This window comes from Sturnira hondurensis, unplaced genomic scaffold (assembly GCF_014824575.4).
Source record: "Sturnira hondurensis isolate 20B ecotype Veracruz unplaced genomic scaffold, ASM1482457v3 Scaffold0001509, whole genome shotgun sequence".
Lineage (NCBI taxonomy): Eukaryota > Metazoa > Chordata > Mammalia > Chiroptera > Phyllostomidae > Sturnira > Sturnira hondurensis.
In genome coordinates, this window is record NW_028074140.1 from 50,196 (window position 1) to 178,824 (window position 128,629).

Here is a 128,629-nt window from a genome sequence, read left to right on the forward strand (position 1 = left end):
GAGTTAAGTCCCTGACTGTTGTGGCTTAGTTGGTTGGGCATCAATCAGCAAAGTGAAAGAAAAGTCAACAGTTTGATTCCTGGTCAGAACACATGCCTGAGTTGCAGGTTCAGCCCCCAGTTGGGGCACATACAATAGGCAAATGATAAATGGTTCTCTCTCACATTAATGTTTCTCTCCCTCTGTTTCTTCCTCCCTTTCACTCTTCTCAATAAGTAAGTAAGTAAGTAAGTAAGTAAATAAATAAATAAATAAATCTTTAAAAAGAGGAGATTTTGCTTGAGTAATTAGTATAAGATAGGAATGACTGAGGAAGCAGCAAGTTTGAGGATGGGAACATCAGTAGAACAAATTTTGACAAGTTTGAGATACCTGTGAGACATCTCAAAGGGCATAAAGGGAGTAGGCAGTTAGAAGCTCAAGGGAAAAGTCCCAAACTGGAGATAGAATTTTGGATGGTATTTTAAGCTTTGGGAGTAACAAGACCATTTAAGAAATGAGTGTAAATTGAGGGCAACTCAGCAGCCAGAGATCAGAAAAGCAAGGAGGATGCACAGAGGACAAGCAAGTAACCAGTAAGGTAGGAGAGGTGCCGAGACAACACTACTCAAAACCAAGTGGAGGATGTGCCTGAAGACAGAGGAAGTGCCCAACAATGCCAACTCTGGCTTGTTAGTTTCACTGAAATGGACCCTGAGAACTAACCTCAGACACAGCAAAGGCAGCCTTGACAAGAAAGTGTCATGATTTGGTGGAGAAGCCTGCAAAGGGACTCCAGGAGAAAGTGGGAAGAGAGGAACTGGAGAATGAGTCCTGACCACATTTGGAGGACTTTTGTGGAAAGAGGGAATAGAGAAATGAGCTAACAGCTAGAGAGCAGTGTGAGTGAAGGGTAGATTTTTTAGCCTGGGAGATGTCTGCCTGCTGACAGAAAAGATCCAGAAGCTAGGGGGAAAGTCTTTTTGGTTTTAAGCTAGGGTCTCTTAGCTTTGGTGGTTTTGGGGGTTTTTTTTTGGTGGGGGGGTTGTTTTTGAAATAGGAGTATTTGGGAAGAGTACTTTCCTCACAAGTGGGAAACAGTAACAAGAAAACTTTCTTTTCCCATATCTCTGGGGAAGTGGGAGGGTTGGCAGGAAAAGAAAGAATAAAGTCACCCCAGTTTCAAAGGAATATAATCAAGACAGAGACAGAGCTTTTGGACTACACACACTGCAACTCTTGTTCACAAGCTTTGGTTCGTCTTGCAACCTACATGCAGCCACACACACAAGTCCTCTCTCCCCAGTACAGATTATCCTCTTATACCATGTCCCTGCTCTACAGTCCCTTTCTCCTGTCCCAACATTGGTCAGTTCAGAAATCCCTGATCCATTTACTCAGTTGCCCCAAGTTTAAGTTTACCTAGTCACACTTTGGTCAGAGCAGAGAAATTAAAGGAGCGCTGCTCTGAAATCAGCCTGGCCTGGAATCAAATCCTGATATCTTTGGGGAAATTATTTAAACCCTCCCTTCCTCAGTTTATTCACCTGTAAAATAAGAATAATAATGCCTATCTTATATAGGTTATGGAGGATTAAATTAAATATATGCACTTGCCTAGTCCTGTACATGACACACAGTAGGTGCTCAATGTCAGCTCCCTAGTCTAAGGGCTGTTTCCTTTGTGAAAGTTTTACATTTGACTAGAAGCTTCTTAGGAATGAGAACAATGTCCTTTATTGTTCTCTTTTCTCTTACATCACCCAATAAAGAGTTCTTTAGTCAGAACTGATCAAATGAAGACCTCAACCATTTTAAGTGGTTTCCTTTATATTTACTTTCCACCAAATAGATTTCCCTCCTCTTAGGCTCCAACGTTTCTACATTACACTTGTCCTTTACCCAAAGATTTCTGCCTCTGTAACACCAAACACTTGACTCCTTAAAAAAAAATCAAATCAGTAAAGCATGAATTCAAAATGAGCCATTTATCTTCCATGCTAAGAAATAGCTCTCAACATAGGCAAACATCTCAGTTGGAACTTGCTGCATAGCCAAAATCTTCATCCCCTCATACCACCCCCAACTGCACTGCTAAGTTCCTTTGCTCCAAGCAGGCTCTACCTCAGCAAAATGACAGTGTGAACAAAGTCAGCCTCCTAAGACAGTTTTTTCCCTTTATTAGAACCTGCCCAGTTCCCAGATTGGCCATCACTCTACTGCCATAGCTTTTCCAGACTGATTTACTCCATCAGCTGTCCCCCTGTCCCCATCAGCACACTAATTCCAGTTTTCTGTCACCCCTTCTCTTTCTGATTAATACTCTCTCTTTTTTAAACTATAAGCTTGCACTTTATTTTTGTTTATCTATCATTTTTATTTTTTATTACAGTTGACATACATTTTGATATTAATTTCAGGAGTACTCCCCAGATATTGGACATTACATAACCTACCAAGTGATCATACTAATTAATCTCACACCCATCTGATACCATATATAGTTATCAGAATATTATTAACTATATTCCTTCTGCTATACATTACATCCCCATGACTATTTTATAACTATCAATTTGTAATTCTTAATAACTTCACCTTTTTCATCCATCCTCTCAACTCCCCCCCCATTTGGTAACCATCAAAAATGTTCTCTCCATCTATGAGTCTGTTTCTGTTCTGCTTGTTCATTTATTTTGTTTTCTAGATTTAATTGTTGATAAATATGCATTTATTGCCATTTCATTATTCATATTTTCTTTTTCTTCTTCTTCTTAAAGATGACCCCTTAACATTTCATATAATACTGGTTTGGTGGTGATAAATTCCTTTAGCTTTTTCTGCTCTGGAAAGCTCTACATCTGTCCCATGATTCTATATGATAAGTTTGCTGGGTAGAGTAATCTTGGTTGTAGGTCCTTGCTTTTCATCACTTTGAACATTTTTTGCCAATCCCTTCTGTCCTACAAAGTTTCTGTTGAGAAATCAACTCAGTCTTATGGGAACTCCCTTGCAGGTAACTAAGTGCTTTTCTCTTGCTGCTTTTGAGATTCTCTCTTTGTCTTTAACATTTTGCATTTTAATTATAACATGTTTTGGTGTGGACCTCTTTGGGCTCCTCTTGTTTGGGATTCTCTGTACTTCCTAGGCTTGTGTGTCTATTTCCTTCACCAAGTTATATAAGTTTTCTGTCATTATTTCTTTTTCAATAGGTTTTCAGTTTCTTGCCTTCTTTCATATCCTTCTGGTACCCCCATGATGCAAATGTTGATACACTTGAAGTTGTCCCAGAGTCTCCTTACACTATCCTCATTTTTTTAAATTCCTTTTTCTTTTTTCTGGTCTGATGGTGTTTTTGCTTCCTCATATTCCAGTCACTGATTTTATTCTCAGTTTCATCCACTCTACTGTTGATTCCCTGTCAGTTATTCTTTACTTCAGCTACTGTAGCCTTCATTTCTGACTGGTTCTTTTTTATGCTGTTGAGGTTCTCACTAAGTTTATTGAGCATCTTTATAACCAGTGTTTTGAACTCTGCTTCTAGTTGATTGCTTGTCTCCATTTTGTTTAGTTCCTTTTCTGGAGTTTTGATCTATTCTTTCATTTGGGGCATGTTTCTTTGTCTTATTTTGGCAGCCTCCCTGTGTTTGTTTCAATGTATTAAGTAGAGTTGCTTCATGTCTCAGGCTTGGTAGAGTGGACTAATGTAGTAGGTGTCCTGCATGCAGGCTTCAGTGGTACAGCCTCCCCATTCATCTGAGCTGGGGATTCCAGATGTAACCTGCCCCCATCCATGTTGGCTGTGTATTCTTCCCGCTGTAGTTGAGACTTGATTGTTGTTGGCACATAAATGGGAGAGATTTACCCTCAGGCCAATTATATCAGGTGCAAGGACTGACTACAACCTTTACCACTGACCTTTGACCACTGTAGAGAATCAGGTGTGCTGGGGCCCATCCCACAGAGCAGGACTTACCCCAGCAGGGCTCTGGTGTTCACTGTCTCCCATTTGAATGTGTCGGTTGTGGAGGTGGTTGGGTGGTTGTGCTTCAATGTGGTCTAAAGCTGTCCACTGGGTGTGCTAGCTCTAGGGCCTCCCAGGAGGTACAGGCCAAGATCAGCTTCTATCTGTGTTCCGCCTGGGGCCACGTGGCATGAGCCAAAGTGATCTGCAGGTGGCTGTTACTTGTGCTAGGCTTGGAGGTGCCCAGGCAAGGCCAAACTCTAAACCATGGTTGGTTACTGCTTAGTACCTGGGCTTCAGCCACTTAGTAAAAGGTACAAGGCTTGTCAAGGCCAGGTGCTGCTTGTTGAGAGATTTTAGGAAAATCAGAAACATGAGCCAAGACAGGCCATTTATACGAGAAAGACACTGGAAACAGCTTGGGCGTGCCCAAAAGTTGAGTGGGGTTAGGCCTCAGAGAATCACCAGGGTGCGGCAAACAGTGTGAGCCACATAGATGGAGTCTCAGAGACGGCATCTGCCTACAGGCTCTGTGGGGAAGGGCTATCAAAGAAATAATGTCCTCTGCCAGCACTTCTGTCTGGAGAGAGCTGCCCACCCCACAGCTCTCTCCATGATGCTGGACAGTTTAGTTCCTCCCTGTATGTCTCTGGTATCTCTCAAGCTGCTGCCTCTGTGCTGGACCTCAGAGGGAGTATAAATTAGTCCATGTGTGAGCCCTTTAAGAGACACTGCCTGAGATGCCAAAGCCTGGCTCTCTTGGCCTCAATTCCCACTTATTTTTACAGCCAGAAGTTATGGGACTTATCTTCCCAGCACTGGAACTCTGGGCTGAGGGGCCTAGTGTAGGGCTGGGACCCCTCACTCCTCACTGGGGAAACCCACAGTTGAGATATTTCTCCTTATCTTTATCCACCACACCCAGGTGTGAGACCAGCCTGATCTACATCTCCACCTCCCCACCAGTCTCAACGCAGCTTCTTCTTTAATTTCCTAATTGTTGGGCTTCCATTCAGACCAACTTTCAGCGGTTTCTGAATGATGGTTATTCTGTAGTTTAGTTGTAATTTTGATGTGATTGTGGGAGGAGTCAAGCAATGTGTTCACCTATGCCACTATTGATTTATATATTCTCATAGGACCCAAATCCCAACTGTGTCTTGCAAACCAGTGAAAAATAATTATATCTAATAAAACTATATCTGAACTTGCACTGAACTATTTTGAATTCCACTTTAGTGGGGTCCCTATGGTGCCCTACTGCCAACTGTTAACCTTGGGAAATGTTATACCTATGAGTTCTCTTTGTTCTATGCAGGGGCAACTCTTACCCTCCAGAAACAAGTCCTTTCTCTAGTAAGCCCAGACAGAAGGGCTAGCTGAGCTGTCCCAGTCAGCAGGCTCTCCTGTCCAGATTTACCCTGACTTACTACATCCCACAGTATCATCACAAGGACCAGGGTGGCCCAGAGTCAGTGACAATAGGCAGCTGGAGCACCCTGAGCCCTTGGCTCTTTGTGGGTGAGGAAACAAAATATTCAAGGGAAAGGAGGGTATATACAAATAATACCCTATGTTTCTATATATGTGTCACTGTGGTTCCAGAATTCTGTAGAGAAATGTCCTTTAGGTGGCAATCTTATCAGGATTAGGAAGAAACTATATTTCCATAGCTTTTTACTTAATATTGAGACAACATTAGTTGCTCAGATCAAAGAATTAGCGTATAATTGAAACTCAAGGAGCTAAAACATCCTCAGCACTCCCTTCATTATTACCACCACTGAGTAACTGACCCCATGTAACAAGGATTCTCCTTGGAGGGATGGAGATGAGGTTTCGTGGGGTTCAGGATCAGTAGCATCTTGGTGGTAAAATAATTTTTTAAAACCCTGACTTTGAGGTCTGTTGTAGCTATAGGACTTCCCTTTGATAGATGGAGAGCCTTCTCTGGGGTTTGTACCAATGAACATAAACATGTGGCCAATTGTAAGTTGAGTGACTATTTGAGGGAAGAAAGAAGGCATGGGCACCTCTACCTTCTCTATAGCCTGTGCCTGGTCTGGCTCTCCCAGCAGGACTAACTGACCATGGAGAGAGGAAACCACACAAGCACCTCTGAGTTCATCCTCCTGGGGCTCACCAGCTGGCCCAAGAGCCAGAAGCTGATCTTCAGGCCCTTCCTGGCCATGTACCTGATTGGGGCATCCTGCCATTGGCTCAGAATCCCACCTTCAGGTGCCCATGTACTTCTTCCTCAGCAACCTCTCCCTGGTGGATTTCTGCTTCATCTCTGCCACAGTACCCAAGATGTTTGTGAATACCCAGATACAGACTCAGTCCATTTCCTATGGTGGCTGCCTCAGATCTACTTTTGCATTTTGCTTGCCAACATGGACAACTTCCTCCTGATGGCAGTGGCTTATGATCACTTTGTGGCCATCTGCCACCCCCTGCACTACTCCAGTGTGATGAGTCTGCAAATCTGTATCCTGATGTTAGGAAGCTCCTGGCTCATTTCCAACTTCCACTCCCAGCTACATACCCTCCTCACAGCTCTGCTTGAGTTCTGTGCCAGCAACAGTTTCCCTTATTTCTTTTGTGACCCTCCTCCCCTGCTCCAGCTCTCCTGTTCCAACACCCAACTCAACCAGCTCATGATTCTGCTAGTGGGGGGCTTGGTCATCCTCATCCCCTTCCTTGGCATTCTTGTCTCCTACATCCACATTGTATCTGCTGTGCTCAAGGCCCCATCTGCCTGGGGCAAACAAAAGGTCTTTTCCACCTGTGGCTCTTATCTCACTGTAGCCATTCTCTTCTATGGGACCATCATAGGGGCCTACATGAATCCCTCGTCTTCCCATTCAGCTGACAAGGATTCGCTGGCTTTGGTGATGTATATAGTGGTCACCCTCATGCTGAACTCCTTCATCTACTGCCTGAGAAACAAGGACACGAAGAGAGCTCTAAGGAAATTTCAGCATGAAGGCTTTATCCTGCGTGCTGTAACAGCAGATTTCCCCTTCAGGGTTTCTGCTCTGGGAAGAGGAGAATGAATCCCAGAAACAAGCTGCACACACAGAGAGTAGGAGGAACACAGAACTCATTATCCTGGGTCGTCACCATGGCCATGGCTCCCTAAGTAATTTGCAAGTCCAAAATCCCTTGGCTCCTGCATGGATACATTCTCCTCTAAAGACAGGACCACATAAATGTATGCAAATTAGCTTTATCCACAGACCTTCTGGAGAGGGCTGAAAAGGCCATACACTCCACATGAAAAAGTTCAATTCATAGAAGTCTGTTACTTGCGCTGATGCCTTTGGCAAAGGGGTGCCCCCGGAAAGCCCCTGCTCACCCTCATATTCCTCAAATCCTCAACACTTATGCATCCCAATTTCCAAATTCCTCCACTCCACCCCCACTTCTTAGACAACATCCCCACATTCTGGGTTGAACCTAGCTCTGGGTGGAGGTCGATCATTGTCCCCTAGCTCTTTTGGGGAGACTGATCATTCTCCCTGAAACTGTCCCACTTTTGGCCATGTACCCTACTAGATGGAGTTCCATATCTATAGACACATATCAGGAATGCCTGTAGTGACAGTCTCATCTGAGCACCTAAGCAGACCCCACACTGTCTCAATTGTTTTCTCTTTTTTCTTAGGAAAGAAAGGTATTCCATCCACATGATAACAAGAGAAAAGAGGCTAGACTTAGAGTTGATTCTCTGGGTATGAAAAACAGGAAGAGAATGGGCCATGATAATCTTAATGAATCTGTTTTTCTCTACAAGTTGACCTGGAGAAGGAGACAAAGAGGAAAAGCTTCATAAATGAGTTTATGGCTAGAGAAGTTGCATTTGGCTTCCTGTCTAACAGAATAATATCCTATGTTGCACAAAGTATAGTAGAGCTGGAAAGAGCATTACACAGAAAACCACAACCAGCTTCTACTCTGACCCCTCCAATTACTGGCCATTTGACTTCAGTCCATTTAAAATGTACCAGTCTATCAAACACATCACACTGTTCTAGTCCCTACTCATGCTGTTCCAGCAGGCCTATTTTGCCCATGTCTATCAAATTTCTAGTTGGGTCCGATAAAATAGGATGCCCTTCATGAAGCCACCTTAAGTCTTCCCAGGCAAAAAAATTCTGTCCTCTGGAATTCCATATAATTAAAATTCCACTACAACCCTTTTCATACTCTACTTTGCATGATTTGTATGTCTATTCTGAACAGGATTGTTGAGTTGCTTCTAAATTTAGAAAAGGTCTTGTTCATCTTAATGAACCCATCCTCAGGAGACTCTATCCAAGAGCTTGGTTTAAAATAATGACTTGATAAAAGTATGCTGCTATAGATTATGATAAAAGTGATAATAACATTGATGGCAAAAACTGGAGAAATAACTGGGCCTTTCTTCCCATGATTTTGCCTTAACCAATACCTTTTGCATCTTCCCATGCCCCTCAAAGGAAGAAGAGTTACCAACTTGGTTGGTCATAGCCCAAGGAGTTCACTTGCTCATATCCTGTGAAGGGCAGTATGCCCTGAAGGGTCAGCATCCAGATATAAGCTTCCCTTCCTTCCATCCTGGCCCTGATTACTCCTCTTCTATTCATGTCTAGTTGGAATCTTCATTTGGGGACCAGTCCCTTCCTCTCCACACAATGCCTGCATGTGCAGGTCCTCAGTTCAGACCTGGGACTGAAAGAGGGAAGCAAGGTAGGCCTAGACTATTTTCCAGTTCACTTTTCACCAGTGAGCCCATGATGAAGGTTATTGGGTGTAGCTCAGTTACTAACAAAGTGGTACTTTAGCTCAAAGTTTGCTATTGTTCTTTATGCACATTGTTTCCTTCAGAGCTCTCAGGAGTTGGGATGATTGTCAGAGCAGAATTTAGGCTTCTCTGGATCTCTGACAATAAAAGCAACAAAATTTCATCTCAAACATGAAAAATTTATGTGAAGAAAAGTTGGTGTAAACATGGAGGTCTTTATTTAATGTACATTTGTTATAATGGTCAATAATACAATGTTTGGGCTCCAAGGTGGAAAAAATGAATGAGAGAAAAAAGAGTAGCTGCAATAAATAAATATGAAAAATCTTCAACTGACCTTGCTTAGTGGTAGATTTTGAGAAGGCTTTCTGGCTCTAAAGACTCTCTTCTAAGAAAGGGTTTAGAATAAGGAAATTTTTCTGTTATGGCAAATAGCTTTCAGACTGACTCTCATCCTGGCCCAGAAGCTGCTCGCCGACAGGTAAATGAACAGGCATGTTCTCTTCCTTATCCTGCACATAGGTCAACTGTAAAAAGTCCAGAAGCTCATCCACCCTTACAAACTTGGCAGAATAAACACTTCTTTTTTCTTCAACAAATCAAAACATTCCTGTTCTTTATCAAGCACAAAAGAATTAATTACAACTTAAGATATTTCACTAAAAAGCCAGGATAAAATAAGAGAAACAATACCTAATTCCAAAGAAAGCAAAATGGAAGTGTTTTTTGTTTTTTGTTTTTCTGAATAGAGATTACAAACTATCTAGAATCCAGTCCAGTCTTCTGTTGAACCCAGCTTTGGGATCGGGACTGATTCTCAGTCACAGAGGTTGTGCTCTTTCCCAAACTCTCCTCCATTATTTCAGTGGTCTCCCCATCAAGGCTCTCAACACCCTCTGAGTCCTCCTCTTCAGTATACAGAACAAAGAGCTATCAGCTCATCATTAAAAGATATTGTTAGAGATAAATTTAATGTCACCTTTCAGAACAACTTACAGATATGGCTCTGTTAAAGAGCTATTGAACCCTCTGCAACAGTCAACACTCCCAGCTTAGATAAGCGCAACCTCAAGTCAGAATTCAAGCATTTTCCATAAAACTGCACTCTTGGGATGCCAAAAGGAAAGTGCTTCATCTGCTTCCCCCATGTGGGGACATGAAAATGGAGTAGAGCAATGGCAACCAGGAAAACTAGGGAAGGAGCACCAGGCAGAGAAGGCAATACTAGGTAACTACTGTAAAAGGCACTGATTCATTAAAGAAATCTCTGCTAAGCACATTTATTAAGCTGGATGTTGTGCTGAGTACTGAGACATAGTGGTGAATGAATTTATAATTAAAAAACCCACTTCAAAAGTAGTCTTTTTCTAGTGAGAGATCAGGGTGTAATTATCCTGTATTGTCATAGACATTTATGTATTGTGGCTCCCACCTTAAAGTGGCAAAACAGCACTTTGCTGTGAAGACCATGCCTCGCTGTTCATGCGTAAGTTCATCTCATATTTGCTTTGGGCTGGTTCAAATGTTTGAGTGAAAGTTCTGATGAAGCCACAGTGTTCCATATAACAGAGCAATCATTCTTGAAATTAGAAGCACTTCAGTCTAATGACCTCCATGTTTAATTAATTTAATAGCATAAAGGAAAAACCTTGATCTAAAATATCCTAATGGCAATTACATTGCCAAGTCCACCACTAGCAAAGCTGTAAAAACATCAGCAAGCTGATAGAGCTAGTTTTATTGAGTGTTGAGTGCCACCCAGAGGCTGCAATATCTTCTGCAGTATCATGGAGAGTAGGGGAAAGTTACAAGACAATGCACTATATTGAATCTTTTGAGTCAGATACCACTATCCTATGAGAATGATCTTCTAGGGTCAAACCCCATGATCTAGTTACTTGCCTTACTTCTCCTTTGAGTTTCCTGAAGTGCGAAGTACTTCAAAGCAAAGATGTGATCAGAGCCAGGTGAGATTTGCCTGAGAGGTATTTGGGCACATTTGGAGTGGGGGAGGGCAGAGAAGCTAGGAATGGTGAGTGCATTGGCATGTTGTGGATCTCTAAGTGTAACAGCTGCTGCTGACCTAATAGTACATGAAATATTGGATGTAGGAATATTGGGTTTCCTACAAGGGTTCTTAGGGCCTGGTGTTGGGGGAGCTTCCAGATGTCCACCCACAATGCCTGAGTAGTACCTAAGCTCTATCACACATTAGGGGGATTGAGCTGATGCTTTCTGGGTGCCTAATTCCCAGCATATCAGCTAAATGAAACACACACACACACACACCACCTGGGCTTTCAACTCTGCCTCATCTGCCTTGTGAAGACCAATTCCCAAAATCTAACAACACTTCCGTTATTTCATCTGCAACAATTTTAATATCAGACTAAGTTTTCCCTTTTACCTCATTACCCCTCCATATTTGATTTATTTGACCACCAGTTTTGCCTAGTTGAAGAGGTCTGAGTACCAAGTAAATGAAAAAATTGTGATATAAATCATTCTAGAATAATGTAAGATTAAATGCTCACAGGAAAAACACAAATACAGGACTTCTGGCCAAGATGGAGGCATAGGTACACACTGTACCTTCTGGCCAAGGTACACACTGTACCTTCTCACACAACCAAAATAAGGACAATGATTTAGAAACAAAATAACAACCAGAACTGACAGAAAATTGAACTGTATGAAAATCTGACAACCAAGGAGTTAAAATAGACACATTCAGCCCTGGCTGGTGTAGCTCAGTGGATTGAGCGCGGGCCTGCGAACCACACAGTCGTGGTTCGATTCCCAGTCAGGGCACATGCCTGGGTTGCAGGCCAGTTCCCGGCAGGGGACACACCAGAGGCAACCATACATTGGTATTTCTCTCTGTCTCCTTCCTTTCCCCTCTAAAAATAAATAAATGAAATCTTAAAAAAAAAATAGACACATTCATCCAGACCAGTAGGAGGGGTGGAGCTGGGCAGAGAGGGGTCATGGCAAAAATACGGTGGCACCAGGTGTGCAAGGCAACAGCTGACAAACCCCAGGTGCACAAGACAGCAGCGGGGAAGCCCTGGGCATGCAGGCAGTGGCTAGCAGACCCCGGGCATGGGGTAGCAACTGGCAGACCCAGTGAGGTGGCGATTGAGACGTGAGGCACGGCACACAAAACCACTGGCTGACCAGGGTGTCCCACATTCGTGCGCAGATAAACCAGGCAAAACTGGAGAGCAAGACAGACCCCGCAACCCAGGTTCCCAGCATGGGAAAATAAAGCCTCAAAACACCAATTGAAAACACCTCTGGGGGGTGAAGTGCTGGGAGAGACTCCCAGCCTCACAGCAGATTCTGTTGGAGAGACCCACAGAGCCCTAGAATGTACACAAGCCCATCCACCTGGGAATCAGCACGAGAAAGGCACAGTTTGCTTGGGGGAAGTGGAGGAAGGGACGTAAATCCAGGACAGAGTGGGACAAGAGCCTTTGTTCCCTCTCAGACCCTGTCACCACCCAGCAACTGGGTTGCCCCGCCCTGGTGAATACCTAAGGCTCTGTCCCTCTACATAACAGGCAGAACAAGACAAAAAAAAATGGCTCACATGGAAGAACAGATCAAAACTCCAGGGGAAATACAATTAAGCAAAAAAAGATAGCAAACCTATCAGATGCACAGTTCAAAATACTGGTGATCAGGATGCTCACAGGATTGGTTGAATTTTGTCACAAATTAGATAAACAAATGAGGGCTACGCTAAGTGAAATGGAGGAAAATGCACAAGGAAACAATAGTAAAGGGAAGAAAACTGGGACTCAAATCAATGGAGTGTACCAGAAGGAAGAAAGGTACAACCAAACAGAAAACAATGAAGAAACAAGAATTCAAAAACATGAGGAGAGACTTAGGAACCTCCAGGACATCTTTAAACATTCCAACATCTGAATTATAGGGATACCAGAAGGGGAAGAGGAACAGCAACAAGTAGAAAACTTATTTGACCAAATAATAAAGGAGAACTTCCCCAATCCCAATCTGGCAAAGGAAATAGACTTTAAGGGAGTCCAGGAAGCTCAGAGAATCCCAAAGAAGTTGGACCCAAGAAGGAACACACCAAGGCACATCAGAATTACATTAGCTAAGATTAAAATGAAGGAGAGCACCCTAGAAGCAGCAAGAGATAAGGGGACAGTCACCTACAAAGGAGTGCCCACCAGACTGTCAGCAGATTTCTCAAAAGAGAACTTACAGGCAAGAAGGGGCTGGAAAGAATTATTCTAAGTCATGAAATCCAAAGACCTACATCCAAGATTGCTCTATCCAGCAAAGCTTTCATTTAGAATGGAAGGACAGATAAAGTGCTTCTCAGATAACATCAAGTTCAAGGAGTTCATCATCACCAAGCTCTTATTATATGAAATGTTAAAGGGACCTATCTGAGAAAAAGAAGATAAAAAATATGAACAGTGAAAGGACGGCAAACTCACAGTTACTGAAAACCACACCTAAAACAAAAGCAAACTAGGAGGACAGCTAGATCAGGAGCAGAACCAAAGAAATGAAGATCACATGGAGGGTTAGCAACAGGGGAGTGGCAGGAGGAGGGGGGGAGAAGGTACAGAGACTAAGTAGCATAGATAGTAAGTAGAAAATAGACAGGGGGGAGGACAAGAATAGTATGGGAAATATAGAATCTAAAGAACTTATGACACATGGACATGAACTAAAGGGGGGAAATGGGGGGGAGTGGGTATGCAGCGTGGAGGGGAATGAAGGGGAGCAAATGGGACAACTGTAATGGCATAATCAATAAAACACATGAAAAAAATTTTTTGAAATATTTGTCCTAGTTCTGTGAAATAGGTCATTGAAATCTCAATAAGAATTGCATTGAATCTATAGACTGCTTTGGGTAGCATGGACATTTTAATTATGTTAATTCTTTCTGTCTATGAATATAGTATATACTTCCACTTACTTGTATCTTCGTCAATTCCTTTCTTCAGTGTTTTATGACTTTCGGAGTGCGGGTCTTTTACATCCTTGGGTAGATTTATTTTTAGGTATTTTATTCTTTTAGGAGCAACTGAGAATGGGATTGTTTTAATTTTCATTTCTGTTAGTTCATTATTGGAATATAAAGTGCAATGGATTTCTGAATATTAATTGTGTATCCTGCTACTTTGATGAATTAATTTATCAATTCTAGTAGTTTCTTGGTAGAAACTTTAGGGTTCTCTATGTACAGTATCATGTCAACTGCAAATAAAGACCATTTTAATTCTCTTCCATTTTGGATGCCTTTTACTTCTTTTTGTCTGATTGCTATGGCCAGGACTTCCAATATACATTGAGTAAGAGAGGTGAAAGTGGACATTTTGGTCTTGTTCCTGATCTTAAGAGGAATGCTTGTAGGTTTTGCCATTAAGTATAATGCTAGCAGTGGGTTTGTGATATATGTCCTTTATTATGTTGAGGTATGTTCCCTCTATTTCCACACTGCTGAGTTTTAATGATAAATGGGTGCTGAATTTTATCAAATGTTTTTTCATCATCTATTGGTATGATTATGTGGTTTTTATCCTTCACTTTGTTCATGTAGTGAATCACACTTATTGATTTGTGAATGTTGTACCAACCTTACATTCCCAGAATAAATTTCAGTTGACCATGGTGTATGATCTTTTTATGCATTGCTTTTTATTCAGTTTGCTAATGTTTTATTAGGATTTTACCATATATTTATGAGGAATATTGACTTATAATCTTGTTTCTATATTTTTATCTGGTTTTGGAATTAGGATAATACTGGCCCTGCAAAATAAACTTGGTAGTCTTCCCTCCTCTTGAATTTTTTGAAATCGTTTGAAAAGAATATGTGTTCTTTTTTTTTTCAGAATATTTGGCAAAATTTACCTGTGAAGCCATCTGGTCCAGGATTTCTGTTTGTTGGAAATTTTTTTGATTACTGTTTCAATTTCACTAGGTGTAACCTGCCTATTCAAATTCCATGATTCTTCTCAATTTAGTTTTGGAGGACTCATGTTTCTGTGATTTTATCCACTTTATCCAGGTCGTCCAGTTTGTTGGCATATACTGTATTTTTTGGACAATAAGACACACCTAGGTTTTAGAGGAGGAAAATAGGGAAAAAGTTTCTAAGCAAAAATGTGGTAAAATAACTCTGGCTGATGTAGCTCAGTGGACTGAGAGTGGGCCTGCAAACCAGAAAATCGTGGTTCGATTCCCAGTCAGGGCACATACCTGGGTTGCAGGCCAGTTCCCGGCAGGGGCCAGTTCCCAGCAGGGCATGCACGAGAAGCAACCATACATTGATATTTCTCTTCCTCTCTCCTTCCCTTCCCCTCTAAAGATAAATAAATAAATATTTTTTAAATGTGGTAAAATATTTAATAACATAAATAACATAATATTTCACCAATATAAATATAAACAGAACTCAACAGCAGCATTAACAACTATTACTCCTCCCAAATTAGGGTGGGGGTGCATCTTATAGTCCAAAATACGGTACTTGTTTATAATATTTCCTTACAAATACTTCTGACCAAGATGGTGGAACAGGTAAACACAGCTCACCTCCTCAGATAACCACATCAAAATTACAACTAAACTACAGAACACCCATCATTCAGAACCACGAGAAATCAAGTAGAATGAAGGTCTGACAGCTACAGAATTAAAGAAACAACATCCATCCAGACTGGTAGGAATGGGATGGTTCCACACCCACAGGTGGTGGATAAAAATTCAGGAGGGATATTTCAGGAGTGAGGAGTCCCAGCCCCACACCAGAGCCCCAACCCAGGGTTCCAGTGCCAGAAAATAATTCCCCGTAACTTCTGGCTCCAAAAACCAGTGTTGATTGAATCAGTGGAAGAAACTTTTGGAGTCCCAAGCAATCCCACTTAAATAACCCACACACAAGGACTTATTCAGACTCGCTCCCTCTGAGTTCCAGCACCAGGGTAGCAGCTTGAAAGGCACCAATGGAAAACAGGGAGAACTGAAGTATATGGCATGAAGGCCAGAGCCGGAGGACAGCCTTCTTCCATATGGAAAGGCAGGCTGAGGCCATTGTCCCATTTCCAAAATACACCCCCCTCCCACCACAGAGAGCCACAGAGCCACCAGGAGGATACCATATCTGAGACTTCATCAACCTGGCTAATACAGTTTGCCCCACCTTGGAGATGCCCTGAGACTCCATCCCACCCAACTTATGGGCCCACCCAAGCTGTTGACAGTGACTTTTCCATATGAATGGCTGTTCTTAGCTCATGCTTCACAACTTCCTAAATCATCTCAAACAAGCAACAGCCAGCCTCAGTGATCCCCCAGCCCCCATACCTCTTGCTAAGTAAACTCAGGCCTGGAACTAACAGCAGCCAGCCTAGAGCATAGCTTGGCTTTGTCAGAGAACCTCCAAGCCCAGCACAAGCAGCAGCCATCTCAGATTGCCTAATAGCTCATGAGGGGTGGCCCTGGTTAGAACACACGTGGGAGCTGACCTTTGTCTGCACACTTGGGATACCCCAGAACTGATACACCCAGTGGACAGTTACAGACCATGTTGAAGCACCACCACCCTACCCCTGCACAGCTGAACCTCTGGTTGGAGGTTAGCGTTCACAGCCAGTCCTTGCCACTGACTGACCTGAGTAAATTCCTGCCACTGACCTGCCAACAGCAATTAAGAATCAACTATAAGAGGAGGGTACACTCAGCTCACATGTAGGGTGCACCTCAGGTACCCAGCTTGCACGATAGGGGAGGCTGTGCCACTGGACCCTGTATGATACTTATTACATTAGTCCACAGTACCAAGACAGGGAATCATAACAGCTCTACCTAATATATAGAAACAAACACAGGGAGGCTGCCAAAATGAAGAGACAAAGCAACATGGCCCAAATGAAAGAGCAGATCAAAACTCCAGAAAAAGAACTAAACAAAATAGAGATAAGCAATCTACCAGATGCAGAGTTCAAAACACTTGTTATAAGGATTCTCAAGAAACTTAGTGAGGACCATAGCATAAAAAAGACCCAGTCAGAAATGAAGGATTCACTAATTGAAGTAAAGAATAATTTACAGGGAAACAACAGTAGGGTGGATGAAGCTGAGAATCAAATCAATGGTTTGGAACATAAGGAAGCAAAAAACAACCAATCAGAACAAGAAAAAAAAACAAAAAGACAAGGATAGTGTAAGCCACCTCTGGAAAAACTTACATGTTCCAACATTCACATCACAGGGGTGCCAGAAAGAGAAGAGAAAGAGCAAGAAATTGGAAATCTATTTTAAAAATAATGAAAGAAAACAATTCTTTGTATTTCTTTGGTGTCTGTTATTTCTCCTCTTACATTTCTGATTTTATTTATTGATTTCTCTTTTTCTTTGTTAATGAGTCTTCTAAAAGCTTATCAATCTTGTTTATCTTTTAAAAACCAGCTGCTGGATTCATTGATCTTTTCTATCATATTTCAGACATTTTTTTGTTTATTTCTGCTCTGACATTTATTACGTCCTTCCTTCTATTCACTTTGGGCTTTGTTGTTCTTTTTCAGGTTCCTTTAAGTATAAAGTTAAACTGTGTATTTGAGCTTTTTCTTGTTTTTTTGAAATGGGCCTATATGATATGAATTTCTCTGTTAGGACTGCTTTCCCTGTATCCCACAGATTTGGAGTTATTGTGTTCTCATTTTCATTTGTTTCAAAGTATCTTTTCATTTCTTTCTTTCCTCCTTCCAATGAGATTTCTTCTTCATTGTCAACCCATTCATTGTTTAATAACATGTTATTTAGCTTCCATGTCTTTGTGTGTTTTTCAATTTTCCTCTTGTGATTGATTTCTAGTTTCATAGCATTGTAGTCAGAGAAGGTGCTTGATGTGATTTCAGTCTTCTTAAATTTATTGAGACTTGTTTTGTGTCCTACCATGTGGTCTATCCTAGAAAGCATTCCATGTACACTTGAGAAGTACATATATTCTGCTGCTTTGGGGTGAAATGTTCTGAAGATATCAATTAAATTCATTTGATCTAGTGTGTCATTTAAGGCCACTTTGTCCTTATTGATTTTATGTCTGAAAGATCTATTCATTGAAGTCAATGAGGTGTTAAAACCCCTACTATGACTGTATTTCTGTTCATCTATCCCTATACATCCATCAAGATTTGTTTTACCTATATTTAGGTGCTCCTCTGTTGGGTGCATAAATGTTAAGTAAGTTTGTGTCTTCTTGTTGGATTGTTCCCTCCATCATTGTGTAGTGTCCTTTGTCTCGTACTATATAGCCTTGGTTTTAAAGTCTATTTTGTCAGATGTAAGTATTGCTACACCAGACTTTTTCCTTTCCATCTGCATGAAATATCATTTTCTGTCCCTTTACTTTTAGTCTGTGTGTATCTTCCAATTTGAGGTGAGTCTCTTGGAGATAGCATACATATGGGTCTTTTTTTTTTTTTAATCCATTCAACTACCCTAACGTCTTTTGTTTCCAGCATTTAAGTCATTTACATTTAAGGTGATTATTGTTAGGCACGTATTTATTGCTATTTTATTTTATAACTATTTTCCTGTTTTTCTTCCTCTTTTTTAAAATATATTTTATTGATTTGCTATTATAGTTGTCCCAATTTTCCCCCTTTCCCTCCCTCACCCAGTAATCCCATTCCCTCCAGCAATTCCCAGCAATCTGGTTTGCTTTTTTAGATTAGGTTGTTGATAGTTGTGAATTTGTTGCCATTCTAGTGTTCACAGTTTTACTCTTCTTCTTTGAACATTTCATGTAGTAATGACTTGACGAGGATGAATTCCTTTAGCTTTACCTTGTCTGGGAAGCACTTTATCTGCCCTTCCATTCTAAATAATAGCTTTGCTGGATAGACTAATCTAGGTTGTATGTCCTTGCTTTTCATCACTTTGAATACTTCTTGTCTGCAAAGTTCTTTTGAGAAATCAGCTGATAGTCTTATGGGAACTCCTTTGTAGGTAAAAAAGTGCTTTTCTCTTGCTGCTTTTAAGATTCTCTATCTTTAACCTTTGGCATTTTAATTATGATGTGTCTTAATGTGGTCCTCTTTGGGTCCAACTTTTTTGGGACTCTCCACAAAAAAGTATAGCTTCCAGCTATACTTGGCAGCCTGGCTTAAGCTCCACTGGGTGGAACATAAAGACATTCCTGTGGGTGAAGCTCCTGCTTTCCCACAGGCTGATTCTGCTTGGAGGGGAGTCTTCTGCCTGAGAAAGCTGGCTTCTGAAATATGAGGAAATGACTCAGCACACGAATCCTGGCAGCCTGTTCCTTCAGCTCTCTCCCTAAAGCCACCAACCCCAGATTCTCTTCATATGTCTCTAGTCCACTCTGTTCTTACTCTACTAGAGCCCAGGGTAAATGGCTGCAAACAAAATTTTGTGTGTTGGCATGTTAAGAGGTTCTCTACATCCCAGTGGACAGAAACCCCACTGCTTTTCACAGCCAGATGTTATTTCGTTTTCTTTCCTAGTTCTGGGCCCTCTAGGCTGTAGAGCCCAGCTTGGGATTTAAATTCTATGGGGTCACCTTCTCAGGGTGATCCCCTCCCCACCCAAGCCACTGAAATATCCTTCCGGAACTTTAGCTGCTGCCTGTAGGAACAGAGCCAGCCCTCTTGTGCCCCAACACTCCCTACCAGTCACGTTGTGGTGAAGTGTTTTTTTTCCATTTGTCCTTGATTATAAGGCTTCTCTCCAACCTTATAATTAATAAAAAAATCTTTATAAGCTATTGTAATTCCAGTTTGGTCCTGTGAGGAAGTTAGTGTAGCTTCCACTTACTATTCAACCATCTTGGGTTCTCTGCTAATTATTTTTGCTATTCATAAGTTGTTTAAACTTTCTATGTGTGAATTAATCAATCATTTTTAAAATGTATTTGTATTTTGAGTCATAGTTTAAAAGTCTTCCTCTGACCCGTGGGAAGAGGGAGGATAGGAAAGGGTAAAGAGGGTCAAATATATGGAGACAGAAGAAAATTTGACTTTAGGTCGTAGGTACACAATAAAATATGCAGATGATATATCATAGAATTGTACACTCAAACTTAATCTTATTAACCAATGTCACACCAATAGTTTAATTAAAAAAATAAAACTAAGGTTTCTTGGCCAGTATGGAAAAAATAAATTTGCAAATGGACCTCACTACGTATGAGCTTGCAAATTAAAAATAAATTGGACTGGGGGTGGGGGGCAGGGCTGGGAATACAAGAAAGAAAACTGTACTTCAACAAGACTTAAATAAAAATTAAAAAAATAAATTGGATAAAAGAACTAGAAAAATAATAACAAAGACCAGAGTGATTAGAAGGGGAAAAAATATAAAGATTAAAGCAGAAGTAAATGACAAAGAGACTAAAAAAACAAAACAATACAAAAAGTCAATGAAAGTAAGAGCTTGTTTTCTGAAAAGAAAAACAAGATTGACAAGCCTTTAACCAGACTCATCAAAAAAAAAAAAGAGAGAGAGAGAGAGAAATGAAAGAGAAGTAACAGCTGACACCAAAGAAATACAAGGGATTATAAGAAAATATTACAAACTATATGGGAAAAAACTGTACAACCTGGATGAAACAGATAAATACCTAGAAGCAAAGAATCTTCCAAAACTCAATCAGGAGGAATCAGAAAATCTAAATAGACTGATTACAATAGTGAAACTGAAGTGGTAATAAAAAAAACTCCAGCAAACAAAAGTCTTGGGCTGAATGTCTTCACAGGAGAATTTCACCAACCATTCAAAGAATTAACACTTATCCTTCTTTAACTTTTATAAAAAACTCAAGAAAAGAAAAGGCTCCCAAGCTCATTTTATGAGACCATCATTATCCTAATGCCAAAACCATCTAAAGACACTAAAAAGAAAGAAAATTATAGGCCAATATCCCTGATGAACATAGATGTAAAACTCTTCAAGAAAACACTCGCAAACTGAATACAGCAATACATCAAAAAGATCATAAATCATGATCAAGTGGGATTTATTTCTTGGATGCAAACCGATATTTGCAAATCAATAAATACAATACTCCACATCATAAACAAAATAGATGATAAAAATCACATGATCACATCAATAGATGCTAAAAATGCATTTGATAAAATCTAGCACCCATTTATGATAAAAACTCTCAGCAAAGTGGAAATAGAGGGAACATACCTCAACATAACAAAGGCCATATATGACAAACTCACAGCCAACATCATACTCAATAGGAAAAATCTAAAAGTGTTTCTCTTAAGATCAGATACACAATAGGATGTCCACTTTAACCACTCTTATTCAACACAGTACTGGAAGCTCTAGCTCATGCCATAGCTATCAGAGGAGAGGAAATAATAAAAGATATCTAAACTAGTGAGGAAGAAGTAAAATTGACATTATTTGCAGATGGCATGATACTGTATATAGAAAACCCTAAGTCTCCACCAAAAAACTATTAAATCTGATAAATGAATTCAGTAAAGTAACAGATACAAAATAAATGCACAGGAATCAGTTTCATTTTTATACACCATTAATAAACATAAGAGAAACTAAGAAAACAATCTCATTTACAATTGAAAAAAAAAGGTACCTAGAAATAAATTTAACCAAGAAGGAAAAAGACCTGTACTTGAAAAATTATAATATACTGAAGAAAGAAATTGAGAAAGATATGAATAAGTGGAAGCATGTCTTATATTCATGGTATATAATAAGTAGAAACATGTACCGTGTTCATAGATAGGAAGAGCTAACATCATTAAAACGTCCATACTACCCAAAGCAATCTATAGATTCAATGCAATTCCTATCAAGATTCCAATGGCATATTGCATAGAACTAGAAATTCCAAAAATTTATATGGATCCACAAAAGAATTTGAATAGTCTCAGCAATCCTGACAAAGAAGAAGTTGGAGATATCATGCTACTTGATATCAAAACTGCATGGTACTGGCCTAAAAATACACAGATAGATCACTGGAACAGAACAGAGAGCCCAGGAATAAACCCATGACTTTATGGTCAATTAATATTTGACAAAGAGGGAAAAACATATAATGGGAGAGGACAGTCTAGTCAATAAATGGTGTTGGGAAAGTTGGGCAGATACATGTAAAAAAAATAAAACTAAACTACTTTCTTACCCTATACACAAGAATAAACTCAAAATGGAGTAGACTTAAATGTAAGATGTGAAATCATTCAATCCTATAGGACAATATAGGCAGTAAAATCTCAGACATTACTTGCAGCAATATTTTTTCTGATATAGCTCTTCAGACAAAGGAAACAAAAGAAAAAACGAACATCAGTTTGCATCAAACTAAGAAAGTTTTGCATAGCAAAGGAAACTATCAACAAAATGAAAAAACAACCCACTGAATGGGAGAACATATTTGCCAATGATACATCTGATAAGGGGTTAATATCCAAAATGTATAAAGAATGTACACAACTTTCTAAGTGAACTTGAGCAACAGTAATTGGTGGCGTGATAGCTTAAGGTAACTGCCAGACTGGGAGAATCACTGGGAGGCAACTTGATGCTGTGCTCCTTCCTCCTAAGGCACCTGCTTGAAAGCTTTCTGGCTAAAATAGTAGAAATCCAGGCCTTTCATTTATTCTAATATTTACCATCTACTGTGTACCTTGAAGACCATATAATGGAGTAAAAGAAGATTGAAACTGGCTGCACTGAGCTTAAATTGTCCACACTACAAACTTGCATTTACTGGAAAAGGTGACTCTAGACCCAAACAAAAGCTCTTTGTGATGTACAGCTTCCATAGCAGGTGCTCCCCTGAAAGAAACCCAAAGCAACAAGCCCAGTTGCCTGCATGGGCTTGTTTGGGGTGCTCATTACAAAACCCCCACCCTGAGATTCTACTTCAATAGCTCTTGGCTCTGCTTGGCAATACTACATTTAACCCAAATGATTTCTAATAAAACTCCTTTGTTTTCTAGATAGTTAGGTTGGGATTTTAGTCTTGGCAGGAAATCACTCATTCTTGGTAGGATAGTCATTTCTTTCGATAGTTAAACCATCTAATTTGCTTTAGTGGCTATCCTGAAGGCTAAGAACAGTATTTCTCGGTTGGCTCAATTTTGCCCCTCCTGGGACACTTGGCAATGTCTGGAAACCTCTTTAGTTGTGACAAATAAGGGGTGCTACTTGCGTCTAGTAAGTTGAGGCCAGGGATGCTACTAAACGATGCACAGCCAGGACTGCCTCCAAAACAAAGAATTATCTGGCACAGAATGTTTATAGTGCTGAGGCTAAGAAACCCTGGCAGAGTTTAAAAGAGCAAGTAGACTCTAAAGAAGCATGTTCTGCCAGCTATTTTCCCTACCTCAGAAGGTAGAAAATAGACAGGGGGGAGGGCAAGAATACTATGGGAAATACAGAATCTAAAGAACTTGTGACACATGGACATAAACTAAAGGGGAAGGGGATGATGGGGGAGGGGTGTGCAGGGTGGAGGGGAATGAAGGGGGGGAATAGGACAACTGTAATGGCATAATCAATAAAATATATTAAAAAATAAATTTTAAAAAAATGAAAAAAAAGTGGAGAAAGTCAACTTGAGTTACAGGGTAGAGAGGAATCAACTTCAAATCAGCTTATTTTTTAAGAAACGAAGGTTTTCCTACTTGCCCCTAGGCTGGGATAGAACAAGAACTGAGTATCTAAGCATAGGTAATCAGCCTGAAGACAACATTCATTCATTTTTTTCTCAAATGGCATGCCTTTTGAGAAAAAAATTTGAATGCAATAACTCCCCCCAGACAAACCTTGGGCAGAAACTTACCTGGCTCTGCCACCACCCAGAGATAAAAAGGGGTCTGTTTAGACCATTCAAGACCAGGCAGATTCGTGGTATTTGTGCAGACAGAAAAATATTCAGAGCCATTGGGATGTCTGGCATGCCTTTATTCATGGGTAGGCATGAATAAAGCCCCCATCTAGAGAGAAGCCTCCACTTGTTTAAGTGCTAGAGGTGAACAAAGCCGGAAAAATGCCAGAAAATTAAATAACTTAATTCTGCATATATGTGTCCACTTCACGTTATGGGAACAGTTTATCAGACTCAGTCTCAAGGCTGTGAGAACACTGCTACTAATCGGGCCCCTCCAAGGCTATGAGAATGCTGCTTCCCTTAGTTACCCAGACACCTGGGCAAGGAAGACAGACTGCCTCCACTTACCCTACAGGGTCTCTCTACAAAGATCATACCCTGGAAGTGACACCCTTCCTCATCATTGCAGTAGCAAGGCGCACACAGCCAGGTCCTGCCTGCACATAGCACCCCTCTCGTGTGACGAGCTGCAGACACCCAGTCAAGGGCTGTAAGTAAGGTGACCCTGGAATCCCATGTTACACCATTGTCCTGACATAAATATCACCTCCCTTCACTCTCAAAGGGGCAGGAAATTACAAGATGATCTTGTAACATCTTGTCCCACCAGAAAACAAACTGTCAAAGATGATTAGGGTTGTGTCAAAAAGAATCCAGAGCCAAGCTAAAAGAGGCTCCACTGGCCAAAGGTGAAATGATTTCAGCATCATTAAGAATAACTGCAGTGAACTGATTTAAATCCATAAATCCATTTTGATTTTTAAAAAATAATTGATCACTTTTACAGGAAGCAAAGCAGCCAGATCATTATTGTGAAAACAGGTTAAACGGAAGAGAGATTCAAGTTTTTCCATTCCTCTATGAACTGAATCTAAGAGTAACCTAAGTTAATGAAAGAAAGTTTCTTACAGAAGCATTTTCTAGCTAATAAATAATCATGTATACAGTTAATGAAATAAGTGGATCTAAGCTCCTGATATTATGTAACAAGAAACCACCAGACATGCCATCATCTACATGTTCTTGCAAAGTATGAAATAGGAATCTGATTACATTGCTAAACCTTGTAAGTTTTTTAGTTGATACAGAGGTCAGAGAACTGTATTAAATAATGCCATGGGTATGCAAACAACAAAACCCAGAATGTAAAAAACCCTACAGGATAAATAATCCAGTTGTTTCAGTGAATGAATTTCAAGAGGGAAAAAAGAATAGAAGCTATAGATTATTAGACTTAGAAGACAAACAACCAAATTAAAATTATGAATCTTGGGTCTTAACTCAAAGCTTCTAAAAGAGTTTGTGGGTTTTTTAAAAACAATAATCAGGAATTAAGGCTTTTAGGTAGAATAGTATTGTGGTTATTCTTCTAGAGGCCTTACCCTTTAGAGGTACACACTAAAATATTTATAAACATTTGGGATTCATTTCAAAGTTCTTCAGTGGGGGAAGAAGATTGGGAGAGGGTAGAGATAAAGCAATACTGACTATGAGTTTACAATGGTTAAAGTAGGATGGTGAACACGTGAGGATTCACTTATACATGTTTAAAATTTTCTATTCTAAAAATATCTAAAAAGAAAAATACATAAAATAGTTGGCATTTGAATAGGTATGAAAATAAGGTTACTACCATTACATAGGAAACTTCTCTTTTGAGGCACTTTTGAACCATTGTCCCTAAGCACACAGTGGAGCCCAAGTGGGAAAGACAACAAGGTCTGACTTTATTGAAGCTTACCTCAAGATATTTCAACTGGCTGAAAACCCAGAGACCTGTCTGGCTAAGTGTATGATCAAACAGAATCTACAATTTAATTCAGGTAAACAAAAAAGAGCATTGATGAGCAACTCACCGCCCCCTGGTGGCCCAATGCTCCCATCCAGCTTTGGAATATGGACCTCTCAGAGAAGGCCAAACTCAAGCCAGGTCAGGTCCCATGTCCTATAGACCTGAAGCCAGAGGTTTAGGAAAAACCTTCCACTGGGTTTGGCTACAAGGTGGCCAGCATTAAGCTTTGCCTGACTTGTATGGGAAGTGGAGAAAAATAAGCTGATTTTGAATCTGGACCTCAATGTTGCTGGAAAGTCCAGTATCTCAGACAGTAGATGTGTCAGGTACATCCTGCTTAGTACAGCTCCGTAGAGACAGCTGATGGCCCAGAAGATCATTCACTAAATCAAAATTAAACACCATGGCTACCTCCCAATAAATGGGTAAAATAATGTGTTTCAAAAAGGACTGAGTAATGCCACTCTGTGTGTTGAAATCATTACCATTTATCTTTTTTTACAACAGAAATGGAGGAGGGGGGCATCTCAGTAAAAGACTATTAAGAGGCATCATGAGACAAATCACATCAGAAGACAAACTTTCTCAGCACCAGTATTCAAAGGCACAGAATCACAACACTGTAGTGCAGTCCATGCAAATTTCAGTCTCCGGAATTTCAGACAGGAAGGAAACCCTTTAGTGATGACAAAATAATAAAAGAAACTTTAAAAAGTTACAAATAGTACATCTTATTTTTAAAGAAATGTATTTTTTTAAATGCCTATAAACATCTTTATTTTTCCTAAATTGGCACTCTCATGCAAAACAGATTGCTACCATCTTATCATCTCCAGCTGGCACTCAGGACCCCAAGTACCTCACAAGACAAGGATCTAGATGCACCAAGGACAGAGATTACGCAGTAACAAGAGGTAGGTGGCGAATGCATTTCAGGGCAAGATGCTGACAGGACCAAGACACAGGCTCAGATCCCAGGTTCGGAAGGTTCACGGGAACATCCACGGGTTCCACGTTGGGTGGTTCTGAAGATCAAATACATTCACTAAAATACGAGCCTCACAAGGTCAAGGATTTTCCCATTTTACCCACTGACACATCTCGAGTACCTAAAGAGTTCCTGGCACACTGTTGGACATGAATAAATATGTATGGAATTAATCAAGTGGGAACACAAAGAAAAGCATTTTATATACTGTACAGTACCATCAAATGTAAAGTATTAATACTAGTTCATCTTTCAGACTTATTAGATCTTTATCCAGAACTGAATGCTTTCTTAAAATACATCTTTATTCAGTGATCAATAGCAAAATATTGTTTCCTAATAGATACATGGACAGCCACTATAGAACAAGGAATGGAATGGGGAAACTTTACAGATGGCAGAATGTTACAAAGGGGGCTACAAGTAAAGTAAAATAAATGAGGCTGCCTGAGAAATTCAAACTGTGGAGGGAAAGATCCAGCACCCAAGCAGATTAGGCATAATGAGTGAGCACAAGAATACTTTCTCACACACCACTCACCACAAACAACTAAGAACGCAATATTTAATGGTTTTGTGTGGGTGCTTCCAGTGCTAAATCACAAGCTCCAAGAGAACAAGGTCTCATCTGTCTCATTAACCACTGTAATCCCAGTGCCAGGCATACAGTAGGTGTTCAATAAATATTTATTAGATGGATGAGAGTAGGGAAGAAGAGGGGAAACAGAGTCTGTATCCTGACAGGCAAGATTCAGACCTCAGAAAAATTAGGTTCAAGCTGCTAATACGGGACAAAATTTTGCCATGACCACCAGTCTTGCTCAGGAGATGGATATAAACATCCAACTGAAGGAGAAAAACCTCAACGTGAACTAAAACTCAAGATACCGTTTCCCCAAAAGATGGTAAGAAAAACTGTTAGCACCACCTAGGTAAGAGATGGGAGAGACTGTGATCTCTGGGAACTCAGAGACTTGAACCAGGACTTGCCCTTTTTCCTTCTGAACAAGTGGAAAGCAAATGGGTCAAAGTGTCTTTCTGCAACCCATAACCCCACAGTGAGTAAAGATGAATTCCATCCTGCCAGAGGTCTCCCTCTAGTTGGTGGTCTTGCAAGGTTCCACCTTGCCCAGCACTTTCCATTAGCAAAGGAGATGCATTTCCACAGGGCACCCTTACTGCACAGGGATCTCCTGGCGATGCTGAGTTTTCTGGTGCCGGTTGAGAATGGACCTCTGGTTGAAGCTCCTCCCACAGGCAGGGCAGTGGTAGGGCTTCTCCCCCGTGTGAATCCTCTGGTGTCTGACCAGCCGCTCCCCTTTACTGAAGCATTTCCCGCATACCTGGCACCCATATGGCTTCTCCCCAGTGTGGGCTCGCCGGTGCACAGCCAGGTTAGCATTCCTGCTAAAGCTCTTGCCACACTCACAGGTGTAGGGCTTTTCCCCAGTGTGAGTTCTCCGATGTACCTGGAGATGCTGCCTCCGGCTGAAGCTTTTCCAACAGTCCCCACACTTATAGGGCTTCTCCCCTGTGTGACTCCGCTGGTGGACCTCCAGGTGGTGTCTCTGACTGAAGGTTTTCCAGCACTCGCTGCACACATAGGGTCTCTTTCCCAGGTGGGTTCTCTGGTGCTTCATGAGGTATTCTCTCAGAGTAAACCCTTTCCCACACTCAACACAGCCATAGGATTTTTCTTCTTCATGGGTTCGCTGGTGTCTGACAAGATTTGAGCTCCGACTGAAGCCTTTACCACACTCGGGGCACTGAAAAGGCTTCCAGAAGGAGCTGTGAGTCTTGAGGTCATTGGGCATGGGCAGGATGCCATGCTGGGGAGGAGGAGGCCCTGGCATGTTTCCCACAGAGTTACCAGGCTCCTGCTCACAGATTCTTCCAAGGGCTCCAGGGCTCTGGAGAGCAGCTTCCCCAAAGCTCTCTGATGCCCCCTGAGCAAGCACCCCTTTGAGTTCTGCCTGCTGGACTTTGGCCTCCTTTTCCTTGCTCCCAATACCTACAGAACAAAGGAGACACAGACTGATTCTGTAACAGCTAGGAAGTAAATTTGTTAGAACTAATTCCTTCTTTTTTTCTTCAACCAGCAACCTCAATACATTTTACTTTCTTTGACCCTGAAGCCAAACTTTCCTTTACTTCTTTCCATCTTTGTCATGGACTGAAAGTCTGTGCCCCATCTCCAAATTCATAGGCTGAAGCCCTGAGCCCCAGTGGGATGATATCAGAAGGCAGGGGGAAACGAGAACTCTCTCTCTGAACAAACAAAAAGAGGTCATGTGGCCATGATCCCTCATGACGGGATTAGTGCTCTTTCGAAAAAGATACACAGATCTGCCTCTCCCCGCTGCCCACCCCTCTCTCTGCCACATCAGGTCAAGTCAAGAAGGTGTTGTCTGCAAACCAGGAAGAGGGCCCACATCAGATACAGAATCTGTTGGCACCTTGGACTTCCCAGCTTCCAGAACTGTGAGGAATAAATGTCCATTGTTTAAATCACCCAATCTTTAATTATCTATTGTAGAAGCCCAAGCTAAGACAAATTCCATGCCTTTTTAGAGAAGAGTCTACCAAATTTTAATGTTTTCCCACTTTCTAATTCAGACTCTTTTATTTCCTTCAAAATCTAACTCAACGAGTTCTTAGAAACACACCCTGATTGTTCTCTTACTGCGGATCTCTTCAGCACAAATATATTCCATTAGCACTTTATTTATTCTGTACTTATTTATCTATGACCTTGTTGTAACTGCTACTTTACATCCATCCAAACATTTTGCCTTCCTCGGTGACTATAAGCCTATTCCAACAATGGTGAGCTACTTGCAGTTCTCCATATTGTACATTCACCTGCTCAGATCACTGTCCCCACTCACACTGCTCCTTCCACCTAGCCTTGTTTTACTAATCTGGGTCTCCTGAGAACCCAGCACAGTGCCTGACTCAAGGAAGGTGCTTAATGACTGCTGGATGAACAAATGAACCCAGTTTGTCACTGACATTCTTATACCAGACCACCTCTACTACAGCATCTTATTAAGACCTAAATGCCTGTGAATGCTACTGAAATGCCTTGCCCCTTTTAGAAGTCCTTCCTCTGATCCCTCTTATACTTTCTCTAAATTAACAGAACAATTGTTTATAGGAGAACAAGAGGAAAGGGAAGAGAAAAGGTAATAGGAAGAAGCAAGGCAGGCAAGAGAGAAATAGCAAGTGGTACTTAAATTGAAAAAAGAGTCCTTTCATTACATGCTTCCTGATTTGATTAAAGTCTGAAGGACACAGCTATCAACCCTGAGGTATTGTTTCATAAACTTTCCGTGAAAGTGTACAAAAAAATAAATGGAGAGTTCAAAGAATTTTCATAATGAACACACCCCTACAAACAGCATCCAGTTTAAGAAACATTACCAGCACCCAGAAATTCCTCTCCCATCCCCTCCAGCTACTATATCCTGCCCTCAGGGTAACATACTATCCAGACCTTTATCACCATAAAGCACATTTGCCTGTTCTTGAACTTTACATAATTGATCCACATTGTTTCTGGCTTCTGCTCAGTATTACTATGCTTGTGAGATTCACACATATCGTGGTGAGTAGCTGTAGTTACACTACATTCTTTTTCACTGGTATAAGTATTACAGTGTAAGAATATATTCCAACCTATTTAGTATTTTGACTGATGTTCATTTGGGTAGTTTCCAGTTTTGAGGTGTTATGAATAGAAAAATTAAATCTAAATGCAATGTGTGAACCTTAACTAGACCCTAAGAAAAGGCAAATACGTATTATATACTACGGAACGGAGGCCTGAAAATGTTTATTTCTCAGACCTTATCCTACACAGCCATCAATGCCAGAGCTGCAACTACTGGGGAATGAATGTCAGGAAGACCTGAAGGTTGAAGCAGCTAGCAGATGGTGTGTCTGAGAAGCAGACCTTCAGCTCACCTAGCCTCAACATAAGCACTTAGGGAACTACTAGGGTTGTTCTGAAGCAATGAGTGTTTAAGAGGACAAACATACAGCCAGAGTCTCTAGAATAGTCAAAAAAGGCCAGGATGATGTAAACCCCCTAGGAACAAGAGGGCAGAATCCTTCCCTCCATAGTGGCATCATTGGCAAAGGTACATCACTGATGGGGATTAAGACACTAGAATGATGGGACCTCTGTTTGGGACACGCTGCACAAGACTCCACACTGTGCAGTTGCCTCTAAGGGTTTCCACATCCTCTGCCACTGAGGAATCGCACATCTCCTTCTCATGGTGTGACAACCTTGTACCGGGCCCAGGCTTCCCCAGCCTCTTCCCCTAGTGCTCCTTACACTGCTCCATAATGAGTATTATTATTATTTTTTAATGTACATGAGTTGCTTTTATTTTGTCAACTTTCTTTCTCTACAAATATTGTAAGATTTTTTAAATCATTTAAACCATTTTAAGTGTACAGCTCAGTAGTTTTAAGTATGTTCACATTGTTATACAACTAATCTCTAGAATTCAATTCATCTTGCAAAACTGAAATTTTGTCTCCATTAAGCAACTCCCCATTCTCCCCTGCCCCAAATCCCAGGTAACCATGAATCTACCTTCTGTTTCTATGAATTTGACTATTCTATTATAGCTATCACATGTAAGTGTGATCATACACTATTTGTCCTTTTGTGCCTGGCTTGTATCACTGAGCGTAATGTCCATAATCAGCATTATTATAGGCACTTGGGGTCTTCATCTGACTGTTAAAATCATGGAGGCAGGCACCTTTATTTTTAGCCTTTCATAGCGACTACTATGTAGACTGTTGGCCACACGCCAAATAAATATTTTGGGGTGAATAAATGAATGAATGCTCACTGACTCACAAAGAATACTCACTTAATAATACTTACACAACTAATAAAAATATCTAACACTACTATGCTTGCCAAATGTTTTTTTTTTTTTATTAAAAATTTTATTTATTTACTTATCTTTAGAGGGGAAGGAGAGAGGGAGAGAAACATCAATGTATGGTTGCCTTTCATGCGTCCCCTGCTGGGAGTTGGCCTGCAGGGAACCCGCCTGCAACCCAGGCATGTGCCCTGACTGGGAATCAAACTGTGATCGTGTGGTTCGCAGGCCCATGCTCAATCCACTGAGCTACACCAGCCAGGGCCCAAATGTTTAGATTTATTATCTCATTAAATCCTTACCACGCCAAGAGACAGTGTTATATGAATATCCCCATTTTACAACTAAGAAAACTGAGACCTGAAAAGGTCAAGGGAGAAGCCCAAGGACGCAGTAAGTGGTGAAGCCAGCATGGGTTCTCTCAGGTCCTGAGGGAAGTACAATAATACTCTTACTCAGCCCTCAACATATATCAAGGCCAGGTGAGGTCAGGACGTATGAGTGGTCAGTACATAACTTACAAAGATGTTATTAAAGTGGAAAAAAGAGAATTAGAGAAAACAAAGGAATGGGCCACCCTCGTTTCTTTTCCTGTCTCCACTGTGCTCCCCATTCAGCCCACAGAAACCTTCCACACATTTTTCACTCTGGAAATTCCCCAGCCCCTGCATTGGCCCCTGCTAGCTTTCCCATTAGGGCCTTCACCCTGATAACCCTTCCCGCCTCTTTTCCTGCTCATGTTTTCTGTACATGAGCTCTTTACATGTGCCTGATGGCCAAGTCCCCCCAGCTCTCATCAGGCAAAACCGAGCTATCACATGAGACAGGCCAAACCAGACTCTGCTTGCTCCATGACACAGGCCCACACCAACCCTTCCTGTCTCTAAAATCCTACCATGCATTCTCATGCCCTCCTCTAGATGTCTACTCTACATGCCCCGAAGGTTTCATGTACATTAGTCTCCCCCAACTCAAAGCTAAGCTGGGGCCTACATGCAGAGGACATTCAATAAACATGTGCTCAGTGAATGAGATCAAAGGTTCCATCTTTTGTTGCTTTTCTCTTGCTCTCAAGCCCTCAATACCCTTCAATTGTGTACACAGATTAGGTGCTCAGGAATCCTAATGACCAACCTGGCCCACCACAGCCAGAATAACTACCTCATGTTTTCTTGCCTCTTGCCTTCTTGTCTGACATGGCAATGTGCCTAGCCAGTTCTCACACCCTTGGCCCATGCTCTTTGATCCCATTTATTCATCTGCCATGAAATCCCCTTCCTTTGACAGTAGTACTAGGTTCTGACATCTGGAACAAAGTTTGTAGCTTTCAAAATGCCTGTTCCTTACCTGAAAACAGTCTTACCTGGAGGTGAAACTCCACAGGCCTGTGGTTCCACGTATTCCCCAAAGCAGTCTATCTGGGCTGGGGTCACATGCCTCCACTCCTCTTCTGGGAAGGCTAGAGTCATATCTTTAAATGGTCCCAACCCCTGAAAAAACAGGAGACTGCTTTGGATACAGAAATAATCCAAAAGTAGGAGCAATCTAAAAGCAGAGTGACTAGAGGGGACAATACTCTAGAGAACAAAGCAAGAAGATCAAGGAACCAGGGTCCCTAGCTGGCCTTGGGAGCAGAAGTGCCTGCCTCTCAACAAAAAGCAATGAACTGTTTGAGCCACTTTATTTTTCAGTCTCTGCTGTAGATGCTTAGCCTTTACCTAATAAACACAGCATCCAATTTCCACTTTCCAATCACCTCTACTTAATCCTTAAGCTTGATTGAGCCTGAAAGCTGCTAGTTACCCCTCATCTAAAACTGATTTTCCACCAGAGATAAGTCAACATTTGGGCAAGCCCTGTCTTAATGCCATGTTTTAATAAATGCACTGTCATTCACGACACCACGAAGAACTATTATGACAGACGAGGAGGGTCTGATTAAATTAAAACACATTGCTGTTGTTCTGCATTTTCTCCAAACCCCATCCACAGAAAACAGAAATAGGGAATGTTGCCAGCATCAAACCTGTTCAATGCTAGCTTTAACTAGATCACTTGACTCACTTCTTTTTTATGCCATGAACTTCCTAATATAAAATCTTCACTTTAAGACTCGTCCCTTTTGGAAAGGCGCCACACTGGAAATCTCTCACCACCCCAGTAATCTCATGGAAGAGACTCACAGTGTGGCGAGAATATCCATCTTTGCTCTAGTTACCCCAGACTTGTAGCAGGCTAAGAAGTGCAAGCAAGGCCAGAACTCCTGGTGTGGCCAGTGTAGGGACCAGACAGACCACTCTGCTCAGCACTCCTGAGAGCCCCCAACCCCAAGTCAGATACACTCCTGCTAACATAGGGGAAGGGAAGGTTCAGAGGAAGAGCAGCAGCAGAAGTATCCACAAAGGCTAGCCTAGCCACAAAGGGTTACTGATCTCGTGGCCAACAGCCACAGCCTAGACCAGGTCAACGGGGTTTCTATCAAGAATGTCCTCCTCCCACTATTGAAATAGTAATACTGGGTCAATTAAAAAAACTCAAAGAGTAATACAAACAAGTGAATTGAGCCTTATGTCAGGACCCTAAGGTATAGACTCAATTCAAATTAACAACTGAAGATAGTGAAATGGAGAGAACGAAGATCATCAGAACAAGAATAATTCAACTTTGTGGGTGGATCTCTGTTGTGCATAGAAATCTTGGGGAAAGTGAACCTCATTCAAAGCAATGTCATTAGCACTGAAAGGGCAGAGGCACAACTCACCTGGGATCCAGCCGTAAGAAATCCAACTGCCATTTCTTGGTCTCTGGTGTTCACTGAGGGGAAGCTAGGACCAGCCTGAAGAATTGGCAGACCTGAGCAGGGAGTAAAAAGCATGAGCAGAATCAGTGCTATCTTACAGTTAGCTCGTTCAAGGGTGTTCAATGTCTGACAGAAACCCAGGAACCAAAGAAAACTCCAGGAAGGGATTTGTGTGTATCCTACCCTGTTCTCAGCTGGGAAGATGGTCTCAACCCAATTACACCTGTCTCTTCAGAGCTATGCATGATCCCTACTCTGGAAATAATTCCCCTTGAGACTCAGTAACAGAATAAAGGCACACATTACTTTTAGGGATATGGTTGATCTGCCTACTTAAAAATATCTCTACATGTCAGCTAAATATTCCTGATGGTTTCAAGAAGGAATGTGTGGGAAAGGAGACAAATGACAAGAGAGCATGATCTCAGATACACCCTGAAAAAATTAAAGAGTTAAGGTACAGAAAACAATTTCACTTTATCGCTTTCCTACTAAAGTCAAGAAAGTAGCCAGAAAAACTCAGAATTATGAGGCAGAACCCCCCCAAACCAGAATTATCTCTGGAGGGTGGGCCCCTTGAAACACAGGCTACCCCAGCTCCATGAGTGTTCAAGAAACCCATCTCTATCAGAGTACCAGCTGGCATTATTGTGAGAGGCTGCATTTGGCTTCAGTGAACTTTTTTGACGACTCTTTCAATGTGTGTGTCCATTTCATGATGGCTGACTTATGAGCTCACCTGCCCATACCACTGTGTATTCAACAGTTTTTGAGCAAAAATGGTATGACCCCCATGTCCCACCCTCTCTATTCACCTGACCTCACCCCAAGCAACTTTGTTTCCCTAGATGAAAAAAGTCATTAAAGGTAACATTTTGCTGATGTGGAAGAGATGAAACAAAAAATGGCAGAAGCAATAAAAGGCACCAAAATCGACAAGTTCAAAAACTGTTCTGAGTAATGGAAAGAAGGCCTAATAGGTATATTGCATCAGGTGAAGAGTACTTTGAAGGTGGCTAAAGTTTAAACATGTAAGAATAAATAATTTTTTATAAATAAATTCTGGGGATTTTCCCCCCTCCTAACCGCCCCCCCACCACCACCACCACACACACACACCTTGCAGGTAACTTAGTTTATCAACTGCTGGGTTTGTAAAGGAAAGAGGGAGAGAGAGGACACAAAGCACCATTTCCTGTGACCTTACTTCCTGTTTGCATCTTACCCTGCTCTTGGAAGGCCTGTGTCCCAGCACCAGGGTCCTGATTGAGGTGCTCCTCAGTGCTTTGTTCTAGGCCTTGAACTCCTTCCCCACGGGGCATCCCCCACTCAGGCTTGACTTCCACTGGCCCCAGGTGGACACCAGGTTCCCAAGTGCTTCTGCAAAGTGCTGTCTCCTCCTGCTCTCCCTGCATGTGGCATGGAACCTAAGAATAGGCCCAAAAACCTATTTCAAATGAGGCCTGGTTATGAAGGCAGTTGAACTAAAACCTAAAAAGAGAACCAAGAAAACAACTATTCCAGCTGCAGGGGAGAGGAAGGACAAGCTGGCTCAGCTCTTCACCAGGATATCAATGAGAAGGTGGAAAGGAAGCTAAACTACTTTCCTCAGGCTCTGAGCAACATTTCTGTGTCCATGCCATTTTACAAGGATCCCTTCTGTCTGCCTCAAATACAGATCAAATTCTACCATGAAAAACATCACAAAGAACCTAAATATGGTTTCACTACAAGAAGAAAAAAAAACTCCCCAGTTACAGATGCTGAAAATAAAAACTACAAAGCCTAAACTCTGCCATAAATTAGCTGGTGAGGAAAAGTTGCTCTCTTCCTTCCCAGATCATGTAACTGAATCAGAGAGGCAGAGAGAATAGCCAAAGTCTCAAGGAAGCACCAGCAGAGCAGTTACTTGGCATCACCAGAATACCACCACAGAAGCATTGTGTGAGCCACTCGAGCTGAGGTCCCAGATGTGGAAATAGCACCATTACAGACAACTCTTCTTGGTGAGAAAATTCACAAAACAAACTTCCCTGCATTCCCACATGCAGCTCTGTGCAAAGAAGAATGGGTCTAGAAGGAATCTTGGAATCTATCACATCTACCTTCTTTGAGCCTGAGACTCACAAGGGACATATGGGCAGGCTTCTGCCCTGATGACCAAAAAAGCCCTGGGAATGGCTTTTCTTGCTGAAAACTCCACTGCCCTCCAAAAAGTACCTCTAGGAGTATAGGCACAGAGATTCTGCATCTAACCCACCTCACAGTTCCTCAAACCTTTCAATTCTTTAAATCTCCCCCCATCTCACCAACAAAACAAGACCTGAGACCCCCTTCTCACCCACCGCCTTGGCCTCCAGTGCTCTCTCTGTGAAGTCCTCCACCATGGCCACCAGGGCCTTGCCACTCTCCGGGCCATGCTCCCAAATCCAGGTATAGAACTCCCGGGGCAGGATGGTCAGAAACTGCTCCAGCACCAGCAGCTCCAGGATCTGCTCCTTGGTGTGCAGTTCAGGCCGTAGCCACTGGCGACAAAGCTCCTGGAGTTCCCTGAGGGCTTCTTGGGGACCAGCTGCCTCCTGGTAGCGGAACTGCCGAAACCTCAGCCGGAAAGTCTCAGGACTAGCGTCCTCCCTTCCCCTGCCCCATGGCAATTCTTTCTCCAATTTTACCACAGGAACACCTATCTGCTGCTGCTGAGGATCTTCTGCCATCCCTGGACGCTCTTTAAGCATTTTCGCACTTCCACCCTGAAGACTGAGGGTCTGTTGGGAAGACCAGACAGACAATGACTGTAAGTGAGACACAGATCAGTCCATCCCAGTTGTCTCTACATCAATGAATATTCTGCTGGAGAACATGTGAATTACCTTCTATGAGACATTTTCAAAAGACTAAACATACATCTTGAAACTCATGTCAATTCAATTCAGTATTTGCTAACCACTTAGTATGAGCAGAGAGTAAATATAAAATATATAAAGTTTAGCTTATACCCACAAATACCTCAGGATCCCATTAGCGAGATAAAACTACAATCAAAGGATGTAAGATGGGTAATAATTAGTTCAGTCACCTGGTCCTACTCTTCCAAAACTAAAGGAAATAAACATTCAATACATATATATGCCAGGCCCACAGAAAGTAGAAATACAGTAGAGAGTAAGACAAACCAGGTGCTTATCCCCTGAAACTCATACTAGTGCAGCAGAGAGAAAAGAACAAATGTAAGCAAATAAATTGAAATTATAAATGAGGATAAGTTCTAGAAAGGAAATAAGTAGGGTTCTCTGCTAATGGAGGATAAACAACTTCAAGAACACTTTTCTGAAGAGATGACACTTAGGCTGATATCTGCAGGATGAGAATGAGCCAGTCCTTCAAAGACCATTGCAGGCAAAAGCTTTGAGGCTAGAAAATACTCTGCATGTTGGGTAACAAACCAAAGTACAGTGCGGCTTCAGCAGAGTGCATTAGGGGCAGAGCTACACAAGAAGTAGTAGCAGAGGCAGGAAGAAACCACATTATCCAGAGCCTGGGCCACAGTAAGAATTATGGGCTTCACTTCTATTTCTTGTTTTAGTGGGGAGCTACATGTTTTACAAAGGCCACTTTACCTGCAGTATGACAAGAATTAGTGAGGGAAAGGAGGGAAGCAGCACTTACTGTGGTTCAAGCAGGAGATGACAGGATTTATATCAGGATGGTAGCAAAGAAGCAGACAAAGACATATCGTGGAGATAAACCAAACAGACTTGCTGGTGGCTTGGGTGTTTGCTCAACCTAAAGACAACAGAGCAACATATATATCATTTCCAACTTGTGTAGGCTTTACCATTTAGAAAGCATGTGAACACATACTCTCATTTAATACTTACAATTCTGTATGGTGAGTACTACTTCTCCTAGTTTTCAGATGAAAAAAACTGAAGAGGAAGAGGTGAGATGGTTGGCCAAGGTCGACATTCCAAAATATATAGTTTAGATGAGAAATATGGGAAGCAAAAAAGAGAAAGATAATTGTAGGTTCAAGCACTCCTGAAAAAGAAGAGGCTTCTTCTAGACTGGAGAATGTGGGCAAAGGGGGTAACTTAGGCTGGGGAGACAGATCTGCAAGTCCAAAGCGAGTAAAGGGCTTGGCTTTTAGGGGAAGAGAAGATCACTCTAAAAGGAGGGAAGAATGAACTGCAAATGCAATTTCTGCTCAATATTCTATTAGATGTTTATGTATTTTTCTAAACCTACTTTATATTTTCAGTCTATTCATCTTCTCTCCTGCATCGATTGTTCTTTCATGATTTTCTAGCTGTTACAAATATCCTAGCGCAAATGTTTACCAATGTGTCTCTGCCTACCAGATTCCCTAAAGACAAAAAATGTCCTCATTCATCTTTTATTCCTCATAGCTGACAAACAGAAGGCATCTCATTGCTATTCATTAAAAGCGTGTCCTACGTATTGCTCTATAATAACTACGTTCACTTTTCAGAGTTCCATTTTGGTTCAAGGTCTCGGGTTCGTGGACAAGAACCCAGCATTAGGCCGACTCTGGCCGGGTGGGATCTGCATCGGGTGGGATCTGCATCGCTCCTACGTGAGCCAACTACGGGAGTCCCCCTCCCCCAGCCCTGGGTCCCAGCCCGCCAGGCCTAGAAACCACGGAAGGCAGCTCCGAGGAGTCACGCCTCCTTCAGCGTCAGTGCCGCCGCTGCTGCAGCCCGGAATTGCACCACAGCCGGGGCCTGGAGCCCCGACCACCGCCATTCTTACGGGACCAACCCAGCTCTCACCCAAGTCCCCGCACCCGTGCCCACGCCAGCCTCCCCAGTGCCCTCCACAAACCGGAAGTGGGCCACGGAAGCTGTCAGACAGGTGCGTAAGTAAAGGGCCCCTTCCGTTTCCTCTCTAGGACTCTCGGAGGTCAGAGCATCTCCATGGTCGCTTATCCTCTTAAGCCGTTTGAAGCAAGCGAGGGGCTCTTTCTCGAGCTAACTGCATTCTTCAAAGTTCTCGGTCACCAGATCCCTTTGCGCCTCCATGCCTTTGCACCCGCTTTCCCTCTGTGGGATAGACTCTCCAGACATACACGGGACACGGCGCCTCCCTTTTAGGGGGTTTACAATCCAGTAGGTCAACACGTGTGTATTCCTTCAGCCCCGCTGCTTATTGCCATGCGTAGGGGCCGAGAATGTCGGTGGAAAGAACTTAATACACGTTTACATAAGAGAGGCTCGATTGCAGTAGTTGGGGGAGGGTAATCAGGGAAGTCTTACCGGAGGAGTCGGCACCTGCGCTCGGATTTCAAAGGTGGACCAAAAAATGAGGTAAGAGTGTCCCCAGCAGAGGTAGCACTACAAGCCCACAGAGTGGGGAGGAGTTAACGGCATTCCTGAAACATCAGAGCCACTGGAGCAGACGGTTAAAATAAGTACTTCGGAAGATAACCTGAAGGCACTAGGAAGTAGTGGAAAGGTTTAAAGGTGGAAAGAAACCAGTTTTAGAAAAAGATGCTACGAAACTACGAGAAAGACTCAACAGAGGAGATGGAGATCCAAAGTCTTCAGAACAAAGGGCCTGGGGCTTTTGGGCTGCCCTTGCTTTTCTCCGTCCTTATCTTGCTTTGCCTTAAACCTATGCCTTTCTCTCCCATATGAGCAACGCTTGTTCTCTTCCAAGAAAACGTATCACCAATAAACTGTGCCGACACACTCATGGACTTGCTGATCTATAATTCTTTACTGTGTGAGCAAGAAGAACCAGGTTTCTCGCACAACACCCTGATCAGCTTGACTCGGTTGACTGTCGTCTGGCAAAGCAAAAGGTTGCCCATTAGATAATGGTCAGAGCACATTCCTGGGTTGCTGGCAGTCCCCTGTTGAGGTGTGTATGATAGGCAACTGATCCATGTACCTCTCACAGATCAATGTTTCTCTTTCTCTTCCTCCCTTCCCCTCTCTCTAAAAATAAAATAAATCTTTTGCCCTAGCTGGTGTGGCTCAGTGGATTGAGCACCAGCCTGCAAACTGAAGGGTTGCTGATTTGATTCCCAGTTAGGACATATCCTGGGTTGCAGGCCAGTTCCCCACTTGGGGGTGTGCAAGAGGTGACCAATGTTTCTCTCCATCTTTTTCTCCCTCCCTTCCCCTGATGAACAAAATCTAAAAATATATAAATAAATAAAATTATAAAAAAAATAAAAGAAGACAACTGATTGTTCATCTGAAAAAAAGATAACATTGGGTCCCTACCTTATACCACATGTCAGGGTCAAGTCCTGGTTTCACAGGGTCTCAGATTCTTTTACATTATAAATTACAACAACAATCCTACATGGAAGTAGTATCAGATAGCCTCCAATAGCTAACATGCACTCACATTCAAAAGGGTTGAGACTGGAATATATTGAAGGCCCAAGAGAAACTTCCTGATTGGCTCAGGCAATCTGGGGGAAATGAACTATACCTAGTGATATAAAAAACATTCTTCATTTTGCTATGGAGAAGAGACAGCAAAGAGGACATTCTGAAAGAGGCAGGAGATTGAATTAGATCACAGGTTTCCACGTCAACTGTGGAGAGGAAAAAGGGGCTGCTCTGAATCAGAGAAAAGAATCAAAGGTGGGTGATGATCTAGGTCGGGGCTCAGCAACTTTTTCTATGAAGGGTCAGGTAATAACTATTCCAGGTTTTGTGAGACACATAGTCTGTTGAATATTATTCATTTTTACAGTCCTTCAAAGATGTGAAAACATTGTTAGCTCACAGCCAGGGCTGGATTTGACACAAGGGCTATAGTTCATTGACTCTTGAAATAGCTTATTTTTAAATTGTTCTAGAGAGGTATGTAAAGAGTTAATTCTTGGCCTCTTTTCTCAGTGATGTTATCTGCTGAGAGTACAAAGGACAATGATAAGCTCGGAGCTTCAGTAATGGAGCAATAGTTGGAATATCTGTTGTGAGGAATGATGTAGGAAAAAAAATGTAAGGTGAATGGAAAGATTGTGAAACAACACTAAACACCCATGTGAGATTCAAAACAAAACAACAAGTGCTATAATCAGTCTACACAATTGCTTGTGCAATCTGGGGGCAGATCTTCAGAAAACAAACAGATTAATCCAATATTGGAATTTGTCCCAATGATTACAAAAATGCGAAATGGAAGGAAAGGAGGGCTCTGATGGCAGGTTGCAGTGAGTGACTGTGGAATACAAAGCTAAGCAGAGAGGAGTGTTGGAAACCAATAAGAAAAACAGAGAAGCTAAGGAATCAGAGGTTGGGATGAGGCCAAGAAGCAGGTTTCCTGAATTTTTCAAGAAATGTTATAGGGAAACTAACTGTAAAAATATATATCCTTTCGGTTTTCCACAAACAAAAATTTTGCTATATTCTGTCTGCACTTTGCTTTTTACTCAGTAAACATATCTTTCCAAATATACACATATTGATCTACCTCATTAATATTTTGTTGCATGTATTTCCCATAACTAATTAGTTACACAACTTATGAAGTTTATTGGTGGCCATTTAGGTTGTTTCCAACTTTAGGATTTACCACATATCTGGGATGAACATTATTATGTGTAACTCCTTGTGCACTTTTTGTAAATAAATCTAAAGGATGAATTCCTGTACATGGAATTGCTGGGCCTAAAAATTATGTGCATTTTGAATTTTGTCAGCTATTGTTGCCAAATTATCCTTCAGAGTTCAAATTTCCACTCCCCAAAACACTTGGGGATAATGTTCATTTCCCCACAATCTCATCAACATTGGATGTGCCCTGACTGGTGTGGCTCAGTGGATTGAGCGCGGGCCTGCAAACCACATGATCACGGTTCGATTCCCAGTCAGGGCACATGCCTAGGTTGCAGGCCAGTTCCCGGTTCCCGCGAGGAGACGCACAAGAGGCACCCATACATTGAAATTTCTCTCTCTCTCTCTCTCTTTCTCCTTCCCTTCCCCTCTAAGATAAATAAATAAAATCTTTTTTAAAAATCCCATTAAAAAAAAAACATTGGATGTTACCAAACTTTCCATCTTTACCAATCTGATAAGTGAAATGTGCCCCAGTTTTTATTTGTATTTTTTATTTGTATTTCCTATTTATGAGTGAAGTCAATCATTATTCCTAGCTTCATTCGTTACTTGTAATTCTTTTGCTTGAACTGGCTATTTTTATCCTTTCCTCTGTTTCTGTTGGGTTATCTCTTATTGATATGAAGGGTTTTTGGATGTTAGAGGAATTAGTTCTTTTTCAAATGTTTTGAAAATATTTTGCTATTTGTCTTTTGCCTTTCTTAATGAAATTCTATGCACTGCAAGATTGTTTGTTTTATGGATTCAAATTCATCTTACCTTTTTTAAAAAATCTTTTGTGTTTTGTACCTTCTGTACTCCAAGATGACTTTTAAAATTCCCCCATATGCCCTTCCAATATACTTAGGATTTTATCTTATTTCTGTCTGAAATGCATCTAGTCAAAGAAAAACAATAGAAATCCAGCCTCCCCTGGGCCTCTTTTTCCAAATGGCTAGCAAGCTTCCCTCAACACTATTGAAGGATCTATTTTTCCTTATTGATTTAAAAGGCCAATTTTATCAACCATTATATTTCTATGTAAAGTTGCCTTATATTTGGACTCTTATTCTATTCTGTAATCTATCTGTATCCTGTCAAGACCAAACAAATTGTTTTAATTTATGCAGTTGTATAATATCATTTATATTTGGAAGAGCTTTTCTATATTACTGGCTCTTCTTTCCCATGGTTTAAAGAGATTTTTGAAGAAATTTTTAAAATAGTTGCCTGAAAACTGCAAAGGAAACCAGACACAGTCCATCCTCATGCTCCCAGCCTGGAGATATCAGACTATAACCAAGGAAAATGGCATTGTCCTAAAGAAAACATTTCAGGAAAGGTAAGCAAATGAAAGCTTCTTTTTTGTAGCAAAGAACATGGTACTGAATGCACTGAGAGCATTGTGAGAGACTGAGAAGAAAGAAGGGGGAAAGGGAAGAAGGAAAAGAGAAAGGGACAAGAGGGGCAGACAGAGAGGAAAAAAATATCGTAACAAAGAAATGAGATGAGGGTATTGGGTGAAACACAAGAAAGGAGAGGGGAGGACAGAGGCTGTCATTACCATGGGGAAGAAATAGAAGAGGCAGCAGAGTTTACTTAAAAACATTTAAAAATCTGTTCTGAACAGCAGGCCTGGGCTGTCAGGCTTGACACTGGAGTAAATACTTCACCTCTCTCGTTCTTTATTAACAATATGGGTAGAATTATTTCTGTCCTGTCTTTAACAGGACAAAGTAAAATGGCAGATGTGAAAGCTGTTTTAGCATTAATTACAGAAATAAAGATTATAGGAGTTCAAAATGCTGATGTGGACAGTTTTGGATATTTGACTTATATTACCCAACTTAGCCTTTAGGATTTAATATACATTTTTGAATAGGTATATTTACATGATTCAAGAGTCAAAACCATATAAAAAGTTACACACAGATAATTATTGCTCATACCTCTACCCACTCTGTGCACACTATTCCTTAATCAACTCCCATTTCTAAAGATTAGGGGTTTTGTATGGCCTTCAAGTGTTTATTTATTTGCAAATACTAACATTCATACATGTTCCCTATCTTCTCTCCTTCTCTCACACAAAAAGGACATACACTAGATACCTTGCTTCTTATCACGTAATATGTCCTAGAAAATATTCCACATCAGTGCAGAGACCTTTCTCCTTTTTTTTAAAAGCTGGTGTAGACATAACAATTTATTTAAAATGTCCCCCTACTGATGGACATTTGAGTTGCTCCTAATCATTTGTTATTACAAATTGCTGCAGGAATAAATAACTTGTACCTATGTCATATTAAAATTTGTGTGAAGGCATACTGGTTGGATAAATTCTTAAATCGAGAATGTTAAAGTATCAATGCTAACATAGTGTTGTAGATATTGCCAGATTCTCATTACAGGTTGTATACTATTTTACACTTCCATCCACAACATATGACGGTGCCTGTTTCCCCACAGCTTAGCCAACCAAATGTGTTGCATTAAACTTTTGCCTTTTGCAAATCTCATAGAAATAGCATTTCAGTGTAGTTATCTCCATTTGGGGAAAATTTTGCATTCTTTTCAACACATTATTTAATATTTTAAAGTTTGTGTTTGCTAACCCCAATACCGGGATAATTGCATCTGCTTCTATTGGTTGTTTTTTGTCTTGTCGGTCACATTTTCACATGTCTCTTAATTTTGCATTGTATGTCAGTGTTTGTGCATAATGGAAGAGGCTCCAGGCCTCCCATGATGGGGCAGCGTTTTGTTACAGAGTATCTATTCCATTAAAAAAAAAAAAAGCACTGCCTTATCAAGGGTTGACCATTTTGTATTAATTTTCCCAAGTAAACATTACTCCTTTTAAATAGAAAGGAACTTTATTTCAGTATTTTTGAATTTTAGCTTTAAATATTGGTTCTCCTTTTATTTCAGTTTTCTTCCTCATGGACCCCAATTTTACATATGTTGGATCTTCTTTACTTGTCTATTATATCTTTCTCTTTCTCTCAAATCCTTTATTTTCTTCACTTTTATTATTAATACGTTATGTCTCTTACTGTTCTGGTGTCTATTCTCCTTGGTGCCAATTGTAATTTGGTCTTCACTTCTGACTCTTTCCAATTCTTTCTCTTTTTAAAATATTTTTCTTAATAATCATCAGAGGATATGTTTATTGGTTTTTAGAGAGAAACAGAGAGTGTGTGAGAGAGAGAGACATCATTGTGAGAGAGAAGCACTGATAGGTTGCCTCCTGTACATGCTCTAACCAGGGATTGAACCCATAAACTAGGTATGTGTCCAGACCAGGGATTCAACTCACAACTTTTTGGTGTATGAAACAACACACCAACTAACTGAGCCACCCGACTAGGGCTCCAGTTCTTTCTTGAATTCTATCAGTTTCTATTTCATATCCTTGTTATATGGCTCTCACCTTCTGTTGTGGGATAATTTCTTCTCTAAGTTCCTATAATTCTGAATTGCAGGCTTTTTTCCCCTAGCTGCAACTGCTTCACTGAGTGTTTAATTTGCCTTGGAATGTTGGATTTAATTTTCCTCTATTTTGTGACTTTTTTAGTTTTTTTCATGTTCAGACTTTTGCTTCTCTATTTGCATTTTCCTATAATATCCTTATATTGACACTGGTGTTTTACTCTTTTATTTGAATGAGTTTGATTTTTCTGGACCAGCTATTTACAGATGGAGACTGTGGAAAGGGAGTTGGGTAAGCATAACATTCCCAGTCTCAGTGCAAGGGCTTTTTCTCCCATTGCTACACTGAGGGATACTTTCTTTAATATAATAGTGCCCATGGAGCCAGGATTCCCGATTCTTATATCCTAACAGCTCAAAAGAGCTTATACTACCATTCACTTCCTCCCTTCTATTCTTCATCTGTCATTGCTATGAAAAGATACTGTTACCTGCCTTCCAAGGTGGTCTTCTCTTTTGCAAGTGGTGCTTTTTAAATTTTTCCCTTTATGGACTCCCATGTACTTTCCATGCCTTCTCTGTCTCCTCAACACACATGCCCCATGTTTCTCCTCTATCCTATTCATAGCCATTCCCTCTCAAAGTGAGTCCTTCTCAGACATCTGAAGGTTAATGTTTGCTAATCACTTTTGGAAAATGCCACCACTGCAACGCCTATATATTTATGGACCTACCCCAATGTGCCCACCATACCACTCTTCCAGCTGTGGCTTCCCATATTGGTTCTGCTGGTTTAGGTTGGTTTAGGCGACAGTTATGTATCTTAGTTTGTAGATTTTCTCTAATCCTAGTTTCACTGATAATAATAGCTCTCATACGGATTTTTTTAGGAGGAAAAGTGAGACAACTGGAACTAGACTGTCACCATATCCCTATGAGAAATTCCCAGGATACCTTTCAGAGAGAAATGTAAGAAAATAAAAAATATGTATACAATTAAAACACCTCGTGGCTGTTTTTCAGGTAAGTATGTCTTAGCTCTTCTGCTTGGTATAAGCCTCTGGAGAACAGGAACTGGTTCTGATTCCTCTATGTACCGCCACAGTGCCCTGCACAAGGTCAGCCTGCCCTGAACACTGTTTAACAGTCTCAGCAGAGTCCACTTGACTCTAGCCATGCTCATCACATTTCCTCTCCAGAAGGACAGATAGGACTCCCCTGGACTTGTTTTTGCATTTACACTGCTTAAGTTCTAGGAACTTTTCCCACATATGCTGTCTTGAGAGAGAGACACATCGAGGCATTGTCACTTGGTGTGGTTGACTTGAAGGGTCTTGGATCACTCTCCTGGCCTCCCCATTGCCCCAGAGCATTTGTACTTCCCAGTGACCCTCATCCTAGCTGGGAGGCTGAGTGCTCCCCAGTCTTCATGCATCATCAGGAGTGTGAACGGGGCACGCTGGAGGTTCAGTCAGGAGGCTTTGACTCTAGTGGAAGGACGGAATGCCAATACACTGATGGCTAACTTGCCTTATGCTTTCCTCAGAGCAACGACTCATTAGGCTCAGGCTTCCAGACCTGGGAACTCAATCTTGTAGATGTTTTCACCTTTAACCACTCTCACCCCTTCCTCTCAACAAACACTCAAGAAAAGTTTCCAATTTGGCTGGGGTAGAGGGGAGTGGTGGGGGGAAATGCAGACAACTGTAAATGAACAACAATAAAATACCTTAAATAAATAAGTTTTCAGTGCCAAGTCACACTTTTGTATAGGGACATCACCTTTTCTTTTAATATGACTAACACAACACCTTCTGTTGTGGTTACATTCTGTTCAGCTTTTGTCTTATAAAAGTTCACTTCACTTGATCATTTTTTAATATTCCTCCCTCCCCTCCTGCCCTCCAGCCAGGTTTTTGAGGAATGGATTAACAGAGAGTAGTCCTTCTTTTATTGAAAACACCTGTAAAAAAAAAGGGAAGGAAGGGAGGGAAGAAAGAAAGGGAAATCACTCCGAAAGTTCAGAATTCAAAAAATATAAACAAATTTCAAATATGAAAAAATTCAAATATGAACAAAATAGATCATTGTATAAGGAAGCGGAGCATTAATTTGACCCTCAGAAGCTTATTAAAAATAGTGGAGATTGGCAGAGGAGGGAGAGCCACTCACACAGCTCAATGAAGGGTAGAGGACAGACTCTCCTGGACTAGATAACAGTCTCTTCCTTCAGCAGGGTCTCCTTTTGTATTGAGCTCAATCCTCCTCCCAAACTCTCCAGATTCTCCAGGTGCGGGATCTCTTCGGTCTCCTCAGTATTCCGGGAAATGGGTAATAAATGGCTCCTAAGGCAGGCTGTTTCTTGAAAGAGGCAGATGGCACCTAGGTAACAGCAAAAGTTTGATTCAGGTTAGAGAGAGTGTCATGTTTCATGTCCTAGAGGTCAGGAACTCCCTCCACTAATACAACTCCTGGTCTGTACCTGCCCTTCCTTACACTCCCGTCCACCGAAGGGTACTATAGAGACAGAGAGGAAACAGCACCAGAAGACAAGGCATACAAACAGATGGATATGCTCACAAAACCACAGCCAGTGCTGGAATTAGCAATTGTCTAACCATTAACAAGTGAAAAAACGAGGTTTAAGAGAGGAAGGTCAAACACAAACCCAGGCCTTTTGAAGCCCAACTCAAGACCCTTACAAAAGAAAGGAAAAAGAAATTGATGTTCATGAGAATATATGAAGTCACCTTAAGAGAATGTCAAATGCTGTATTAATATTAACACTAAGATAAAGGACAACTTCTATTTTCAGCATTATAGCAGACTAGGTACTCTCCTACAAAAAAACAACAAAAATTTATAAATAAAATATTTCTTCAAAAATGTATTTCTAAATGCACCATCAGGCTGGCATCAGAGTAAAATATTCTTAGAAGCCAAAACCACAATGAAAACAGGAATCAGAGAGTTAAGCAAGCACACAATTAGCTTTCACCTCGGAGATACACAGGCAACCCAGGTGACTGATTTTCCTTTCTCTTGGCCATTTGGGGCACACACGCACACACACACACACACACACAAACAGTAGAAAAAGCCCACGACATGCTATATAGGAAATGCTAATAAAAGTCTTCCATATAAAACTGGAACTTCAAAGTTACTTGTGTTTACTAAAAATTTATAAACATAAGCTAGCTGTTACTGCGTCTGCAGCTAAATTCATAATACGTATGTATTTTGTCATCCTAGGCTAGTTGTCCCAGGCAGACACAAATGCAAATCCTTTTTTGAGTAAACACTTTAAACACAGGCCTCAAAGAATTTCTACCACAAAGAAAAAAAATCCAAGGAAAAGTAATTCACTGTCAAAAAACATAAAACATACCAAGAAAAAAGACATCACAACCAAGAGCCTGCATAAACAGCAGCCAATGGCCTCAGACCTGCAAACAATTTAATACTAAACTTTTAAGACACAAAATGTACAGTAAGTCCATTTAGCATGTATAATGAAAATATATTTAGAGAATAAAATATTAAGGACAAGAAACTATAAAATACAACGTTTAGGGGAAAATACAACTTCTGGTTATGAAAATAGATTACTTGAAATAAAAATTTAATGACTAGGTTAAATAGCAGCTAAAAAGTAAATGAGTGAAACTGAAGATATCTTTATATATGTTATTCAGAATGCAGCCCAGAAAGACAAAGAGAAGGAAAATATGAAAGAAATAAAAAGACATGCAGGATAGAGTAACAAGGTCTAACAGAAGTCTTCCTGGAGTTCCACAAATTTAAAAAAAAAAGAGAGAGAGAGAGAAGATTAAAATGTCCAGAAATACTGAAAGCTACTACTCCTCAGATTTAGTTCACTTACAAATACTAACATAAGTACCCATATCCTGAAAAACACCAAAGTCTAAGAGAAAAGAAAGAGTGCCTTAAAGAAGAATATTTTTATAGAGACCCAACTTCTCAACAACAATGGAAATGGGAAAATAATATCTTGAATGCTCAGAGAATAACTGTCAACTCACAAATGTGTGTATGGCAAAACTAACTTTAATGAACAAATTCCATACAAACAAAATATAAGTGTATTGCTAATTGACTATCATTAAAAAGCATTATAAAGAATATATTTTAGCCCTGGCTGACGTAGCTCAATGGATTGAGCGCAGGCCTGTGAACCAAAGGATCGTGGTTCGATTCCCAGTCAGATCACATGCCTGGGTTGCAGGCCAGTTCCCAGCAGGGGATGCATGAGAAGCAACCATACATTGATATTTCTCTTCCTCTCTCCTTCCCTTCCCCTCTAAAGATAAATAAATTTAAAAAATCTTTAAAAAAATGAATATATTTCAAACAGAAGGATAATGATCTTAGAAAATCTAAGAAGGTTGTATGAGCAACTAAGTTAGTAAATATATGGGTTAATTTAAACAAATATTAAATGCACAAAATAATGCAAAATGTATAGATTTAAAAAGAAATTAAAACATTGGACAAAATAGCATATAAATTGAGAGTGGGGAATCCTTGTATTTTTTATGAAGAAAATAAATATGTTGATTATATTTCAACTTTGTTGTATAAGCATTTTAAAATGTCAAGAGAAACTACTATATGAATAAAAATAGACCATATAACTTCCAAACTAAAGAGGGGAGAAATGCAATGAGAACTGTATACATAAAATTCAATCAATCCACAGCAAGGCAAGAGAATTGGGGTAGGAGGTGAGCAGAAAAGAACTGAAAGTACAAATTACAGTGATAGAAAAAATAAAAATGCATCAGTAGTCACAATAAATGTAAATCACTAAATGCTCCAGTTAAAAGAAAAAGATTATAAGACCAGATTTTAAAATCCAGTTATAAGCTATCTATAAGAGACATCCAAACCATTAAGACAGAAAAGTTTGTGTGTGTGTGTGTGTGTGCTTTTTTTTGTTTAGACAGAAAAGTTTTTAAGTAAAAGAATTAAAAAATATAACAGGTATATACTGACCTAAAGAACATAGAAGTAATGCCAAGATGGAAGCATAGGTAGACACACTGTGCCTCCTCACACAACAAAATAAGGACAACAACAATTTAAAAACAAAAAACAACCAGTACCTACAGGAAATTGAACTGTATGGAAGTCCTACAACCAAAGAGTTAAAGTAGGCACATTCATCCAGATGGGTAGAGGGGCAGTCGGGCAGCTTGGACAGAGACGGCTCTAGGCTCTCAGCTCTTGGCGAAGTGGTGGCTGGCAGACCCAGTGAGGTGGCAGATTGTGGACGGCACGGTGTGAAAGGCGGCTGGTGGACCAGGCAGCCCCACATTCTCATGCGGATAAACCAGGCAAAACGGCAGAGCAAGACAGACCGAGCAACACAGGGCCCCAGCGTGGGGAAATAAAGCCTCAAAACACTGATTGAAAACACCTGTGGGGGTGAAGAGAGGGGAGAAACTCCCAGCCTCACAGGAGAGTTTGCTGGAGAGACCCACAGGGTCCCAGAATGTACACAACCCCACACACCCGGGAATCAGCACCAGAAGGGCTCACTTCGTTTGTGGGAAGCAGGGGAAGTGACTGAAATCCAGCAGAGAGCAGAGCAAGCGCCATTGTTGCCCCTCAGACCCCTGCCCCACATACAGTATCAGAACCCAGTGACTGGGTTGCCCCACCCTGGTGAACACCTAAGGCTCCGGCCCTCACTATGTAACAGGAGCGTCAAGACAAATGAAAGGCAAAAAAATGGGCCCAAATGAAAGAACAGATCAAAACTCCAGAAAAAATGCAACTAAGCAAAAAAGAGGTAGCCAACCTATCAGATGCACAATTCAAAACACTGGTAATCAGGATGCTCACAGAATTGGTTGATTTTAGCCACAAATTAGAGGAACATATGAAGGCTAAACTAAGTGAAATGAAGGGAAATGCACAGGGAAACAATACTGATGGGAAGGAAATTGGGACTCAAATCAATGGAGGGGACCAGAAGGAAGAAAGAAACAACCAAACAGAAAAGAGTGAAGAAACAAGAATTCAGAAAAATGAGGAGAGGCTTAGGAACCTCCAGGACATCTTTAAACATTCCAACATCTGAATTATAGGTGTACCAGAAGGGGAAGGGGAAGAGCAACAAGTGGAAAAGTTATTTGAACAAATAATAAAGGAGAACTTCCCCAATCTGGCAAAGGAAATAGACTTTAAGGGAGTTCAGGAAGCTCAGAGAATCCCAAAGAAGTTGGACCCAAGGAGGAACACACAAAGACACATCATAATTACATTAGCCAAGATTAAAATGAAGGAGAGAATCCTAGAAGCAGCAAGAGATAAGGGGACAGTTATCTACAAAGGAGTTCCCATCAGACTGTCAGCTGATTTCTCAAAAGAGATCTTACAGGCAAGAAGGGGCTGGAAAGAAGTATTCCAAGTCATGAAATCCAAGGACCTACATCCAAGATTGCTCTATCCAGCAAAGCTATAATTTAGAATGGAAGGACAGATAAAGTGCTTCTCAGATAAGGTCAAGTTCAAGGAGTTCATCATCACCAAGCTCTTATTGTATGAAATGTTAAAGGGACTTATCAAAGAAAAAGAATATAAACACATGTACAGTAAAATGACAGCGAACTCACAATTATTAACAACCACACCTAAAACAAAAGCAAACTCAGAGGACAGCTAGATCAGGAGCAGAACCATAGAAATGGAGATAACATGGTGGGTTAGCAATAGGGGAGTGGGAGGAGGAGAGAAGGGGAAAGGGTACAGAGAATAAGTAGCATAGGTGGTAGGTAGAAAATAGACAGGGAGGGTAAGAATGGTATGGGAAATGTAGAAGTCAAAGAACTTGTAAGTATGACACATGGACATGAACTAACGGGGGAATGTGGGTAGGAGAGGGTATGCAGGGTGAAGGGGGGAAATGGGACAACTGTAATAGCATAATCAATAAAATATATTTTAAAAAAGAATATAGAAGTACCTATAGTAATATTAGATAACAGACATTACCACAAAAGCATTGCTAGACATAAAAAGGATAATAATAAAAAGTTTAGCCTGCGACCAGAGGATGGTGGTTCAATTCCCAGTCAGGGCACATGCCTGGGTTGCAGGCCGGTTCCCTGCAGGCCAAATCCCAGCAGGGACGCATGAAAGGAAACCATACATTGATGTTTCTCTCCCTCTCTCCTTCCCCTCTAAAGATAAATAAATAAATATTTTTTCTTTTAAAAAAGGTGACTTTAAAAAAAAAGTTTCATTCCCTAGTAAAATATAACAATTCTAAATCAAGATTTAAACAACATAATAAACTTGATCTAATGTTTATAGATAAAATTGCACTCAACATGAAAACAGACCTGGAACTAAGCTATAAGGCAAGTCTCAATGAATCTGAACATATTAGGATTATATAGACCATGACCTCTTGTCAAATTGAAATTAAGTTAAAATCATAAACACAGAAGACATGGCTCAATGGATTGAATGCGAGCCTGTGAACCAGGAGGTCGCTGGTTTGATTCTCAGCCTAGGGCACATGCCATCTGGGGTGTGGGCTGGGTCCCCGGTGTGGGGGGTGGGTGAGAGGCAGCAATGCATTGCTGTTTCTCTCCCTCTCTTTCTCCCTCCCTTCCCCTCTCTAAAGATAAATAATAAAATATTTTTAAAAATCATAAACACAGAGTTACAATAAAAAATTCTACACTGGAAATTTAAAAGTATAACTTTAAAATAATTCATGGATCAAAAAAGAAAGCATAAGGACAAGTAGCAAATATTTGAAATATAACAATAACAAAAAATACTACACATCAAAATGGGAGCTGCAAATACAGCAATTCTTAGTGGGGAATTAAAGCTTTAAATGTCTACTTAGAAAAGAAATAAATAATCCATGGTCTTAGATCCTGATTTAGAAGTTGGAAAAGGAATAGTAGAATAATGCAGAAAAATTGAGGAAAGTTCAAAATCAGAAGTAAAAATTAATTAAATAGAAAACAAACACAAAACATGTAGCTAAACACTAAAACATAAAGCTAAACACTAGTTCATTGAAGACTGAAACATAGTAAGCCTCTGACAAAACTGGTGATGAAAAAAGAGAAAATAAGGAGTGAAAAAGAAGCACATAACTACAGATACAGCACAAATAAAGAAAGAAAATATTTTGAATAATTTTATGTCGATTTATTTTAAAACTTGGATGAAATGTATAAATTTCTAAAAATATCTAAATTCCCAAAATTGACTCAAGGATAAATAAAATACCTGAAGAGTCCTATAATCCTTAAGAAGAAGTTGAGTCATGAACTTAAAATCTTTCCACAGAGAAATACCACACTCCTTTTACCAGCCAGCTTATACAGGAAAAACTAATCATTCTAAGCATGAATTCAGAAATTAGAAAGAAAAAGAATAACCTCACTCACTTTATAAAGCTTGTAAAACCATAATATCAAAATCAGAAAAGGGCAATGCAAGAAAAAAAATTTTTTTAAACAATCTCACTCATAATATGAATGCAAAATACTAAAGAAAATGTTACAGAAAAGCTGAACAACAACAAAAAAGATATTACATAATGGACAAATGTCCAATGTTATCTTCCACATTAAAGGAGAAACCTTAATGATTTCAATACATGCAAAAAGAAAAAGCATCCAATGAAACTTAACATCCATTCATGATTAAAAAGAAAACACAAATCTTTGCAAACTGGAACTAAAAGGTAACTTCCTTAATATGACATATTTCCTTAATATGACAATATTATCTACCTCAAATATGTATAAATATGTATGATATTTCATAATAAAACATCCCTTTGCTATCTAATTATCATTATACTGGAGGTACACATATCTAGGGAAAAAAATAAAACAAAATGACAAAATTATAAAACTTTTAAATAACTACTAAGGAAGACCTAAGGAAAAGCAAAGAAAAATACCTTGTTCATGCATAGGAAGATCCAATATTACTATTTTTTAAAATCAGCTCTCCCTAAATTAACTATATAATTAGTGTAATTCCAAACAAATTTCAATAGAATTTTTCCTGGGAAATGTAATGAAAGATTTCTTATATGTAAAAGATATATATACATATACATAAGAAAATATAAGAAATATTTTATTATACATAAGAATAAAGACCAGTCAAGATGGAGGCTTAGGGAGACATTCTTTGCCTCCTCCCAACCACAGAGAGAATTACAACTAAAACTTCAAAACAAATAATACCTAGAGGGACTTCCAGCCAAGATGGAGGTGTAGGTAGATACACTGTGCCTCTTTGTACAATCAAAAGAAGGATAACAACAAATTTATACACAAAAAACAACCAGAACTGCCAGAAAATTGAACTACATGGAAGTCTGACAACCAAGGAGTCGATGAAGAAACATTCATCCAGCCCTGGCTGGTGTAGTTCAGTGAATTGAGCATGGGCCTGTGAAGCATAGGGTCGCCGGTTCAATTCCCAGTCAGGGCACATGCCTGAGTTGCAGGCCAGATCCCCAGTAGGAGATACATGAGAGGCAACCACACATTGATATTTCTCTCCCACTCTCTCCTTCCCTTCCCCTCTCTCTAAAAATAAAAAACAAATAAAAATATTTTTAAAAATTAAAAAAAAAGAAAGAAACATTCATCCAGACCAGTAGGAGGGGTGGAGAGGATGAGCAGAAGGCAGCAGCTGGAGGACTGGCCAACTGAGGTGGTGGCTGGTGGTCCCACATTTGCATGCAGATAAACTGGGAGGAACAACTGGGGAGCAAGACAGATAGAGCAACCCAGGGTTCCAGCACAAGGAAATAAAACCTTAAAACTTCTGGCTGTAAAAACCTATGGGGGTTGTGGCAGTGGGAAAAACTCCCAGCCTCATAGGAGAGTTTGTTGCAGAGGCCCACAGGGTCCTAGAACATACACAAGCCCACCCACCTAGGAACCAGCACCAGAAGGACCCAATTTGTTTGTGAGTTGCAGGAGAAATGAAAGCCGGCCAAGAGCTGAGCAAGTGGCATTGTTCCCTCTCTGACCCCTCCTACACATACAGCACCACAACTCAGCAATGTGTAATCACCAGTGGTGCTACACAACACAGCCCCACCCTGCTGATTACCTAAGGCTCTCCTCGCACAATTTAGAGGTGCCTTTTCTACAAAAGGCCATGCTACCAAGACACGGAGTCAAAGCAGCTCTACCTAATACACAGAAACAAATTCAGTGAAGCTGCCAAATTGAGGAGACAGAAATATGGCCCACGTGAAAGAACAGAACAAAACCTCAGAAAGAGAACTGAATGAAATGGAGATAACCAACATATCAGGTGCAGAGTTAAAACACTGGTCATCAGGATGCTCAAAGAACTCATTGAGTATGGCAACAACATAAAGGAAGAAATGAAAATTACACTAAGGGCAATAACGAAAAATCTGCAGAGAACCAACAGTGAAGGTGAGGAAGACAGGATTCAAACCAACAATTTGGAACATAAGAGAGAAACAAGCATTCAACCAGAACAACAAGAAGAAACAAGAATTCAAAAAATCGAGGACAGTATAAGTCTCTGGGACATCTCCAAACATACCAACATCCAAATCTTAGAAGTGCCAGAGAGGAAAAATAAGAAATCAAAAACTTATTTGAAAAAATAATGAAAGGAAACTTCTCTAATTTGGTGAGGGAAATAAACATACAAGTCCAGAGAGCTCAGAGAGACCCAAACAAGTTGGACCCAAAGAGGAACACACCAAGGCACATCATAATTAAAATGCCAAAGTTTAAAGATAAGGAGAGAATCTAAAAGCAGCAAGAGAAAAGGAGACAGTTACCTACAAAGGAGTTCCCATAAGACTAGCAGCTGATTTCTCAAAAGAACTTTGCAGACAAGAAGGGACTGGCAAGATGTATTCAAAGTGATGAAAAGCAAGAACTTAAAACTTAGATTACTCCATCCAGCAAAGCTATTATTTAGAATAGAAGGGCAGATAAAAAGCTTCCCAGCCAAGGTAAAGCCAAAGGAGTTCATCATCCTAAAGCCATTATTACATGAAATGTTCATTTCATTTCATGAAATGTTCAAGAAAGTTATTTAAGAAAAAGATAAAAACTATGAATATTAAAATGGCAACAAATGCCCTGGCTGGTGTGGCTCAGTGGATTGAGCGCTGGCCTGTGAAGCAGAGGGTCACCAGTTTGGTTCCCGGTCAGGGCGAATGCATGGGTTGCGGGCCAAGTCCCCAGTGGAGGACACGTGAGGGGCGGCCACACGTTGATGTTTCTCTCCCAATTTTTCTCCTTCCTGTCCCCTCTCTCTAAAAATAAATAAATAAAATATTTTTTTAAATGGTAACAAATTCACAACTATCAACAACTGAATCTAAAAAAACAACAACTAAGCAAACAACCAGAAAAGGAACAGAATCATAGATATGGAAGTAACTTGAGGGTCATTGGCTGGGAAGGGGAAGGAACACAATGGAAGAAAAGGTGCAGGGAATAAGAAGCATAAGAAGAAGAAACAAAATAGACAGGGGGATGTTAAAAACAGCATAGGAAATGGAGAAGCCAAAGAACTTACACGCATGATTCACAGGTAAAAAATAAGGTGGGAGATTGCTGGAGGGAAGCGGAGTACCAGGCAGAGCTGGGCAAAATTGGGACAACTGTAACAGCATAATCAATAAAATATGTATTTTTTAAAAGGCCAAAATATCTAAGGCACCTCTGAAAAAGAACAAGTAGAAGGATTTTCCTATAAGATATCATAATATATAATATCAAGTTAGCATAAAGCTACAGAAACTATGAAAGTATGGTTTGGGCACGATAAGAGAAAAATTAATAGAATATGAAAATATGATGAATAACAGAAATGGTACTACAGATCAGTACAGATTAGTCAATAACTGCCATTATAACAACTTAATATCCATTGAGAAACATAATGAAATGATTCCTACCTCACACCATAAACTTAGTAAAAATCGATTAAAGAGTTAAATATAGAAAGCAAAACTACATAAGTTTAGAAGATGATATAAGAATATATCTTTAAGACCTCAACAAGGAGTTTTTTTTACTTGAGGTTGGTTTCTAGCTTCAAGCCATTGTGTTCCGAGAAGATGCTTGATATGATTTCAATTTTCTTGAATTTGTTAAGGCTTTTGTGCCCTACCATGTAGTCTATCTTTGAAAATATTCCATGTGCATTTGAAAAGAATGTATATGTTGCTTCTTTGGGTTAAAAGGTTCTGTATGTTATCAATTAAGTCCATTTGCTCTAGAGCAGGGGTGTCAAACTCATTTTCACCAGAGGCCACATCAGCCTCACAGTTGCCTTCAAAGGGCCAAAGGTAATTTTAGGACTGTGTAAATGTAACTGCTCCTTAACTAAAGGCAAGGAACAGCACTGCTGCTGGGTAGAAACAAGGTGCTGGGCCAGATAAAACAAGGTGCTGGGCTGGATTCAGCCCCTGGACCTTGTGTTTGCCACCTGTGCTCTGGAGTGTTGTTCAGTGTCACAAATCCTTGTTGATCCTTTGTTTGGAAGATCTATCCATTGTTGACAGTGGGTGTTAAAAGCCCCTACAATGAATATGTTGCTGTTGATATCTTTTTTAAAAAATTCTTATTCAAGTACAGTTTTCTGTTTTATATTCCCAGCCCTGCACCCCCCCAAGTGCTCCCCACCTCCCTCCCATTTCTGCCCCCCACCTTAATTATTGTCCATGTGTCCTTTATACTTAAAATTAAATTATTGTCCATGTGTCCTTTATACTTATTCATGTGAGTCCCTCCCCTTTTCCCCTATGATTCTCTCCCCTCTCCCCTCTGGACCCTGTCAGCCTGTTCCGTATTTGAGTGTCACTGGTCATATTTTGCTTGCTTGTTTGTTTTGTTGTTTAGATTCCTCTTAAAGGTGAGATCATATGGCATTTGTCTTTCACCGCCTGGCTTATTTCACTCAGCATAATGCTTTCCAGTTCCATCCGTGATGTTCCAAAAGGTAGGAGCTCCTTCTTCCTTTCAGCAGCATAGAATTCCATTGTGTAAATGTACCATAGGTTTTTGATCCAGTCATTTACCGATGGGCATCTAGGTTGCTTCCAACTCTTGGCTATCATGAATTGTGCTGCTATGAACATCGGAGTGCATAGGTTCTTTTGAATTGGTGTTTCAGGGTTCTTAGGATATACTCCTAATAGTGGAATTGCTGGGTCGAAAGGCACGTTCATTTTTAGTTTTCTTAGAAAATTCCATACCGTTTTCCATAGTGGTTGTACCAGTCTGCAATCCCACCAACAGTGAACTAGGGTCCCCTTTTCCCCACAACCTCTCCAGCACTTGTCTGTTTCTTTGTTTATGATAGCCATTCTGACTGGTGTAAAGTGGTATCTCATTGTGGTTTTAATTTGCATCTCTCTGATAGCTAGCGATTTGATATCTTTCTTGAAGTCCTCCAAGACTTCCCTTATATATTTAGGTGCTCCTATGTTGGGTGCATATATGTTTATAAGGGTTATATCTTCTTGATGGACTATTTCCTTAAGCATTATATAGTAACATTCTTTATCTCTTTTCATGACCTTTGTTTTGAAGTCTATTTTGTCCGATATAAGCATTGCTACCCCAGCTTCTTTTTTCATGTCTGTGTGCTTGCAATATTTTTTCCACCCCTTCACTTTCAGCATGACACCAAATCAAAAGAACGTATGCACCCAAATATTCATAGCAGCATTATTTACAATAGCCAAGTGACAGAAACAGCCTAAGTGTCCAGTAAATGAGTGGACCAAAAAACTGTGATACACTTACACAATGGAATACTACACAGGAGAAAGAAAGAAGGAACTCCTACCCTTCATGACAACATGGATGGAGCTAGAGAGCATTATGCTAAGTGAAATAAGCCAGGCAATGAAAGACAAATACCATGTGATCTCATCTATAAGAGGAACCTAACAAACAAAACAAACAAATGAGCAAAGTAGAACCAGAGGCATGGAAACAAGGAACAGACTAACAATGACCAGAGAGGAGTAGGGAAGGCATTAAGGGTGAAAAGAAGGGGAAGGGACTAGTCAAGCAACAGGTATAAATGACTCATAAGCATAGACAACAGGGTGGGGATTGACTGTGGGAGTGGGAGGTGTGATCTAGACAGAGGAGAGCAAAGGGGGGGGGGGAATGGGTATAACTGTAATTGAAACAATAAAATATTTTTATTTATTTATTTTTTAAGATTTTATTATTTATTTTTAGAGAGAGGGGAAGGGAGGAAGAGAGGGAGAGAAACATCAATTGCAGTTGCCTCTCGTGTGCCCCACCACTAGGGACCTAGCCCACAACCAAGGCATGTATCCTTGCTGGAAACTGAACCTGCAACCCTTTGGTTCACAGGCCAGCACTTAATCCATTGAGCCACACCAACCAGGGCACAATAAAATATTTTTTAAAAAGAAAGAAAAAAAAAAAGACTGCAACATGGGAAGATTTCTTAAATAATACACAAAGGGAAAAACAATTTAAAGGAAAATATCAACAAATTTAGCAGTAAATTTAATTCCTGTTCCTCAAAGAATCCAACATAAGAATTAAAAAGCCAGGCCCTAACCTAGAAGATATTTACAATATCTACACTAATAAAGGATTAGTATCTAAATTATATACAGTGTATATAATTATATACAGTGTATTTGTAGGTGTATATACAGTACACCTACAAATCAGTTTGAAAGGACAAAGACAGGCAAATTACTAAATAAGAATTCCTTAAAAGAGAAAACACAAATGGGCAATAAATGAATGTAACATATTCAACCTGTTTAATAATTATGGAAATGAATTTTAATAGCATGAAATAAATCTTACACCAATTAAACTGGCAAAGCTTTAAAAGTCTGACAATTTTGGATGTTGACAAGGAGGTAAAGCAACAGGAATTCTTTTGTTCTGCCAATAGGAGTGCAAATTACTACCATCATCTCTTAGGAAATCTATTGAACACTGTCTAGAAAACCTGAGAATATGCATAATCTGGATCTAGAATTCTAGTGCTTGGCATCTGGGAGACCCTGTACATGTGCAGCAGGAGGCACACATAATAAAGTTCATAGCAGTGTTGTTGGTAATAAAAAATAAACAGGAAGCCATCAAATGCCCAATGACAAGAAAATGGATAAATTGTGGATCAGTTATATAAGTAAATATTTACAGTGGTAAAAATAAGTGAACCTCAGTTCCTAGTATTAACATGGAGAAATCTCAAGGTTTTGATGTTGATCAAAATAGCAAGTTCCAGGCCCTGGCCGGCGTAGCTCAGTGGATTGAGCGCGGGCCTGCGAACCAGACAATCGCGGTTCGATTCCCAGTCAGGACACATGCCTGGGTTGCAGGCCAGTTCCTTGCAGGCTAACTACCAGCATGGGAGGCACAAAAGGCAACCATACACTGATGTTTCTCTCCCTCTCTCCTTCCCCTCTAAAAAATAAATAAATGAAATTTAAAAAAAAATAGCAAGTTCCAGAAGAATAAGTACAAAATGATTACATTTATATAAATCTTTAAACCATGCAAACTAAATACTATTAATAATATATGTTCATAGTAAAGATAATTAGCATAAGTTTCAGAATAAATGATTCTGGTTAGGGAGAAAAGATGAAGGGATGAGAAAGAGCCAGATGGTCAAGCTGGGGGAGACCTCAAAGATACTTCATGTACTACCATATTTCATTAATTTTGACAGCCAATTTTTCTTTTTACATTTTAACATCTGTGAAATGAGGACATGTCTTACAAGCTACAGCATCTTAGAGTTATACTTGGCACTACTTTTTCTTTGTCAGTGGTACATAAAATAAGGGTATAACATAAGCAATGGAGTGAAGGAAATATGGCTTGTTTTTAACCTATATGGTGGAAATAGAGGTGTAGTTTATTTTTAATTACTTTATCTTACAGATATATTTGAATATTCTTTATTATATACTCAATGTATAATAAAGTTGAATTAGAATAGTTAATAATCACAGGTCAGGTTAACAGAGCAGGGAGAGGATTAGGAACAGAGACAAAATTTGACAGGAATATGAATTTAGGTGGCGATCCATAGAGATAAAGGGGGGAAGAGGAGGAATAAGTCTTAGATTTCAGGATAAAGACGGAGGTAGGAATTGAAAGCCTTAGGAAACAGGACAGTGTAAGGAAGAGTATGAAAATTTGGAAGAGTTTGGTTCTGTAGTCAAGCAGGATAAGAACCAGGAAGGACAACGATGGGGGCAGGGTCGAAGCTGTAGAACAGTGCTGTCCAGCAGAACTTTCTGCAGCAGTGAAGTTTCTGTATCCGTACCATCTAATATGGCAGCCACACAATAATGCAGTCATTAAACATTTGGAATGTGTCTAATGTGGCTCACATGTTGAATTTCTAACTTTATTTCGTTTTAATTAATTGAACAGCACACGTAGTTAGTGACTGCAGTTTTGAACAGCACAGCTCTAGAGGGTCCATGGCTCCTGAATCCAGACAGAGGACAGGGAGAGGGGCACTAGCCCCAGGACACTCACCAGCCACTATGAACAGGAAGATGCCAAAGCCCAGGACGTAGTAAGGCCACTGCACGGAGAACTGGGGAGGGCTGGGCTTCATCGTCAGACTCTGGATCTCCAGGGCATGCAGCAACAAGGCCAGGAGAGCACAAGCCCCTGCAGGGTCACAGAGAAGCACCTTGCTCTCCTCCTGTGGTTCTGCCTTTGCTTCAGCCTCCCTCAGACATAATCAGACAGAGCCATGTAGGCTATGTGGCTCCTGCCTGGAGGCTCCTTTCTTCTGCTAGCACACCTTGCCCTCTTGAAGTCAGTAACTTCCACCCCACATGCCCGCCTTACCCTCTTTCCACTCATCTCAGAGCCCATGTGCCTCATCCCCCAGGGGCCCCCTACTCAGAAATCCCTTTCCTGAGTATCCTTTGTGCTCATAAGCTGACTCCAGCCTGGGCCCTTCGGGTGTGATGCTTTCGACTGAACTTAATCTGATTTTCCCACTATGAAAGTTCTAGCTCCTCCATTTCATGTCAGGGGAGAGCCGTGGACAACCTTTAAAAGCAAAGGTTGCAAACAGCAGAGATAATCCTTCCATTCATCCATCTAAGAAATGTTTATATTGTATTAGAATATTGAGTTCAACTGTATATTGAATTCAATTGTATTAGAATTCTATTCCAGACTCTACGGTAGTCACTGGAATAGAGATTATGGTAAAATGATCACCAAATGACCCCAGCCAGTGTGGGAAGGACTATGCCAGCTGGAAGGGTAGAGTGCAGAAAAGGCCCCAAGAGGAGGGGTCATAAATACTGAGGGGGTAGATGTGGCGGTGGGCTACTTCACAAAGAAGCCAAGAGAAGAGGCCTTAAAATCCTCTCTCCTGACATCATGGAGACCACCCCCCTTTTCCCCATCCCCCTACCCACCTTTGGGCCCTTCCCCAGGCCCTCCCCATAGTCTTTCTGCCTGCTCCACACCTGTGAGGAAGCTGAAGAAGGCTGACACAAAATTGTGCTTCCGGGTCCTTGGAAAGAGCTGAGATGCAAAGGACACCATGATGAGGGTGGTGAGGAAAGACAAGACGACTGCAGACAGCAGAAAAACTCGGCCAAGGATGATGTAAACTGCAGGGGAGGGAGAGCAGGCTGGCGCTGGGCACCCTGACCCCAAGGGGCAGAGCCCACAGAGCCACGGATTCTGGGTGGGGATGACCCCTGGGGCTCCACCACTTTGGGTTCCAACATGTAGCCTGGCACCAAGGTTCTGACCCTGCCACTTTGGCCCCAAGAATGTTCTGGCTCCATTTTGTTCCCCATGACATTGAAGTAAACAAACCAAAAAAATCAGATGGATGAATAGCGGTTTTAAAAACAACATAAAATAAAACCCTCATGAGAAAACTTATTACATGAAGAAATGTCAGGAATTGCATCTATATTGGTCACACTGAAAGAGGTCACTGGTGGAAAATCAGAACTTTGTTGAGATCAAGATTTTCTGACCTCTGCGGGGAACCCTATAATCATCCTGATTAATAGAAGTAATGAAACAGACCCAAAGTAGCACAGCCAGAGTCTTAAGGACAGGGTGATACATTCTCCTACCCTTACACGATTCAGACCCATGTTAAAATGAGTTTGTATACCCTCTGGAATGTGCAGAAATGGAAACCTGGGGGTAGAACAAAGTGACAAAGGTATTGTTGAAGACCCAGGGTCCTAAAATCTACCCTTGAGTTAAAACAATGCTTCTCGATCTCAGCCAGAGACAATGTTGACCCCCGTGGGGATATTTGGCCATGCCAAGAAGTAATCTTGTTTGTCACAACTAATCGTGTTTGTTCTACTGGTATCTAAAGGGTAGAAGGCTGGGGTCTATTAACCTGTAAGAAACAAGGGAGCTCCCGACAAAAATTGTCCAACCCAGAATGTCAGCAGTGCCAGGGCCGAGGAACCCTGGACCAGAGAGCTCACATGGTCTGGCCCATCTTCCCCCAGAGTGTCTCTTCCCTGTTACCAGGAGATAACCCCTAGGTCTCCCAAGGCCACCTTTTTTCCAAGTAGACACTATCATGGCCTTTCCAAGTTCCTTGTAAAACATGGTTTTGAGTCTCTCATTGGCAATGTGGCACACAGGCCTGAGCACATTACCTGCAGAGCTGCCACCCAGAGTTGGACAGATGTGTGGCCAAGGGGACAAATGGAGGCTGAAATCGAGCCTGCACCTGCTAACCAGGCTTCTGCCCCAGCTAGAAGCTCCTAAAGGGTGCTGTCTCGGTGGCTAACTGCAGCCCTGAGAGGTGGGGGAGCCTCCCAGAGCAGGGCAAGGTCCCCTATCCTGCCTCAGGTAGAGCCACTCTTTCTGCAGAAAGACTTTGTTGCTGACACACTGGCTCCTGACTCAAGTGTCAGCCTCTCATCATTAACCCCTCCCAGCCGCCTACTTTGCTCTACACCTCAGAGTGGGTTTATTAAATCCTGTCCTCTGCCAAACCCCTGTCCCTGCACCAACCCCATCTCTTCCCAGTCCCTGCTTCCGTCCCTCCTTACTGGATAAGGGTCGAGGCCTCCAGCACTTGATATGAAAGCAGTTCTCAAACAAGCCACTGAAAAACACTTCACGGGACTCTTCATTCACAAGGCGAACCCAGAAGGGGAAGATGGCGACCAACAGTATGAGCAGGTAACCCAGTGAGGTCAAGGCCGGGGCTATGGCCCATGTGAAGCCTTTTATGTCCTTGTCCTCTAAAGTCAGCATCACCTGTGTAAAGGAACAGTGAGGGTGAGAGGTGGGGCACCTAATCTGAATTCTCGTGTGGCACAAGGAGATAATGCCTGTGGAAATTCTAGCAAGTATGTGAGGCCCAGTAAATGCTCACTTCTTTGCCTTGATAAACTTGACAGCCTTAAAGACCTCTCCAGTGGACCTAAAAAACACAAGACATTTTCTGCCACTAACTCACCGTGTGATCTTGGAAATGTGGGGTCCCCTCTCTGAGCCCCAATTTCCACCTCTGCAAAATCAAGAGGTTAGACTAGGCTCTCCCCATCCTCTTCCAGCTCTGACATTCTAACCATTCAGTTCTGTTAACACCCAACCCCTGGCCACAGAAGAGCCTCTTCACTGCTCTCTTTCAGTCAGCTATTTGCCTCTTGAGATTTCAGAATGAGGACCAGAGGGAGATAACAAGACCAGGGTCTGAAGTGCCCTGGTCTTCTTGCCTCAGGACCCCAGTTTAGATGGGAAGGGGTTCAACTGGCCAGGAGAAGCCCTCTGCTGAAAAATGAGCAGATCATATGCACGAAGGAAGTTTTACAACTAGTTCCATAGACCTTCTTGAAGCCGCAGGTACCCTCTAGGCCTGGAGGTCAAGGCCCTCAGTTAAGGATCCCTCATATCTTCTCCTTCACCAGTGTCATTACAGATGCCTTCTTTTGAAGGTGTATCTGAGATGTAGAAGATAAGAGCTGGCTGGACATGGCTTTAGAAGCTCTCAATTATCATCCCAGCTTTATCACTTGCCAGTTGTGTAATCAATGGGAAACTTGCTAAAACACTCAGGAGTTTGGGTCCCACTTTGAAAAAGGAGGGTATGACACTTGCCCAGTGGGTCATTGGGAGGACCAAATGAAAAACTACACACTGAAGGGTCGAGCACAGTGCTGGGACTCAAGAGCTTGGTTAAAGTTGAGGGGGTGAAAGGACAGACTTCTCCTAAAATTCAAATATTCCTGTGGGAAAAGGGACTAGTGGCTATTCATAATCTAAGGGCAAATTTGTTCAACTAGTCTGCTTTCCTCTCTGCCCTTGCCAAGCGTGGCAGCCCCGAGGAATGAGTTTTCCCCAAGGCGGAGAGGAACAAGTAGAGGAAGGAGAGGAACTGAGTGGGAGCCTGGGTGCTGCAGAAAGGGCAGGCCTGGCCGAAACGCATCCAAATGGCACTGCGATGCCCTGGCCACCTGGTGGTGCCGAAGGGAGGCATCAGGAGGTGAGAGACACACATGACAAAGGAGGTGAGAAGCACCTTAAGACAACAGCCCTTCTTTCCAAGGGCTGTGCTTGGCAGCACTAGGGACTCAAGACATGCACGGAGGCGGCAGGAGACAGAGTCCTCAGAACAGAGGCGCTGCTCTTACCTCTCTGCACTCTGTGCAAACACCCTTGCTCACACCCAGGCATTAAGGCTTCTCCACCATCCCGATGCAGACCCCCCTCACTCCAGCTGGGGACAAGGAGTGTCTCTGAAGCTTTGAGAACTAAAGCAGAACAAGCGTAAAGGCAGAGGGCAATGGTGTGGGCGCCCTCCTGGCTATACTGTTTATTGCTCCTCTTTGAATGCTGCCGGAGTTCTTTGGAAATGTTCTGATGTGCTCTTCCTTTCTGTCACTCAGTTTTCTCTTCTCCTCACCTGAAAAATTGGATCCATCTCTCTCTACAAGGCTCCCTTTTCAATCTCCCCTCCACCCTCTCGGCCAACTGAAAAACCACCTGAACTCCAGAGCCTCAGTTTCCTTTGCTATAAAATGATGAAGTCAGTGGGACCAGAAGGTTGAGTCCCAGCTCTAAAACTCTCTAGGTAGAAGTCATGGCTACATATTGATCCCAATGCTCTGGATGGGATTGGGGTACCCTGGACATTTTCATCGATGGTCTGTACGCCTTCTTATGTACTCCCTGCAAACTAAACTCGTCTAAAGCTGACCATTTCAGTCATTCTCTCCATTACCCACACTCTAGCCAGGAGCTCATGCTGGCTTCTCCCATTCTCCCATGCTTCCGGATCATCAGCCTCCCAGTTTTCACAAAATTTTCCAACTACCCACCCTTCCTGCCCCCAACCCACCACATCTCCCTCCAGTCCTGGACTACAGTCCACCCCAAGCATCTGTAGCTCCCATGTCTGGGGTCCTTCCCTGGGGATACACTCTCTGCTCCTCCAGACCTTTTAAATTCCACTTCTGCAAAGCTTAGCTTGGTCTTTACACTACACATAGACCTCCCAGCCACCAACCATCATACATCCCCCAACAAAAGTTAACTGTGCACTTACTGGACGCCCCATGCCCAGGTTAGGCCAATGCAAACAATTCAGGGAGAAAAAATAAAGACAGGAATTTGCAGGCTCTTGGTAACTGCTGCAGAGAGAGACAAATAAACACATTACATGATACAGTGCTTTCCTGTCCCCAGCCTGTGGTTACCATGGGGCCACCCAGTGTACCACCCCATCTGCACTCCACACCCCACCCATACCCACCTTCCACCCCCAACTCCAGAGAGGAGGACCTTGTTGGCCTTTCTCTGAAAATAGGCCAGGATCCTGTGTGGATCCTGTGTGGAACAGCTCTTACTGCTGGGACTGCACAAATATGCAATTTGAGGAATGAACAGATGTAGGCCAGACTCAAAGGACCACCAACATTTTAATATAAAGGGCATTTGTAGATCCCTTTGTTCTGAAGAAACAGAGAGCAGGAGAGAAAGCTCCAGGATCCCAGTCAGAGGGGACCATGGAACAGAAAGCCACACAGCTGCCCCTCCCACCTCACCAGCTGCTACTGGCCAGCAGTTCAGTTCAGTGATTTCCAAATGTGAAATTTATTGGAACCTGCAATTTTTTCCCAATAGGAATGTTAATATGCATGTGTGAGAATGGGAGAGAAAATGGAGGAAGGTAGGATTGCCAACTTTTTATTTCTCCAAGGGCATTCAAAACAAAACAAAAAATCCTGTCATCTACCATCACAGATTGTTTTAAGTATTATTTAAAAAGGAGCCCTGGCTGGTGTAGCTCAGTGGTTTGAGCACGAGCCTGCGAACCAGAGGATTGCGGTTCAATTCCCAGTCAGGGCACATGCCTGGGTTGCAGGCCAGTTCCCAGCAGGGGACACACGATACATTGTGTGTCCTCGGCAGAGGCAACCATACATTGATATTTCTCTCCCTCTCTCCTTTCCTTCCCCTCTAACAATAAATAAATAAAATATTTTAAAAAAATAAAAAATAAAAATAAATAAAAATAAAAAGGACCTCAGCCTTGGCTAGTGTAGCTCAGTGATTGAGCACAGGCCTGTGAACCAAAGGATTGTGGTTCGATTCCCATTCAGGCACACATGCCTGGGTTACAGGCCAGTTCCCAGGAGGAGACACACGAGAGGCAACCATACATTGATATTTATCTCCCTCTCTCCTTCTCTTCCCCTCTAAAGGTAAATAAATAAAATCTTTTTTAAAAAGATTTTAAAATAAAAGGACCTCAGACACTGGAAAGCAGAAGATCTGCATGTCCTCCCTGGGGCCAGGAGGCGCGCTGGAGAACTACCCACTTGGGTGGAGAGTCCTCAGCTGGGGTTGGCTCTGGGACAGTCTCCCTGAACCACCCCGCAACAGCCTGAGTGCAGCCCTGTCACCTCCCCAGGCCCTGTGCACCCCCAGGGACACCTGGAAACTGTAGTGGGGGGGATAAAGAGGTGGGTGACATAAAGTACACCTGGGTTGGAACAGAGAAGAGACCAGGAAGGAACTGTCCTGGCCATGGGGAGGAAGGCCATTGTTCCCGCACAACCTTCCTCTGCCCAGAATTTCCATGGCTCCAAAGTCACAGTGACATTTTCCAGATCCAAAGATGATGGGCCCCAATCTGGCCGTCCACCTCCAGACACTACCCTGTGGGTCCCAACAGCTCAATGGGTTATGTTTAGCCCTGGGAAGTGGGGTTGTCTGCTCCATGCCCTCCCGCTCTGGACCCATGAGGCCACCTCTACTCACCCTCCACTGGCCTCCCCTCCCTCTTCAGGGGTACCATAAGTCTCCCCGGCAAGGCTCCCATCCAGGTGACCCCACTGCAGTGGCGCGAGCTGCCAGCACCCGCCTCATCTGCCCCTTCGGCCCGTGGTCCAGGCTGCCGTTGGCCCCAGAGGCCAGGCACTGGTATGCTTGGTCTCCGAGCACAGTCTCCTGAGCCCTGGGGCCCTACAGAGGAAGACAGGAGCTCACGCCTCGGGGAAGTTGTCCAGCCGCCGCTCACCTGGCCCTCCACTAGGGGAATCTGACTTCAGGGGTTGTTCTCAGTCAGGCCTCGCTCACCAGCGTGCTGAACAGGGTCGGGGCTAGAGCAAGCAAGCTTAAGTCCACTGGATCTGAATTTGACTTCCGACTCGGCCATTACAAGCAGGATGACCTTGGGTAAATTACTTCTCTCTCCTGGGTGTCAGTTTTCTCATCTGTGAAAGGGGATTAATAATAGTAACTCCGCCCATCAGACCTGAAGAAAGCATCCAATGAGAAGTGGCTGGAAAATACGTCATGGTTGACCGCCCCTTCCCCCCGCCCGCCCCATCCCCGAGTACATAGAAATAGTGCTGCAAAGCAGTCTCAACTGGCACCTGGAAGAAGCCCTGGGTTTTCTGAATCCCAGGGCCCTGCCAATTCACTCCCCTTCCCCAAGACCCTGCCTCCCAAACGTTCCCCAGCCTTCGTACTGCGCATGTGCTCTGATCTCCCTCAGGCCTACACGGCCCTGACGTTCATTTCCCTTCTTTGCCCTCTTAGAATACGGTGTTTGAACCTCTCAACACCCGGGCTGGTTTTAAACTTTTCAAAGAGAGGGCACTCAATGGAGGCAGGACTGGCTTCCAGCCCCGGGGAGGGGGCAGGAGTTGGTTCTAGTGGCCAAAGCAGCTACACTTGGAGCTGGATAAGTCACTAGCTCCCCTTGCTCTGAGTCTGTGCTCACCAAGAAAATGCATTTATATCTCATAAGATTTTTAGACTCCAGGACCTGGACCATGTCAAGCACACCCTTCACACCTCTCCACTAAGTGTATAGCACACATTGCAAGACAACAGGAAGGGACGAGGGGCATGGGCCACAGTAATGAGTCATCTATGATGTGATAGGCACATGACAGGCTTTATGTTATTCAGATTCTATCTGTCATAAGGTTTAGAACCCAATTTGTAAATGTTCAGGCAAGAGAGGGCCTTCACTGGCTTAGCTGGGTCAGGGGAAAAGAACAGCTGGTGAGGACTGGAGCCAGGCCAGGAACACCCCAGACAACTCTCAGCCCTGATCTCAGAAAGGTAGCTTTGATCTCCTCCATCTGATAGGGTTTCTCCAGGTACAAGGGAAAACAGTCAAATTCCAGACCCACACCCTCATATTTAGCCACCCTAGGGAAAAAGAATGTTTTCCTCACCCTATTCCCACCCCTCCTTGGTTCAAAATTTCCTAGGGAAGCATTCAGATTGCCTTGGCTTGTGTCACATGTTCATTCCACTCTGGCATAAGAAGATAAGTCAGCTGTGACCCAGGCAGTGGCCAGGCAGTAGGGTCATCTAAGAAGCCAGCAATTTGGACCACATACTTGGAGCAGACTAGAGAGAACTTTCTTAAAGAAAAGAGGATAGCGTTCTCAGAAAAAAAGGAGAAATGGTGGCAGACCATGACAGCATTTTCATATGCACTTTTATACATTACTTTTCAATGCCATTACCCATCAAATACAAAAGTGACAGGCACTAGACTTCCAGCCAAGATGGAGGCACAGGTAGAAACACTGGGCCTCCTCACACAACCAAAAGAAGGACAACAACAAATTTAAAAACAAAAAATAACCAGAATTGACAAAAAACCAAACTGTATGGAAGTCTGACAACCAAAGAGTTAAAGAAAAAAACATTCATCCAGAGGGGCAGAGATGGGCAGTCAGCGGGGCGAGAGGACTCAAGGCAAGGCAGCTGACTGGAGGACCAGTGCAGACAAGGCAGAGGGCTGGTAACCGGGGGACGCAGTGGCTTACAGAGTGGGTGGATCCATATCCGTGCAGATGAACCAGGAGGAATAACTGGGGAGTAAGACAGACTGCACAACCCAGGGTTCCAGCACAGAAAATAAAGCCTCAAACCTCTGACTGAAAACCCTTGTGGGGGTTGAGGCAGTAGGGTGGGTCACTAGAATGTGCACAAGCCCACCCACACAGGAATCAGCACCAGAAGGGGCCAATTTGCTGTGTGTAGCGGGGGAAGTAACTGAAAACTGGCAGAGAGTGGAGCAAGCAGCAGTGCTGCTTCTCAGAACTCTCCCCCACATAGTGTCACAACGCAGTGACCTGGGTTGCCCTGGTGAACACCTAAGGCTCTGCCCCTTAGGTGTGCTGAGACAAAATAAAAGTGGCCCAAATAAAAAGCTCAAAGCTCTGGAAAAAAATACAACTAAGCAACAAAGAGATAGCCAACCTATCAGATGCACAGTTCAAAATGCTGGTTATCAGGATGCTCGCAGAATTGGTTGAATATGGTCGCAAATTAGAGAGAAAAAAATGAAGCCTATTAAAAGTAAAATAAAGGAAAATGTACAAGGAACCAACAGTGACAGGAAGGAAACTGGTACTAAAATCAATGATTTGAAGCAGAAGGAAGAAAAAAACATTCAATGAGAACAGAATAAAGAAATGAGAATTCAAAAAAATGAGGTGAGGCTTAGGAACCTTCGAAACAACCTTAAACATCCGGTTCATAGGGGTGCCAGAAGGAGAATAGGAAGAGCGAGAAATTGAAAACTTACTTGAAAAAATAATGAAGGAGAACTTCCCCAATACAGCAAAGAAAATAGACTTTCAGGAAGTCCAGGAAGCTCAGAGAGTCCCAAAGAAGTTGGACCCAAGGAGAAACACACCAAGGCACATCATAATTACATTACCCAAGATTAAAGATAAGAAGAGAATCTTAAAAGCAGCAAGAGAAAAGGAGACAGTTACCTACAAAGGAGTTCCCATAAGACTAGTAGCTGATTTCTCAAAAGAAACTTTGAGGGCAAGAGGGACTGGAAAGAAGTATTCAAAGCCATGAAAGGCACAAAGCTATATCCAAAATTACTCTATCCAGCAAAGCTATCATTTAGAATGGAAGGACAGATAAAGTGCTTCCCAGATAAGGTCAAGTTAAAGGAGTTCTTCATCACCCAGCTCTTATTATATAAAATGTTAAAGGAACTTATCTAAGAAAAAGAAGATAAAAAATATGAACAGTAAAATGACGACAAACTCACAGTTATTAACAACCAAACCTAAAAAAAAAAAACTAGGCAAACAACTACAACAGAAACAGTATCACAGAAATAGAGATCACATGGAGGGTTATCAGCAGGGAAAAGGGAGGGGGAAAAATGACAGGCATTATTATTCCTGTACCACAGATCAAGAAACTGAAGTTCAGGTTAAGATCTTGCCCAAATCATCATGGAGGTCGCTAAAAGGTCATGGATGATTGCTAAAAACATTAGGCTGCAGAGGAATAGATTTTCGCCCTGTGCTGGAGTTTATCATCTTTGCAAATTACCTACCAATGGCAAAAAATATATATATCTTTACATAGATCTTTAGCAAGTGAACAAACAGCACTACTTAGAGTGGAATAATCTGACATTATGTGCCTCCAGAAGAGATAGAGAATGAAGACATATTTTTGCCAAAAGTCTTTAATCAATCCTCTAAACCATGGGTGTCAAACTCATTTTCACGGGGGGCCACATTAGTCTCATGGTTGCCTTGAAAGGGCTGAAATAATTTTAGAATTGTATAAATGTAACTACTCCTTAACTGTTAAGGATTTGAAATTACATTCAGCCCTTTGAAGGCAACCACGAGGCTGATGTGGCTCCCGGTGAAAACGAGTTGATATCCGTGCTCTAAACCTTGCTCCAGTTTAGAGGAGCTATAGAGGGTTGAGGAGGGAGTGAAACACCAGAGGAAAACAGAAGTCAGTTTTCTGAAAAGTTCTAAAGGATAACTGTTCTTGACTCCTCCAAAAGTCATTGCATTAAAAAAAAGGGGGGGGGGCTGTGGAGGAACTGTTCTAGATTAAAAGAAACTAAAGAGACAAAACCAAATGCAATATTTAACCTCTGATTTCATTTTGATTTAAAATAAAAGAGGCATAAAACACATTCTTGGGGCTGCTGGGGAAAATCTGAAGATGGACTACACTTTAGATGGTATCATGGAATTACAATCATTTTCTTAGGTATGCTGATAGTATCATGATACGTAAGAGAATAACCATAATCTTAGGAGAACCATCACACAGTATCTAGAGGTGAAGGCTATATTTAGGTTTACTTTCTAAAGATTCAGAAAAACAAGTATATAGATAAAAAGCAAATATGGAAGAATTGATCACTGTTCATCTAAGTGGAGGATATTTGGGTGTTCACTATACCACTCTTTCAACTTTTCTGTACACTGAAATCTTTCAGATAAAACTTTGGAAAAAATAGAAAGAACTTATCTGAGCGCACACACACACACACACACACACACAGCTAGAACCTAAACTCAGGTTTATCATTCAGCAGCTTGACATGAGTGCTTTCTCTAACAACAGATAGTGTTAGGTGCATACAGTCCCTGCCCTTAAGGAGCCTGCAATCTAAGCACAGAAGACAGCAAATGAATAAATCATTTTTTAAGTGTGATCAATGCAAAAAGGAACTATAGCATGCTACAGGAATTGCAGAACAACAAAAATTCAGTCCAAGGACTGCCAAGAAGGTGAGATTTAGACAGAATCTATTTCCAGAAGGGCCTGCATTGTACAGAGGCTTTCACCTACTCTACTGCAAAAACTGTGTATTGAAAGCTTGTGTGCTCCCAGACAGGACAAAAGTCCCACTTAGCTCTGTTATGTGCAATGCATGTGGATGTTTTTTATTCCATTCTAGCCCTCTTTCTTTTTCCTTTTACCTTAGTGCTGGTTGCAACTCATTACAATAAATTAATTTTATAACCCACTATCGGCTTTTGACCTACAGTTGAAAAATACTGTGTTCAAGGACCCAAGGAATTTCAAAATGACTGGGAGGAGTGGCCACAAAAGGGCTGAAGAAGTCAGTGGACAGAACTAGGGCGGGAAAGGTCTTGTAGGATTTCATCCCGAGGACCACGAGAGGCCTTTGATGGGATCTGGGCAATCACATTTGGGTGCTAGTGCTAAAATTCATTTCTCGTCTCCTATTTCCCCTTTGCCCAGACTCCTACACCTCTTTAGCCAGAGCAAAGGAGACACCGCTCACCCATGTGGATACAAGGTATGGCTAGGGACTACCAGGCCAACACCTCCTGGAACTACTTTAGAATGTGTGTATAAGTTTAGGTTATAGACTCCTCTGGAAGCATTTTTATATTTTCCCAGGCAAGGGAAGAAGGAATTGCCTGCTGGAAAAGTGGGTGGAGTACCCATGAGTTGGGGCTGGAGTCTCTAGGGTTCTGACTTCCTCCAGGCTCTGCTTTCCTAGTCCAGAGCTCCAAATTTGCCATTGGTTCTAGAGCCCAGAGTTGCCCAAACTGGAGTGTTAGTGGGAAATGAACAGGCCCCTGCCCCTGTGAAGGAAACCACCCAATAGCTGGCTTCACCGCCAACACAATGTATCCCTCTCACTGCTCCTTCCTTCTAGCCTAGAACACCCTCTCTCCTTTCATATAGGCCCCTGGTACACTCTATACTCCTGTCCCAGCCCTCTTGAAGCCCTCGGTGACTAAGCCACAGACCCTATGCAGTCTCTGTGTCCTCTTCTCTCAGCACCTGTGAAGTACTGATATCCTCTATTGTACAGATCCTCAACCTTGGTTGCACATTAAAATTACATGGGAACTTACAAAACCCCAATGTCCAGGCTATACCCCACAGCAAATACACAGAATCTCTGCTATTGGGACTGAGAGATTCTAGTATGCAACCTAAGTTGACAACTACTGCTCTGTTATGTCTTGTCTTGTCGAAGCTCAGAGCCCTGAGGGGCAGGAGATGGTATCACTATGCATTCTTGTGACCAAATGTCTTGGTTTGTACAGGACTGAGCATTTTCAGGAAGTGGAACTTTCAGCTCTAAGACTGAGAAAGTTCTGACAAACTGGAACGGGTGGGTTGCCCTCATGTTCACCTGACTTGAGCACTAAAATCTTAGTGAATTAGTCCGTTCACTGGTGATACTCGTGCCCAAAGAACCAGAGCCCCTCTGCTATACAGTCTTTTCTCTCCTTTCCTGGCCTCCACAGGGACCTCTGCCCTTGGAGCCTGGCACATGACCGGCACATTCACCTTGTCCCAGTGTCATTCCCTGCTGTGCTTCTCTGCCCATCTAAGTCCAGCCCAGCCTTCACACCCACCTCTCTAAGCCCCGTCTCACCCTGAAGCTTCCCACTCAGACTCCACAGGAGGAAAGAGCCCTTTCTATGGCACAAGGGGGTGGGGAGGGGCTCATGCCAAGTGAAGTGTGTGGGCACGGAAGCTCAGAGCTGAGATCTGGCCTCTTAGGGTATAAGTTCATACTCGGGACATCCATCCAGATAAGCAAGGGGGTCCTTACAGCCAGGCAACCCTCAGTTAATGTCGATAATCACCTGTCATGGCAAAGGACAGAAGGTGGAGAAGCACAAAGAAGAGTTGAGACAAACAGGAAGACCTTGGTTTCCAGCAAACAGATTCATTCCCTAGCCACCCACTGAACACCTACTGGGTGCACAACACCTGACCAGGCAGGGAAGCTCTAGGAGAAAGGCAACCTTCAATTTCAAGAGTCCACAGTGTAACTTTAATTTTCATTGATTTTTTTTTAGATAATCACTAATCCAGACTAACTGGAGGAAAAATGATCTGGTTATTTTAGATGAAAAATAAGCATTTACAACAAAGTTATTTCTCTCAGTTACCTAGAATAAATTTAATAATATGCTACCAAAGTAGAGGTACATTTGGAACTTCTTTTAATGATTAAAATATTCATGGTTAGGCCCTGGCTGGTGTAGCTCAGTGGACTGAGCACTGGCCTGTGAAACAGAGGATCGCGGTTCGATTCCCAGTCAGGGCACACACCTGGGTTGCAGGCCAGTTCCCGGCAGGGGACACACGATACATTGTGTGTGCAACCATACATTGATATTTCTCTCCCTCTCTCCTTCCCTTCCCCTCTGAAGATAAATAAATAAAATATTTTTAAAAAAATATTCATGGTTAATAGGTTCTCACTTTTTTTTTTTAGTTTTATCAGTCAATTAGGTATCACACTACTCAACTGCTGTGCAAACTTTTTCCTCAACAATTATGTGATGGTGAAGCTCTGCCTCCAGATATAATGGAATTTTCATTATAAAGGAGTTTGAACAGTAGCTTTTTCTGATAGGAAATCTTAAAAATAATTGAGTGTCTTTTTTAAAAAATGGCCAGAAGTTCATTCTTTTTCCATTCAGATATGAACCAAATATATTTTTCTCGTAAGGACAGGAAGCATGTGTCACTAGGCCTGTCAGAGAAGCAGAGCCAGGAAGGAGGAGACGCGTGCACACACACACACCTGGCCCAGCTGCAGAGGTCAGTCAACAGGCCAGCAACGAAGAACGTGAACTATGAAATAACGGCTGCTTTTCTTCTGCCCTCCCAACCTCCCAACAATCACCTACAGCCACAAGAACCGAAACATACACGAAAAGGAATTCTGGCAACGCAGGTCAGGCTACCCAAGCTGACACATAACAAAGCCATGACATGTCACACTGAGAAAGCATTTGGCTTAAAAAGAAAATCTGTGCATTTATGTCACATTAAACAAAGAGACTCAACAGTATGCAAGATACTGGGGAGTAAAATACTGTCCCCAAAAGACCCAAGACAACCCAAGAGCCGTTTCTATCTACAGTTACTACAAACAGGACAGATGAGCTGGAAGAAAAGTGATTGGATTCAAAGGTCACCTATTGCTTTCCTGACCTGAGTCTGAATCCAAAACTCCTTGATTCTTTCTTCCCTGAAATAGACCTAACTCATTCCATTTTCAGAAGACGGCTATGGTAATTTGAAAACCAAACCACAGAATCTCCACCTGAAGCAGATTCTCAATATCAAAGGAAACTAGTACTGAGGTTCCACTTTACCCATCAGCTTTGTAGTGCTGCATTATGCCCCTTCTGTACCCTTCTCCAACACACAGCTGAGTTTTTCCCACACCCGTCATTCCTCCAAAGTGAACCTGCTGAGATGAAGAAGGCAGGAACTCAATCTAAAGGTTTTCATACACTGAACACACCTATGAAATCTATCTATGTGGATTTCTAGGTCTTAATACAAGTAAGAGATGAAGTAGATCTAAAGGCCGGCCACACTCACTACACTCCAGTGTGAGTTCCCTGAGGTTCAACTGGAGCTAAACTCTAACCAAAGGTAATATCACCTTCATCTCATCCAGTTTCTCCCTTGCATGAATTCCCAGGGGATCAATAAGGTATGAATTACACTTGAAGGTTTTCCCATGTCCTTTAGATTCAGAGTCTGACTCCACTGTGAGTTTTCTGGTGCTGAACAAGGTGGGAGTTCTGACTATAGGTCTTCCCACATTCTCTACATTCACAGTCTCTTTCCAGTGTGAATTCTGTGATGCTTAATAAGGAGTGAATTTCTACTAAAAGATTTCCCACACTCATTACAATCATAAGGAGCCTCCCCTGTATGAACATTCTGATGTTCAATAAGGTGCGAATTACAACTCTAAGTTTTCCCACAGTTATTGCATTCATGTCGTCTCCAGTCACTGATGTTCTGATTGGAGCTCTGACTAACGGCCTTCCCATATACAGTGCATTCATAGGGTTTCTCCCTAGTGTGGATTCTCTGATGTTGAATAAGACTTGAATTTCAACCAAGAGTTTTCCCACATGCATCACCCATGTAAGGCACTTCTCCTGTGTGAGCTATCTGATGCTGGATAAGGTGTGAGCTGCGCCAGAGGGTTTTTCCACACTGACTACATTCTTAGGTTTTCTCTTCAGTATGTATTCTGTGACACTGCAGGTTTGAACTATGGCCAGGGGCTTTTCCACATTCATGACACTCGTAAGATTTCTTTTGCATGTGGATTTTTTCATGCTGAATAAGGTATGAGTTCTACCTGAAAATTTTTCACATATATTACAGAGAATTCTCTTCAGTAAGAATTTGTGGCTGTTGGATAAAGTTTGCAATACTTCCAAAGTTTTGTCCATATTCAAAGGTTCCCTTGTGTTTGTTTTGTTCACATTCATCTCCTTCATGTAGTTGTATCCCTACTGCAAGAATTTTCTGCTTTATAATTAATGGATCCTCAGTCCAGGTCTCACCATCTGACAGAAAATATAAAAAAGGTAAACGTAACAAGAAAAATTTCTGGTGGGAAACGGGATGATCAAAGTATTCCAGAAGTATGTGATTCAAAAAAAAGGGGGGAGATGCCTTGCAATGTAGGGGAAAGATTGGTAAAAGTTGAACAGATTTGGAGAGAATTAGAATTTATATATGACGTAGCCAACCAGACAGAAACACTGGGATTAACAGAAAAGAAAAGCAGAGTTTGAGGGAAGTGTGCTGTGTCAGATCATAGGACAGGTGATGTTGGGAATATGTGTGAGGAGGGGCAGAGACTGACTGCACAGATAAACGGCGCAGGAGAGCCTCATCTCAGAGGTTCCATCCACGTGGTGCCTTGGCCACATGGATTGTCTGTGCTGGAACAGAGAGGACTCCTCTAACCTAATCACACCACCCCAACGCCTTCTTCACTCCTGTTGAGAGTCTCTCTCTAGGCACAGATGCTCACATGCTCACTCACAAACACAGACACACTCAGATCATATATGCACCTTTTAGAAATAGTGTGAGTTGGGAGGATTTGATGAAGGCAGGTAGGGGGAAGAACAGAAGTTGTTTCAAATATGAGGCATAGTATGGAGAAACATTTCCAAATATACTTCAACTCTAAGAGAATATATAAAAATAAATTCTGTACCCTAGCTGTATCTAAGAGAGACGTGATGGAAAATATCTCCCATTTACTTTAATACAAATAAGTTTTACTTATTAATGGGGCTTACTGGAGGAAGTGAAGTTGTTTTGCAGTGATACTGGAAAAAGCAGACCCTCTGCTTAGAGGGATCTTTCTGGAAGGTGGTGCTGAGGAATTCCAATGCAGCATTTCCATCAGCAGTGAAAGCCTGAAACATACACAGCCCTGATTTTATTAGATAATGGTCACTGCTTTTAAGGGACTTAATAATTATTTGTGTCATCATCACAGAACCATATTTATATTTGTCCCACCTCCGGATATGCCCTCATCTTCTGCACATTCAATTTGGATACTAGGGGGGGTGGGGGGACAGGTTACAATTTCTTTCCTGTGATGAGAACTTGTAAGATCTACTCTCTTAGCAACTTTCAAATATTTAATATGGTATTGTTAACTATGATCACCATGTTGCACATTACACCACCAGGACTTATTTATTTACCTTATAACTAAAGTCTGTACCTTTTGACCACCTTTTTAAAATATTTATTTATTTTTAGAGGGGAAGGGGAGAGGAAGAGAAACATCAATGTATGGTTGCTTCTCGTGCATCCCCTGCTAGGAAATGGCCCCTGCTGGGAACTGGCCTGCAACCCAGAAATGTGCCCTGACTGGGAATCGAACCGCGATCGTCTGGTTCGCAGGCCCACACTCAGTGTGCCTACACTCAGTGTGCCCACACGCAGCCCACACTGAGCTACACCAACCAGGGCTCCTTTTGACCATCTTCATCCAATTCCCCCAACTACCCACGTCACCTCCAGCAATGACCAATCTAATCTGTTCTGTTCATTGTTCATGTATCTTTGAGTTTAAATTTTTTAGATTCCACAAGTGAGATCACACAGTATTTGTCTCTGTCTGACTTTTTCAATTAGTATAATGCCCTCAAGGTCCATCCATGTTGTCACAAACAGGATTTTCTTTCTTAATGGCTGAGTGACATTCCATTGTATACTTATACCACATTTTCTTTAACCTACTTTGGTTGTTTCTATGCCCGGCTATTGTAAATAATGCTACAATGAACATGGCAGTGCAGAGAGCTTTTTAAGATAATGATTTTCTTTCCTTCAGATAAATACCCCAAAATGGATCATATGGTAGTTGCATTTTTAATTTTCTGAGGAACCTTCATACCATTTTCCATAATGACTGTTCCAATTTACCAAGAGTGCACAGGGTCTCTTTTTCTCCATATACTCCCCAACAATTATCTTTTGTCTTTTGATAGCCATTCTGGTTTAATGTTTTTACATCCCCTTGCACATGTGTTTACCTTATGCATCAGACAGATTGCAAGCTCCTGGGGAGCAGGGAATATGTCTGACAAGTTAAGTATCTAAAGACTGATAAAGACAAAATCAGCTCTAAATATTAGCAGAACAGTTCTTCTTAGTAAGGTACCATACTGAACTCAAGTCACTCACTAATGCCTAAAGTAGCACAATCCAACAGAACTTCCTGTAGTTATGGAAACTTCCCACTTCTGTGCTGTCCAATACCATACCAAACAGCACCTAATGAGCACTCGGGAGGTGGCTAGTGCAACTGAGGAGCTGAATTTTTCATTGTATTTAATAGTAATTAATTTAAGTTTAGTTAGCCATTTATGGTTAGTGGCTACTCTACTACTGGACAGCATAACTCTAGAGCTTTCTAAATCTGCCAAATTTGTCCCACAAGACTTGGGGCACCTAAACTTCAAACAGAAGTTTGAAGGTCTTCAAAACAGAAGCCCTCCAAAACTAGATTCATTAATTAGGATGCAACATAAGAAAAGAGAATGAATGGAGCCTCCATCAGTTCACTGACAGGTGAAAGGGCAATAACTGGGACATTCCGCCACTCGGACTTGGAATACTTCATAATAATTGCCTTCTGTACTTGGCTTAGACAAATATGAAAATGAAAGCTTCTGCTATGTCTCCCTGGCCTGGCCCCACCTGTCCTTCCAGTCTCATTCTGACCGTCTCCCCTACACAAAGACTATCCTACTGTCTGTTGAACCACTCTATTCATTCTCCATCACAGTAAGTGAAGGCTTAGACATTCTAGAGGATGTGCCTACTGTCAGAACTTTAACAGCCTGCTGGACATATTCAAATATGTCACTCTTACTGCTTTTGGGCCCTGTTCAATATCACCTTCTCCATGAAGCTGAAGGTGATCCTTCTCCCATCACTCCTGAAATACTTCTCATCTTTATAAGTCATATGACACTTCACTCATTCACATTCATTCAGTGTACGTGCCACAACATGCCACATGCCCTTCCGGGCTCTGAGATACATCAGTGAGCAAAACAGACAAAAATCCTGCCCTCTAAGATCTTTCATTTTAATAAAGGAGGTAGATAATAATATCAATTACAAACTATTAGAAGGTGATAGAAGTGCTACAGAGGAAAAAAGCAAGGAACAAGGATTAGAGTGCCAGGTGGAGTGAGTGGGCAGAAGAATTGCAATTCTACATAACATTGTTAAAGAAGAACTAAGAAAATGACATTTAAGCAAAGACTTGACATAGATAAGGGTATCTGGGAAGAAGTATTACTCAAAGAAGAAATAGCAAGGCAAAGGCCCTGGACGTTCAAGGAGGCCAAGTGTGACTAGAGTGGAATGAGAAAGTGACAGTAGTGAGAAACGAGGTCAGAGACATATAAAGGGGATCCTCAAGCACAGGACCCAGAAGGCCACAGTGAGATCTGCGTTCAGCGAGTGAGACTAGAGGAGGGTTCTGACCAAAGGAGGACAAGATCTGACATTTCAGCAGGATTATGCTGGCTGCTGTGTTGAACACAGGCTACAGGGAGGTAACAGCAGAGGCAGGCCAATGAGCCAGGAGGTTATTTCAATGATCCACGTGAGAGAGATGATGGTGACTTAGCTGGATATGGTGGCAGAGGAGCTAGTAAGAGAAGTACTTGGATTGTGGGAAGATGTTGATGGGCTCATTAACAAGATTATGATTAATGGATTACAGATATGAAAGAAACAAAGATTTCCCTCTGGGTTGAGGAGTTAGAGGGGTGACTATTCCCATCTACTGAGATGGGAGTATCTGTAAGCCAGCTATAACATCTCCAATAATCTAAAAAGATATTTCCATGTGGCTTTCATACCAGTCCCAAACCCACTCCTCCTTCTAGTGTATGAGTATTTGGTATAATATTCTTGCAAGTTTCCTATAAGTTTCATGGCTGTAACATTTTTCAAAATAAAAAAGGGAAGGGGAAGCCCTAACTGGGTTGCTCACTTGGTTAGAGCATCATCCTGATACACCAAGGTTGCAGGTTCAGTCTCTGGTTAGAGCACATACAAGAAGCAACAAATGCATAAATAAGTGGAACAACAAATTGTATTTTTTCTCTCTCTCTCTCTAAAATCAAGAAAAAAATATTAAAAAAAAGAAAGGGCAACAAAAACTCCTTTTGCTGCTCCACATCCATTCAGTAAACAGTACTGTTGCTTCTACCTGTTATCACTGTTAATGTCCTAAAGTCAGATCCTAAGCACTCTCCATCTCCCTGAACAAATCAGATTCTCTATCTTGATAGATAACACTTAGCTGTTCAAAGCTAGCATACCTCAATATCTCTGCCTACAAAACCTAAACTCTGGCCTGGAATTCATTTTACACCATCTCACTCCACTCTACCTTTACAATCTCATCCCTATCACATCTTCTCTATGCAGCAGTTAATCTGAACAATGCCTCCCGAACATTTATCCCCAGGCATTTCCTTCTCCTCTCTTTCAACCTATCAAAATCCTATATTCATCCTTCCAGACCCAGCTCAAATGCAGCTCCTTTGTGAAACTTATTCTACTCCAGCCCCTAGCAGGAAGTGGTTTCTTTCCGTGCAATTTCTAAGGAATACAGCTCCTGTATCTCTCATGGCATTTAATTAACCCCGTTCGTTGTCTTTGGACTTTAGAAATAACTTCAGTTTTGTGTGTTCCCCTCAATTTATACTGAAAGGATCAGAGTAAAAGATGCCATCCACTTCTTTTTCTCCAACCAAAGGACTATGTAAGGAACTCTTCATGTATTAGGTGCTTAAAAGTGCTCCTGATTATTTCCCAGCAATCCATGAAAAGGAAGCTTTACTCCATCCTCAGAAGAATCTATAAATCACTGAGGGCCCTAAATAGATTATTTATAAAAAACTCTTCAGGACTGAGACACAAGTAGAATTCAGACAGGCATGTCCCCTCATGGCATGGCCCCCCTCAGCAGACAGGAGCCAGTTGGAGACAAGAGGCTGAGAAACCCAAGAGCAGCTACTTCCTGGAATAACAGACAAATAAAAGGAGAAGCAAATATATGGCATTCTTGAAGTAGGTGAGCCACAGAACTGTATGATCCCAGCCCCGACCGGTGTGGCTCAGCTGGTTGTACACCATCTCACAAAGCAAAAGGTCGCCAGTCAATTCCAGTTCAGGGCACATGCCTGGGTTGCAGGTTCGGGGTGCATGTGAGAGGCAACTGATCAATGTTTTTCTCTCACAATGATGTTTCTCTCCCTCTTTCTCCTTCTCTCTAAAAATAAATAAATAAATAAAATTTCTTTTAAAAACTTGTATAATCCCAGATACATTTACTTCTAACAGAAGAAATGAACAATGCTTTTTTAATGCCCCCCCAAAACCCACATCCACGTGGAACCTCAAAATATGACTTTATTTGGAAACAGGGTCTTTGCAGAGGTAATTAGTTAAGATAAGGGCATAATGGATGTGGGTGGGTCCTAAATCCTATGATAGGTATCTTTACAAGATAAAGAAGAGGCAGATTCAGACACCGAAATGCACAGGGAAGATGGCCTAGAGATAGAGATTTGAATGATACAACCACAAGTGAAGGAGCAACAAAGACGGCTAGGAGCCACCAAAAGCTAACAGTTATGGAAAGAGTCTTCTGAGAGCCTTCAGAGGGATCTTAGCCTTCATAGACTTCTAGCCTCCATGACTGTGACAGAATACAGTTTGGTTGTTTTAAGTCATAAGTTGTAGTAATTTGTTACAGCAGTGCTAGCAAACTGAGGTGCTTCCTGTTTGATTTTCACCAATCAACAAACATATGAAGCACCTACTATGTGCAAGATACCACTATAGGTATTAAAATCGATACATTGGCCCTGGCTGGTGTAGCTCAGTGGATTGAGTATGGGCCTGTGAAAAAAAGGATCACGGTTCAATTCCCAGTCAGGGCACATGCCTGGGTTGCAGGCCAGTTCTCAGCGGGGGACACATGAGAGGCAACCATTCATTGATATTTCTCTCCCTCTCTCCTTCCCTTCCCCTCTCTCTAAATAAATAAAATAAATAAAATATTTAAAAAATAAAATACATATATATGACCAAACCGCTTCAAAGTACAAAATTAGGAGTGACAACCTCTACCTAGGTAAGTTGGGTGTGGCACCCTCGAAGAATGACATTGAGCTAGGTCTTGAAGTATGACCAGGAGCAACAAGGTAAAGAGCATTCCAGGCAAACAACAGTATATGTTAAGGCTCAGAAACGTAAAAGGGAATACTAAATTTAAGGCGTAGTGAAAAAAATTTCAATGTTACTGAAATGTAATCAGAAGACATGGAAGAAAAATAGAATAAGAACCAGATAATGAAGAGACATATAAGCCACACTCAGGATTTTGGACTTTATCCTATAGGCAGAGAATATGATCAGACTTGTTTCCAGGGAAGTTATTCTGGCAACTATATGGGAAGTCTAGAGTGGGGGAAACGACCAATAGTATAGGAATGTTTCAACAACCTAGAAAAAATACAGTGGGTCTAAAATGAAGAAGTGGCAGTGATAGGCAACAGAATCAGATCTTTCTGAAGAATAATTGGTAGGATTTAATAACCGAATATGAAGGGAAGGAGAACAGTAGTGGATGACTGCAAGTTGTCTGGCTTGGGAAAATCAGTCATGAAAATTAATCAAGGTAGTCAGAGGAAGGTAGGGTGATATAGGCTAGGCAGACAAGGATGAGATCAGAAGCTCAGAAGTGAACCTATGAACATCTAGTACTCAGGCATCAGCTGGAAGCAAGAGCAGCTCACAGAGGTAACTGAAGTCATGGAAGGAGATAGGATCACCTCTAGGAGTGAAAAGAGGAGAGGGCTAAGAACAGTCTTGGGGTAAAGCAATGTTTAAGGAACAGGTGGAGAAATAGGAGTGATAAAGGCCCCGAGAAGAGGCAGTCCAGGAGAAAATGGTGCTTCCAAAACCAAGGAACTAGAGTTACAAGGAAGAGTGATCACAACAAAAAAAATAAGGGGTCAAAAAATTAGGGCTGAAAAAAATTTTGTTCAGTGGGTCCAAGCCACTGGCAGCCTGGATACAACCAGTTTTGATGGAACAGAAGCAGAGTGCTGCATTGAGAAGTGAATGGCAATTACAAAGGTATTAGCAACTGGGGAAAGTTTTTTTAAAGATGTGTAACAGTGAAGGGAACAAAGGGAACTGAAGCCAACTGCCCTCTGTTGCTCAGTCAGCCACTAAGCCTCACAAGTTCAGGTGTTAATGCCTCTTGCAACTGATTGTTTCCTTCTTCACAGCCCCAGCCTGTTTCAGAAGCTTCATGAAAGACGCTATCCTGCACTGAGTCTTCACGCATGGGATCTTGAGATGCATGGTGTTAGGACAGGCAGAGAATGTAGGAAATGGCAATGCACGTGAGTAAGAGGACACAAATACACAACAGTGGGTAGTGCAAAGTGTCTTCTGCATTACCCTGTGCAGACACACCACTCTTGCTGAGTTTGTGTTAGGGAATACTGAGGTAAGACTTTAACGTTGGTTTGAGACTACTGTAGAGAACTGAAAATATGAATAATGAGTATTTAAGAAGGTGAATATGGGCACTTGGTTTCTTATAAAGACTAGCAGCAAGGAATCTGTGGTAAGGATCTGTTCTATCCTCTCTCATCAAAAACTGATTCCTTTCTTACTCTAAACCCTTCCATGGCCAAACTCACAACTTTCTAAGGGTTCCGGGGCAACTACCCAGTTCTCAGGGATCTCTTCTTGTGGACTTCTACACTGTTTATGGTCCTACGACCTCTCAATAGTTAACTATTCCAACTCAACTCTGAGCTCATGGGTGGTTAGGAGTTAGATTTTCTTTCAAGTTAGTCTCAACATCTCATAATAGTAACTCAATTAATAAATACATGTTAATAAATACATTAATAAATACATGTTAAATGAAACATTAGCCTGAAAATATCATTAGAAGACTACATATGTGAAAGAAAATCTCTCCAAACATAAACCATCTCCAAGTCCATGATGTACTATATGTAAACCTTTGTCTCCCAATTAAATCATCAAGTCCACTTTTTTAATGGCCAGACATATACAATGGAAAAAAGGTGAGATGAACGACTGATATTAGAATGTGAATATTTATAGTTTAATCTCATTTTCCATCAGCAGGGGTTGGCTTGTCTGTGTATTCCATAGGCAGGCACCCTCTTGCAATTTTTACCTTGAGTGAAAAATGTATCTTCCCTAATGGTGAAAGAGGGCTTGGGAGGACTCCACTCTTTTCCTGGTGCTTGGGGTATGGGATAAATTTTGCTGAGTTCGTTCACTTATTTATCCACACGACCTTGTATCTGAGCTTCTCCAAAGACCAAGCAAGTTAGCAGGTGCTGGAATGACATGTCCTCAAGACTTAGTTCTACGACAGCGCTCCTGCAGGTTTGCTCAACACAGTCAGAGAGGAAACATTAGTTATAGGCTTCACTTACATGCAGTAGAGTTTAGGTAATAAAAAAAAAATTGGTTGTCTTGCACCAGGGCTATCCAAAGTGTAACACTGTGTCTATCTAATCTAAGGCAGCGGTTAGGACAGTTTAGACAAAGCCAGTTAGGTCAGCTCCTCACCCTTGCTCTTTCGAGGCTGCTGCTCAGGGGACAGCAACAGGGATTCCAGAGACATCTGCTCAGGGAGCTTCTCCATGGGCTGAGTCCAAATCCCCGATGCTGCTCCAAGGCTAAAATCTTCTCTAAAAATTCTTCAGAACACGCCACAAAGGATGGGCAGTCACTTCAGGAAAGGGTGGGAGAACGGGTCAGATATAGGGAAAACGGTAGGTGAAGCCTTCCCTGGAGAGACTCCCAGGCCAGGAGAAGGTCTGAGAAGCTTCATTCTCTCTTCAGGCCAGCTGGGTCCTGACATGAGAAGGTCAACAGGCCCACAGCACTGGGAAGTAGCCTGCAGGCCCAGGCGCTGCGCCCAGGCGGGCGGGACCCAGCAGGGTCCTGCGGCCCCACCCCAATTCCACGGGAGTCCCCCCACCTCCCAGTCCGAGCCCACTGCCTCAGTAGGAGCTTGCCACCTTCAGTGACGCTGGCTGCCCCACTCTCCTCCCAGAGCCTGGGCCCGCAGAGCCAGGGGTCGCTGAGCCCCGACACTCACTCGTTCAGCCTGATCCATGCGCTCCACGGAGTTGGCGACTTCGCCCTCCGCTGGGAAGTCTGGAAAGTCGGTTCCTTGGTGTGCACTTCCGGGTCCCATCTAGGCGGTTGGAGGTCTAATCTCGATCACTGGTGCTCCATTCGACTGCCGGGTCCAGAACGGCGTGGGGGTGGGGACCTACCTCAGTGCTTGTTCTTACCCCGGGGAGGATTGTAGCAGAATGGGGCAGATCTCTACATGCCCTTTATCGCGTAAGCAGACGGAGGATCTAAATCGGTTGTTTCCTTTTCTCATCCTATCTGTGTGCACCCCATTTGCCTCCTCCGCCTGACTCCTACCCTATGTTACCACCCACCTCACCTCTGTTCTTCAAAAATCACGTCAGTTTGACCCGCAGGGTCCGAATTCACGTTATCTAGGCCCTGGGTCCACCCTGTTCTTCTCTCCCTTTGTCGCTTAAACGCAGCCCCTCCCAGTTTTGCCTGGAGTATATAAATAAGCAGGAGAAACACACTGGGACCAACACTGATATGAGGGAAAAAAGCCTTAGAGAGGTCAAGATCCAAAGACCCTATTGTGCCTGCAGTATAGATTTGCCAGAGGCACGTTTGATATGTTGAAGCAGGAAAAAAAGGGTTAAGGAAATGAGTTGTGTAAATAGCAGCTACCAGTTGTGGAGCATTTAAGTTGCCATTATCTCATTAATCCTTACAACTATCCCATAAACCTGGTAGTCTTTACTATCTCACATGCCAGAAGCTGCAGTTAGTAAGCGACTAGAGGCAGCATTTGAATCCTGCTGTATACAAATCAGGGCCGGGTGTCTATTTGCACCCAGGAAGGACAATGAGAAAGACTAGGTATAAATTTGTAGTATGTGCAACCACAGAAAAGACAGACAGACACTTATAATTTTGCCCGTTATATATTTATAAACATGAATGAAATACAAGTGATTAACCATTTTCTAAAAGTGAAGAGTGAATAGGATGCAACAGCAAAATAAAAAAACTCCAGCATTATTTTCTTGTTAATTTGCACAGGGCACCATCTGATTTGATTGAAATCACTCTTACAGTCTTCAATTATACAATGGTTCCCTCGCACACGCATATTTTGAAAATGTAAAAAAAAAAAAGAAAATGTGATGTCATATGATAGAAATTTTAGAAGAGACAGCTATCAGCTGCTGACTCCAATAGCGATTGCCCGTCAGGAGGCAGTTTCTACCACAGCCCAGGTTGCCTGATGATTCCTCTAATCATACTTACTGGTAAATGCTCCAAACCCAGGGCATCCCACCCTGGACAATGTTAGTTCTGCACTGTTAAATGTTTGCTTGTTAATTCACCCTTTAGAGTTTACTGCTATCTAAATATCTGTCTTCTATTTTTATTGGTTTTATATTAATATTTATATTAACTTTTTGGCACTTATTATATGACCAGCACCTTTTACATTGTTTAATTTTCATGCTGTTATTAACCATATTGTATAGACAAGAAAGCTTAGAAAAGCTTAAGTAAAATTTCCAAAGTCACATAGCTAGTAACAGTCAAGTTCAAACATAAATGTCTAATTCCAAAGCTATTGCTTTGACAACTAATGTTAGTCTTTCTCAGTGGATGGCTTCATTCATTCAATTAGGTTAACTGTACCCTTTGGCTAGCACTGAGTATCACAGAGCCTGGCAATTATATTACTGAATGAATGAAGGGATGGATGAGGTTACATTTCTAAATGTGAGAATCCCATCACACTTTGCTGAGATGACACTCGAGTCTCTTCTGAACTTTGCTCTTAAACTTCATCAGTTTCCCCCATATTATTCCTAGGGTGAGACATTTCTCCAGAGGGCTCATTACCCTGAAAATGCCATACTTTTTCATCTGTAGGCCCGCTGACATGCTCTTGCCTGAAATACTCTCCTTGCTACCCTTCTAACATACCCCACCTCTTTCCAGTTTCTAGATACTCTTGCTCAAGCCAGAACCTAGGAATCGAACTTGATTTCCCAATACTTGCTTTGCTCCACTGCTATAACCACAGGTGACAGTAAATCTTGGTAAAAATACATGTCCATCAGCAAGTTCTAGTTAGCAAAAATTAAGAGAACATTTGAGTACTGAAAAGTGGATATGTAAATCTAGTCATGGGAGTGGGGTGGCTTGGCAGGAGATAGGAATTTGGGGGCTTTGATCTGTGGCCTGACATTGTCAAAATTGTCTAAGCCAGTTTCAGGTAGGGGAGATCTCTGACTAGCTCTCAAAAGATACTGGAATATTTTCTCCTGGTACCCCAGAGAACTTGGAGAGCTTTTAGGATCAGTTGCAGACTGGTAATAGTGAACCATTAGGGTGTAACAAAATGAAGAGCCATCAAAGAAAACTTCTCTGGTTGGTGTCTAATACCAACTTCAAAATGGAAAGTTCTGGAGCCAAACAGACCTGACTTTGAACTTGCTGTGTGACCCTAACAAGTTCTTTAATCTCTCTATACCTCAGTTCCTCTGTGAAATGAAGCTAGTTCCCTTGCAGAGCTGTTGGGAGGATTAGGTCTGAATGTGTACATACATACATGTACATGTAGGTGGATGAACAGAGAGTAGATAAAATTAGGTGTTTCTCAACTATTAGATTTCTTCTTCCCTCTCCAACATCAAGACTAAAATGACTAAGCATACAAATTTATACACTGTGCCAATAATTATCATCAAGTTTAAAGTAGCCTTGAGGATATTTGGTTTCTAATTTTTAAAAATGTGTTCATTTTTTAAAAAAACACACTCTGCCTAGTTCTACTGAAATCTCAAATGATTTACTCTTATTTTATGTACTAACAACATCCAGTTGAATAACCCTTTAAATCCTAAACATTCAGACTTTATTCTTCAAGAGTTCTGTGGAAGAACAAGTATCAGTACACAAGTGAGTGATCTACTTTTTGTGAAGCAAGTTTCTGGAAGGAACTGAGTCGCAGCCAGGACAGTAATTCTAAGATTTCCAAATGCTTTGGCTAAGGCCTTCAGGTTTTATTTGAAACAGATTCTCAGAGTATCAAACACACCTTTATTCAAGTGGAGGTATAAAAGCACATTGCTAAACCAAATGCATACATGTAATTTTTATATATTCTGCTATTTAGAGATTACTTAGTTCTGTTTCATAATCATTGGAGTTGACTATTATTCTCTAAACATAAGATTATACAGTCATTGACAGGAAAAAAACATGCATTTTCATTTGCTTTACATTTAGATCAATTGATTTAAATCTATACCTTGCCCTGATTAGATCTATGCTTGCTGATGGCTAAGAGGTAAAATATAGTGGTAGAACTATCCTAGAGTTTAGCCATAAAATGCTTACAAAGCAAGCAATAAATCTGTATATATTTGTTAAGAATCCCTCAGAATATTACAAGACCTGAACTATGAAGGCCTCAATTGCTGGGACAACTAGAATTTTAAATGACACTTATTCACAAAATATTAAGAAAATTAAGATGGAAAAATATAATAAGATGCTTTGACATCATCAAAGAATTATGAACTGTTGCTAGGTGCTATAATGGTGACCTTGAAATCTGAAGCCAACATTTGTGATCACTTTTATCAATAAAGAAAATCATGTTCTTTTACATGACCTGTAGACGCTAGTAAAATACAAAAAAAAGTGATAATTAATAAGTAGTTATACACAAAGCCCCCACACTTCAAATACTGTCCTGGATTGATGAGGGTTGATTGGGCATGAAAATCCAAATAGACAAAGCAATCTTAACAGTTAAAATTTTATAATACCAGGTATATAACTGCCACTGTCTTGAAATACTATATAAAAACAGCAATCTTTGTTGGAAGGCTGAGCTCTCTGCTTTATGAAGCTCTCTGACCTTTTAGTATATGTTCTTTGTTTTGCCATATCAAAAGGAGACCCAAGCATTTTTGCTGGCCTTCAGTGGAAGTATATAAATTCTAAACTCAGACATGCAGAGTGGATGCTGAATGAATGAATGTATCTATACCACCAGGAGTCTTGTTGGCTCCCTGATGTCTGCATCCTCTTTTAGTGGGCTGTAGATGCAGACAGGACAGCTAAGAACTTGAGCATCACCTGAAAATGTTTAGCTGCCTGCCATAAACTCAGGGGAACCAGAATCCTTCACACGAGTGACAGGATGTGGAAATCCAATTCTTTTAAAAGAAGATGCTTTACTTTGGGAAAGACACCAGAACAGCAGCATCAAGAAGGGGTAGCATACTTGCTGGTAAAAAGTTTAAAACCAGGAAACTGTCATTTGAAGGTGCTTAAGAAAATGGAGAAATCAACAGAAATCCAAGTGTTGTGGCTGGAAACAAATAGGACATATGGTCCCCAGAAAAGAACAGGCCTGACAGTCTGTTTTGGAGAGAACTTGGGCTGAGAACAGCAAAAAAAGCTAAATGAGCTACTTTCCAGACACTGACATGTTTTCACATTGGTGTAATACAGTATCTTAGGGAAGCTGTGAACAATACATACCAACTTCAGGAAAAATAAAAGTGTTTATAGGCCATATTAAAATAAAAATAGCTTAAATGAATTTCATAAATTAAGTATACATAGTTACTTACAACACGTATTATATTAAAGAATGCCATGAGAAAACAGCACTGCATTCACCATGTCACCCCTTAGACTAGATTCTTCTGCAATGAAAGATTGGGACTATATATTAACGATTTCATATACAAATAATCAACAATTTTCTCTCCAGTATTTTGATGTTGAGTAAAACCAGAAATATGGCAGTAAATTTTTCCATTTGAATTATATCAGATTCTGGTCTGTTATAGATATTCTGATGATGAAAACGACTTGGAACTCCTATACTCAATGGCTTCTCTTAGGTATGGATTCTTTGATGTTGAATGCAGATTGAAATATGACTGATCTTCACACACACACTTAATACATTCGTAGGCTTTCTGCATGGAATGAAATTGATGCTGAACAAGGTAGTTTACGTGACTGAAGAAGGCTTTTTCACATTCATTACAGTGATGGAATTTTATTCCTGTATGAATCCTCCAATGATAACTAAGGTATAAACATAGCATGAAGCGTTTACCTTCAATATATTCATAGGCTTTCTCATTGGTATGGGTTTGCAGAGTTTAACACTAATAGCTCTCCTACATTCATCACATTCAGGTTTCTCTCTGGTGTGCATTCTCTGATGCTCAATAAAGGCTGAGCTCTGACTGAAGGTATTACCACATTCAGCACACACATGATTTCTCTCTGGTGTGAACTCTCAGATGTTGAATGAGGCCTGAAGTTGACTAAATGTCTCCCCATGTTCAATACATTCATAAGGTTTCTCTTTGGTATTAATTCTTTGATGTTGAACAAGTTGTGCTCTCTGACTGAGGTTCTTTTCCCATGCATCACAATCAAAGGCTTTTTCTCCGGTAAGGACTTCTTGTTGCAGGACAAGATCTGAGCTATGATTAAAACTTTCCTCATAATCATTACACTCAGAGGATTTCTCTTTCCTGTGAATTTTGTGATGCTGAATAAGGCATAAGGGCTGACTGAAAGCTTTTCCACATTCATTACATTCATGTGTTTTCTCTCTTGTGTGAATTCTTTGATGCTGAATAAGATGGGAATTCAATCTGAAGTCTTTTCCACATTCATTACAAGTATAGGGCTTTTCTCTGAGATGAATTCCTTGGGGTTTAATAAAGGCCATCCCACATTCGTTGTATTCATAGGCTTTCTCTTCACAGTGAAGCTTCTGATGTTCAACTAGGTATGAGGTATGGTAGAAGTCACTGCCGCGGACAGTACACTTACAGGGCATCTCTCTGTGAATTCTCTGATGTTGAATAAGGTGAACACTACGACTGAAGACTCTTTCACAACTGCCACATTTATAAGATTTTGCTCTAGTGTGAATCCTCTTATGCTGAGTTATGCCTGAGCTCTGACTAGAAGATTTATCAGATGACTCACAGGACTTATCAGACGCTTCATATTTATAGGGTTTTTCTCTAGTATGTATTCTTTTATGTCGACTAAGACTTGAGCTCTGACTGAAGGATTTTTCACATTCTTTACATTTGTAGGGTTTCTCTCTAGTATGAATTCTCTGATGTCTAGAAAGGGCTGAACTCTGATGGAAGATTTTCTCACATGCATCACATTTATAGGATTTCTCAGTGGTGGGCATACTCTCACATTTAGTAAGGTGGGAGAGCTCCATTAAGCTTTCCTTATATTCACTACTCTGAAAATCTTGTGTTAGATTTACTTGTTTGTGTTTCTCAGCAGCTGAATTCTGGCTGAGGCTCATGTCATATTTATCAATGTCATCAATGTTCTGTATTCTAAGATCTCTCTGGTCTGTATTAAGGGTAGATTCCAGACTGAAGCTTTTTTCAGGTTCATTGCATTCATTGTTCTCACTGGTGAAAGTTTTCTTGCTGATTGTTATTTGCCTAAACTCTCGCTCCAGGAATAAAAATTTCCTTAGGATTTCCTGAAGCCTTTCTAATCTGTCCTCAGATTTATACACTTCTCTAGTCTCAGGAACTTGGGTGATATCCTTTTTGGGTCTTCCTACTCTTGCTTTGCATGAATGCACTTCTGCAATTTTCTGCTTAGGAATCAACAGCTTGTTCTCTTCTCTGGTTTCTGCATCTGATTCAATACATAAATAGAAAATGCAAATGTAATCTGTACTGTGCTTAGAAAAAAGAAAACTCAGAGAGGAAAAAACTAAATAATCTAGTTACTATCAGGATAAGAGAAGTTTATTTGCTCTAACATACAGGCAGAAAACCCTCAATAGCAGATATAAGGGGATGAATAGAAACAATGAGGTAGGCTCCAAATGGTTCAGGGTGTGGTAGAAACATAAGGTACTTTCGGCAGGGTAAGAAGATAACCAATTAAGGTGTTTCAAAGGAGAAAATAGAAAAATAGTTCAAAAGAATTATAAATAAGCATCTTGAACAGCGATCTAGTTCAACCTATGGATGCTAAGGGACAAAATAAATGCAAAGAGTTCATCAAAACTGAAGACAAAAAGAAAGAGTTCTCCATTTTGGGATACAGCTAGGGCTCTTCATTCTGATTTCCAAAAGAGCTACAGCTTGGCTCAACAACTGGACTAATTCCATCTGATTGATTCTGCCTTACTCACCTGAGCAGTCATCCCTTAGGACTTCTCTATTCTTTGTTTCCAGATCAAAGACCTGTAGATCTTGTTCCAGTTGAGAGATCCCATCAGGCTTGAAAATTGGAAATCCTGCTCACAAAGAAGGAAATGGGATGTGGCAATTTATCCCCAGATACCATACCAGCCACTTTTTCTCTTAACTAATGGTTAATGGAGAAAGTAAATTCTTAGAAGACATTAGGAAGGTCTGGAGAGTGAGAGTTGCAAATATGCTCTACAAGGAGCTCCTATTTGTGCTCTATAATGAGGTGTGTTTAGGGGCAAGTTTATGACTTTTGGGAGCACATTCATTTAAATATTACTCAGGCAAGGAGTTTGTGTATGGGATAATTTCACAAAACTTATCATTATGACTCTTCACCTGTTGTCTATATATCAATCTTGTAATAGACCTGGTCTATAGTATTAGACCTGACAAAATTGAGGTCATCAAAATATAATTTCACTGGCCTTGAGAAAGGTGAATATTCAAGTACCTGTTGTACAGTGAGATGAACAGTAGCAAAAGAATTGGTGAAGACAATAAATATTCCTAGAGTCAGTCTCAGAAAACAATTCATTTCAATCCACATGACTAAACAAAGAATAATATAACCCATCTCATCCATTAGGAGCTTACACTCTTTGTTTATTCAACACACTTATGGAGTATGTGAAGTATGTATGGCAATAAAGGGCCCAAGCAGGTAAGGTCAATTCCCTCAAGGACCTTACACACTCTTAACTGCAGAGACAGATATAAACAACCAACTATAACATGATAGTGAGGAAAGTGCAATTAAAGTGCATCTTCACATAAAATGGTCTCTTTCTGGCTTGCATAATGGACTGCAAAGATCTAATCTCTTTTAAAGTGAAAGAGGCAGTCTGCTTCTGAAGGGCAGAATTAGAGTATTGAAAAGGGCATTTTTTTATATATGTTCAGCCCAGAAACCTTCTAGTAGCACCCATACAAGGTCTAGCTCAAGCCTCTCATCTCCAAAAGCCCTTCTCTTCATTTACTGAATGTCTCCGAAAATTATTACTTGTTTCTCTTATCCTGACATGTCACTATATAATGGAATTTATAGATTTTTTACATTGGTTTCAGATATCATCTCTACCTGATTTATAAACTCTTGGATGGCACGGAGTATATATCTTGTGTCTTGCACTTCTTTTAATTCATTTACTTAAGAGCTATTCATTGAGTGCCAATTTTGTGCCCAAGTGTCAATATACAACAAATAACTGTTTAATGTTTTTAAAAGGGTAATGGGCCTGGAAAATATGATAAACCAACAGCTGCCCTCTTGGGATTCCATGTGAGGGCCTATGAGCAGAGAGATCAGAACAGATATAAGGAAGACATTTATTTACTATGTTTCTGAATTCCTGCTGGGCATTAACAGAATCCTTTTGGACTCTGTACTTAGTTAAGGCTCTCCATAACAAATAAAGTAGTTTTGCAAGTTTAAAAAAACAGTGTGGCTTGAAGCAGGAACATGATTTGCAACTTTTATTTTTATTTTTTTGCAACTTTTAATTTTGAGATATTTATTAAGGTGTTTCTAAGTATTTGATAACTAAAACAAAGTTTATTTACTCTATATTGACACTTAAGTCACATATGTACAATAGAAAAGATCATCTTGATGTGGAATAAAGGGTCTGATTTCAGTGTTTAAGATAATGTAGAAAGGTGTAAGAGAAAATGCTTAGCAGACAGAAATACGAGACTGCAGTTCAGAAGACAGTAGAGTTTGAGATATAGACTTAAAGCTACCTATATCATCAAAATATTAAGCTCTAAGCAACTGGTTTACTAAGCAATTGGTAGGTATAAAGCACCATGCCAAGAGCTGCACGAGTTTTCACTCACTTAATACTCACCGTAACTTGATGAGGTAGTTACTACACTGCACCCTTTTACAAACGGGAAAACTAAGAGTCAAAGGGTTACCTGTGATTAACTTCCCCAAGATCGTAAGTGGTCAAACTAGGGCACAAACCCAGTCTTATTTTAGAACCTTACTTTTAAATAATCTACAGGTAAAAAAAATGATTGTGAGTGAAATCCATCCTTTCTTCCAAAATATGTATAGAAAGAAAACAGAACACCAATATACTGATAATGGAATAAAAGGTAAACATAATTTAAAAAATGGAAAAATCATGATTGGAGAGCCAGTATACAACAGACTTGAAGTCATAGATGTTTTAATGAAAAGGGATCCAAGAGATCACTGGTGCTGAAGAAATTAAAATCTCTTCATAACAAAAATCCAAACTCATAGGCATAGTCAGAGCAATATTCTATTTGAGGAGATTCCACTATAAAGAAATAATTTGAACACTCTTCTAAAATGTGTTTGTATTAAAAAATCTGGTCTGTAGCTCCTATCACTTGTTGTTGTCCTTTCCAAACAAATGTTTCAGTAACTACTATCAGCCAGATACTTACAAATATAACCTAATTTACTTGGCACAGAAAGGCAGACATTATGCTTCATGTTTTATTAGTGAAGAAAATGAGTGTTAAATATTTGCTCAATATATCACAGCTGGTAACTGGAACTCAATTTAATCCCAGTTTTTATATTCTTTCTAACCTACCACACTAAGGGTCACAAAAGCATCAACAGATTTTTCTACTGTTAGTGTAAATGTCTTTTATTAAATTTAAGTCAAAACTCTGTACTTTCAAAATAAGCATGTGCTTTAAAGTTTTTCCTCATTCAAGCCTCTTATCTAAAATTACTTAACTTTTTATTAAAACCCTTTTAATTTTTAAATTTAAACCTTGACCATTTTCTAATTAAATTTATTTTTATTTAATCTGGTCTTTAAAAATAACATTTAAAATATACTTCATTTGGTTTGCTGCCTGTACTACAGCTGTGTTAAGAATCATGCCTTTCTTCCTGGTCCTTAACAAATGCAAAAATAAAATCTTTCCTTAGCAATATTGTTCTTGTGTACATACTTATCCTAATGAAATATATCTCCAGACAATTTTACTTCTTCTTGAATGTATGTCCATTCTACTCCCAAACTGTACAACCTTATGCCTTTCTGTTCAATTTATCGTGGTCATTTCTAATTGTCACCAAAGTAAAGAGCCATGAAAATATAAAATCACCATATTTGGTTTGACTAATTGTTCTAAGGCACAAAATAGTGAAAAAAGCATTGGTTTCAGAGTCATATTTGAGTCCCAAGCCTACCTCTGATCCTGCATGAATCACTTAACTTTCTCTGAGCCTCAGTTTCCTCAGGTATAAAATAGAATACCTGCTCAGGCTACAGTAAGCATTAAACGAGATATATATATAGTACCTAGTAACATATTGGTTACTAAAGAAATAGTAAACAGCTGTGGCAGTAAAAGACATTCTATATAAATCATTTTTGTCCTCAGGACATCAACTTCAAAAAGTTAGAGGGGAGGTGCCTAACATTCCTGACTTATCAACTCACTATCAAACAGAACGGTGATAAACATGTTTCTAATGCTGTCATCTAATTAGACACCTGCCACACTGCCCCACGTGAAATGCAATCTAGACCTTTTTCCCATTCTTAATCTCCAGTGCTTATTCTTAATTTTAAGCACTAAGTCACAGATAACTTCCCTTTGGGTATGATCCTCAAGCCAGTAATTCACACACTATTAACAGAATATACTTCTTTGCAGATTTGGTGATGAAAATTATGACTTTCTACCTACTTTTTCACTCTTTCATTCAGCTATTCATATTCTGTATATTCACTACAATATAGGCAAAGCACTTAACCCAAGGACCAGAGTTCTGATGTCTGTGCCAAATATAACTCGGCGCTACTGCATGGGAAAAAGATGTGAACTGGAAGGTAGGGCTGCTAAGTCAGGGACTAAATTATGTAAATCCTTATTTTATAATACCAACATTAAGCTAAGTTAATGATGTGTATAACTTTACATTTCACATGGAGTTTGCTGAACCCACAAATATGAAAGGTCATCCCAAAGACTATAAAAAATAATTACTAAGAAGATGCTGCTGACTTGGTCACAAAAGCAAACTGAGTAGGAGAATTTCTTGTATGTATTTGTATCCAGTAAGTGTGCATGCGTGTCCTCTGTGTGTGAAGAGATGAGAGGAAATGGGATGAAATTCAGTTTAATAGTATACTGTGCTATTAGGTTGATTAAGCTAAGAAGTCTCTTTACTCCAAAAAGTAGACAGGTTAACTGTTGGAAATTATATAATTATTAGATAAAATTTACAGTATCTTACAATTACATATCACTTTACAGTATACAGCTTGTTAAATATACATTCAATTTGATACCCTGAAATAAAGAAAATGAATTCTTTTGCCCTCCCATTTCCCCTCCATCAAGGTCAGAGGTCACGAACACTTGATCAGGAAACGTCATATAAATGCAGAACAGATTAACAGATTAACAGAAAGGGGACAAAGGCAGGACCTTGGAGGTGACCACAGGGACTTAAAGGAAGAAGACTAGAATGTTAAATATGAGGAAAGCCTAGGGGGTCACAGGACAGTTAGGCATCAGAAGGGGCAGGTCCTGTTCACTACAGAAGGAAGGGAGTACAGAATACGTTCCACATTCTAAAATAACATGAAAAGATCATAACTGAAGAGCTGGAGTTGAACTTTGTGGTTCCTCAGAACACAAGTAGATGACCACCAACCGTGGCTTCTGAATGAACTCAAAATTCAGGATACAAATGCATCTGGTTACAATGGAGGACTTCCTTGGCCCTCTACAAATTTAACAAAGGTCATTTGAGGAGCTGCAATTTTACATAGTGGTGGCATCCTGGGAGCATCTATTCCATCAATCAAGTGTAATATCTTATAATCGTGGGAAAGGAGTTTCCGAGCGGGGACGAGCAATATCGATGGGAAGCCGATACTTGGGCCATCTCTTGGAGATTCCTGCTGAAAGGACTGCAAGTGTTTCTCCAGAGAAAGCACTTGCCTGGGTATGACTCAGGGCCGGGCAGGAATTCACACTATGAATCCGGGTGGTGGGAAGACGGAGAAGTATGCCTACAAAGATCAAAGAGCCAGGAATGGAAAACAGGCTAAAACCTTCCCGGTGGGCAGGCTACCTCCCCACAGACAAGAAGACCTTTTTAATCCTGAGTGTAATCAAGGAAGACAAAGCAACACCCTGGATGCCACTAGCATAGGCAAAGCAAAAAATAAAAATAAGTAAATAAAAGAGGGACAGAAAGAAAAGGAAAACTGTGATTAAATACATACATAAATAAAAAGAACAAAAGCAGAGTCAGGCAAACAAAAAAAAAAAGAGAGGAAAAGGAGCAATGCTCACATCAAGGGAGCTACCAACAAAGCCCACTGATGCTTCTCCATAGCACCACAGGTTGCCTAACCTCGGCTGCCTACTGTACCATCCAAATGACAGAGGAGAGACTTGGTTTGAGTCTGAGACTTCTGCTGCTTGGAATGAGGTTACTTAGGATTATCATCTGGGTGACTCACTAAATGTACTCACAGTGACTCATGCCTTTAAATGAAGTCTCTCAAATTCTGCCAGTTTGGAGATGAATTTAGGGATCTTAAAAGGTGAAGGATTACTCAACAAGAAACATTTAACCCTATCTTTTTAAAAGGCATTTCTTCTTCCAAAGAAAATGGGAAAGTCAGATACAGGGGCACTGAAGTACCAGCAAGGAAAGCATCTGGTTGTGGGTTGGGAGGCCCTAGAGTCTCTCTCATTAAAAAAAGAAGAAGAAAAGAAAAGGAAAAAAAAAACATAGGAAAGGTGAAAACTTAGGCAAAGCATAAGCAACTCTCCCTTTTCTAAAAGGGAAGAGATACCCAACAAAAGCAGGAACCATTAACTCAGGATAAGGAGTAGAATGTCTGGTCTGGAAACCCCCAGAGGAAAACCACTCCCAGAGGAGATGACCTTAAAGATAGAGGATTAAGAGGTTCTAAGACCTGGAATCTGAGCCAAACTCTACTTTCTCAGAGACCTCACACCTACTCAGTAAAGAAATCCCAAAAGATCAACTGAATAAAAAGACAGTCCTTACCCAGTGAGACCACGTTCCCATAATTCTCTAACATCACTTCTCTGTAGAGATCCCTCTGAACAGGGTCCAGGCATCCCCATTCCTCTCGAGTAAGGTGCACAGCCACATCCTCGAATGTCACAAACTCCTGAAATAACACAGCCTGGCTGCTCTGGGGAATGAGGCCACTACAGCATCATGGCCAGAGAATGATGGAGATGATACAGAGTCTCCAGTGTGTGTTTATGGCAGGGAGGAGTGAGAATAGATTAGAATCTAGGGAATAAGGTCCATTACCCTTTAACAGCTAATATGCACCCATCACAACACTAGGGCTAAAGAATAAACAGTGTTTGCCGGTGGTGTTTGGAAAGATGGAAAGGTGGTTTGTGTAAAGTTCAGGTCTCTGAAGAGATCAGTTCCAAAACTGGGGTCTGCTACTGAAAAAAAAATCCAGGCAAGGTTTACAGATGGGGTGAGGGAAGGGCCACACTCAATCAGCAGCAATAGTCCCTGAGGAAAAGATGGTTCCTCAGCTCACCTGGTACCTGGCTGTCAGAAGTGCAGCTGCCTGGTCTCCTGGGCTTCCCTCGTGGGGAAGAGCAGGCACCTGGGGAACAGGTGGAGCTATGGGAGGAGAAAGGAGCCAAGAGTGAGAGTAGCCCTTCCCCAGGGCTCCCTTACAGAAAAGAGTCAGTAGGACCCTTCTTCACATCAACATTCTAGTAAAACCAATGAATGCTTATTAGGTACTGAGTGTGTCTACTCTTCTCCTCCTCAGCACTTGCCTGCCCTGCTTACACATGTTTAGACCCATGATTCAGGACTTTAAGCACTGTACCTGTTTTGCAGATGGGCAAAGCAAAGCATAAGGATTTGTAGTGACTTGTCCAGGGCCATGTTATTTAGTAGATTTCTGACCCTCTCCTAAAACTGTTCTAGAAACCTCACTAAGCCTTTCTCCTGTGAATGAGCACTGTCTCTGCAACCAGTGTGTAAGGCCCCTAAGAATAAGGAATGGCCACCTGTTTCCTCAGTTTTTTCCGCACTCCCACAATGCCCCACAGCACTCAGTGTACTGCGGCACCCGGTGTTGCTGACACACAAGTTATTTCACTGCAGTTGGCCGTGAGTATTCTAAGATAAGATTCTTACAAAACAAAGGAAGTACAATACACTAAAAATGTTATTGTGTAGTCAATATGTGACATGTATACATTCATACAGGCACTCAACCGAGCAATTAAATGGGTACTTTCTTAACCAAAATTAAATTAGTCACAAATATTGCAGCCGCAATAGAATGGCAGGTGGCAAAGCACAAAAGGTCACCAAGGAGGGAAGACACTAAGTGAAGGGAAAGGACAAACTCTAAACCTAAGAAGAAATGAAAGCCAGGCAAGGACTTTGAGATGCAGCAAAAACAGCATATTTAAGAAATTATTGTGGATGTGGTAACTGGGATGAAGCAAAGGTTGTATAAACAAAAAACAGCTAGAGCAGAGTGAGTGATTAGGACTGAACTGAGTCACATCTGTCCCTCCCTTTCAGATCTCCCTCTAGGAGCCACTTTCTCACTGAAGTTCCTGGCCTCTCTCCTTCCAGGCCCAGAAGCCCCTCTCCACTCCCATTCTCCTGGATGTAAGTGCTCTCCCTGCCTTACCCCCAGTGAATCCCTGTTCCATGTCGGTGTCCTGCGCGAACTGAGGCTCTGGAGACAGACCCTCAGACTGGGTCTCCAGAGACTGGAATTGGACCCTTGGTGATCCTGCTGCTTCCTGGACCGATATTTCCTCCATCCCTGTTTTGGAGGCCAATGACCATCACTGTGGGGTGAGATTGGGAAAAATTATTGTAATAAGTTAAAATGACCCAGAATTTCATATCCTCAGGACTTAGCAGAGTATCTTAGACACTGTAAATACTAAATAAAAAGTTAATAATGATTACCCAACTAAATTAAACGGATTTCGTGGAACTTTCTAAAAAATCAAGAAAGTACAATTTAATATAGTAAAGACTTCTATGGAAAGTTTAAAATATCTAACATTTACAAACTTCTATCAGGGCTCGAGTTCATATGCAGAGAAATGTGCTAGTTATGATTACTCGGGTTTTTTTTTTTAACGCATACTTCTTAGGAAATCACTTGGTAACATTCTGTCAGCCCACTTTCAATTACTAAATGGTTTTGACTAAGAACAAGAATCCACTTTGGAGATCAGACCCTTCACTAACTTAGGCGAGGTAGGCAGGCCTTTTACCACAATCCTGACAGTAACCCAGAGAAAAGCTGCGATTCAAACAGGTCTGACTGGTGTCCTTCAACCCCAAGGACGCGACAGGGTTCCGTCCCCCTTCCGCAACCCTCTTACGCGACAGGGTCTGTCGTCCCCCTTTCCCAACCCTCAAAAAGGACCCTCGCGCGGGGTTCTCCTAAGGCCTTTCCCAGCGCTGCCCCCCCCCCCCGACTTCCCTTAGGTGAAAACAAGGTCCCGAAAGGGCGAGGCAGGCCACAGATACCCAGGAAGGGTATACTCACACCAAGGCACTGTCACTGGATCCTGACAGCGGGATCCTCAGCCAGTGAAGTAAGCAAACACAAACCGAGGAAAAATAGGCCCTCGCTCCACCGGCCCCGCGCGCTCCAGGTTACGGAAACCGCCGTAGGCGGGACCCGGCGCCTCCGCCTCTTCTCCCTCCCCGCGAACCAAAACAAGGGGCCGTCCCTACCGCGACCCCAGAACGGCTTCCAGAGACTCACCCGAGCGGAGCGGCGGCCCAGGCTGCCGTCCCGTCGCAGACACCCTTGCTCGCGGAGCCACCCCCGGCCTTTCGAGGGTTGCTCTCCACCACTGGGAAGGCGGTGCTTCTCGGCGGCACTTCCGGAGGCGGAGTCCGGAGGGCAGGCCCCCGGATGCAGACCCTGGATGAAGGCCCCGGATGAGGTGTGGGAACCGGCTAGGTTAGCTCGCAGGGTTTTTCTCCTCCTAACCTGCCAACCCTGCTGGGCCGCCTTTGCGACCAGAGTGCCTGTAATGACTGACAGCTCCGGACTTGGGAAGGCGGCCCCGCTGGCCCTTCCTTGCTTCAGCCAGTCCTCGAGACTCCCTGCGGAGTGGTGGGCGACACACGTGTATATCGGGAGATGAGAAAGAACCGCAGACCTAAAGGTCAGATTTCCTGAGTCAGCCGTTCGGAAGCTAGCCCAAGGGTACAGAATACACTGATTAAACAGAGGATTGAAGGCTCTTTGGTTATAGAAGGTACACACAGAAAGTCGGAGATCAGAATCTAATAAGGTTCTTGGGGGAAGGCAGGGGCATTGGGCAAATTGCAGTGGAAGAGAGAAACTGAGAATAGAAGAGAGCCACGTTCCTGGACAGACTGGACTATGCAGAAACCTGGATAAGTAAAGCACGGAAAACTTGAACAGGCCGGAGTGCCGGAACAGAACTCCCTAGAGCATTATGATGTCATGGATCTTTAAAGAATGTGGTCTTGTGAAACTAGATCTGCTAGGGACTAGCAAGTCTCTTAAGGAATAAAAACAGTGATTTGAAAGGGATTTCGCTATTACTTCTTTGTTTAAGCCCACAAATCAAATGTTATCCTTTAATGCTATTTGTGATGTTTAGTTTAAACTATATAGCTTTAAAGAAAATGTATGAGCAGCTGCACTTCATTAATTTTTCCCTTAATGCCCACCACTGCAGTAGGCATGGATAAATACAAAAAAAGGTAAAACTTTCACACCAGAAATGATGCTCTAAATATGGGTTTGTCTTCCCAGCTGCTTTGCCTCCACTAGCACCATCATCTGAGAACTTACAGGATGCCTCATCCATTGGACATACCTTAAACTAAGCAACCCATTTTATAGTCAAGAAGGTATGACAATGAGCTTCTAAACACAGAATTCATGGTGCTTACTCATCATTCAGAAGCAGCTAGCTTGGCAGAACTATGGAAAGGCATGTATTGAAGACCCAGCTAAATTGCTAAATGCCTGGGGATACAGTATATGCATTGATATACACTGAACCAATAACATAAACATGGTATTGTATCACCAACATAAAGACTACAGGAACCAACGGGTCAGAATAGTGGTGGCCCCTATTACTGTCATCCAGTAATCCATTTGTGGAATTTATGCTTTCTACTTCCAGACCTAGAGTCTGCTGGGTTATGGTCCAGATTTTCTAATGAACATTTAGGAGATACCTTGTGTTCTACTTAACTGGAAACTGAGAATAGCACCAGGCCACTTTGGGTCCCTTGTGCCAGTAGATAAGTAGGCAAAAACCAGTTATTATAAATGCCCCCACAGTCCCTGCCACACACACTATATAAATGGAAAAACATACCCAGCCAGTTGCATTCAATAACCTACCTTCAACCATTTTAATGTAAAAATAGGTGTGGAGGTAGACAGAAGAGGGCATGTTTGTACAAAGAAGAAAAGCACAATGCATAATAATGCAATGGCACTTAGAGATGACTTGGAACACTGGATGGAAATATGAGGAAAAAGTTCTGGGAATATGATGTCTTCAAGGAAGACCACAGGTTATCCAGTGCTAAGGATCAAAGACATACTCAAGTGGATTATTGAAGAGTCATCGGGAAGTAAAAAGAGGAAACAATGGCAACCACAGCAAGGCCAAACTTCATAAGGAATGGACCGTTTTTCGGGGCTTGGAAGGTTATTCGCAATATTGCTTAGTCACTGGCAGCCTCTGTCGCAGATGGCTGTTCCTTTTGTGGGCTTCAGCTGTCATGCTCCAAGTTGTCTTGGAACTTACAGTGGTGTCACAGTCATTCAAGGTCCCAGTTACAGTTTTATTAAAGATGAAGTTTCTTGATCTACTTATGAAGTAGTGGTAAAAAGTCATAATTATTGTGATAACTCTGACAGCAAAATGTCTCAAATTTGACTTACTATAGTAATTCCATTATTGTTATTCTGGAAACTCCTGGAAGCCTTAGACAAGCTCAGAAACTTATAACTTCTGGTATTAGAAAGAATGCCTGTGGCCCGTAAAGCAAGTATTTGAAAATAATGCCCATTCAAATGGCAATGCGTAACCAGGGTCCCCAGAGCAGCAACCACTTCGGTTTTGTGAAACCACTCATTGTTTTTTTTTATTTTTTTAGTGATTATTTTTATTTAAATGTTTTTGAGATGTAATTCAAATACCACACCATTCTGCAAACTATACAAGTCAAAGGTATTTAGTATGCTTACAAACAGTGTGAGCATCTTCACAATTAATTGCAGAACATTTTCGTCACCCTCAAAAACAGCCTCACCTAAGGGCAGTCTCTTCCTATTCCTCCCCCAGCCCTGGCAACCACTAATATACTACTTGTCCATGGGTTTGCCTATGTCCAGAATAGGACATCTATACAAAATGCCATCACACAGTACACAATCTTTTGTGACTGGTTTCTCTCACCCAGCATATTTTCAAGGTTCATTCATGGTGCTACATGGGGTCTGTACTTCATTCCTTTGCCTGGCCCAGTAGTATTTTATCCTACCGAAACACTGCATTTTGCTTCTCTATCACTTGATGGATATTTGAGTTGTTTCTAATTTTTGAGTATTATGAACCATACATCTATAAACAATCATATATAATTTTTCATTTGGGTATATATCTAAGGATGGAATTATTACAGTTAACACCGGTTAACTCGAACAAGGTGAGGAAATGCCAGAATATTTTCCAAAGCGGCTGCACTACAGCGTGTTTACCACTACAGTGTATTGAGGGCTCAATAAGAAAAGTATAGAGGAAACGTACTGGACCAGATCCAGGGAAGCTTAATCCCTGTTTTTCCGCAGAGTTAAAGCTGCGCCAAAGAAAGCGATTCCCACCCCTAAACCGAACCCCAGTGATGGATGAGGAGGGATGCAAACCCTCCGGTTGCTGAGAGGACCCTGAAACGGAGCCCAGACCCGGACGGACGAGGCTGACCCGCTTCGGCTGCTGCGACGGACACACGCGCACACGTTCTCTCTGGGTTTGAGCCCGCAGGTCGCCCTTCGATTCCCCAGAGCCGCCTCCCTTTTATATCCCAGCAGCCCCCAGACTTCTCCGGGGTTCGAGGTGAGACGCAGTCCGGCTGGGAGCTCGGGGCGGGGACAGAAGCGGCTCCACGTCCCCAACCTGCACCCCAGCCTCTATGGGTTGCAAGGAACAATGGTTAAGTGACTTATGGGCAACAATGAAAGCAAAAGATAGTTTTTATTCTTGTGGAGTAATCTAATTGAGATATGGCATGAAAGCATTAAAAATTAAGTTTCAGGGTAAAAGCTGTCAAAAAATGTTACATACCAAACTAGAAATGGAGACAGTGAGTCTAGAGTCTAGAGATGACAAGGTGCTAGGACTGCTCAAGGAATGTAAAATAAAACCCAGCCTTTCTACTGGTACTCACCCAGAATATGAGCTGAAGAACATCTAAGAGAGCCTTTCCAGGTCAGAGAAGAGCGGCAGCTCCTGACCTCAGCCCCATGCCTTTGAGTTCCATGCCCTTGGAGTCCTCTCATTTTGATTCATACTGCTACTGTGGGGGAAGGCCCCTGGGAAAGTGCCATCCTCCCCTTCCCACCTTTAAAACTTAGACCCAGATGTCAAAAACCAAGATTTCTTTTCCTCTCTCTCCTTAAAATACCTAAGACAAAATGGAATGTTCAAAAGATATGTCGCTAAAAAATGAAAGGAAATAAGCACAGAACATACAGTTGTTGGCAGATGAACATAAGATGGGTCACAGGTGATGACAGAGAATGTTAACGCTGTAAGATGGGGACACAAAAGTTAGGGCTCATCAGGACAGGTGACATGGGTTTCAGTACTTCTAAAATATAAATACAAGTTCTAATTTTTTGCCCTGCGTCCCAGTGGCTCATCTTGTCCACGCTGCTTTGGTGATCACCTTAGAGTGACCAGACCACTTCTTTTAGACTGGAGGGCAGTGTGACAGCACTGTTAGGGCCTTGGACTTCAGACTGGGTGTGAGTCCTGCACTAGCTGGATGTTATCGAGTCTTTCTCAGCTTCTTTTTTTCAACTATAAAACAAGAGTAATAATCATGTGTACTTTATTAGGTTTCCACGGATATTAAGTGAGCTGAGTGTGTAAGGCACCAAATACACCTGGCACACAGCTAACATTACCATGTCACACCATTGGGTTTAGTAAATTGTCTTCACGAGCACTTGTATGAGTTGTTAGCAGGACAGAAATCCAATGCGACTTTTCAAATACTTCTTATTAAATTTTTCTTCCTTGCAGGATTATAAAAACCAATCTCATAAAACATCTAGGACAGAAAGGACAGTCCTGCAAATGTACCCTGTTTGGATCAAGTGAGCCAGTTCCTTGAACCTGAATAATGACCATTGAATGAAGGGGTGCTGCCCATCCGTCTCCCCAAGTTGCCCAGGAGATAAAAAACACGGCGATCATGAAAGCGGAGGAGGAAGATGAAAAGGATGGGGAAGACCATTTCAAAAAGAATGAAGTAAGACAGCATTATCACCACAATTTCTTAGTCATTCCACAACTATGAATGAGAGAGCTTTATTATCATTATACTTTGTTGCATATCAAGGAGCAAACGAGAAAATGGCTCATACAGCTGCTGAGAAAATTATTTTTCTGGCATGTCTGGACAGAGTATGTACAATTTTTAATGATAAGTCAGCTCATACATTAATAACTGTTCCTCTTAGTGATAATACAATATCTCATTGAATCTGTACTATTGAAGAAACATTGAGAAGCAATGCTTATTACACGGCTACAGCGTGGTACAGATTTTGCTACTGGACTTGACGAAAGCACTAATACTGCAAGTTGTCCAACAAACACTCTTGGTTTGTGTCCGATATGTGTGGCAAGATGATTTTATAGAGGGTCTGTTGTGTTGTTTAAGTTTAAATTCACATACAGCCAGGTTAGATTTATTTATTGAATTAGAAAAGTGTATTGTTCATCAGTACAAATTAAATTGGACAAATTGTAAGAGAATTTCCAATGATGGAACAGCACGTTTGACTGGGAAACAGAGTTGTTGAAAATTATTAGAAGCAGCTCAGAACGATGCTCTTTGGAATCACTGTTTTATTCATCCAGAAGCGTTGGTATCCAGAGAAGCGTTGGTATCCAGTCTAATGGATGTATTGAGAAATGCAGTGACAGTTGTTAATTTCACTAAAGGAAGCTCACTGAACAGCTGACTTCTTGAAATATTTTGTTCAGAGATTGGAGTTAATCATACCCACTCACTGTTTCATACAAAGGTTTGTTGGTTGTCTCGAAGAAAAGTATTGAGCCAAGTATGTGAACTCAGAAATGAGATTTACACTTTTCCTCAATGAAAAGCAATCTCGTTTGACAACTATTTTTGAAGATGACATTTGGGTAACAAAATTGGCATATTTAAGTGATATTTCTGACATTCTTACTGAATTAAATTTGAAACTACAGGGGAAAAACAATGATGTATTCCAATGTCTTGAACATATCTTATGATTCCAAAAGACATTATTGTTGTGGCAAGCAAGACTTAAAAGCAACCACCCCAGCTTCTACCTGTTCCCGACACTGTTACAACACCCTGAAAAGAACATTCTTAGTGAAGACTGCTTCAAAGAAACAAAATTAGAGATACTGTTGCACCTCATTTCTTTGTCTCGAATCTTTAATTACTACTTTCCAGAAAAGAAATTTAAATTGTTAAAGGAAGATATTTGGATGAAAGATCCATTTACTTTTCAAACCCCAGAATCAATCACTGAGTTAAACTTGGTGCCTGAAGAAGAGAATGAATTGTTGCAGCTCAGTTCATTATTCACACTGAGGGAATTATGATAAGACATTAAGTTTATCAGCATTTTGGATGAAGCTTAAAGGTGAATTTCCATTGCTAAGTAGAAAGGGTGTGTTGCTATTATTGCCATTTACAACTACCTATTTGTGTGAACTAGAATTTTCAATCTTGACACGATGAAAAACAAAGAAATAGGCTCAGCAATGCCCCCAACACACATGTAGCTGCATCTTCCTGTGACCCTGACTGGGATGAACTCACGGACAGGGAACACACCCATCACGTTAAAAACAGTCTTTGCAAAACTTTGGCTTTGTATATTTTTTGGCATTTTTTGTATATTGTATTGAAATATTAATAAAAGTTATGTTTGGAATTTACTAGGCTTCTTTTCATGAATAGTAAGTAACAGTAAGTATTGTTTCATGAAACTTGTATCAGTATATAGGATAATACTGTAAAATACAGGATCCAGCAGAACTAATGCCTGCTTGAGTGTGGTTGGTAGGGTAATAATATGGGTGTAATAATTTACAGTTTTAATTTGACCATTTCACCTAAAATGTCAGATGGTATGCTTGAGTGTGATATTGTTATGTTACTGAATTACATGCTTATGATTTTGTAAGTAAAAGAGGTGATATCTGTGCCAAACCCTATATATATACATTGTCAGTTTCGAAAATTAGCGCTCTTGACAATTTTGTACTCAGGTCTGGTTCACCTGCCCACTGTCCCTACCTTGGTCCTCCCTTTGAGTCAGAGCCCCATGCAGGTTCTGTTATTCACCACGCATGTGCCTGTGTGCTCTCTGCTTTTTGTGCTAATTCCAGATAGTGGATCTCGATGCCAATTACAGTTTAACACCATCGTCCTTATAACTGGGTTTCTGTGAGCAGGGGCACATGTTGTCATCCTAGCTAGTGAGGTGTGCTGGGCCGTCTATCTGCACATTTCTGAGGTTTCCCTTGCTCTCAGAAAGAGACACAAAAGATAGTGATGATTGTGGCATAGTTTATGAATCTCCCCAGATCCCTTCTCAAAAACACAGCAGCAAGGATAGCAAAACTGAAACCTGCGGACAGTGTCTACAGCAAAACCAGGTGACAATTTACCACCTACAGTTACGAAACTAATGTAAGTCTCAAGTCATTGTGTAAAAGGGAGCAGAGAAGCAACAAGCATGTGAAAGATCTGAGAACTGCAAAATAATCAACAGGAACTCGTGCAAAATTTTGGTGAGCTATACTGAGAATAGCAATTGAAACTAAGAGGAGTTTGCACACTTCACTAGAGGGGAAGTTTTAGGGGGTTGTAGTAAAGTCTGGGAACAGTTTGGGCCCTGAGGAATAGAATCTGAATTGAACAAGACAGAGACAAGACAGACCAAGTCTTAATTTTGTGTCCTTGAGGATGAGCCAGAGCCCAGAAGACAGCCAGGCCCCCACCCAGGGGCCAGGGACCTCACTGGAGAAGTCTACAGACGTGATGTCATGACCCCTCAGTTCTGAGACAAGTCTGAACTAAGCAAACGGGGGTGGTGAATCCAGTGTGCCCCATCCCTCCTAATTGCTCTCCAGGGCCCAAGAGCAAGAGAGTGCTGCCCAGTTGTTTCAGAAGAGAAGGAGCCTGAAGTACAGCCAAAGCTGTCTTGCCTACACCTCAACTGGGCCAACATTAAGTCGGCAGCACTGGGCTTATGCAAAAGTAACAGTGAGACACATGGTCCTGCCTAGAAATGCTAAAATTGAGGATTTTTGACATGAGAAATGGAAGGTAAAGGATGGCAGAAGGTCCCACAGCCAGGAGTTGAGACCAGGTCCAGTCATGAACCTGTCACTCCCCAAGCGAACTGGCCTGCGTTTGTTAGGAGGTTATCCTTTTTAATTTTATTGTTATTTTAAAATATATTTTATTGATTATGCTATTACAGTTGTCCCATTTCCCCCCTTTGTTCCCCTCCACCCTGCACACCCTCTCCCACCCACATTCCCCCACTTTAGTTCATGTCCATGTGTCTTAAGTTCTTTAGTTTCTACATTTCCCACAGTATTCTTGCCCTCCCCTTCTACCTACTGTTTATGCTACTTATTCTCTGTACCTACTCCCCCTTCTCCTCCTCCGACTCCCCTCTTGCTAACCCTCCATGTGATCTCCATTTCTGTGGTTCTGTTCCTGTTCTAGTTGTTTGCTTAGTTTGTTTTTGTTTTAGGCGTGGTTGTTAATAATTGTGAGTTTACTGTCATTTTACTATACATGTTTTTTAAAAAAATTTATTTATTTATTTTTAGAGAGAAAGAAGGGAGGGAGAAAGAGAGGAAGAGAAACATCAATTTGTGGTTGCCTCTCATGTGGCCCCCACTGGGGACCTGGCCCGCAACCCAGGCATGTGCCCTGACTGGGAATTGAACCAGTGACTCCTTGGTTTGCAGCCTGCTCAATCCACTGAGCTATACCAGCCAGGGCTACTATACATGTTTTTTATCTTCTTTTTCTTAGCTAAGTCCCTTTAACATTTCATATAATAAGGGCTGTGATGATGAACTCCTTGAACTTGACTTTATCTGAGAAGCACTTTATCTGTCCTTCCATTCTAAATGAAAGCTTTGCTGGACAGAGCAATCTTGGCTGCAGGTCTTTGGATTTCATGACTTGGAATACTTCTTTCCAGCCCCTTCTTGCCTGTAAGCCCTCTTTTGAGAAATCAGCTGACAGTCTGATGGGCACTCCTTTGTAGATAACTGTCTTCTTATCTCTTGCTGCCTCTAGGATTATCTCCTTCATTTTAATCTTGGCTAATGTAATTATGATGTGCCTTGGTGTGTTCCTTCTTGGATCCAACTTCTTTGGGACTCTCTGAGCTTCCTAGACTTTCAGGAAGTCTATTTCCTTTGCCAGACTGGGGAAGTTCTCCTTTATTATTTGTTCAGATAAGTTTTCCAGTTGTTGTTCTTCCTCTTCTCCTTCTGGCACCCCTAAAATTCGGATGTTGGAATGTTTAAAGATGTCCTGGATGTTCCTAAGCCTCTCCTCATTTTTTGAGTTCTTGTTTCTTTATTCTGTTCTGATTGGATATTTCTTTCTTCCTTCTGGTCCACTCCATTGATTTGAATCCAGTTTTCTTTCCATTGCTATTGGTTCCCTGTGCATTTTCCTTCATTTTCTTTAGTGTAGCCTTCATTTTTTCATCTAATTTGCAACCAAATTCAACCAGTTATGTGAGCATCCTTCTCACCAGTGTTTTGAACTGTGCATCTGTTATGTTGGCTATTACTTGATCACTTAAAATTATTGGCTCTGGGGCTTTGATTTGTTCTTCTGTTTGAGCCATAATTTTTTGGTCTGGTCGTGCCTGTTACATATGAGGGGCAGAGCCTTAGGTATTCACCAGAGCAGGGCAACCCAGTTGCTGGGTTGTGATGCTATATGTGGGCCCAGGGTCAGAGAGGGAACAATGGCACTTTCTCTACTCATATTTCAGTCCCTTCCGCCACTTCCCACAAGCAAATTGTGCTCTTCTGGTGCTGACTCCCATGCAGGTGAGCTTGTGTACATTCTAGGACCCTGTGGGTCTCTCCAGCAAACTTTCCTGTGAGGCTGGAAGTCTCTCCTGGCACCTCAACCCCTACAGGTGTTTTCAATTGGTGTTTTGAGGCTTTATTTCCCCACTCTGGGACCCTAGGTTGTGTGGTCTGTCTTGCTCCCCAATTTCACCTGGTTTATCTGCACTCAAATGTGGGACCACCTGGTCAGCCATCCACCTTGTGCACAGGGCCTCACTTCACAATTGCCACCTCTCTGGGTCTGCCCATTGCCACCCCTCACCCAGGGTCCACCCACTGCCATCTTACAAGCCCAGGGTGCCTTGTGCACCCAGTTCCACCACTTTTTGTGCTGTGATTCCTCTCCACTCAGCTGCCCAACTCCACCCTGCCTACCAGTCTGGATGAATGTGTTTATTTTAACTCCTTGGTTGTCCAACTTCCATACAGTTCAATTTTCTGTCATTTCTGGTTGTTATTTTGTTTCTAAATTGTCATTGTCCTAATTTTGGTCATGCGAGGAGGCACAGTGTGTCTACCTACGCCTCCATCTTAGCTGGAAGTCTCCAGGCTATCCTTTTTTACATAAGGATGTTCCGCAAACAGTCCTACATTTTATTAGGTATAATAATAATTGTTAACACCAGACACTCCATCCTGGGAGTGGGTCTAGGAACATGTGCAAATGCTTACAGTTCTTACCATATGGTTGGTGCCAAAGGGGTGATGCAGAAATGGGCACAGCCCAAGCACCAGATCCCAGAGTTAGGAGACAGTTTTCTAGCCCCATGTGCCCTTCCTTGACTGTCCCCACTCCATTCACCATGGGCTCAGGGAGCTAGAAAACTTTATAGAATGTTAAAATGATCATGTTGAATTTCGTCATCTTACAGGTGAGAAAATTGACTCACCAGCCAGGATTAGAAATTCTGGTCTTTAATACTTCCCATGTTTTTTCCTCTATGTTACAGTTGTACCATTTTAATATTAAACTCAATGCAATATAATTAAGAAAAAATCTATGCTTAAAAATATATTCCAAAGAGTAGAGGGAAATGGGTTCCGACTTATCCATTTTGTTAGGATAATGAGCCAATAGCTTTTTTCAGCTGCATCTATCAATTGGCTCAATCTACATTTTGTTCTCAAGGCACACATCCAAGCATAACCCTTGGGGTGCCTGGCTTTTGTCTAATAGAGGATAGGGAGTAGAGACAACAGCTCTTTGTAAGTCAACTACAGCACTAATTAACTTGAAAAGGCGTAGTTTCCACATACTAGGAGGTCATAGCACCTCTGACCTTCCACAGGCCTCTCTTACCTGCCACCTATTGCCATTCTTCCTGTTCCTTCCTGGCTCTTGCCTTCTAATTACCTAGACATGGAGTGGGGTGGACAGGTAGAGATGGCATGGGATAGCTGGTGAAGAGCAGAGAACCTCCGAAGTCCCAAATACTCCCAGCATCAATTTGAGATGCCTGAAAGCTGGTAACAACAAACTCTGTTAGATGCTGCAGGGGCAATCAAAGGGGACCAAACCATGGTCTTTGCCCCCTACCGGAGGGAAGCTTTCTGAGGAAAACAAACTTGGAGTTGACAACCAACTAAAATGTAAATAGAAATTTCAAATGAAATGCTAAAGTACAGGTGAGAAAAAAGTTTCTATGGGCCCTCATAAGAGAGGACTCTAATGATGAAAAATATTTCATAGAAGTCCTATCTAAAAACTGGGCCAAGAAGGGGTGTGGGTGGAAGGGCATTTCTATCCAAAGAGAACAACGTGGGTGAAGGAGGAACATGCTGTGGGAATGACGTAGAGTTCTCAAAGGGAGTAGGTGGGGAACTGATGGGGAAAGGCTTTGACTGCTAGGAGTCAGGGGTGCAAGCTCTTTAGGTCGCTGGTAACTAGCAAGAGCACTTTAAATAGGGACCAGGGATGAGAAAACTACTGCAAAGATTTAGAAGTTTACCTGGAAACAAAAAGAGAAATGAGATGTGATTTTGTGGGAGAAATGTCTACAGGAAAGTAATTTTTTGTTTGTTTTTAAGTATAAGGAAAATCTGAGTATGTTTTATGTTTATAAAAAGAAGGACTCTCCCTGGCTGGTGTAGCTCAGTGGATTGAGTGCAGACCTGCAAACCAAACAACCACAGTTTGATTCCCAGTCAGGGCATTTGCCTGGGTTGCACGCCAGTTCCCAGCAGGGGATGCACGAGAGGCAACCATACATTGATATTTCTCTCCCTCTCTCCTTCCCTTCCCCTCTAAAGATAAATAAATAACATCTTGAAAAAAAAGACTCGATGGAAAGAAGCATCTGTGTCCATTGCTGCCTCTCTCACTCTTCCTTTTTCAAAGAGCAGGAGGATGTCAAGGGAGACTGTCCTTAATGTATATCTCCTTCACTTCAATGCTTTGACTTCTTGTCATATCCTTTCCTTCTGTATCTAAGGAACTAGTGTTGCTACTGTCATCAAAGATGAACTTCACAGCCTACGTTCTCCATATCATTTCCTTCTGTCTCTGGGATCTGATTCCAACACATTATCTTCTAGTTTAAATATTCTCCTTTCCACTGATTCTTTTTATAAAGGTCCTCATGTATGTAGAGAAGAAGACAGGGAGCCTTGTTACCACTGGGTGAGGGTGGAAGTGCAGGTTACCTGCATAGTTTCCACTGATAACAGCCTAGTGAGCCCACTTAGCCTTTGCTGATGGGGATAAAAACGGGGCCATAGTTTTTTCTGTGGTGTTGAGCTAGAGTAGAGTAGTTGTTGTCTAAAAGTTTTCTGTCTTTCCCTGAGTAGGCAGCTCAGTTGGTTAGAGCATCATCCCAATATGCCAAGGTTGTGGGTTCAATCCCTGGTCAGAGCACATACAATAAGCAACCAATGAATGCACAAATAAGTGGAAAAACAAGTTAATCTCTCTCAAATAAATCAATAAAAAATTTTTAAATAAAAAAGTTTTCTGTCTTGCTAGGTTGCCCTTTTCTGAAAGATTTTCTTGTGGCTTTGATTTTTCTAGATTGCCTGGTTCTCCAGCACCCAGTCTGGTACATATGAGGTGGGAAAAAACCCAGGGAACTCACTGCTGTGTCACCCCTTTGATTCCAAGGCCTAAAGACAGTTTTCGTTCCACCCTTCGGTCTTCTTCTTTTTTTTTTTTTTTTACAGATTTTATTTATTTATCTTTAGAGGGGAAGGGAAGGAGAGAAGGAGAGAAGTATCAATGTATGGTTGCCTCTTGTGAGTCCCCTGCTGGGAACTGGTCTGCAACCCAGGCATGTGCCCTGACTGGGAATCAAACTGTGATCGTGTGGTTCGCAGGCCCATGCTCAATCCACTGAGCTACACCAGCCAGGGCCACCCTTCAGTCTTCTTATATCTGTTTTACACATAGTGTCCAGAGGGATTAGTTGTATTTAGTGGAAGGAATAAGGGAAAATACTCTACTTCCCAGAACTGGAAGTACCCATAATTTCACTTGAGTTTTATGGCCATGAGTTTAGAAGATGAGCTGCAAGCACATGTATCTTTCTTCAGTCACTTCCAATGACTACAGTGCAAGTACTGGGAAGATAGAGGTTGAACTTAATCATGACTGTGATTTTTGTCAAGTGAGTATGCCAAAGCAAAGAGGGACAGGAGAATTGAATGATCATAATGATTGACCATGAACTTTATGTTGGAGAAGGAGGAGGGAGAGGACATCAATGAGTGAAGGACAGCAAACATAACAACATCAATGGGTTGGAGGTACTAACAATATTGAAAGGTCGTTGGAGTCTATACACTAGAGAAAGGAAGCTGGAAAGACAGTGGTCACAGGGTGGGATGCATGAAGCTGAGTTTCAGGTCATAACAAGCTCTGAAGCATGACTACAGGACCATGCAACTGTGGTAGAATGGAGGACAAGATCACTGGAGAAGATGATTAAGAGAATGGAGACACCAGGGTCTCAGAAGTCCCTGGTTAGAAGAACCATTTATATCTATATAGAAATTGCCAAGAATTAAGGCAGAGATAGTTCTAAAGAGCAATGGTGATCCAGGAACTAAAATCAAGGAGAAATAAAAGAAAATAATGTAGGGGCCAGTAGACTATAACAATGAGGGAAAGAAAGTGGGAATGATCAAATCTGATGACAACGTTGACAGCCTTTTCCCTACCTGACTCTGGCTCCCAGTTCCTGTTCGCTTTGTTGTTACTTTTGGAAAATGAGAGTCTGAATTATAAGATCACCATTGCCAATGAGCACCAAAACAATTGTTCTCACTAGGTGAGATTTCCGGCTTGCCTAGGCCATAGCCCGGGAGTTTCTATACCCCCTGGTTTGTCACGATCCTCTGGTCTGAGAGGGAGATTGAAGAGAGAATCAACTAGAGCACGTTTCTCTAACATGTTTCCTTCTGGGACACATAGTTCTGTCCCCAGGCTAACAATCTCAGCATTGATTCCTCACGCCTCAGGATTCACTCGGTAATCAGCAGAGGAGGATGGGAGATACAGAGGAATAACTAGTACCATTATTTCCATCTGGGAACAAAACCAGAAGTTGAAGAAGGCAACCCTGGGAAAGAGATAGGCGGAATGAATAGTTACATTTCACTCCATCCTAAAGTTACATTTATCGAGCGCCTTCTGTGCCTCTGTGTGTCTGGCTCTACATTGAGTGCTTGTTTGTTTGTTAGCACTGTGGTACTGCAGGATAGTGTTATTTTTCTACCTTTACAGATGGGGAAAATGCTCAGAAAAGTAAATAACTGAATAATTGTCACATTTACCAAAAGACAGAGATAGGATTCAGACCACAGTCTACCTGATGCAAAAGTTTATGTTGCATGGCGAGAAAGCACCTGGAAATTACAACATAATAAAGCCCAGGGAATACAGCATGATATGTGTCAGATCACATTACAACAATCTTCTACACCATGAATTTTCTCTAGTTTTCGGCTCACGTTACAATTTTATTGAAGAAAATATTGCTTAGTACATAAATAAAAAAAGCAATTGATTTATTATTACTCTTGGTTTTACCATTAAAATAAAAATAAATAGAGGGACTTCCGCCAAGATGGAGGCATAGGTGGAAACACTGTGCCTTCTCCCACAACCAAGTTTCAGTACAACGAAGGTTTTGGAGAACTAAGACACACCCAGAGACCAGAAAATGGAATTATACAGAAGTCCGACAGCTACGAACCGTTCAACGAGGACGGTAAGAGAGGTGGAGCCAGCAGCGGAGCTGGGTCGGGCAGGACAGACCTAGGAGCGCAGGCAGCCCGGAACTGGTCGGGGTGCGGGGCAGACTGACCAAGGTCGCACTTTCGTGCGCAGTGAGACGGACCACGCAGGCCCCAGGGGGCGAACCCAGTGGTGGAGGGCTGACAGCGGTGGCACACTCGCGTGCAGTGGAGCGAGGCACGTGGGCCTGGTGACGGTGGTGGCTGCGGTGCTGGTGGGGGTCACGGTGGCAGGCAGCAGATGGGACACAATTGTTCCTCTTTGACCCTGTCCCCACATACAACGTCACAACCCAGCGACTTAGTTGCCCTGTTCTAGTGAACACTTTAGGGCTGCGATCCTGCTACAGAAAAGGCACGAACAGCCCAAACGATGGTGCAAGAACTCAAAGTCCCAGAGCCAATAACTCTAAGCGACCAACAGATTGCCAGCCTCTCAGAAGCACAATTCAAGACACTATTTATCAGGATGCTCACAGAACTGGTAGATTATAGTCACAAATTAGAGGAACATAGTCACAAATTAGAGGAACATATGAAGGCTAAACTAATTGAAATGAAGGGAGATGCACAGGAAACCAATAGTGATGGAAAGGAAACTGGGACTCAAATCAATGGAATGGACCAGAAGGAAGAACAAAACATCCCACCAGAAAGGAATGAAGAAATGAGAATTCAAAAAAATGAGGAGAGGCTTAGGAACCTCCAGGACATCTTTAAACGTTCCAACATCCGGATTATAGGGGTACCAGAAGGGGGAAAGAAACAGCCACGAGTGGAAAACTTATTTGAACAAATAATAAAGGAGAACTTCCCCAGTCTGGCAAAGGAAATAGACTTCCAGGAAATCCAGGAAGCTCAGAGAGTCCCAAAGAAGTTGGACCCAAGAAGGAACACACCAAGGCACATCATAATTACATTAGCCAAGACTAAAATGAAGGAGAGAATCCTAGAAGCAGCAAGGGATAAGGGGACAGTCACCTACAAAGGAGTACCCATCAGACTGTCAGCGGATTTCTCAAAAGAGACCTTACAGGCAAGAAGGGGCTGGAAAGAAGTATTCCAAGTCATGAAATCCAAAGACCTACAGCCAAGATTGCTTTATCCAGCAAAACTTTCATTTAGAATGGAAGGACAGATAAAGTGCTTCTCAGATAAGGTCAAGTTCAAGGAGTTCATCATCACCAAGCCCTTATTATATGAAATGCTAAAGGGACTTATATAAGAAAGAGATGATGAAAAATATCAACAGTGAAAGGACAGCAAACACACAGTTATTAACAACCACACCTAAAACAAAAGCAAACCAAGAGGACAGCTAGATCAGGAGTGGAACCATAGAAATGAAGAACACATGGAGGGTTAGCAACAGGGGGGTGGGAGGAGGAGAAGGGGGGAGAAGGCACAGAAGATAGCATAGATGGTAGGTAGAAAATAGATAGGGGGAGGGCAAGAATACTGGGGGAAATATAGAATCTAAAGAAATTGAGACACGTGGTTATAAACTAAGAGGGAAGAATGGTGGGGGAGGGAGTGTGCGGGTGGAGGGGAATGAAGGGGGGAATAGAACAACTGTAATGGTATAATCAATAAAATATATTTTAAAAAAATAAAAATAAAAATTTTCTAGGGATAAATTAAATTTCAGACATGTTGAACTTTAGGTATCTGAGACAAATTCAGGCTAGGATTTTCCAATGGCTTCTGGATATGGAGATTTGGAACTTGGTAAGAAGATATCAAGACTATAGACTTAGGCCCTGGCTGGCGTAGCTCAGTGGATTGAGCGTGGGCCTGCGAACCACACGATCACAGTTTGATTCCCAGTCAGGGCACATGCCTCGGTTGCAGACCAGTTCCCAGCAGGGGACTCACGAGAGGCAACCATACATTAATACTTCTCTCCTTCTCTCCTTCCTTTCCCCTCTAAAGATAAATAAATAAAATATTAAAAAATAATAAATAAATAAATAAATAGCTGAGAAGATCAGACATATACAACTATGCTTATTCATAAGTCCAGTTTTTTTTCCTAGCCACTCTTTTCTGCATGGAATAAATAAAGTACAGTTATAAATAAATAACTTGACAAGTAAATAAATAGACTTATAATTATATTTTATGTCCACACCCTCAAGTATCCAAGTATCTTCCACACACAGATGTACATTATAAAGATGTACAGAAAAATTGGCATAAATAAGTAAAAAATAAAAATTAGTAGGAAGGTAAAAGATAAGGTATGGGTCTTTAAGGAGTGAGAAAAGCAGTGGAAGAGTAGGTGGAGAGTAGTGAGAAAAGGGAGGGAGGGTTTGAAGATCTCAGATATGTAGCAGAATAAAGGATTACTGTTGCCAGTACACAGTGGCAGGTCTTCCAATGGATAGCTTTATGATAATTCTCAGTGTAAAAAAGAGAGGGTCTATCAGTCTCTCTCTCTCTCCTGAGAGGGAAATGGGGAGTTAGCAGGAGTTCCAGGTTGGGTTGCCAGAGCCAAATTTGTTCCTTTACTTCTGAGTTTTCAATTTCGGCCAACAGGAGAACATATGTATATTCTTCAATCAATTTGACGGATTCTGCACCCTTCCTGTTAAGCACATAAATACAGCTTTTTTCCTGGGGTTTCTGCCAATATACATTGGGACTCTGTGATGCACTCAAAAGAATCAGAGGCAGGATGTTTGGTCTTCAAGTGTCGCTCTCTAAGCTTGAGAGATTAAGTGCACATGCAGGAAGCTTGAAGAACATAGACACAGAAGCCATTCTGCCTGGGATGGGATCCTGGCTCTAGCACAATTAGCCTGTTCTTGAGCAAGATACTCTCTTTGGGGCCCAGTTTTCTCCTCGATAAAATTGGAATGTATATACAATGCACCTGGAAGAGTGCATGTATAGTAAGTACTATACATGTCTGAGAAAGAAAGAGAATGAAAGAGAAAAAGTTAGGAAGGAAGGAAGGAAGGAAGGAAGGAAGGAAGGAAGGAAGGAAGGAAGGAAGGAAGGGAGGAAGGAGAGAGAAAGAGTTACAAACGAGTAATTCCAATTAAATGAGGAACTATAGAGCAGAGTGAGGTGGAATTAACCAAATAAGTCTTCATAGAAAACGTGAATACAAAACAGACTGTAAAAATAGCATTCAGGACCATCAATATGAATGTGGCCTATGAAAAGACCTTGCTCAGGGGGCGTTTGGACAGAGTCCCCTAAGCTTCCTTCCTGCTCCTACTCTCTTTAACTTTGAACTCTGTAAATTCCCTTATTTAGAGGAGCTTATACTTTAACTTAGTCCAGCGTAATTGTTCCAGTTACTGCCACCCCTTTCCAATTCCCATTCCAAGACTAACACCTTCTCTTCTTATGTTTTCATTTTGGTTGCAAAGTAAAAAAGGCGTCCAGGCAGAAAACAGTGAGAAAAGTGAAACTTCCAGGACATTACTAGGAAACCCAAACAATAAGCTGACCATGATGGTGAGCAAGGCTGTGAAATTTGGGGCAAGAGAGCAAGCAATGTGGAGATGCTCACAGAGGCACCTGGAAAAAGAACCCCAGAATCAAGCTTTTTGGTGAAAGCACCATCTTTGCTGTCTTCACAAACCACACAGGGGAGGATGCGTACAGCTGTGGCAGACAGAGCTCTGACACACTGTGCCATCGGAAGACACACAGAGTGAAGCCCACCATGTAAGGAATGTGGGAAAAGTTTCTGCCAGAGCAGAGCTGGGAGTCCACACTCAGGAGAGGCCCTGAAGGTGCAGTGAGTGCAAAAATAGTTGTAGCTCTGCCTCATGCCTCACCATGCCCCACACCCAGCCATATCATTGCCTCAATGGTGAGAAAATTTTATGTGTACCTTTTATGTGCATCAGAGAATCCAGATTGAAACAAAACTGCAAAATGTAGACAGTGGCAAAAGCTTCAGACACAGCTCAGTGGCCCCGTCACTGGGTGGCCAGGCTGAGGGAAAAAAAATCCTGTCTTTGTGGCAAGTGTGGGGAAAGTTTCAGAGACTTCCGCCAAGATGGAGGCATAGGTGGAAACACTGTGCCTTCTCCCACAACCAAGTTTGAATACAACAAAGGTTTGGAGAAACAAAGACACAACCAAAGGACAGAAAATTGAATTATACGGAAGTCCGACTACATCTAACCGTTCAACGGGGACGGTAAGAGGGGCGGAGCCAGCAGCGAGCAGGGTCGGGCAGGACAGGGCCCCCGACCCAGGCGCGCAGGCAGACGGGAACCAGTTGGGGTGCGGGGCAGACCGCGGGCGCATATTCGCGCACAGTGAGACAGACCACGCAGGCCCCAGGGGGCGAGGGCTGACGGCGGTGGCACACTCGCGTGCAGTGGGACGAAACGCGTGGGCCCGGTGACGGCAGCAACTGCGGCACCGGTGAGGGCCGTGGCGGCAGGCGGCGGACAGGACGCCATAGTCCCTCTTTGACCCCGCCCCCACATACAACGTCACAACCCAGCGACTTAGTTGCCCTGTTCTAGTGAACACTTTAGGGCTCTGATCCTGCTATGGAACAGGCACGAACAGCCCAAAAGATGGCGCAAGAAGAACTCAAAGTCCCAGAGCCAATAACTCTAAGCGACCGAGAAATTGCCAGCCTCTCAGAAGCACAATTCAAGACACTATTTATCAGGATGCTCACAGAACTGGTAGATTATAGTCACAAATTAGAGGAACATAGTCACAAATTAGAGGAACATATGAAGGCTAAACTAATTGAAATGAAGGGAGATGCACAGGAAACCAATAGTGATGGAAAGGAAACTGGGACTCAAATCAATGGAATGGACCAGAAGGAAGAACAAAACATCCCACCAGAAAGGAATGAAGAAATGAGAATTCAAAAAAATGAGGAGAGGCTTAGGAACCTCCAGGACATCTTTAAACGTTCCAACATCCGAATTATAGGGGTACCAGAAGGGGGAAAGAAACAGCCACGAGTGGAAAACGTATTTGAACAAATAATAAAGGAGAACTTCCCCAGTCTGGCAAAGGAAATAGACTTCCAGGAAATCCAGGAAGCTCAGAGAGTGCCAAAGAAGTTGGACCCAAGAAGGAACACACCAAGGCACATCATAATTACATTAGCCAAGACCAAAATGAAGGAGAGAATCCTAGAAGCATCAAGGGATAAGGGGACAGTCACCTACAAAGGAGTACCCATCAGACTGTCAGCGGATTTCTCAAAAGAGACCTTCCAGGCAAGAAGGGGCTGGAAAGAAGTATTCCAAGTCATGAAATCCAAAGACCTACAGCCAAGATTGCTTTATCCAGCAAAACTTTCATTTAGAATGGAAGGACAGATAAAGTGCTTCTCAGATAAGGTCAAGTTCAAGGAGTTCATCATCACCAAGCCCTTATTATATGAAATGCTAAAGGGACTTATATAAGAAAAAGAAGATGAACAATATTAACAGTGAAAGGACAGCAAACACACAGTTATTAACAACCACACCTAAAACAAAAGCAAACCAAGAGGACAGCTAGATCAGGAGTGAAACCATAGAAATAAAGAACACATGGAGGGTTAGAAATAGGGGGGTGGGAGGGGGAGAAGGGGGGAGAAGGCACAGAAAATAGCATAGATGGTAGGTAGAAAATAGATAGGGGGAGGGCAAGAATAGTGGGGGAAATATAGAATCCAAAGAACTTGAGACACGTGGTTATAAACTAAGGGGGGGAGAATGGTGGGGGAGGGAGGGTGCAGGTGGAGGGGAATGAAGGGGGGAATAGAACAACTGTAATGGTATAATCAATAAAATATATTTAAAAAAATAAAAATAATAAAAGTAAATAAACAACAACAACAAAAAAGAAAGTTTCAGATGAAGCTCAAGCCTCATTGTACCCCAGAGAATCCAGCTAGGGAAAGACCCTACAGAGCCATGGATGTGAGAAAGTTTCCTGCCTCAGCAGAAATTTTGTGATACACAGGAGAGAAGCCTTACAAATACCGCATGTGGGAAAGTTCAGGTCATGGCACCAGCTTAATTTTACATTATAGAATCTCCCTGGGTAAGAAGACTTAGCAGTGTCGTGCACAGAAGAGATTTGGTGGTAGCCTTCATCTTTTACGATACAAGACAACCCACAGCTCAGGAACGGCTTGACAGAGAGAAGTTCTGTAACATCATATTCTCTTGGTCATAAGCAACCACATGAGGCAAAAGAGAGAACCACTCCACTACTCCAAAGGTGACTTGTCTCCAGAATAAAATAGCACAGGGGTGGAACTATCTATTTGTCCCTATACTCCTGGGATTAACTGCATGATATTGAAGAGACATCCCAGGTAGTCTCATATAAGAGTGTGTCATCTCTATTTCCATTTCCTGTCTTCATTCAGCCTATGAAAAGAATACTGAGCAGGGATTGGGAATGTTGAGACCAAGACAAGATTTCTTTGATACAGAAGGTCACAATCCTTGGAATTTGTAGTAGGGTTATCTCAGCCATGAACTCTAATTTTTAGGGTGATTTGTGAGAATTTTTTTCTTTTCCACCCATCCATTTTTGGCTTATTTGCTGCTTTTGGTTAAAGCATATTGGGTCCTTCAGGTAAATATTATTCAGGCTAACAACCACTCACAGGCTTTTAAGAAATACAAATATTTTGTACTTGCTTTGGCAGCACAAATACTAAAATTGAAATGATACAGAGAAGACTATTAGCATGGCCCCTGTTCAAGGGTAACACACAAATTCATGAAGCATTCCATATTTTCAAAAAACAACTCATTGACACAGACAACAGTACTTATTACCAGAGGGGAAGGAGGGTAGGAGTAGGTAGAAGAAGATATGGGGGGATAAATGGTGATGGAAGGAGACTTTACTATGGACAGTGAACACACAATACAATATACAGATGATGTATTATAGAACTGTACACCTGAAATTTATGTACTTTTATTAACAAATGTCACCCCACTAAATTCAATAAAAAAGTTAAAAAAAAAGAAATACAAATATTTTGTGCAATACTAGCAAAAGATTAGTATGTATAGAATACATAGCAGCAAAGCAAAAATAGATAAACTCTAATTTTCTCCTGTTTTTCTTTACTCTCTGGGCTGCCAAGGTACATTTTTAAAAGATTTTATTTATTTATGTTTAGAGCGAGGGGAGGGGAGGGAGAGAAACATTCACTGGTTGCCTCTCAGATACTCCCAACGGGGGAACCAGGCCCACAGCCCAGGCATGTGTGCTGACCTGAGCCACATCAGCCAGGGCTGTCAAGTTACATTTTTTGGCTGCTTTCTCACTCACAATGAGGCATCCAGAAACTGGCCTCCCCACCCCCACCCCACCACAGTCTCTAACTGCCCTGTGAGGAGCATCCAAAGAACAAACCATCTCATGCCAGGAACTCGGGTGTTTCCTTACTTTAGGTATTATTGGGCTTCCATCCCAACCCACCCTTACTGTGATACCTCTCAGTCAGCTTTTCCCCGTGCCTTTTCTTCCAGAATTTCAGCAGGTCCACAGACACTCTAACATTGTTTGTAAAACTCCATGGAAATGAACACTTTTCTGGGGAGAGATTGGCAGATTTCAACACATTCTAAGAAGGGTACCTGGCCCCCAAATGCTAATAATCCTTGCTTCAGGAACTCTTTAATGTTCAAATGGGTTTTTCTTTTTAAAGAGAGTGTAGTTTGTTCTCTCTGCCTTTTAACAAGTAGGAAAACTCAATTTAAAAAGTAACTTTCATATTCCAACTGACCGTCTTAGAGAGTCACACAGTTCCACTGGCCAACTATCTTGAAAACATGTTTTACTTCAAGTATGCCTTCTCCGAATCTTCTGTGGGGACACTAACATTCTGTTAGCAGCTTCCATGGGCCGTGAGGAAAGGCAGAAATGCGGGTAAAGTGTAAAGGCCAAGAAGGGAAATGTCTATACCCATATTTAGGAGGGTGAGGTGACTCTGGCTGAAGATGTAGGGCTGCTTACAGCCTACAGCCACCAGGTGATATATGGGCCATTTGTACCCCTTGTTCCCCTACTGAAGGGCTAGCTGCTGTCTCTACTCACTAAAACAGACACTTGAGATCAGACACCCAAAGAAAAGGATCACACAGTATATTTCTAGGGGAAAGAAGAGGGTAGAATGGCAAGTAGAAATAACAGTGTCATTTCACTATCAGTCATCCACTCCCCCATGACAGACCTGTTTTAGGCTCTGAAGAGAGGGAAGAGGCAAAACACACTGTCAGTCAGCTTTCCACCTCAGGGGAGAACACCATACACATGTTCACATCTCACAGGGCAAAAGAGATTCACAAGAGACAATATACGTACAATAAGTGCTAGTGCTGTAACACAAATTATGGACATGTGTGGAAACAGTTCAGCGTAATGGAAGAACACTATCTTATAAGAGGCACTTTATTAACATTTCATTATCAGTCCCCATTTATGCCCTGATCCTTTTGCAGAGCCTTCTGCATTGGTGTTAATGGAGACATTGGTCAGCTGAGGTGGCTTGCAACAAAACTGTGCAACTTGCGAAGGCAGAAGTGAAGCAAAAACTGGAGAGTTAAATTGGCAGAGTAGGGTGGAGATGGGCAGGGATAGAATAGAGCCTCCTGGAACCTCAGAGTGGCTCTCTCCCTCTGGCTATATCTCTCTCCATGGCAGAGAGTCAGGCACCTCCAATTACATTTCTCAAGTACACACACAGAAACAAAACCCACCGCCACTGGTACTTGGTTTCCAGCTACTACAATTTGCCCCATACCACTATGACAGAGAGAGGACTCTTCTCTGCAAAAAGCTTAAGCAGTCTAGATCTGGCCCAATTCCCTCCTTAGCTTTGTTGAGTTTCTAGCAGTAGAGTCATTCAAGAAATAAAGGTAGAGTCAAATCTGAACCCTTCTTTGCCAGATTATTATAGAGAATCAATTGCTTGGCATGGCAAATGTAGCCCAGCCATATTCAGAAAACCGACAGGTGCGAGTCAGCACACAGGAAACCAAACCCACGGATCAACTTTCCCGTGGGACTCAGGCCTACGTTGTACCTAGGCTGCTACGAGGCTTGTTTTCAATAAAACTTCCTCACCCTGCATTGAGGTGGCAAATATTTACCGCATATCTTTAAAGTAACTTCCTAAAGTCTGTGCTAAACCTCCCAAGTATGGAGTGTAACCAGTTCAACCACTTTCCCCCTTGATCTGCAACATCCTTCTCTTTGAAGTAATTAGCAACATTCTTTCCTTTGTTATCTGTAAAAGATACCCACCTAAAGTAAACCTATGCATGTTGTAGACCGCTTTTTCTCCACAGGACTTTTGTAGTCCATGTGGATTTGTTTGTTGCAGCTCCCACAGGCTGGAGTCTGCATCAGATTATAGTTAGGAAGTTGTTACCTTACTCAGAGAATGGCCAGAGAAGAAGGGGCAAAGGGATCTTTGGGAGATTTTATATGAAAAGCAGAAATGCACATTAACATCCCACAGCATCCCAAGTCATGTCTGCCCTTCAAGGCCACCTCCTTCATAATGGCTTCTGAAGCTAGCTCAGCCTCACAGACTCACTGGGATACAGGCACATGGCATGAAAGGTCATTTGGTCCATTCTTCAACCAATACAAGGCCATTCTTGCAAGATCCTTGACAGATGGTGATCAGCCTGCCAATTCAGGGTCAGGCAGCTCAGTACTTTGGTCTCTCCACCTACACACATGGACTTCTCTGAACATTCTAGCTTACAGTTAGTATCACATTTTTAAAGGCAACTTCTTTATCAAGTTTTAAGAATAACTTTCGGACAGATAAAGAAGTGGTGCATATATACAATGGAATATTTCTCCGCCATAAAAAAGGAATGAAATCTTAACATTTGCAGCAACATGGATAGACCTAGAGGATATTATGCTAAGTGAAATAAGTCAAGCAGAGAAAGCAAATACCGTATGATTTTACTTATATGTGGAATCTAAAGGACAAAATAAATGAACAAAGAAAACAGGAAAAAAACTTAGATACAGAAAACAAACTGGGGGTTGCCACATAGGAGTGGGTTGTGGGGGGTGAGTGAAAAAGATGAAGGTATTAAGAAGTACAAATTGGTAGTTACAAAATAGTCATGCAGATGTAAAGTGCAGCATAGGGAATATAGTCAATAATATTGTAATAACTGGGTATTGTGCCCAGTGTGTACTAGTCTTATGAGGGGGAATCCTTTTTTAAATTATATAATTATCTAACCACTATGCTGTACACTTGAAACTAATATAAAATAATATTAAATGTCAACTGTAATTGAAAAATATAAAAGAATATGCTATTAGATAAGTAAAAATACTCCTATTTAGTTAAGAAAAAAATAACTCTTCCACTGAATATCTGCTACAGAAATGAACCATAAAATGTAGGTAGTGGACTTTACTTGAGGGTGTTGGCTGGGCGGAGGATTCTTCAATGCTACTTTGAAGGATATATACTTTGAAGTACATACAAAGAATATACTTTGAAGTTTCACTTGCTACTTTGGCAAATATGTAAGACCAGTACAGTAATAACAGTCATTGTATCTAGACTAGTTCTTAATGCCCCAAATCGCTCCTACTTCCACCCTCTGTCACCTTCCTGTAGATGATCTCTCTCACCTTGTGTTTCATTTCTTAATTAAGAAACAGAGTAATTGTAAACTTGACCTTCCTACCACCAAATCTACAGTTTTTGTGTCTCCATCCATGGGTTC

General features: G+C 41.6%; 3 protein-coding genes, 1 long non-coding RNA gene, 1 other non-coding gene and 1 pseudogene across 15 annotated transcripts; 3 read left to right on the forward strand and 3 right to left on the reverse strand.

Moving 5' to 3' along the window:
* Positions 1 to 6,033: 6,033 nt before the first annotated feature.
* LOC118975383 (olfactory receptor 1361-like) lies at positions 6,034 to 7,053 on the forward strand (annotated as a pseudogene).
* Positions 7,054 to 26,151: 19,098 nt separating this feature from the next.
* On the reverse strand, positions 26,152 to 61,412 carry ZSCAN25 (zinc finger and SCAN domain containing 25). Of its 4 annotated transcripts, XM_037028248.1 has the most exons (9): positions 61,402 to 61,412; positions 53,487 to 53,493; positions 37,991 to 38,297; positions 37,779 to 37,895; positions 36,458 to 36,877; positions 35,338 to 35,539; positions 34,074 to 34,165; positions 32,676 to 32,802; positions 26,152 to 28,416 (listed from the first exon to the last, which is right to left on the reverse strand). In XM_037028248.1, exons 5-9 carry the CDS (start codon positions 36,845 to 36,847, stop codon positions 27,581 to 27,583), a joined length of 1,647 nt encoding a protein of 548 aa, XP_036884143.1. In that variant the 5' UTR covers positions 36,848 to 36,877; positions 37,779 to 37,895; positions 37,991 to 38,297; positions 53,487 to 53,493; positions 61,402 to 61,412; the 3' UTR covers positions 26,152 to 27,580. The 4 variants fall into 4 exon arrangements, with proteins under 4 accessions (XP_036884143.1, XP_036884162.1, XP_036884152.1 ...); XM_037028267.1 differs by lacking the exons at positions 35,338 to 35,539; positions 53,487 to 53,493; positions 61,402 to 61,412 and having other exon boundaries at positions 36,454 to 36,877; positions 37,991 to 38,964; XM_037028257.1 differs by lacking the exons at positions 37,779 to 37,895; positions 37,991 to 38,297; positions 53,487 to 53,493; positions 61,402 to 61,412 and adding an exon at positions 36,983 to 37,749.
* Positions 46,882 to 87,668, reverse strand: TMEM225B (transmembrane protein 225B). Of its 3 annotated transcripts, XM_037028296.1 has the most exons (10): positions 86,999 to 87,668; positions 86,464 to 86,626; positions 68,717 to 68,912; positions 66,740 to 66,824; positions 65,022 to 65,135; positions 64,239 to 64,449; positions 62,667 to 62,813; positions 61,711 to 61,848; positions 47,294 to 47,503; positions 46,882 to 47,084 (listed from the first exon to the last, which is right to left on the reverse strand). In XM_037028296.1, exons 6-9 carry the CDS (start codon positions 64,444 to 64,446, stop codon positions 47,331 to 47,333), a joined length of 666 nt encoding a protein of 221 aa, XP_036884191.1. In that variant the 5' UTR covers positions 64,447 to 64,449; positions 65,022 to 65,135; positions 66,740 to 66,824; positions 68,717 to 68,912; positions 86,464 to 86,626; positions 86,999 to 87,668; the 3' UTR covers positions 46,882 to 47,084; positions 47,294 to 47,330. The 3 variants fall into 3 exon arrangements, with proteins under 3 accessions (XP_036884191.1, XP_036884182.1, XP_036884201.1); XM_037028287.1 differs by lacking the exon at positions 65,022 to 65,135 and having other exon boundaries at positions 86,999 to 87,663; XM_037028306.1 differs by lacking the exons at positions 65,022 to 65,135; positions 66,740 to 66,824.
* A 468-nt stretch (positions 87,669 to 88,136) lies between these two features.
* Positions 88,137 to 103,155, reverse strand: ZNF655 (zinc finger protein 655). Of its 6 annotated transcripts, none has more exons than XM_037028188.1 (6): positions 103,028 to 103,152; positions 101,927 to 102,089; positions 100,805 to 100,890; positions 100,285 to 100,411; positions 94,193 to 94,297; positions 88,137 to 93,687 (listed from the first exon to the last, which is right to left on the reverse strand). In XM_037028188.1, exons 2-6 carry the CDS (start codon positions 102,060 to 102,062, stop codon positions 92,297 to 92,299), a joined length of 1,845 nt encoding a protein of 614 aa, XP_036884083.1. In that variant the 5' UTR covers positions 102,063 to 102,089; positions 103,028 to 103,152; the 3' UTR covers positions 88,137 to 92,296. The 6 variants fall into 6 exon arrangements, with proteins under 6 accessions (XP_036884083.1, XP_036884091.1, XP_036884100.1 ...); XM_037028196.1 differs by lacking the exon at positions 103,028 to 103,152 and adding an exon at positions 102,806 to 102,959; XM_037028224.1 differs by lacking the exons at positions 88,137 to 93,687; positions 94,193 to 94,297 and adding an exon at positions 98,438 to 99,271 and having other exon boundaries at positions 103,028 to 103,154.
* A 26-nt stretch (positions 103,156 to 103,181) lies between these two features.
* On the forward strand, positions 103,182 to 117,237 carry LOC118974714 (uncharacterized). The gene is made up of 3 exons (XR_005063948.1): positions 103,182 to 103,529; positions 107,574 to 107,802; positions 117,129 to 117,237. It is a non-coding gene; the product is annotated as an uncharacterized LOC118974714 (long non-coding RNA).
* A 7,298-nt stretch (positions 117,238 to 124,535) lies between these two features.
* Positions 124,536 to 124,645, forward strand: LOC118975470 (U6 spliceosomal RNA). The gene has a single exon (XR_005064070.1). It is a non-coding gene; the product is annotated as a U6 spliceosomal RNA (small nuclear RNA).
* The last annotated feature ends 3,984 nt before the right edge of the window (positions 124,646 to 128,629 follow it).

What these genes read in the sequence shown, in the direction of transcription:
- TMEM225B (XM_037028287.1), bottom strand. An exon ending in GAGGCCTCGACCCTTATCCA is followed by an intron (nt 62,814 to 64,238) that starts GTAAGGAGGGAC and finishes CCTCCCCTGCAG; the next exon opens with TTTACATCATCCTTGGCCGA. An exon ending in CTTCTTCAGCTTCCTCACAG is followed by an intron (nt 61,849 to 62,666) that starts GTGTGGAGCAGG and finishes GTGACCCTGCAG; the next exon opens with GGGCTTGTGCTCTCCTGGCC.
- ZNF655 (XM_037028188.1), bottom strand. Translation starts at nt 102,062, where the DNA reads ATGGAGGAAATATCGGTCCAGGAAGCAGCAGGATCACCAAGGGTCCAA. An exon ending in GGAACAGGGATTCACTGGGG is followed by an intron (nt 100,891 to 101,926) that starts GTAAGGCAGGGA and finishes CTCCTCCCATAG; the next exon opens with CTCCACCTGTTCCCCAGGTG. An exon ending in TTCTGACAGCCAGGTACCAG is followed by an intron (nt 100,412 to 100,804) that starts GTGAGCTGAGGA and finishes GTGTTATTTCAG; the next exon opens with GAGTTTGTGACATTCGAGGA.
- ZSCAN25 (XM_037028248.1), bottom strand. Translation starts at nt 36,847, where the DNA reads ATGCTTAAAGAGCGTCCAGGGATGGCAGAAGATCCTCAGCAGCAGCAG. An exon ending in TTCTTACGGCTGGATCCCAG is followed by an intron (nt 32,803 to 34,073) that starts GTGAGTTGTGCC and finishes CTGTTTTTTCAG; the next exon opens with GGGTTGGGACCATTTAAAGA. An exon ending in CTGTGGAGTTTCACCTCCAG is followed by an intron (nt 28,417 to 32,675) that starts GTAAGACTGTTT and finishes TTTGTTCTGTAG; the next exon opens with GTATTGGGAGCAAGGAAAAG.